Source organism: Rhinolophus ferrumequinum, chromosome 10 (genome assembly GCF_004115265.2).
Source record: "Rhinolophus ferrumequinum isolate MPI-CBG mRhiFer1 chromosome 10, mRhiFer1_v1.p, whole genome shotgun sequence".
NCBI classification, from domain to species: domain Eukaryota; kingdom Metazoa; phylum Chordata; class Mammalia; order Chiroptera; family Rhinolophidae; genus Rhinolophus; species Rhinolophus ferrumequinum.
This window is the reverse complement of record NC_046293.1, coordinates 50792634-50914529: the sequence shown is the minus strand read 5'-3', so window position 1 is coordinate 50914529 and position 121896 is coordinate 50792634. Positions and strand designations below refer to the sequence as shown.

General features: G+C 50.1%; 7 protein-coding genes and 1 long non-coding RNA gene across 26 annotated transcripts; 2 read left to right on the top strand and 6 right to left on the bottom strand.

The window, feature by feature from the left end:
• Positions 1–509: 509 nt before the first annotated feature.
• LOC117028211 (cytochrome c oxidase assembly protein COX14) lies at positions 510–4083 on the bottom strand. Of its 2 annotated transcripts, none has more exons than XM_033116525.1 (2): positions 3934–4083; positions 510–915 (listed from the first exon to the last, which is right to left on the bottom strand). In XM_033116525.1, exon 2 carries the CDS (start codon positions 905–907, stop codon positions 734–736), a length of 174 nt encoding a protein of 57 aa, XP_032972416.1. In that variant the 5' UTR covers positions 908–915; positions 3934–4083; the 3' UTR covers positions 510–733. The 2 variants fall into 2 exon arrangements, with proteins under 2 accessions (XP_032972416.1, XP_032972417.1); XM_033116526.1 differs by lacking the exon at positions 3934–4083 and adding an exon at positions 3737–3927.
• A 603-nt stretch (positions 4084–4686) lies between these two features.
• Positions 4687–11673, bottom strand: GPD1 (glycerol-3-phosphate dehydrogenase 1). Its single transcript, XM_033116524.1, has 8 exons — positions 11449–11673; positions 10769–10946; positions 9847–9987; positions 9117–9255; positions 8776–8888; positions 7862–8095; positions 7540–7646; positions 4687–6553 (listed from the first exon to the last, which is right to left on the bottom strand). Exons 1-8 carry the CDS (start codon positions 11553–11555, stop codon positions 6457–6459), a joined length of 1116 nt encoding a protein of 371 aa, XP_032972415.1. The 5' UTR covers positions 11556–11673; the 3' UTR covers positions 4687–6456.
• A 2979-nt stretch (positions 11674–14652) lies between these two features.
• On the bottom strand, positions 14653–26872 carry SMARCD1 (SWI/SNF related, matrix associated, actin dependent regulator of chromatin, subfamily d, member 1). 2 transcript variants are annotated; one of them, XM_033116522.1, is made up of 13 exons: positions 26248–26872; positions 25380–25567; positions 25050–25092; positions 24833–24955; positions 24228–24350; positions 23017–23133; positions 21626–21727; positions 21172–21333; positions 20984–21081; positions 19656–19791; positions 17628–17750; positions 16420–16521; positions 14653–16327 (listed from the first exon to the last, which is right to left on the bottom strand). In XM_033116522.1, exons 1-13 carry the CDS (start codon positions 26422–26424, stop codon positions 16274–16276), a joined length of 1548 nt encoding a protein of 515 aa, XP_032972413.1. In that variant the 5' UTR covers positions 26425–26872; the 3' UTR covers positions 14653–16273. The 2 variants fall into 2 exon arrangements, with proteins under 2 accessions (XP_032972413.1, XP_032972414.1); XM_033116523.1 differs by lacking the exon at positions 24228–24350 and having other exon boundaries at positions 14672–16327.
• LOC117028212 (uncharacterized) lies at positions 26762–58529 on the top strand. Of its 7 annotated transcripts, none has more exons than XR_004424097.1 (5): positions 26762–26900; positions 30535–30683; positions 34189–34278; positions 51940–52031; positions 57897–58529. It is a non-coding gene; the product is annotated as an uncharacterized LOC117028212 (long non-coding RNA). The 7 variants fall into 7 exon arrangements; XR_004424098.1 differs by lacking the exon at positions 57897–58529 and adding an exon at positions 54943–55070; XR_004424096.1 differs by lacking the exon at positions 51940–52031.
• ASIC1 (acid sensing ion channel subunit 1) lies at positions 27363–49740 on the bottom strand. 6 transcript variants are annotated; one of them, XM_033116519.1, is made up of 12 exons: positions 49176–49740; positions 47972–48349; positions 47123–47318; positions 33045–33195; positions 32299–32426; positions 31859–32009; positions 31453–31509; positions 30845–30998; positions 30340–30431; positions 29780–29859; positions 29600–29704; positions 27372–29466 (listed from the first exon to the last, which is right to left on the bottom strand). In XM_033116519.1, the coding sequence occupies exons 2-12, from the start codon at positions 48331–48333 to the stop codon at positions 29362–29364; spliced, it is 1581 nt and encodes a 526-aa protein (XP_032972410.1). In that variant the 5' UTR covers positions 48334–48349; positions 49176–49740; the 3' UTR covers positions 27372–29361. The 6 variants fall into 6 exon arrangements, with proteins under 6 accessions (XP_032972408.1, XP_032972410.1, XP_032972409.1 ...); XM_033116518.1 differs by having other exon boundaries at positions 31859–32012; positions 49176–49303; XM_033116517.1 differs by lacking the exons at positions 47123–47318; positions 47972–48349; positions 49176–49740 and adding an exon at positions 35505–36308 and having other exon boundaries at positions 27363–29466.
• Positions 58530–70999: 12470 nt separating the features above from the next.
• RACGAP1 (Rac GTPase activating protein 1) lies at positions 71000–96291 on the top strand. Of its 6 annotated transcripts, none has more exons than XM_033118689.1 (17): positions 71000–71148; positions 78291–78379; positions 83631–83833; positions 84852–84988; positions 85949–86018; positions 87685–87738; positions 88415–88495; positions 88904–89021; positions 89370–89500; positions 90162–90326; positions 91530–91625; positions 91713–91911; positions 93376–93481; positions 93657–93789; positions 93899–94034; positions 94711–94819; positions 95133–96291. In XM_033118689.1, exons 2-17 carry the CDS (start codon positions 78295–78297, stop codon positions 95206–95208), a joined length of 1899 nt encoding a protein of 632 aa, XP_032974580.1. In that variant the 5' UTR covers positions 71000–71148; positions 78291–78294; the 3' UTR covers positions 95209–96291. The 6 variants fall into 6 exon arrangements, with proteins under 6 accessions (XP_032974580.1, XP_032974583.1, XP_032974581.1 ...); XM_033118692.1 differs by having other exon boundaries at positions 71006–71148; positions 78295–78379; XM_033118690.1 differs by having other exon boundaries at positions 71006–71169.
• Positions 96292–98802: 2511 nt separating this feature from the next.
• On the bottom strand, positions 98803–108255 carry AQP6 (aquaporin 6). Its single transcript, XM_033117626.1, has 5 exons — positions 107863–108255; positions 106941–107099; positions 106601–106681; positions 105721–105972; positions 98803–99568 (listed from the first exon to the last, which is right to left on the bottom strand). The coding sequence occupies exons 1-4, from the start codon at positions 108253–108255 to the stop codon at positions 105763–105765; spliced, it is 843 nt and encodes a 280-aa protein (XP_032973517.1). The 3' UTR covers positions 98803–99568; positions 105721–105762.
• Positions 108256–115592: 7337 nt separating this feature from the next.
• Positions 115593–119337, bottom strand: AQP5 (aquaporin 5). The gene is made up of 5 exons (XM_033117544.1): positions 119286–119337; positions 118442–118948; positions 117242–117406; positions 116784–116867; positions 115593–115978 (listed from the first exon to the last, which is right to left on the bottom strand). The coding sequence occupies exons 2-5, from the start codon at positions 118940–118942 to the stop codon at positions 115793–115795; spliced, it is 936 nt and encodes a 311-aa protein (XP_032973435.1). The 5' UTR covers positions 118943–118948; positions 119286–119337; the 3' UTR covers positions 115593–115792.
• Between the last annotated feature and the right edge of the window lie 2559 nt (positions 119338–121896).

Genomic DNA, 121896 nt, shown 5'->3' with positions numbered 1-121896 from the left:
TTCCTATTACTGGAACATAAGATGGGCCAGGTCTTCAGGACCTCGTATGCCACACTAAGGGGTCTTGGACTTGACTCTATAGGCCCTGGATTCTTAACCTATTGTCTATGGTTGGGCTTCAGAGGGGATCTAAAGCAGGGGAGTGCCACATCACATTTGGTCCACATAGATGTCTCTGAAAGCCACACAGCAAATAAATCTGATGAGGTGAAGCCTGGACGAAGACCACTAATAGCCTTCTACAAAAGTGTAAGCAAGAAACAAGGGGAAAACTGACTGTATGATGTTTAAGTGGGAACAATTAGTAAGACAACTGCTTGGTGGGAAGGACAGGGAATAGTCTAATCTCCCATATTTCTGACTTGGATGATAGTGCCATTAACTAAAATAGGGGAAACACATGAGTAGGTTCTGGATAGTTTAGAAAACTGGCAGTCAAGGCCCCTCTGTGATAGGCCCACTTAGATAGGCCCACAACCTATCTAAGTAAACAGAAACACCAAGACAGAGACAGGGCAAAATATTTAATGTCTGTAGCTGTGCCTTCCCCCCACTCCTGTTATGATGTGACAGCCTCCCCAAACTGGCAGTTCCAGAGAAAACATGGGCACTTTTCCCCAGCAGGGTTGGAAAACCATGAAGGCCCTAGTTATCTTGACTTGGATGTGATTATAGGAGAGGTCTTTCCACCGCAATGCCTCCGGCCTCTCTGGTCAGGAAAACGGCCCCAGTTCTACAGGACTCCTGAGGTCTTCTGTTCTTCTGCAGCCTGGCGCCGGGAGCTGCGCCGCTGGAAATAGCGGTAGGCGCGGACACTACAGAGGTAGCCCCCATACACAGTAAGCAGCATCATGGAGGCGGAGAAGGTCTTGTAGCCAATGTCAGCTAGTTGCTTGGCAGTTGGCATGTCGTCCCCTACAAAGACAGAGTGGATTTAGACCTGAGGAAAGACCTCATCTGCCCAGCCCACTTCCCTGTTTAAGGCCATTCCGTAACTTCTGCATCCTGCTTAGTATATGTACACTCTATTCTGCACGGCCCCTCCACATGTGCCGAGTCTCATACTGGAAGACAATGTTTGAGAATTATGCTAAGATTCAAAAGGGCAAATAAAGTCTGCATACGAGCTACAAAAACGCAGCTGGAATCAGGTGCATCCAATGACATCATAGCTAACACCTGGCCCTCCATGTTTGTGGATGTTTGTGGAAAGAAGTGACTGGTAGGACCACCCAGAAATCTTAACTGGTCCACGACTTTAAGCATGCATCCAGTTTTTCTGGCCAGTAGGAGGTAGCCAGGGATTAAACATTAGCAGTAAATTATTCTCTGTAGGAGGATCAAATGGGAACCTTCTAGGCAATATCCCATTTATTTTCCCATAAAAACAATCTTATTCATGGTGGTTAGGTTCCCAGGTTTGCCCTCAAGCACCTGTTAAAGCCATAATATACCTGAAATAGTGCCAACAGTACCTTTATATTGTTTCAATTATACTTAATCTCTACAGCATTAACTCTAAGTTCCAAACACAACACCAAGAACCTATCCCAAGGGCTAAAAAGGAATTTACTGAGTCTCCAGCAAATTGTTAACTGAGATTTGCATGCAATATATTACATCTAATTTAACTATTCCCTGGATATTCTCAGGGAGTAAGACAAAGTTTAGCAATGACAATCTCTAATCCTGAACAAAATGTTCCTCAAATTGGGACTATGAATGTGTTCTTAGACTCCTCTCCATTGAGGGAATTGAAATTAAAACACTGAAATTAGTTGAGAACAGGTTTCTTAAAAAGTCAAGAATTTGATGCCTGACCATTGCACTGCACACCTGAAGCTAAAGCTGAATAATATTGAATGTCAACTATAATTTAATAAATATATAGTCACGGGACATGGAGTACAGCATAGGGAATAGTCAATGGAATTGTAAAAGCTATATGCAATGTCAGAGGGGCAACAGATTGGGGGAGCAGGGTCATCACTTTGTGAGGGGTGAAATGTCTTAACTATTACATTGTTTTGTACACCTGAAACCAATAATAAAATAATAATAATAAAAGGTCAAGAATTTAGAAGAGGACAAGCTCAGCATTAGCTGGCTCAGAGGGTCAGAATTAGCTAGCTTACAGATTTTGGGGTAGGGTGAGACATATAAATGCTTCTCCAAATGAGTGCTATAGGCTGGACATTGCTTTTGAGCCAGTCCTTGAGGGTGGACCCCAAGCTGAGATGAGGCATAACTTCTTTGAATTATTTCAAGTGACTATGCAACGTGGCTTTAAATAAGGTCAGAGGAAGAAAACCAAATGGCACAGGTTCAAGATGAGAAAGAGTTGTGTTCAGGTAATCTGAGGTCTGAAAGGACCCCAAGCTATGAGACACTGAAAAAAATATACACATACACACAGACACACAGCAGGATACTAAGGTAGTAAGCAAGCTCCCAACAACGAGACTTGCAGACCTTCAACCTCCCCTTCACTTCTTTCTCCTGTCTTCCATTACCCTGGCCAGATGCTAACCAGTTTTAGGACCACCTCTTCGAGGGCTGAAGGAAGAAGACTGGAAGCATTCACCAGCCAACAAACAGGATGGTGTAGAAGAGTGACTTGGCTAGAAGAGTGACAGAAGACTTTCTAATAGACATAATTTTGGTATCTAGAACCTCACTTCCTTCTCTTTGTCTAATCTAATCTATTTCCTATTTTCAAATTAACAAAAACTCTTCACAGACCCTGACCTAAGGCAGGGCAGTAGAAAAGGAAAAGACAGATGTTGAAATTCAAGATTTATTAACTGAATGGATTAAGGCAAAGCTGAAAATATCTCCAAGGCAGCAAGTTACAAACTGTGGATTGGGATACTGTTAATAGAAATAAGAAACGAGAAGAAATAGGTGTGTGTCATTGGGGTGGTGATGGCATTATCAGTCAAGAAAAGCAAGAGTTGGGTTTGGGACACGTTAAAATTATGATGTTCAACACAACATGCACGTGATGATGTCTACCTGGCAGATGGGTATGTAAATCTGGCCAGGTACAGATCGAGGTAACAAATGACACCAAAGCAGAGGATAAGACCAGAGAGAGAGGCCAAGAGAATGCCAGTCTAAGGGAGCAAAACAATTAAGGAAAGAAGGCAGGTAGGAAATTCCAGAAACATCTGGGGGGCTTTTGTATTTAACACACCCCCCTTCCTGGTTGAAAATCACTGCTGTATCAAGTCACTGCCGTTGATGGAGGTGTGCTGTATCTTTCAGATGTGTTGGGCCAGAATGAAAACTGGGAACCACTACAACAAAGACTAGTCAGATGGGATCAGTGGATGATAATGGGTGACTAGGTCACAGGTCAACGTAGGACAGAAGTTAATGTAGTGCACTGAACTGGAACAGGCGTTAAGTAAAAAGCGGATTCTTAGCCAGGGCCCCAGGGGGCCCATGAACCCTGACCCCCAAGATCACGGCTACCGGAGCCAAAGCGTGGAGGGTCGAGACGCCCGGCTGGAGTTAAGGTTTGACTGAAACCTACGGCTGCAAGGAGCTTGCTGGGCTGGAAGCAGTGCAAATCGCGGCTTGCGGTCCGCGGCGCAGGATAACCGGTGACCTCTGGGGCACCAAGGACAGCCCAAAGACCGGCGCATGAGAGGATGCCGTAAGCAACGGCCGGCCCAAGCGGGCGCGCCTCTGCGGTCCAGCGGCCCCTGCCCGGGCCCAGCAGACGGCGTACCTGGATGCTGCAGCTCCCTCCCGTCTAACCGAGGCCTCCGCAGGTAGCGTCTCGCAACCACAGTCTACACAACTTCCTAGCGCAGCCAGATGCAGCACCCAGGACCTGGCACGTGAGGGTAGAAGCCCAGGAACAACCCTAGACGCAGAGACGCTATTAGTGAGCCACCCTTTCTCCTTCCCACCCGCACCGCTTACCCTCTAGGATTCGGTTCCCGACGCGAGAGCGTGCACGGGGTGCCGGACACAGCGCAACTCCGCCCACTGGAGCGCGATCCAGCGCCTCCGCAACTCCGGCTGGTTGCCTGAACTTCCGACTTCCGTGGCAATCACCTTACTACGCATCCTCAGACAAGACTTCCTCTCCGCCGAGCCCGTTGAATTCTGGGGGTTGTAGTAATTCTTTGAGAGAGGGTCTTTGGCGACTCAGGCTGTGGAACCGGAACTTTTAGGATATTCAGTCACCGTACAAAAGACGATCTTTCTCTGACTCAGTCAGCCAGTCAATCCCCAGCCTACGGTGATGTCTCTGGTAGTAGGTAGATTCAGGGTCAGCCCTCTGGAGGTGGACCGCGCGCCCCCTAGAGCCTGGATCTGCCTCTTCTCCGCGGCCCCACTTTGGCCAAGCTCAGGTAGGAACTCGGCCTGGACCGCGGAGGATGCAGCAGGTCTGGCCATGACCACGGAGTGGGCATGAGGGATGTTTCTGTCCCATGTGTGGCCATTCCGCTCGCAGGCGACGTGATAAAGCCCCAAAGAAGCTCCGAGAAGGAGGGAGGAGGGTACCACTTGGGGAAAGGGGGTGCGCTGGGGAGTGGGGAGTGACTGGGATTATGGAGGAGGGCTTTATTTTTTTCCCCTTTTTCCTGCCGCTTGAGTGAAAACACACATGCAATGATAAAACCACAGCGTACGCACTGCCACATGCACTGAAGCACCCTTCCCAACTCGTTTCTGGAAAAAGGCTTTATTGGGTAGACATGTAGGCCTGATTAGAAGGCCTCAAATTCAGTTAACTGTGGAGTGAACAAAAGTAGGCAAAAGTGTTTGTCTAACAAGGTCGCAGCTGCAGCTGAGGGAAGGGAGCTGTCTTTCTGCCCCCACTTTGACTTCCTGGATTCAGTCGGTGATCCCCACCTGAGCCCAGCCAGATGTGGGGTGACTGTGCTCCTCACTCCCAGTGCCTGATCCAGGCAGCTCTGCCCTTCGCTGGTAAGAAAATGAATTCTCAAGGGCTAGAGACTGAAAGGAGCCTGCCTCCCTGGTTTGGTCAGGAATAAGGGAGGGTTAACTTAACGCTGGCCACAGCTGTGATGTGCCAGGTGCTGCCACACAGGAAGCTGAGACCCTCAGCTGGAGGCCTTTAGGCTCTCGGGGACTATTTATAAACCCAGAGCCCAGGCTGCTGACCTGTGACATTCCCCCACTGCCACCCCATCCTGGAGCAAGGCCCAGTCCTCTGCCTCCTCCCCTTTCTGTTCTTCCCTCACCCCAGGGGATAGAGTGGTTTTCATTTTTTTCCTCCTTGAGTTTCCCAGCTCTTGTGCTAATATATACCTCGTGACAAGGCCTTCAGATGACACAGGAGAGCTGGCCTTGGAATGTCAGGACCCACCAACATGGGGACCTGCTCACCCCTCCCTACCCCTGATCAGCCTTTGGGCCACTCTCTGGCTCCTGGGTCTCTAGATACAGGCGTTGCTTAGCTTCCCTGGCTGCTCTGCAGGCAGTTGAGAAATAGGTACAGGGTTTGGGAGAAGGAAAAGGGTGGAGCCAATCCTGGGGAGATAGCAGGAGGAGGGACCCAGCTAAAATCTCCTCCCCCCACAACACACTAGGGCTCCTAAGAAGGGAGGCAGGGTAAATACAAAGGTCACAGGGAGCTGAGGGATCTGAGCCTGTTATGAAAAGGTGTAGCTCTGTCAGCAGATTAAGTTCCTGCTCCCCAAAGAGGGTGCTGGCAGGGAGGGTAAGGGAAGGCTCCGAAAGGTCATGCACGGTGGGGAGGAGCTGGCCAAGAACTAGGAACGAGGAAGTCCATGGGGAGAATAAAAGGCCCCGGGCCAGAGATGCCAGCTTGGCAGAAACTCTGGTGCCAGGGCAGCCGGGGGAGGTGGGGGAGGGAATGACCAGAGGTTTCTGAGGACGCAGGTATTGCTAGGAGAAGCTGGGAGGGCAAGGGTGTTGAGATCTTTGTATTTTGTTAACAAACACTGAGATCCCTTAATGCTGTGTGGGGGCTGGCAGAGGTCAGAGCAAAGGTCCCTACGTCAGCTCAAAAGCCCAGACCCTCCCTGGCAGCCCTTACCTCATAGCTCTTTAGCTACTACTTAACTGGGCTTGGGGAAAGGATTCCTATTCTGTGTGAGGCAGCAGTGGATAGCCCTTGTCTCGCCTCCCTCTCCCTCTACCATCTGCTCCACCACACACACCCAGGCAGGCAGCACTGGGGCTTCCCAGAGGACAGGGAGAAAGCCCTACATCTGGAGAGGGACAGGACATCTCCATTTCTGGTGAGATGTGGTAGCAAGAGGCTGCAGCAGCTTGGTGGTTCAGGGTCTCCAGGCAGGTAGCTGGGCCCCACAGCTTCCTGTCCTCCAGTGAAAAGCTGAGCAAAGGCTGCTCTGTGGGGAGTCCCGGAGATCCTGGTGGCCAGGTACCCAAGCTTCTGCCTGTTTCCACTGGGGTAAAGAAGCTGCCTGGCCTGGGCCACAGCCCCGCTCACATATGTTCTGGATGATTCTGCAGGCAGCGGATGAATTCCCCCACGGGCTGGCTCTCATAGCATACCCTGTACACAGCCATGAACAGAGGGAACCTAGAATGGGGAAGGAGAGACCCAGCTTAGCCCCTTGACGTGCCCTCTACCCCTCACTCCCCATCTACCTCTGAACGCTCCACTCTCCTACTCTCCCGTCTTTGAGTTCAGACAGACTCTGGAGCTCTTAATTTCCAATTGCTGACAATTTGAACTTCCTAGCCCTGGGTTTTAGGGTCAGGTTGTTAATTGCCTTGCTCCCTATCGTATTGAATTTGCTGGCATGATTCGCTAGCATCGTTTTATTCCAACTGCACAAGCCACTTTCTGAGCCTCAATATCATCACCTGTAAAATGGGAGCAATATAACAAAGTAGTAAAGAAGTGACCATGTATTCTGCGAAGGTGCTCAATAAATGCCAGTTTCCTTCTCATCCTCTTGCCCAGGCTGTTGCTTTACCAGGAAGCATTACCCTGACCCGCCATGAGCTGATTTTCTGAACCTGTTTCGTACTCTCTTATTCCAGGATTCTTTCTCAGACCAACAGAGCTCTGCTCTGATCAGCCATCACCCCCACTGTCTTTGTGCTCCATGGAAAACAGCACCTTGAAGCAGAGACTGTCCTCCTCACACCTCAGCACTCAGGACAGTATTCAGGGAACAGGAGGTTGGCTTCGGGGGAGCAACTTAGGCTGGGGATGATGGACAGAGAACCGGGATAGTCAGGTGAGCTCATTCCTGCTGCTCCAGAGCTCGTGCCCTGATAGCAGAGGACAGGAAGGAAGGGCTAGAGGGAGGCTATGCAGAGGGGTCAAAGCAACATGGTACAATGAGCACGAGACTGGAAGGAGCTCCAAGACATGAGCTAGCTGGGGACAGTGGACGTACCAGACTCTCCAAGCCCCAGTCTCTGTGTCTGTTCACATAAGAGAACAGTTCCTCTCTGCCCACTTCACAGATTGAGGAGGGTTCAGGCAGATGATGAACAGGGAGAGCACTTTTGGCTGTGATTCCCTCCACCCGTGAGGCGGTGGCAGACACTTACTTGTCCACCAGGCCCTTGTGCTGGAGGATGCTGTGTACCTCCCGGGCTGTCTGGGGCCCCTGCAGCTTCTGCCCATTCAGCATCTCTTTCTCCAGCTGCTCAATGGACTGTGAAGGAAACAGGATGGGTGAATGGAAATGGGAGAGAAGGGTTGTCAGTGTGAGGTGGAGAATCTGGGGCTCAGATGACAGGTGGGGGGTCTTAGGAGGAAAGAAAGGCCAGGAATGATCACAACAAACTTCAAGTTTGTGCTCAAGCCAAGTTCCTCTATCATGGCACCTACAAGGCCCCCCCTCTGTTCTCCATTGTCCCCAGAGCCCACCTTTCCTGTGCGGGCAAAGGCCTCCGCCACCTTGCGGTTCCGCCCTCCGTAGCAGGTGGTGATGAGGTCAGCGACACCACAGCTCTCCAGGAAGGTGGCAGAGGACACAGGGCCCCTGCAGAAGACCTTGGCGAAGGCGATCATCTCCATGAGGCCCAGGCGGATCACTGCAGCCTTGGTGTTGTCGCCGAAGCCCAGCCCATCGCAGAAGCCAGCTCCCACAGCCACGATGTTCTTTGGGGAGTGCAATCCCAGGTGAGAAGGGATCCCCTCCTGCAGCCTCCCCCCCCCCATCCCTCAGCACCTGCCTCCTGCTCCTTCCATCAGCCATGACAGGCCCACTGAATGAGTGACGTATAGTGGATGGGTTCCTCAGCTAGTTCTACCACTTGGTTTTCCCACTTGCAGTACCCCCTTCTTGTAGCCTGGGCTTGTGCTTCCTGGCTCCCCAACTCTGCTCCATACTCCATCCTTGAGGACATTTACTGAAAACCTGTCTTCTGCCCAGCTGGCCCTCCCATCCACGACTATTCCTGATGTCCACAGCTCTGGCCATCCGTTTGTTGCGGGGTTCTGGATGTCTGGTCTCCCATTAGCCTGGATGCTCCCCCAGGGCATCTCCTCTTCCCCTTGGACCACCCCCTGAAGCCAAGGAGAGGGAGGTCCCACAAGAGGCTATAGAGAGAAAGGAAGGAGCGGCTCCAATGTCTGATGGTGAATAACCATCAAACCTGAATCGCTAAATGACCCTGCCCTTGCTCCTGCAGTTTCTCCTACGTGTATGGGACTTGGGAGCAACAGGAGCAACTGCGCATAAGTGGGAACCTGAAGGACCGTAACCTCGGAGAGCTAAGCCCGGCCGTCCTCAGGACCGTCTTCCCCCCCCCCCCGCAGCTGCCGTGTACCCCTCTCACCTTTAAGGCCCCACAGATCTCTACTGTGTCAACCTCTGGCACCACCGTGATGCGGAAATTCGGTGTCTGCATCAGCTCTTTCAGAAGCTGTCCCTGCGCCAGGTCCTTGCAGCCTAAAGTGGGGAGGGGCAAGGCTTCAAGGGGGGCTCTGGACTCCTTCCCACACCTGCCCTAAGCAGGACCTGTGACCTTCTCCCTGGGGGTGTCTCAGCCCTCCCTCCCCTCTGATGCTGGGGTGTTCTTCCTCTGTCTGCCTTAAGGGAGCTGGCAAAGTGTGGTGGGGAGCATGGGGAGGGCATGTAACTGGAGCTGCACTGGCGGGGGGGGTGGGGGGCTCTCACCAATGGTTGTCTCACAGAACTTCTCATCAGCCACCTCGTTGGCAATGTTGGCCCCCATCAGCACACTCATGGGGATGCCCAGGTGCTCCCCAATCACTTCAGAGATGAGCTTCAGCCCATTGGGGCCCTCGTCTACCCCCTGGGCACAGGATGGAGCTCAGGCCAGGTGCCCTTTATGCCCAACTGAGGGCTTCCCACCCAGAAATCCTGCCCCTTCCGAGTCTACTCTTCATCAGTGTCCCCAAAGGTCCTGTCCCATTCCAACCCAGCCACAGCTTGCCGTCAAGCGCATAGATGGCAAGTGAAAATGAATCCATCTGAGAACTCCTTCCACATACCCCGCACCGATCCACTTCTCCAAAGCAATGGATCCCCTCCACATCCCTGAACCATCCGTTCCTGAGGACTCCAAACCAGCTGCCATCCCAGCCATTGCTCCAAACCAACTTCTCTTTCGCACTTCTCTAACCAGCCTGTTTCTCATACCCCCCAAGCATTCCTGGTTCACCTCCTAAAGTCCCCAAAACATCTGCCTCCAAACCAATCCCTTGTCTATTCTCCAATCAACGGCCCCCAGCATCTGACTGTTTCTCAGCCCTCCCCAAAGCCAACTCCTTCCCCCTCTCTAGGAAACTCCTACTTTTGCCACTTTCTCTTCTCCTCACTTAGCCCACCCTGAGCCCCACAACAGATAGCTGCACCCCCATCCACATGAATGTGTCCCTGGCACCTTAATTAGAGATATCCCAATGGCGTTTGCCTTCAGGTGGCCCTTGAGCTGGGCACAGATCTTGCTGATGAACTGATGGGGCACCACAAAGATCAGGATGTCAGCGTCTGCTGTAGCCTGGACCACGTCCGGGACAGCCACCTGTGGGGCGACAAGTGCGCATGGGCCTGGTGGACTTCTCCTGCCCCCATGAAGCCCCCACTGAGATCTAAAAGCCAAACAGTGAGGCTGGTGGGGGAAAAGGAAGGGCCGTTTGGAGACTGAATTTGGAAGGGCTGAATTTGGAGGAATAAGACACTGTTCCTTCCCCCGAGCCATCACTCCCTCTCAGCTCCAGCCGTTCTGGGCTCTGGACTCCTGGAAACCTCCTCCAGCACTCTCCTAGCCCTTGGCTGGGGGACAGTTTGGGAGGCCAAAGGAGGCCTGGGCTTGGCAGAAGGAAGAGGCCAAATAATTTCATCACTCTGCTCCTCAAGGGCCCTAACTGGGAAGGGAGAGCCCTAGTCCTCCTGATATCTTCTCTGCTGTAGGAGCAAGCCACATGGATTTGGCCAAAGACCTTAAGTCCAAGGAGCAGCTTCACTGCTAATAACCCAGTGAATGAGTAACAAGGTTAGAGCCTGAGGCAGACACCACCTGGACCCCAGTTCTGGGAGCCTGAGAACCTGTCTTTGGTTGCCATGGAAACCAACTTCCTTTCCCTCCCTTAAAAGCCTGGGAGCCCATAAATGGGTGAGTGGGGGGGATTTAGGTTTTCCTCAGGTCCAGTACGTGCCCTTTGGAGGCTGTGCTTTAGAGTTCCATGTCTGGATCAGCCCTCCGGAGACACTTCCCAAGTCCACATGGCACCTGCAGTGGCCCCCCTCAGCACGAAGCACCCCTCCACTTCCCTCTCCCTTCCTTGCAGGTTATGGGGGTTTACCACGTTGGGGGGCAGCTTGTGCCCTGGCAGGTATTTGACATTCTCGTGCTGTGTGTTGATGATTTCTGTCAGCTTTCTGCCCCCGACGTCTTCCTCAAACACCCACATGGTCACCCGTGGGTCAAAGCGTGCCAGCTGGGCTGCATTGCCACCCACGATCTTGGCGATGGCTGAGCCCCTGGCAGGAGGGGGAGCACAGAAAGTGGAGGAGTGGGGGTGTGTGGGAGGAATAGTGGCAGGGGAGGGGCAGTGTTCTGTCTCAGGATATCACAGCAGCCCCCCAGGTTATTTACTAACTACCCTCCTTGTCACCCCCACCTGTGACAGTGTGTCCCTAGTGAGACTCTGTCTACCTCACACTTGGATGCTGGAGAAGGGCGCCAGCTGTTTGATATCCTCACTGCCCCAAACCCAAGCAGCTTTTTGGGCAGGGAGCTCTCTGGAGGCTCCTTTCCTGTGGCAAGCAGGTGCAGCTGCCATGGTGGGCAGGGGCCAGGAGAGGGTTGGGCACCATCTGTCTTTCGGGGGTAGGCACAGAAGATAGCAGCAGGGGTGTGAGAGGAACCAGAGGGTATTGCCTACCCACTGCCTGCCTCCTGCCCACCAAACCTCCCTCCCTAACCCCCTGTGTACTTGGGGAAAGCCCCCCTGCTCCCTCATGCCCCTTGACAGCCGCTTACCAGTTGCCTGAGCCTACAATGCAGACTTTCTTGCCAGCCATGGTGCCGGTCTTCTGCCTGAGCCGCTCAGTGCCACACTCCCCAGCTCCTCTGCCGGCTGGGAGCATATAACTCCGCCACACGTGGGTGCAGCCAAGCCCCGCCCTCCAGGGGTGGGTGGGGAGGCGGGCGCCCAGGGAGACAGCCTGGCAGAGCCAGGGAAATGGGAGAAAAGAGTAGAGACAGGTGGGGAACAGGATTGGGGCAGAGACCAGGCTCCACTTTTCCTCTTAGGTTTGCCAGCTGCCAGTGCTGGCGAGCTTCTGTCCTCGGCCCCCGCCCGGTTCCCCCCACCCCTCCTGCAACGGTCTCATTTTGAGGTCTGCCAAGAAATAGCCCAGATAAGAAGTCAGTAACTGGCCCTCTTCACTCCCTTCTGATTCCCAGCACTGGAATAAATTGTATGCAGCCCTATGTATGTTTGTTCCCTTAGGAACAAAGCTCCGGATATAGGAATGTTTCTTTTCCGAAGTATATGCCTTGCATATCCTCCCAGGACCCCCCAAACTGCTCCAGTTTTGTCCTGTAGCAGTGACAGGGCCCATATGTCACTGGCCCCACACTGGCTCTACTATAGGGCTGTGGGTAAGTGGGATGGTGGGTGTGGCCTCACTTTTATTTATTTATTTATTTTTTTTTGTGCCTGAGTCAGTTTTTTTTTTTTAATTTTATTTTTTAAATTTATTGGGGTGACAATTGTTAGTAAAATTACATAGATTTCAGGTGTGCAATTCTGTATCACATCATCCATAAATTACACTGTGTGTTCACCACCCAGAGTCAGTTTGGCCTCACTTTTAAAGCGAAGACCCCACATGAGAGGTAAAGACCTGCTTTGAGGACAACCAGCCCAAGGATAAGAGGAGACTCCAGCAGCCCTGAGAGACAGGACCATCTGTTACCCACAGTGGTCGTCTCAGGGACTCACCAGTGGGGCTCTCCTCACCTCAAAAGGATCCCCACCTAAATGTCTTCCAGGAAGGGAGGGTGGAAAAGGTCAAAGAGTCTCTGACGCCAAGTGGCCCAAATTCTCCTTTTGCAGACTCTGGGCTTGAAGAAAAGAAGAGAAGAGACAGGAAGGCGGCCAGAGTGTTCCCTGTCCTTGAGAGGCTTCCAGCATCCTTCAGTTCTTCTTTGCGTTTCTGAATGACCGCGCTGGGGGGTCCCTCAGGTTAGTGGCTAGTTTGCAGACGCTAGAAAAGGGGAGGCAGGACCTGGGGCTGCTGTGGCCTCTGTGCAGCTTGGTGGTCTCAGATGCTGTAATTGAGAGTAAATGCGATGTGTGACTTCGGGGTGGGGGGGAAGGGGGCCAATGGAAGAAGCACATTCAGCAGGTCAGGGCTCCCCATCGCCTGTAGCCATCTGTTGGACTAAGAGCTGGAGCTCTGGTTTCTAGGTTGTTCCTGAGAGTAAGGCAAAGGGCCCTAACACTCCAGCTGTCCGTGCACCTTGGCCCATAGGGCAGAGACCACTGTGTGCTCACATGCTGACCTCCTGGCCTGGCAGACTGTTAAGTGGGTGTTTCCAGTCCCCTGGGCTGCTGCTGGTCGGCGAGTGATAAGCACTGGGCCAGAGGGGAGTCTGTATGCAACCACTGGGTAAGTGGACGCAAGGTCAAGCCTGGGGGGCAGTGGTTCGCTAAGTTCTAGGCACTGCCCAGGGAAAGCCTACCATGTTCTCCTTCTTTGGCCAGAGAATTCCCGTAAGGGAATATACATGAAATTGGTAGCTGTTTCCCTTAGGAACAAAGTTCCACCTACTACAGAGCCAGCCTCCCACAAATCACATTAGTATTGCGCTGGCACTGAGACAAAGGCACCAATGCCAGGCTGCCAGCTGGGAGCACTGAGTATGGGTGATGGGAGAGAATGCCTGTCCCTAGCACATACGATAGGAACCCCAAAGAATAGATGTTTACTCATAAAATAACCCCCTTGTTTTTGCCTCAATGCTTCCATCTCTTATGCCCTAAATTAATTTCAAGTACTGTGGAGACAAAGAATTTGTTCATTTATATAGGAATAGTGTGCCGAGATCCAGAATTGGCTTGTCACCGGAAGTTATCTGTACCAACAGAGCTCTTTTCCCAAGAGCAAACTAGATTATTTGCTTGAAATTAATAAGGGTTCATCCGCCATTCATTACACATGTAATTAGCCTGGGTAAAAACAGTTGCCACTTCAATGTCCTTGACATCAATTTTTTCCACTCCCACCATCCACACACTTTTTCCTCTGCTTTCCCTACTCAACTCTGACAAACCCTTAAGTTCCAGACTGGGAACAGCTGTTGCATCCTTTGTGGGTTTGACTGCACACAGGCAGCAGTTGAGTGTTCCCATCCACAGAGGCAGAGGATAACTTTGTAACCATAACTTGGCAATGTGGCTGCAATCCTCCTGTGTTCTAAACCTCCTTCTTGGGTAGAACCAAGCGAGATAATGGCACAGAGGAAAGTAACGGGCCACGAGGGGGGAGGCAGGCACACGATGGGAACTGCTCTGCTAATGGGTCTCAGTCCTGAGCCACGTCCTCCCAGCTCTGCCCGTGAGGGGCTGGTTGTCTAGTGGGGGGATGACAACACAGCAAGACCTTCCATGCAGGTCGTTGGGGCTGAAATCACTCAGGGCAATGAAAGTGGACCTTAAAGAATGGCAGGCACAGAGAAAAATGTTTTTAGCTGTGCAGGCCCTGGCCAGGACCTAGATAGGAGCCCTGAGAAGCAGAAGGCCTTTAGAGGAAGCTCAGGGTCATCTAGCCTGAGGGACCACAGGTACCCAAGGCCAGTGTACTGGGCCAGCGCACTCGAGCCCTGGGAGCTCAGGACAAGGGAGCAGATGGCAGGGCCACTGTCTTCTTAGTACCTTCCCCACAGGAGCTGGGGGCAGGGCTGTCAGCCCCCATGATCAAACCCAGTGATCCCCCAGCAGCGAGCCTGCTTGGACCACCAGGGCTGACTGAGCGAGCCCTGAAGTGAGGACCTGAGGTGCACGCAGTCGAAACCTCCTTTTCCACCATCTCCCCAGCGCCTAGCACCGCAGCTGCCCACAGCGGGTGCTCTACAGTTGTCAAACACAATGAACGAACACCATAAGCATGGCTAATGGTATCGGAGGAGCAAGAGCTCAGGGAAGGGCTCTCCCTTGGTAGGTAGGGGGACTCATCCTTCAGAAGATTCTTTTATTAAAACTGGGTGACATCGATAAGGGGACAGTACAAAAAAAATTTTGGTCCATGAAAAAAAACAATAATTCAGCTAATAAAAAGTTATCTTCAACAGAGACACTGTTAGGAGTCTGAGCTTCCTTCTCATGGTTCCAGCTCCCAGGACAGAGGCTGTCCAGTATCACTATGGGGAAGAAGCTTTCAAGGGACGGGTAGGACAATGGCAGGAAGAGGAAGATGGGGAGCCAATTCTGCCGTCCCCAGTGTGGGACAGGCAGGGACAGGGGTCGTGCTCGCAGGAGCCTGAGGAGGGGGTGGGGAAGCAGGGGCTTTGTCAGTTCTGTGGGTGTAGAGCCCTTGCTGAACGGAATTCCCCTTCTGCGCCCAGCTGTCTCCCACCCTGCTGTTGAGTCTGCGAGCCTGGGATATGCTAAGTCGGGGTGCTACAACCTGGAAGAATCGGCGGCTCTCCTGGAAAGATGGAAAACCATCTCAGTTCCAAGGGCCCCGATCACAAAGTCCTGCTGCTACCTGAGGGCTCTGAAGCTTCGAGGGCAGGGGCTGGGGAGGGAATCCCCTGAGGCAGGGAGGGGCGGAGTCACAAGCCAGCTCAGAGCTCTTCTCCAGCCCTAGGCGCTTTCACTCCTCAGTGCCCAAGAGTCACCAGTGGGTGTCAACCGGGCAGACAAGGGACAGGAAGATGGGGACGGCCCAGGGCTTTTACCCGTTTGATTTTAGGCCTGTTTCTCCAAGAAGGGATGAGGGAAGCAGGGTGGAGTGAACGAATGAGTCACACTTCCAAACAACAGCCGGAAGGCTGGCAATGACAGTACCCCAGGTTAGATTCTGGGGCTCTGACAGGGAAAGGCAAGACTCCCCCAACCCAAATGCCCTGGGTTAGGAGAGGAGGGAATCCTCAAAGGAGCAGCTATAGGGAGTGTGATGGGAGGGAGCAATCGTTAAAGAACAAACTCCAATACTGACGTGGACCCCCTATGAGGGAGGAAGAGAAGCACTGAGAAGGCGGCCAACCCGAGAGCGGCGGACTGGCCTGGGGCCCTGTGGAGCCAGGGTCCCTTTAGTGCTAGAGGGCAACCTGTGAAGGGACAGTTTGTTCCAAACCTGTGGAGGGAAGGAAGGAAATCGGATTCTGTTACCAGGAAAGCCAAGATCAACTAGCTTATAGAGTGCCCCACGCCTGAGTCTCGGAGAAGGGACTGAAGCTCCCAACTCCTGCATCTCTGAGGGGCAGGATCAGTGTAGCTGGTCCCCGTGAAGACCACGTGGCCTGAGGCCCAATCCATTCAATGCACTGATTACCACTACAGGTTCTCTCTCTAATACTATCTAGAGGTCCTATGGAGACCAGGGGAGGGTAGAGGCACATGGGAACTTTGTGGGGCAAAGTGAAGCTGGAGGGTGGGAAGGGATGGGGTGGGAGAAGAGGGTAATAGGTGTCTTGTGAGACAGAAATGTGAGACCCTCTTCCTTCTGGTGTTGTCCTTGAACCAACAGCATCCCCTGGAAGGCCCCAAGCAAAACCAAGGCAGGTGCTATGAGGCAGGCAGCACAGGGCTCAAATAAAGAATCGGTGCAACCAAATCAGGGCCGTGGGAGAGGCCCTATGTATTTCGGATCCCCAGGGCTTGCTCTAATTCTTGTCGTCTCTGCTGCACCTACGGAGAAAACAGTGGAAGGAGTGGAGTTGGTGGCTAATATCACTGACCCCTTGCCTTGTGTCAGTCTCCCCATGCCGCCCGGCGCCTACCTTGGAGTAGAAGTATCGGCACACGGCCTCCTGGGCCCAAGGCTGGAAGTAGAACTCAGCTCGGCGCTCTTCCTCTGGGTTACCCACCACGTCGGTCATGGTCTGAGAGAGATGGTGGGGGGGAGAGAGACAACAGACTTTTTCCTTCCTTCACGCCTGTCACGGACTGAACTGTACCCCCCCAAATGTGTTGAAATCCTAACCACCCAGTACCTGTGAAGATGACCTTATTTGGAAATAGGGTCTCTGAGAATGATCTAGTTAAGGTGAGGTCATTAGGGTGGGCCTTACCCTTTATAACTGGTACCCTTATAAAAAGGGGAAACTCGGACACAGAGACAGGCATGCACAGAGGGAAGCGGATGTGAAGACAAATGGAGAACAGCATCTGCAGCCTGAGGCTACCTCAAGCTGGGAAGAGAGGCCTGGAACAAACCCTCTGCCCTCAGAAGGAACAGAAGTCTATGGACAACTTGATTTGAGACTTCTGTCTCCAAAACTGTGAAATAATACATTTCTGTTGTTTATGCCACCCCATCGGTGGTACTTGACTACGGCAGCCCTAGCAAACTATGAATCAATACAACACCCAAAGTCTCCCTGCTATCAAGTCACTGCCTTGCTCAGGCATCCTTCTGGCTCCCTGGGTCCCTTACTGCGCTGCTCAGCCTCTGTAACTGTAGTCAGTCACCACACAATAGGCTGGAACTAAGGGCACATTGAACACATCCTGTGCTCATTCCTACCTTCTTGCCTGAGGTTCTGCTGCTCCCCTCTCTGGAAAATACCTCAAATCCCAAATTTTCCATGAAGCCTGTCCCAACTCTTTAAGCCTCATGAATCTTTCTTCTCTGAATTATGTTATCGATACTGGCAAGTTCCACTAATACCTGGTTTACTACATTTTAAAAATCCTATTAGCCTAGTTTTCCAAAACCGAATGCATGTTGCTTTGAAGAAGAGATGAAGTTTTCCACTCTGTATCCCCTACAATATGGCGCACAGTGCCAGCATAGTAAGTACTAGATAAACATTTGACAGTTGCACCTCCATTTCCCTACTTAATTGTAAAATGGACCCTGGAATATGCTAAAGATAATCTGGTCCCTCACTTACCCCTCTGGCTCTTCTATCATATTCCACAGAAATAAAGCAAATAAAAGCTTCACTGGCCTAACTCGCTTTGCCTCTTCCCCAGGTATCTTTACCTTGAGGTCCCGGCATTGGGACTGCAGCCAGTCGTTAATGAAACCCTGAGGGTCTCTGGCAAAGCTCAGCATGAACTCCCGCTGGGTCTTCAACTGATTGATAGTTTCTATTGTCTCGTGGATCTGAAAGGAAGAAGGAAGCTCATAACATTTTCAAACTGTGGAAATACAAACTCTAATGGCAGACAGTGCCTGACAGCCCCGAGTGCCACTCCCGACCTGGGTAGAGTGCTGCCCAGACACGACACTGCTGCCCAGAGCACTCGGCATTCTCTCAGCAGGTAATCGGCAGTGACTCTATACACCCCATGTGAGAAGAGTTTTCCTTTTAGTCTCCAGTGTCCATTCTGGGTGAAGCTACACGGTGAATACTTAATCCATAGCACAAATAGGCACAAAGACACTCTCAAGTAGGAAAGAAGTGACACAGAGGGCTGTTTCAAAAACTATGGTCTGTGGGGTTTTTTCCTCCGTCCTCTTCTCTTCGCATTCTTCATACTCTTCCTGGCAATTTCACCTACTTATATGTCTTCCATTACCACTGACAGGGTGATGACTCCCCAATCTGCAAACCAGAATCCATTTCCGAAATTCCAACCAATCCAACTGCTTGACATCTCCATGCACCTTAACTACCTCTCCCCCTACACTTGCTTCTCCTGTTCCCAACCTGAGTGAATACTGCTATCCACCCAAACTAGAAACCTGAGTTATCATATGCCTCCTTCTCCCTCACACCTCACCTCCACCATCCCCATCTAACCAATATCCAATAACCTTCAATTCCACTTTTTTTTTCAATTTTACTGGGGAACAGTGTGTTTCTCCAGGGCCCATCAGTTCCAAATCCAGTCGCCATTTTCAGTCTTTAGTTGTAGGGGGCGCAGCCCACCATCCCATGCAGGAACTAAACCGGCAACCTTGTTGTTGAGAGCTCGCCCTCTAACCAACTGAGCCATCCGGCTGCCCCTCCGGAAGCTCAGCGGCAGCTCATTGTCTTCAATCTAGTTGTGGAAGATGCAGCTCAATGGCCCATGTGGGAATTGAACCGGCAACCCTGTTGTTCAGAGCTTGTGCTCTAACCAACTGAGCCATCCGGCCACCCATTGAATTCCACTTTGACACATCTCAAATCTGTCTGCTTATTTCCATCCTCACTGTCAGTACCGTAAGTTTAGGCCCTCCACGTATCTCACATGCATTACTGCACCGGCTTACTAACTGGGCTTCCTGCCTCCAAATCTGCCCCTCTTACAGGTTGCTCTCCACCTTCCTGCCAGTGATCCTTCAAAATGCAAACAGCATCAGCCCATCCAGTCTTCAGGACAAAGTATTAACAGGTGTTCCCTGCATTAAAGTTTCTTCAGAATTAGACTCCTGTTTTCCTATCCAGTTTCCTTTCCCAAAACGTCCCATCCCTGGCACCCTGTGCTGTATCTAGCACACTAAACGGCTTGTACTTCTTGAACATGCCAGACTCTCTCTCATCTTTGGACCTTTACATATACTGTTCCCTCTTTCTGGGATGTCCTCTGCCTCCCACACCCCTAAGCACCACTCTTTCTCCCCTTCTGTTAACTCCCACACTGTCCCTCAAGATTTAGCTGGGGCATCAACTCTTCCACGAAAGCCTCCTTGCTCTCTTTTTGGCTTTACTTGTGGGAACTATATCTAATTTTAAAGATAACAGTAAGATGCTAACAACAATAGCAGCAGTTACCATTTGTTTTTATGTGCTAGACACAATGTCATGTCTTTACATACATTGTTTCATTTAATCCTCACAGCAACCTTATAAATACGGTCTTTATTTCACAGATCAGAAACTGAGGCTCAAAGTTATTAAAAGGTATAGCCAAAATCAGAACTCATGCATGTCTGGCTCCAACAAGCACCAAGCACAGTGCCTGCCATATACTTAGACTGGATGTCAATATATTTTGAATGAATACCAAGAATCAAAAGGCAGCCTAGAAGCTGTGAAAGAGAGCTGGTGGCACCCAAACTACCCAGAGGAAAGGTGCCTACCTTGTTGTCCAGAGTAGCAATCTCCTGCTGGCTGGCAGTAGACAGCAGAAAAGAATTCATCTGGGTCTTCAAAGTATCATCCACTTCCACATCAATGTCGTAACAAGCCGTCTTTTTCTGATCATTCGGATCAACACTGGGGAGGAAACCAAAGGGGCCTGGTAAAGGGCTTGTCCCCTAAGGCCTAATCACACAGGGTCAAAAAGATGGCCCAAGAACGATGGGAAAGGAGTTGATTGCGAAAGAGCACAAGAGAACTTTTGGGTGTGACAGAAACATTCTGTAACTTTCTTGCAGTGGTATCTATAGGGGTGTATTCATTCGCCAAAATTCATCAAACTATACTTTAAACACATGTCATTTATTATGTATAAACCTCCATAAAATTGATTTTTTAAAAAAGTCAATGGTAAAAATTCAAGTGGTACAAAAGACATTCAGTGAAAAATTTCTCCCTCCCCAAAGAAAACCACTACTGTAGTTTCTCCGTTAAACTAAAATTGACTCTGGAAATAAATTCAAATAAAACACACACGACAAAATAAAACGTGGCCTAATTTTAAGCACAGGAATACAGGACAGACCAGCTTCTACTAACCCAATGTATAGGTTATAGGAGTTACCACCATCTGAGTGATGGTTCAGGGTCTAAAGAAAGGAAGGCCTTTATTTATTGGAATTAATAAGGAGTAAGGGAAAGAAGGCAGAGACTATAACCAACTACAGGGACATGCTGTTTTGAGGAGGAAGTGCCTTCCTTCACTCTCTATCTGCCTGTCTGCCTTGCTCATTCATTTTCTGAACAAAAAAGTAGACAGAGGTAATGGACTTGGACTGTCAGACTGGGTGTCCTACCACCCAGAGAAAAGATGGTAGCGCACCATTGTGAGCTAGTAAATGTCCAACAATTGATTCTCCAAAAGAGGAGAGGGGAAAAAAACCCTGATTTGTCGCATTTGCCAATTTCTGTGGTTTAAATATTCCCAATATGGTTGATTTCAAGCTGCCAACATTGTATCACAGATCAAGGAGTTGGGGAGAGAGGCGCAGTTACACATTATGTAGTATTCCCACCGTACAGACACAACAGACATAAGTTAACCTCAAAAACACAAATGTTAATAAAATAATTAGGAAATGGTAAGTTTCTAAGTATATTATTACCCTCATTTTAAGATAATGTATTTAGTTATAAGTTTATAAATTTAATTTTAAATCAGAGCAGTGTGTAACAGCCTGCTTGCAGAATTCCTGAAACTGACAGCTGGCTTGTGCAAGCTGGTACAAACCAGCTCCAGGACACCACTGCCTCCCACCCGCATGCTGACCTGATGACATGATTAATGATGATGGGCTCTGGTGGCATAAGCAAGGCGTGGAGCCGCTGGGGGATCTCTGAAAACTTCATACGTTGAGACTCAAAGATCTGTGGGAAAGAGGAGAAGCAGACAGAAGTTGGCATTTTGGGTACAACTAGTGCTCCAGTGGACTCCAGCAAAAAGGGTCCTTCCCTTACCTGCTGGAGGTACTTGTCACAGGTGACAAACTCCCGTTCGTGAGGGTCCTGGAGCTTGTGGGTCTTAATATATTGCCACAGGGCTTGAATGATCACTGGGCGGGTCTGGGTGTGAATGCCCAAGAGGCGAGCCAGCCGAGGGTCTAATTTAAACTGCGGAGGCTGCAGAGAACCAAAGAATATAGAGATGAAGCTCATGAGTGGGGTCTATATGCATTTTGGGGTGCTTAGCGTGACCATACATTCAAGTCATTCAACAAGCAGTAATGTAGTGCTTTTTCTGAGACAGAAAAACACTGGGAGGAACGCAGAAATGACTAAGACCCTATCACTATATTTAAGGAGCTTAAAGTCTGGCAGCAAATTATCCACAACTAGACGAATCTATTAAATGTCAGACTGCTGATGGGATGTAGCTGTGAAAGCCAGACCCCCTCACATCCCCACAGAATACCTGGTAATCCAGCATCAGTAGGACAGTACAGCGTACATTCACGTCTCCTGGCCGTTTCACCTGGAAGCCATCTGTCTCCTGGGTAGTGGCGGTCCTGTGCCACTACAGAGAGGAAGATGTCAGGGGGTGCTCTCCCAGAGGAAGAGCTGGGGTGGGAGGGAAGAGCTTCTGTAATGACTGGATATCCAACTTTGATTACTGAGGCTATTGGAACAGAGCAATAGCATGGGACATTTTTTAAAATTGCATATGGTTTTGGGATTATTGTCCCATTGTGTTTAAGTAGATCAACCTTTCAATTCTGACTGTTCAGGGTCATATCTAAATTAGCCTGAATTCCCCGTGATTTTATCCACAGAATGGATACGACACACATGCACAGTAAAATAACGTAGCCGTCACTTACTGAGTGCTTACTACACGCGAGAGCATTCCATGACACTCACTTGTATTATCTCACTAATTCCCACAATATCCACAGGAGACAGACATGACTAAACCTATTTTACAAATGAGAAAACTAATGCTTAGAAGACTGAAGTAACTTGCCTAAGGTCAAATAGCCAGTAAGTGGCGGAGCTGGGTTTTGAGCTCTGGTGGATCTGATTCTACAGTCCACACTCTTAGCCACTATGCTCTGCTGCTATAAAGTTAAATATACTTACAAATTTCTATTGATTCTATGCCTTATTTCCCTTATTAGATGGTAAAGACCTTCCCATGGCTCTTGGTGGTTGAAGTTAAGGGGCTGCGGCTACACTGGCAAAGAAAGGAGCAGGCTGAAGTCACTTGGAATGTGGGATTGTCACATGCTGCTTTTGACCATATCCCAAAGAACACTGATGCTAACATGGTTTTCAGGACAGAACACTGCATAATCAGGCATTATAATAAAGGATTCTTGATGATGTGGAATGTGAATCTAAAGAGAGCAGGGACCAAAAGGAAGTCCCAGATCTGTAACGGTAAGCCTGGCAAAGACTAGAACCCTCCCTATCAGTTAACCCCCCCTTAGTTACAGTAAGGAAAAAGTATGAATGGTGTGTGGATAACTATGTGTCACCATGATTAATAAGCAAGATGCAGAGATAGCTTGGCATGTACAAGAGGCCTCCATTAGAATTTCCCTTGAAAGTGAGGGCAGCAACCAGGACAGGAACATTCATTCACAAGGTGGAACAAGTCAAGACTGCCAAGAGCTCTTGCGTCCCAACAGTACGAAGACTAAACAGTTAGTGCCACCTGGAGGTCAATGTGCAAACTACGACGGTGGTACACCTGGGGTAACCCTTTACTTAATACCTCCCCATATCCCTAGACATTCAAGTTTGGCTCCCAAGTCCATCATCCTGCAGGCATAGAGTCAAAGTCTAGAGGGCAGAACTACTCACTTCCACCAGATGGTTGTCTGGCCCATACAGGTCTTTGTCCAGCTCGATCACCAAGGACTTAAAAAAGGAAGAGAACTTCCTCTTTTGCTTGGTGGCATCATATTTGGACAAGGCTGACTAGAGGAGAGAAAGAAGAGGTCATGTTAGAAAAGCACAGAATAAATTCCCCACGACAAAGTCCCATAAAAAAGGAACCCACAACAGCAGTGGGAAAAAACTCAAAAACATCTTTTGAATACCTCTTAGGAGATGGCAAAGTAGGTGTCTGGGGGTATTAAACAAGTCACGGTAGCAACAGAAGCAGCAGCCTATATATGTAACATATATAAGGTCACTGAGTTACCCACCTCATTTACCCAAGGGAAATGAGGCAAGTTAAGCCAAACCAATACACATAACAAAGCGAGTCTGAACAGAGAAAGTCTGACTTTAGAGGGGAAATGAATCACAGGCAATAAGCAGCCAGAACAAAAAGAGCTTTATTTGGACAGAATGACACCACCAGCACATGGACTGGACCTATATAGAGAAGGAGGAGGGTCTGACACTGAGTCCTGGTTCTCCTACAAAAATGCATTCAAATTAGCTTGCTTGTGAATAGCTAAAAATAGAGCGCCAAAGAGTGTAAGGGTAAAGTGAGCTTCCCCAAGGAGCTTCTGGGGTGGGAAGTTGGGGGGCTCTCATGTCAGCTAATGCTCCTCACGAAGCAACAAAGGGCATGTCAGACAAATATATGCCACTTAAACTGTGAGATGTCTCCATTGAAAGTTGGGAAGATGGAGATGCCACAATAGGAAATAAGGACCTTAAGAACTCTGATAAGAAAACACGGCCTCCAACGCTAAGTGCAAACTCACTTGATTTAAAACACACACATTCATATTCATTTTAATTCATTCATTCTCTCTCTTTCTCTCAGAATAATCTGCACATACTGCTAAATTTAACGGCCAGTAGCATCAGGAGGAAGGTAAACAACAAATCAAATCCCAGGACAATATGGTTCTCAATGTGATACCACAATGAGGGCCAAGTTGTGGGAACCAACACAAAGAACCATTGTCTTTTAGCACAGGGCATACAGTGACCCTTTCCTTGCAGTTCCCAACAGGAGCTGTGAGCACCAGTCAGGCTTCCTGCCAACCACACAACACTGTTTGTCCCCAGCAGCTCCCACCCTAGACGCCGACCACAGTGGACCTTGAACTCACATCCTCCAGGAGCCGTCCTTCTACCCGAAGCTCCCAGGAAGCCACCGTCCCTTCCCCATCCTCGGCATCTGACTTAGCCGGATTGAAAGTGTTAGAAATGAAAATTCGCAGCTTCCGTTTTTGCTGAGGAAGGCAGAAACAGGATTGATGGTGGGGCTTCAACGGTTTGATGTTGAAGACAGGGTCTCCCCAAGCCCCAAAATTACTCCTAACAGACTGGCTCACTGTCTACCCAGTCCCTGGGGTGGGTGGATGAAGATTCCATCTAGAAGAGGAATACAGGCCATTGGTCTGAGTGCAAGAGCATACACTGAGATGCCAGGTGGACAAAGTCAAGCAAGGTGCCAGGTTCCCAAGGTGGTAGAGCAGTTATAGCAAAAACACGGACAGGGTAAATTTCTGGTGCAAGCGATATCAAAAGCCCCTCCCCCTTTGCTATTTTGTTCTTATACTTCTAATATAATTCTCAGTTCGTAGGCGGAAGGGAAAGATGTAATTTAAATGCCAAGGAGAACTGTGCTGTGCCTTTGATTGCTCATCCTAAGCCTACTGAACGTTCCCAAGTCCTCTCCTTTGGCTCTCTGCCTAGTGCGCTCCGGCGTTACCTTGATGGGTCGTTTCAAGGCCTCCTGGATATCGAGCCGTTTCCTCATAATAGTCTGGTCCAGTTTCCTTTCAAAAGCCAAGAGATCCATATAGGCCTGGGATTCTGGTACCAGTTCACGAATCTTAGGAACAGAAAGATATCATGGGGATATAGAGCTGGCCATCTCTATTCTCAAACTCACCACACCCTCAGGAAGACCTACAGCTTGGACTCACCCTTTGAGGTAGAATTTTGTCAGCCATCTTCTTTTTCTTTGCACTGTTTCAAAACAAATACTGTTATCAGGTTGGGATGGAACTAGCCAGAACATGAAGACAGGCTGTCAGCACCTCCATTTATAGTAAAGTGAAAGGACTGTAAAGCTTCTCTCAAATCAAAGACATACCCCCAAACCCCCAACCAACATGAGGCATTCTCAAGAATAAGCACCATCGGCTGACACAGCACCACTACTTCTTGGTTCAGATACTCCCACCACCTGAGTTCTCACAGGCTCCCTCCCTCCCTTCCTTCTCTCCTTCCCCTCCTCCCTGGGGTCATCTTACTTGTGGTTTCGATTTTGGACCGCCTGCTGCTGGACCTGCTGGATCTGCTGAGGCGCAGGTCTCTTGCGGGACTGGTCCATCCCTGACTGGGCCAGGCCAGGTCGGACTGAAGGGTTCCCCCCGTAGCCAGGGGGTCCCATGGAAGGTCCCTGAGGTGTCATTCGGCTGCCTGGCAGCATACCTGGTCTCTACAGAGGGGAGAGGACCCAGAGATGTCATGGCTTCCCCTACGAAACCCACCAAGAAAGAAAAAGTGGGGGGATTCTTCAGGTCTTTGAATGAAACAAGGCTGGGGGAGGGGGAGAGGGGCAGTGGAGCACAATGGGAGAAGAGCCCTCTGCCTCTTTGAATTACAGATAACTGGAGCTTCCTCTGCTCCAGTCATGATTCTGTAAGAGAATACAGCCCAAAAGCTAAGAGCCAGATTATACTCAAATTCTCCCTAATCTATTTTGTATCTGACACATTGCACATCTCCTCTATCTCCTCTAGTTCCACATTTACTCAGTACTACCTGGTACTATTTCCTTGAAAGCTGACCTCAATTTGCCAGCTACCTTGTGTGTGTTCCTCTGGGCACTGGAGCTGCCCAAGCCCTTTTGCATTCCAGCCCTCATCAGCCCACCCTCCGCCCCACTTCGTCCTCCATAGTTCTATACCCTGACTCCCCACGGAAACAATGCCCCTAGGAGCAGGTGGGGATGCTAACTGCCTCCCTTCCTTCCTCCTCACTGACTCCCCCACCCCCATTCAGGGCCCGAATCCCTCTCCGGGGAGTCCCTCCTACTCCTCCCCCCACCGCTGTCACTCCCAGGGCCCCGCTCGGCCCCGCCCCCGGCCCGCGCGCCCCTCCTCCCGCCCCACTCACCGGATAGGCCGCTCCGGGCATCGGGGAGCGGTACAGCCCTTGACCCGGCGCCGGGCCCATTCGCACGGGAGGCCCCGGAGTCCCGCCCGGGCCCAAGGCAGCCGCCGCTCCCGCCCCTCCTGAGGCTCCGGCGCCGCCGCTCGGAGCCACAGACTGGAAACCCGCCCGGGCCGCCATCTTCCCCGGAGCCGCTGCTGCAGCTGCACAAAGAACCGGAACCGGAACTCCCCCCGCCCACCTCGGGCCCCCCACGAGCCCGCTAGTCCTCCCGGCCGGCCGGCCGGCACGGGAGACTCAGGGCAGCGAGACTGTGGGCTAGAGGGGGGCGACTAGCGGAAAAGGGTGCTGACCACTCCCTCCCGCCTTCACGGTCCGGGAAGGCAAAACCATAGAGACGAGCTCTGGGATAGAGAGGCCCTGTGAGCGGGCGCCCCCAGGCCGACGGGAGGAACACAGGCCCTGGAAAGGGGTGCCACCGCCACAGACCCAACGTCCTGATGAAGAGGGTGGTGGAATAACTGCTTCATCTTGCGTAGTGCGATCAATTTTCCAAAGCGCTTTGTTTTTCGTTTCCTTCTCTTACTGCTATAAGCCAGGAAGACTGAAGAAAACGTACTGTTTAATCCATTTTACAAATGGGAAAGCTGAACTGAGTAAGTATATGACTTGGCAAAGGTCAACCAACAAGTGAACAGTAAAGTCAAAGCCTAGAATCCAGATCTTCAGGCTCGTAGCCTGGGGCTCATTCCACAGATAAAGTGCCTCAGTAACTAACCTCACGCTAGAACTTCAACCCAACTTTGTCCCTGACTTTTAACCGAACCTGCTTCCAGATTTTAAGTTTATTTTGAATTTTGCCCCTGCCCTCACTCCAAAGAACCCTTTGAGCTAGGACTTCTCTTTGGGATATTTGTTGCCTTTGACCCCTCCCTCTTTCACTGTCCAGTGGTTCAAACCATTCGTGGTGTGATGTCCAGCCTGTCCCATCCCAGGACGACCAGGGTCTCCCTGCTCAAGCCTTACTCCTCCTGTGAATGTTTGGCTCCAAGCCAAGCTCAGCTCTAGGCTCTTAATGGGAACGCCTAAATACTATTCAAATAAGAGAAGAAGGACACTGAAAAGGAGATGGTTGAAATCCAGTTTATTAGACCAGAGGCATGCGTCACCCATAGCCCTGCCTGCTGTTTTCCATCCGGTGCACACCCCTTGGCCTTGCTCTTGCTTTCCTCTGGAGAGGTCTGCTCTCTAAAGAACTCCTAGGAACTAAGAGTTCCCAAAGATCCTAGAGCCTCACTCTCCAGCTCCAGGCCTGCACAGGTGACCTGCCACAGGTCCAGTTCTGGGGTGAGAGACCAAGAAACAGCTGGGCAGAGAAAGCCTGGGAAGGAACAGGGCTCTGGCCTGGGAGAACTGCCTGGTGGAGGGGGCGTGGCAGGCCCTCTATCTCACTCCTTTCTGTTTAAGTTAGGGAGGGACAGAACAGCAGAGCTTTCAACTTCCCCTCTAGGACTGTGTCTTTCCTCCCACTACCAAACCATACCTCACCAAAAAATGTAAGTGATGGGCTTGGGTATCCAGTTAGGAAAGGGGCTGGGCACCCAGGAGGGAAAGGCCACTGACTGAGGACCTCAGCGTCTGCCTGTCAGCGCTTGCTGTTCTACCTGAAGGGGTCACTGGTCCACAGCTCCCTGTGTTTCTGGTACCCCTGGCTTAGTGTGCAGAGCAGGTCTCCATTCCTTGGGTGGGGGCTCTCTCGGTAGCAATCCCTTCCCCCGAGAGGCCACAGTCAGCCACACAAAGGACTTTGGGGTGGATAGAGCAAGAAAGGGGATGTTAAGGCTGCAGGGGGGGCAGAGGGTACCCAGGTTGTGGGGAGAGGGTGAGGCCAGAAAGAGGCAGAGCTTGTGATTCACAGCTTCCTTTATGTCGCCACCGAGACAGTGCGAAGGTTACAATGCGCGTGTCGTCTCCTTGTGCTTCTCAGAGGGATGTGTGTACACAGTACAGACACCAGGGGAGAGAGTCCAACTCTTTATACAGGCGAAGGCATTCATAAACCAGGGAGGGAGCAGAAACACAGGAAGGGTGGAGTGGGAGGATGGTTCTTAGAGACAAGAGGGCATGGAGTAGAGACGGACAGTTAGGGGAAAGTATATACAGAGATATAGCAATATAGAGTCTGTATCATATAGAAATAGAAAATGCAGATGAGGTTGTGGAGAGAAGCAAATGAAGTTGGGGAAGAGGACTTGAGACAGTTCCATAAGAAAATTTATGGATGTGGCCCTCTGCAGGGGCCCCGGGGAGAGGGACCAGTGAGATTAGGCACCAGCGCCCCTCTCCCTGAGCTGGAAGCCAACCAGCTGGATCTTTTAGGGGATGGTAGAGGAGAGATGCCTCTTGGGATTTCTCTCCAGCAGCTCTGGGGTGGTAGATATCAGGATGTGGCCTACAGCACCAGGGCCACACACTGTCCCCATCTCCACTGCTTCAGGGGATCCCCACCCCCACCACCCTAGTGACTTCACATGGTGTGTGTGTGGGGGGGTAGGTACTAGGGTCTTAGTTCCTGCCTGGAGACTTGGGGTTGGGGGGGTAGTCACTGGGCTGAGAGGGTCTCTTAAGGCTGGGGAAGCCCCCCCCACCACCACTATCCCTCCCCTTCATGGTACATTCTCTGGTTTGGGGTCAAATTCCAGACCCAGAGGATCCCCTCCACCCCCCACTGGGAGGGGGCTTTGGTGACTGGTGGCAGCAGAATGTAGGTGGACACTCAGATGACAGACAGCCAGACAGACAGAATTCAGGCTGGGAGCTGAGGGAGGCAGCATAGAGCAGAGAGGGGCAGCCTGAGGTCACTTGCCCAGTTCTCTTTTCAGTTTCTTTTTCAGATTAGTTTTGTTAAAAATAAAAAGAAAGGGATAGAGACAGGGAGAGGACTCTATGGTCAAGCCTCCTTCCTCACCACACACAGGAGGAAAGGACTGCCCAGGAGCGGGGGGGCTGCCTTGGGAAGGAGAGTGGGTCCCCAGGGCAGATGTGGGGGGCAGTTGAGGGCCCCCTTGCTCTCCTTGCCCTCCCCATCTAGGCCTTTGGTACAGTGGCCTGCAGGGCTCAGCAGGTAAAGTCCTCAAAAGTGCCTCGGCCCGGATGGTGAGGTAGGATGTTGGCAGCATACGTCATCCCCGCAGGATGGCCCCGGAGGCTCTCACACGGGTTCTGGGGGAATGGCACAGGACAGGAACTGGTTATGGAAAGGGCCGCAGGTGGCGCTGGGGCACGGGGGAGGGGTGGTCCTGGGGTGGTGGGGTAAGGGGCGGGTCCGGAGGGCACCCCTCACTGGCTCCCTCACGTGTCTTTTGACGTCATCCAGGCTGAGGGCCACGCCCTTGTCCGCGCTGCTCCTTTTGGCCTCCTTCTGGCACTTCCCTCGTCTGCACAGCTTGTGCTTAATGACCTGGGACACGGTGGGGTGGTGGGTGGGTGTGTGGGCAGCCTGGATCCCCGCCCCTTTGGTCCCGCCCCTGCTCACCTCGTAAGCGTAATCAAAGAGCTCCAGCACTGTGAGAATGCTGGCCCCGATGAACAGGCCCATCTGGCCCCCAATGTCACCTGTGTGGAGGGGGCACAGGGAGGTCAGTGGGGTCAAGACACCATGGGAGCTCACTGAAACGGGCAGGCAAGTCATAATTGCAAAATGATCGACAGCTTTTTTATAGAAGGAGTGCAAAGATTCTGAGAGGGGGTTTTATTTTCTTTATGCTTTTCTGCATCTTTTTCTACTTTTCTAAAATGAATAGGTACTATTCAGGAAAAAAATAATTGTTTATAAAATACCCAACACTCTTAATCTCTGGGCAAAATTTAAAGGGCATATGAAATAGTCCCCTGTTCATGCCCACAGGCCTATCTTTTCCACTTTGCCCTAAAAGAAGGCTCAGCCCCTTCCCCCCACCACATAGCAAGACAGCAGAATTTGGGGAAAAGCCCCTGGGGATGGCTGGGGACAGACGTGATCAGCCTGCTTTGGGTGGTAGGGTGTCACACCATGCCCATGACATGGGAAGGGAACAGGTGCCATCAGCAGCTCACCCAGGAGCCCTGCAATCTCATAGGCCTTCTTCTGCTCGATGGTCTCATAGTTGAGGACTTCAAAGAAAATGTCCAGCACCAGGATGTTCTCCCTGCAAAGGGGTTGGGGAAGGAGACCTAGGTTCAAGTCACATCTCTGTCCCTTGCTAGCTAGGTGACCTTGGTAAATTATCCTCTCTGAATCTCTGTCTTCAGATCCATCACATGAGATGCTGATGGGGGTACCTGCCTTCTAGGGTTGTTGTGAAGATTAAATGTGATGGCGGATATGAAAAGATGCTGTGCACACGGGTAAGTGTGAGGTGATCCCAGTTACAGCAAGGAGGATGAAGACAGAGCATGAGGTGAGGAGGAAGAAGAGGCGCATTCCCTGCTTGTTCTGCCTGGGTCTTTCCTCCACGCCCACTTCAGACCCAACTTCCTCCTGTCTGCCAGACCTCATCAAAGCCCACTCACCCTTCGCGGGCCCAGCCCAAGGGCCCTGCCTTGCAGGCAGAGCACTTACCCTATGTACTGCTCAGACTTGTTGAACTTCTTGGCCAGGTACTTGGCTGAGGCTTTGCTGGGGATCTTGACCATGGACAGCTCCTTGCCATAGCGGGTCAGATTGCAGGGCATTTCACACACACAGTACTCCTGGTCCTTCTCCACCAGGAAGTCTGCGCCCAGCCAGGTGACAGGCGCTAGTTGAGTGGTGCCCTTCTGCCAGGCCCCTCTCAGCACCACAGCCTGGCCTTGCCCACAGTAACCCTGCGCTCCCCGCTTTTTTTCTGACCTGTCCTTCACCCCAGCCCGTGCCCAACCTGTGTGGGTCCTCACCCAGCCTCCCCATGGATATTATGTAACCTATATCATTCCCTCAGAGCCCTTGAAGACCAACCAGCTGAGGTGCTGATGCGAGAGGGTGAGGGCCCCTCCCAGGTGACACCTGTGTATTTTCCACCAGGGCATCTAGAGATGCTATTCCCAGCTAAAGTCAGACACGGGAAGTCAGTTGAAACCTGATCCAGGAGTTATGTGAAGCTTCTGGGAGCTTGGTCTGAAACCCCTGTGCATCTGGTTGGCAGCCCCTCCTTCCCTCCTCCCAGGCTGCCCCAGGACAGGGGTGCTCACCCAGAGCAGGATCTGCACACTCCTTGTACTGCTCTGGGGTGCAGTACGGGGCATCCCCTACAGAGGAGAAAAGACAGTGGTGCAGGATGGAGATGAAAGGGGTCTTGTGACGGTGATGGTACCGAAGGCCTGGAAGCTGGAAGCTGGGAGAGAGTGGGAGGGTAGGACCAGCCAGCCCCGTCTGTCCCGGAGGTGACCCACGCCACAGTCCACCCCTCCTGGACCCTTCCCATCCATCCCTATGGGTACAGGCGGGAATTGAGGTCAGAGACACAAGAGCCATATGGGGAGGGAATGGGGCTAGAAGTGGGGTAGTGAGAAGCCAGCTGGTCCCGCTTCCATGCTGGCAGGAGGCGGATATGCATGCGGGGCATGGAGGCCTGCGTTGAGAGCTGTGGAGCCTGACCTGGCATGTGCACCATGCGGCAGTTACAGTTCTCCACCAGGTAGCGGGTCTCACAGTCGATGCGGCAGGCGGTGATGCTGTAGGAGTCGAAGAAATCCGAGTCCATGGTAACAGCTTTGCAGGTGCCCCAGGGCGGGGGCAAGTAGATGAGCTGCTGGGAGAGCCGGAGAGCTGGGGGGTGTGGGGACTTCTCCCCAAGTCACCTTGATGGACTTCTCTGACAAGATACAGAGCTCAGGAGTCCTGCCCCCTCTCCCTCCGCTGCCTCCGAGGGTCTCAGAGTTTAGAGAGCATTACAGTTCATTAGACAATTAATGCTTCTGACTAGTCAGGTCACTATCCAGGCCCTCGATCACTGGTCCCTCCCATTGGTGATTCCCCACACCCCATCTGGAGCCCTCAACACCCCACCCTGGGACCACCTCCTGTGGTTTGCTCACCCGCTGCTCCTGGCAGGCCACAAAGGTCTGGAACCCTGGGGCCACGCCAAAGCCCAGCTGGTCGATGAAGGGCGGTTCGTCCTGACTGTGGATCTGCACTTTGATGCCCGCTTCAAAGGACGTCTCGTCTGTGGGAAGGAGGGGGGTGTGTGTTGGGAGGGCTTCTGACTCCCGAACCTCCTTCAGAGCCGGGGACATCCTGCCTCTCCTGGGAATAAGCACAACATACACTGGGACTGGGGACCCAGCCCATCCGCAGCTTCCTTCTGGGTTCACCAGTCCCGTGCTGCCCTGACGAGCCCCGCAGCCTACACACTTCTTTCCTTACCTGGCTTCAGCTATGCGTCTTGCTGTTTCAAATTCTTTTTCACTGTCTCAGAGGTTCTCCATTTCTCCCCCTCCTTTTCTCCCTTCTCCCCCATCTCTCTCTGCCCCAAGGCCCCTGAGACCAGACAGACAGCAAGCAGCTCAAGAAGAGAAGGAGTTATTTATAGAGCGAGGGGCGGCCAGGGATGGAAAGGGATGGCTGGTTACCTTGGTGAGTAACTGAGCCAAGAAGGGGAAGCCAGAGATATGTGAGTGTGGCAGTCAGGTAGAATCGGAGATGGAGATGGTGAAATGCTGGGAGGGAAGGAGGAGAGCCCAAGCCCTGCCTCAGGTCCTACAGTGGATGGAGCCCAGGAGTCCCCTGGTGGAGGCTGAGGCCCAGAGCCTTGGGGAATGGTCCCCTGAGAGAGGTGACATACCAGTCTCCCCCCATACAGGCAGGTACTCGTCCTGCTGGATGTCTAGCATGATCTCCAGCCCATTGCCCGTTCCACCCTTCATGGTCTTCAGCCGTGGACGCCCATCTCGGCCTGAGTTGAACGTGTAGCACTTTCCATACCGTGTGAAGACCTGGCAGGGGCAGAGTGAAGAGCCTAAGAGGCCTGCCAGCACCCCCTACCCACCAAGATCTGTCCCAGGCCGCCCCCCAGTTGCTGGAATCACAACAGCCTTTAGGATTGTGACTGATTGCACCTGTGCAGCCCTTTCTCATTTGTCCTCCTTCCCACCCATCCTCTGCCCTGCTGTGTGCGCTGGAAAGCTGATCCCGGTGGGGTGCATTTCCTGTGCTCCTTTGCCACCTAGACAGGCTTCCAGTTGGGTTTGGTCACTGGGAGGGATTAGTAAGGAATAAAAGGGTAGAAGGAGAGAGAGGTCAGGGCACTTCTTCTCTCCCACCCTGTGCACCTCTGAGAGTGTTCTGGCCGTGCCTTAGACCTTCTGTGATGACAAATCCTGCCGGGAGGGCTCCCTGCATAGCCCATCGCCATTTTGTGCTCCTTCTACCTATGTGTGACAATTTCCCTCTACTGGTGGGTGCCTCAGGCCCCCTTATTGGTTTCCTTAACTCTGCCCACAGTTCTGTAAACAGTCCCTTTGTTCAGTTCTTTTCAGTTGAACTGAGTTGCAATCTTTTTCCTGCTGGGACCCTGACATATACACCTCCATCACCAGGATCCCATCACTGCCATACCCCTGGATTTTACCCCAGGCATCTGAAATCCTGTTCTGCCCAAGACCCCCCTCCAAACCAAGCTAAGCGTTTTAGTTGCCTCTAGCCATCACTGTCCTTCAGTGTCCCATTATCACCAGAACCTGAAAGTGGACCCAGTTGCCATACCAAGGACTATGTTCACTCAAGCACCAGCACCTCTTCCCTCAGCAGTTGGTCGTTTGGTATTGAGCACCCAGGGCATGGCATGTTTGGCAATGCTTGCACAGGCCTGTCAGGGCCTCAGAAGAGAGCGCCACCCTGGGGGCAGCCTCCCCACCCCATGCCCCAGAGCAGCCTTTATCGCCACAGAGAGAAGAGTGAACCAGTTCTTTATGGCCCTTTCTCCACAGCTTCCCTGAATGTCTCCAGGTTCCCGCAAGCGAGATGAGTGTGTTTTACTCCTGCGGGATGGCGACCAAGTCCACACAGCTGGTCATAAGGTGAGACACAACCCAGAGAAAGAGATAGAGTATCAGCCCAGACTGGAGCAGCAGGGGGCGTGGGGTTTACTAGGAAATAGAGTCCTTGCTTCCTTCCCTCTTTCTAGAACAGCCTCCTCCTCCCCCCTCCAGAAAAGAAAACACACTCTCCCCCATTTTGTGGGTGAGGTCCAGAGATGAGGTAGAGAGAGAACTCCAATGGCTCTAACTCCCCAGTCCCACTACCAGGGTTTTGTGGCACTCAGCCACAGGCTCCAGGCTGGACAAACACATTCTTGCCTACCCTCCATCTGGGCATGTGAGGGATTCCAGGCGGCTGAGGCATGCTCGGAGCTCCAGCCTTGCCCTGGCTCAGAGGACTGTGTTGCTGGCTGCTGGACTGCTGCTGCCATCTCGTGGTTCTGGCTGAGAAGTGTCTGCTCTACCCTTAGATACAGAGGAAGCCAGGTTGATCCTTTCCTCTTCCTGTATCTCCTAGCCTGTCTGAGGTCCAGTGGCCAAAACCTCCAGGTTCCCTGTCTGTCTTAAGTCAGTCCTGAAGGACAGGTGCGTGGGGAAGGAAGGCCTGACATCTGGCACCTGGAGAGGGCAGGAGAGGAATTAAGCCAGACAGACCGGAAGCTGAACCAGGGAGATGATGGGGTGCCACGTGGTCCCTCAGTGAGGATGCAATGACGTCCCTGCTGTAGGAGCTGCTGACCAGGGGTGTGGCGGGGTGGAGATGGGAACTGACCGCACCCCTCTACCTCCCGTCCACACTCTTCTCCTGTACCTCCAGAGACCAGGTGGCACCTGCCCCAGCTCCAGTCCAGGGATGATGGTCAAAACTGTTAAGGCTGGCACAGGCACCCACCATCAGATCAGAGGCTGACCTCAGAGGTGGAGCAAGGTCCAGGGCCTGCCTGGATCACAGGGAGGTCTGGACATGCTAGAGAGTATTCAGGGAGACACCAGGGGAGCAACTAATTACCAGCTAGTACAGATGTATTTCAAAATGCTAAAAAGAAGAGCAAGACGGGTTCAGACCCAGGAATAGCAGCCCAGCTCCAGACCCTGGGGCTCCTAGGTAAGCCCTGGCCTCTCTGAGGCATGTCACAGAGGGTGAGTGGTCCAGATGAGTTGGGGGAGGGGCAGGACCCACCAGCCCCAGACCCAGGAAGTCACGGTCAGGGTGAGCCATGGCAGACATTCTGGGGGTGCCGTGCCAGGCATGGGCCCCCACTCACCACCGAGAAGTTATGAGGGCCGCAGGGCCCCCCGCGGTAGGAGCAATAGAGCAGCATATCTTCCAGCCGGTGGCAGGAACGATTATAGAAGCGGTGCAGGTTAAAGGGCTCCCCAGAGAAGGCCTCGGGCCCTGGGGGGGCGAGGGGCACCCCGGGGTCATCACTTTCGTCCAGCCCCAGCATGGGGGCCAGGTAGAGCAAGTCGGGGTAGCTGAGCTGGGACAGCCGCACGGCATTGGTGTTGCAGAAGGTGACCGCTGGGAAGGCCAGCTCTGTGGTGGCCACCTCGTCTAGCAGAGTCACGTGCGGGTAGCTGAGGTAATAGGCAACGCGGTCTCCTACCTGACACAGGAAGGCACCCAGTGCCAGGACAAAGGCCACTGCCCACAGGGCCTGCCTCGGCCCTGGACCCCCCTCCACGAAGACGTGGTTGGCACCATGAAGGGTGCAGCTGCTGGCAAAGGCCACCAAGTCCATGGGCAAATCCCCCTCTCTGGCCTCCTTCCTCGCTGCCTCCTTTTCTTTCTCTTCTTCTTCCTCTTCCGTTTCTGAGTTTTCCCGCTGCTGCTGCTGGTGGGGACCCCAAACATCTCCCAAGGGCCCTGGGGCCTCCTTTCCAGAGGAGAATGACACAGAGCAGAAGATATGGATGGGCATCTTCTCCAGGGGCCTCCTGGCACCAGGGGATTGGCAGGAGAAAGGGAAGGAGAGGTGATCCCAGCAGGCTCCAGCAGGGCCAGCCACCCAACCCTTCTGCCAGGTCTCTGCCACCCACCCGGCTGGCTGTGTCCTTCCTCACCAGGGCCTCTGTGGCAGTGTGGCGGAGGCGGGGCAGGGCGGGGCGGGGCCTGGAGAGGAGGACAGCCTGCCCTGCAGGGAGGGCGGTGTCTGGGCCGATGAATAATTGATGGCAGTGGGAAAGGGAGGCTGATGGGGAGGAGGGGGGCCGGAGCCCCTTTCCTGTCTCCAGCTCCAGCAGGAAGGAGAGGGTTGAAGACAGAGTGGAACCCCTAGAAAAGCCTAGGGATTCTTGGTACCCACCTCCCCAGGTGGGACCCAGCAAAGTCCTTTGCTCCTCCTCTGAGGTATCTGAGCCCCCACACTCTGGGCACTGTCTCAGACCTCTGACTCCTCTCTCATTCCCCCGCCTCATGATTCCCCCAATTATTTCAGTGACCCTCCAATTCTCCCAATATCCCCTTAGACCCCAGTTCCCCTCTAATTATTCCTTTGATTTTCAGTTTCCTTCTAATCACTGTCCTGACCCCAGTTTACTCTCAGTTACTTCCTGAACCCCTAATTCCCCTGCAGTAAGTCCCTGGACTTCCAATTCACCTCTAGCCAGTCCCTGACCCCATTTCTATTCTCCACACTCCCCTGACCCATCTTTACTTCACCCTCCCCCCATGCAGGGCTTCATTTAGGTCACTATCCCCTCCCCCACTCCCTTCTGTGGCTTGGGGGGCAGCCCAGGTTCCATTAGCACAGGTCTCTCACTGACCACAGACTCACTTATGCTCTGTTCCCGGCACTGGGGGGAAGGACCCCTATCTCTTGCAGCTGAAAAGCTTCTTGGCAGATTACCGCTCCGCCTTCCAGCTTGCCCACCCCCCACCTCAGTCCAGGAGAGGAGTTCAAGGAATTCTGTTCTGGTGGGTGGAAGAAACTGAGATCAGAGCAGAGACAGGGTCCTGGGTCAGGTGGAGAATGTTGGGAACCAACCCGGGGAGCCCCCAAATCCTCAGCCTCACACACATCCCAGCCCCTCAGGCTCTGAGGCGTCCCTTACCCTCAATTTATCATTCCCTGCCCCCAGACCCCTGGCCCCTCTGTGGGCTCTGATTACTCAGGGCCACTGGTTGAGGAACTTGAGCCACCAGCAAAGTCTCCAGGGCCTAGAAGGTGACCTGAGGGGAGGAGAGAAAGGGAGGGAGGGAGGTGAAGCATGTTAACCCTTCCTCTGCGGGTCCAGTGGGGGTCAGACCAGTCTACTTTGGCTTTCCGCTCTGTAACCATCCCACAGCCCCTGGTCCCATTTCCCCCCTCCTTCTCTCCCGTCCCTCCCTGCTCCCATATATCTTCCCTTCTCCATTTGCCTGCAGAGACCCTGGGGTGTGTAGGGAATGGAAGGCAGGGTGCCAGGTTCTAGCAGAACTGACTGATGTGGGACCTTTGGCCCCAACTTTGCTGCCAAGGACACAGAGGCCCCAGAGAAGAGCAGCCTTTGAGATCTGGCCCCTCTCCATCCTTATGCCATTGCCCTCAGACGGGCCTCCTCGTCTGCCTAAACAGCCTTTCAATTGGTCTCCCCAACCTCCGGAACCTCCCTGCCGCTTCTCCCCACCTTCAGTCCATGACATGTAATGCTTCCCATTCTCCTGTTGAAAGAGCTTTTCTCACTGCCCAGTGCCTCTTGGGAAAATTCAGCCCCCATCCCACAGGCCTTTGTAACTTCCCTTCCAGTCTCACCTCGCCTTCATTCCAGTCCAATGTCCGGACACCATTCCCTTCTCCCATTCCGCAGACACACGAGGCTTATCCATAGTGTCATGCCTTCCCTGGACTCCATCTGGAGAACTTCTACTCATTTTTCAAGACCCTACTCACACATTCCCTCTTCCAAGAAGACTTCCGTGACCCCGTAGGGCACAGGTAGAGCCCACCCAGGGAACAGACTAACAGGTCCAGTTCTGCTCAAGGTCCTTCAGGCAGGAGTAGTGACCAGTAGCGCCTTGAGGACAGGGACCGTGAGAATGAAAGAGCAGGACCCAAAGACCACGAGGAGAAACAGGAACCGAGAAAGACCAGGGCCACCTAGGGCAACCAGAGATAAGTCACTGCAGAGGTGAAGAGAGACCCTCACCTGCAGCTGTTGTTCTCAGGCTTCTCCTGCATGAATTCATAGGTTCCTTTTCTGTTTTCTGTGCCACGTACATTTTCATCCTGCCTACCAGACCTCAGCTGTCAGAGGGCTTTGCATGGCCTCAGGATGTGTTTCAGACGTGAGTTCCCCACGCGGATTGGGGGTGGGGCCAGCCGAGGTTGAGTCTTGGACTGAGGCAGCTGCAGCTGCCCATGCATTCCACACCCACTAGAGGGCACTGTCCCTGTCCTCCAGACTTCCTGGCAGGGGAAGTCGATTGGACTTCCAGAAGGAAGACACAAGGCAGGGGCAGCTTCCAGTCTGGGGCCTCACCAGAGAGAAGGGCCTGCACACACAGAACAGCTTCAGAGGACAGCAGATCTGGCACGGCTGGACGCTTCTCCCTCACACCACCGCAAAGACCCACACCACACATCTACTCGTCACTACACACAGACACGCAGCCCTCTTGCGGGGCAACAAACACACCAACGCAACACGTACCCTAACTTCCGCCTCCGTCGTCTAACATTCGGTCCTACCTCAGTTCGTCCCAGTAGACAGATCCAAACTTTTCACAGTAATGGGGAGAGGTGGAAAGTATCAGGCAACACACACAGACCCCCAAGCATACACAGGGGGCCCCTGTGTATGACGTGGACAAGAACATTCATAGTAGCTTTATTTATAACAGCCCCAAACTAGTAACAACCCAAATGTCTAGCAAGAGTAGAATGGGTAAATAAATTGTGGTATATTTACATGAGATACTACACAGTGCTGAAAAAGAACTAACTACTGCAGCACACAACAGTGAGATTGCATCTCACAGACATAAGCAAAAAGACAGACACAAAAATGAATATACTATATGGAGGATACATATAGTCTAGGAAGTTCAAGAACAGGTCAAACGTATCTAGACTGACAAAAGTCAGAATAATGACGAACTCTCGTGCAGTCGTATTGACTCAGAAAGGGTCTGCAGGAAATTTCTGGGGTGCTGGAAATCTTTTACGCTTTTATAGCAATGTAAATACATACCAATGTAATATGTAAAACGTTAAATTATAAGATACACTAATATAAAAATATACTAATGAAAAATTAATCAAGTTATACCATTAAATCATACCCTCACAATTTAAAAGATGAAGAAGGCTTCGGATTGAAACTTGAGTATTGCCAACATTTCATGGCCAAGTAGAATAGAATGAACTGGCAAAGAGACAGAGGAGTGGCTAGACAAAGAAAGAAAATCAGAAGAGTATGATTGTCAGGAGAGGAATGGTCCAGAAAAGAGGTGGTGGTCAACCATTCTGAATATTATTGGGAGATCAAGGACAAAAAAAAAGTTTGCAAGATTTGGCAACACAGGGGTCACTAGTGGCCTTAGCGAGAACCATTTTGGTGGCGTGCTGGGGGTAGGGAAGCATGCCGTCTCGAGTGGCTTAGAGAATGAGTTAAAGATGAAAACTGGGAAGACGGGAATATATACATTTCGAGGAATATACAGTGGAATATACATTTCAAGAATTTTGTCTGTGAAAGGAAGTGGAGAGAGAGGGTGAGAGTTGGGGCTGGGGTGTGCTGTGGAGTTTAGACATTTGTAATTTTGTTTCTATCTTAATCTAAAGCCTGATACACAGTAAGTGCTCAATAAATGTTAGCTGTCATTACAGCTGTATAAAGATGGGAGAATCTTAAGCATGTTTCAATGTCAATGGGAAGGATCCACCCGAAAGGGAGAAACTGACAGGAGAGGAGAGAGAGAGGCAGAATCTTTAGGGTGAAATTCCTGGAAAGATAGAAGGAGATCAGATGGAAAGAATAGGTTGAGATTTCAGCCTAGAGAAGATGGATGTTCCCCTCTGGGGACTGCTTCCCAGAGGAAGGGGAGATGTTCTCGAGGCTGCTATCTTCCCTGTGAAGTAGGAGGCAAGGTTATCTGCTGAAGGTGAGAAGAGGGCTGGAAGGGTGCCTATTTGAGAAGAGTGGAGAAGTTTGCAATAATCATTGGGGAGAGCAAGTTGACCAGGAAAACACAGTGGGGTTGCCAGGCAGCCCTGCAGACCCGGTTAAGGATGTTGGTCATACACGCAATGTGATTCCAAGCTGGCCTGTTGTGTGACTTCCTCTGGTAGAGCCCTGGAGCCACCCTGAGGAAAGCCGGAGGTGGTTCCATCTAAGGTTGGGACATGTCCAAATGGTGCAGTGAAAAGGGAGAGGAGTCAAAAGACTTGGTGTCCTCAACCTGAAGCTGGGATTCCTTCTCCTTTGCACGCTTTCTTTCCCTTCCTGCCTCACCACACTGCTTCTTTACAGAGCACAGGCAGTGGGGGAGCCTGGAGCTTTCTCCACCACACGCCACGCTCTCGCTCCTATAGTCATGCACAAAGAACCTGAACGTCGAAGATCTGAAGTCAAGGTCCCACCCTGTCATTTACTGACTGTGTAACCTCAGACAAGTCACCTAATACCTCTGAGACTCAGTTTCCTCATGTTTCAAATGAAGATATTAAAGTCTTCCTGCCTCCCAGAATTATGAGGATCACATGAGCTAAAGTAAAGGGAATTTGTAAATTGCAAAGCGCGCCCCTGAGAGAGATGATTGATTTCGCTGCTATGTGCTCTGCATGCGACCAGAGGTTCCCCGCACACAGGCTCCCTCCCACAGCCACACAAAGCAGGCTGCGTGCCCATGCGCACGTCACACACGTCCACTTCACACCCTAGTCTGCACCCACATTTTCCCACTCAGATGGGCACACAGGTGCACATGTGTGCTTGCACACGTGGGGCACACATGCAGTGAGTGTGTCACGACGGAGTCTGAGTTGGCTGCTGTCCATGGTCAAAGCCACTGCAGCAGTCTCTCCCCTAGGGACATTCTCAGCCTGACACGATGATGCGACACACCAATTAGACACACATACACACACACACACTCTACGCAGCCCAACCTCCCAGGTCCCCAGGACTGTCAGCCACATCCAGGGGGTGCAAATGAGACGGGGTTGGGGTGGGAAAGGGTTTTCTTTCCAAGAACTATAAGAGCTCAAAAAAATCACAACATCCCCTCCCTCTCCCTTGGGAATGGTCTTGGAAAGGCTGGGGGCGGGGGGGGGAGGGGACAGAGTTCTTAAGGAATACACAGCAGTTTCAGGTTCATTTTTAAATTTCTCTGTGAGGAAGATGTCTGATCCATGTGTCCTGGACAGCCAGGACGGCACATCCATCCTACACGTGGGCCGGGATGGGCTCAGCCAGTCCCTGAGGCTGAAGCAGGGGCTGCCCCTTGGCAAATAATAATTTAACAATCCACTTAGAGCCCCCTTTCTTCACAGGAAATTGGGCCTACAAGCTCTGAAATGGAGCAGATGGAACTATGTCCAAAATAGAACCCAGGAGTCCCAACACCCAGCCTCATCCTCCACCTAAGCTAGGCACCACTTCTCATTCTTGCAGCGTTCTCCCCAGTTTTGCCTCCCAGAATCCCTATGCAGGGGTCCTGACTGGAAGGTTCTCAGCCAGAGGGTCGAAAGAGGCTCCCGGAGGGGCTACCTCAAACACATAGTGAGGGAAGGCTTGTGTCGGGGGGCCTGGCCAAAGGCAGGCAATGACCCTCGCTGAAAAGGACTCGGCTGATCATCCGCTGGGGAAGGCTGGGGTGAGGGACACACCACACGTTCTACAAAACTGGACTTTCTGAATAGCTGAGCTGGCTGGGGAGATTGCAGGGACTCTACTCAGATGTCGAGAGTCCTCTCAGCCCTGGCACCATACTCCTTGCTCCAAAGGCTTTTGTTAGCACCACCCACCCTCTCAGCTCTGCCCTCACTCTAAGCTCTCTGAAGGCAGGGACAGGGTGTGTCTGTTCACCACCCGCTCTGGCACCCAGCATGTGCCTGGCGCTTAGAAGGGGTTCTGTTTGTGACTGGAATGAATCAAGTGGAGCTTGACAGGCCTAACCCCAGCTCCTCCTTCCTAAAAGACACCTTTCCTCCCCCCTCCCCCAGAAGTCAAACTGCCTTCCACAAAAATCAAAGCATGCTCAGAAGCAACCCTCACCCACAGCAGAACCTCTTGCCCTCTTTGCAAGCCTCTCCTCTGCTTCCTGGACACAAACCAGATGCAAAGGGCCATACCTTCCAGTTCCCCACAGGCCAGGGCAGGAGAAAGGCCCAAGGCAAGGAGGTGTTCCTCCTGCCCACCCCTCCACTTCCGGCTCTGTCCCCAGAGGCACTTAGTTACTTACATCAATTCCCTATTACTTTAGCCAACAGCCAGGAGATCAATTAAGTTAGAGTAGCCTCTTAGCTGACTGCAGTCTGGGAGAGGGGTGGAGTCAGAAATGGCAGGGGAGGAAGAGGGCAAGGAGATGAAAGAGGAAACTGTTACCCAAAGGGGTGTGTGTGTGTAGGAAAGAGAGAGCCCACCCTCGGGTCCTCTGGATTCTTGCTACTGGCTCTACTTCAGTATCCTCCCTCCAACATCAGGCTCTTCTCAGCGAGAGAGAGAAGGGAAGGATGGGAACGAGGCTGGAGGAGGTATCCAGGAACCCCCAGGGCAGGAGTGCCCCTCCTCCGAACTTAACCTCTCACGGCAGGCTCTCCTTTCCCTCAGCAATCTGTGCATGTTCCCCTTTCGGCATCCCTACTCCCTCCCCACTGCACCCAGGAGGACTCCTGGGCCTCTGGGTGGGGTTGCCCGTGCCCCCCTTCCTCTCTGTGTGGCAGTCCAGGCAGCCTTTGCCCTCAACAGTCCCCTTACTCCCTACCTAGCTGGAGGGAACAGACCCAGGTAGTAATGTTGGGCCCTCCTCAGTGACTCCTGCTCTGGGCTGCTATGGTGGGGTGTATGGGTGTGAGGGGTATGGATAAGGGGCAGAGCTAACGCTGGGGATAAGCAAGCTTCCTGCTAGTCCTGGCTCTCTCGGGGACATGCCATCCCAGGCTCTGCTTGTCTTCAGATGACCTCTCCCTCCCTGTCTGGGTCCCAGAACAACCCACCTACACCCGCCTCTTATATCAGCATCTCGCCGCCCTAGACGCTCCAGAAGATTCCTGTCCCCCAAAACCTCAGAGGGATTTCGGTATCCACCCCTCATCCCACCTCTCCTCTGGGGGTCCTGGGGGACTCCTATGGGCCCCTCAGGGATTCCTGTCCCCCCCATCCTGGTTCCCCAGTTCCACACCCTTCCGAGGGAGAATACTAGCCCCACTGCACACCCATCCTCAGGATTCCCAGTCTCTGCCCTCCCCTTTCTTCTCTTCCAGGGTCCAGAAATGAATATCTGCTTCTCTCTCCCCCAGGCAGAAGCTCTGGGTGTCAGCTGGAGGAGGAGGTGGCATAGGGCAGACTGGGCAACCATCTGCCAGCCCCCTCCCCTCGGTGCCTTTCAGCATTCCAGCCACATTGGCACTGCCACTGCCAGGGACAGATAAGGTGCAGCTGGAGGCTGACACCAGCTGCAACTGTGCTCAGTCCCTCCAAACCCCACAAGACACCAGCAGACAGCTGCACCCCCGGGGGGCCCCTTCATGGAACCTCTGCCCTGCCTTGGACTGACTGGCCTTGAGGTGCGGGGTGGGGGGGGAGAGTGGAGCCTTGGACCCTGTTTCCCCACCAGGAAGGAAAAGCGGTGGCCAGGGAGGACGGGGCCTTCTGTGTAGGTCTCTGGTTGCTCTTTTGGTAGTTCAGGAGAAAGCTCTGAGGCCTCACCAACTGGGGTGCTGGGGGGATGCTCTCCCCATTGCCCTCTGCCTCTTCAGTTGCAAAGTTTTCAACCAATTCCTCCCAGATTTAGCCTATTTCCCCCTATTCACCCCCACTCTCGCAGGCTGACTTAGCCACAGCTGGGGGATGCACCCACCAAACACCTTTGACCACCAGACTACCCTTGAAGTTGAGCTGGACTCAGAAGCACATCGGGGGGTGCTTGTCACTGCAGACCCCCACCAGGAGGGTTGGGTCTGTGACAGACCAGAGTGTACCATTCCAATGTCCCCTCCAGAAGCACACACACAACCTCACACACACCTTCAAAGCACCCTCCCATACAACCTCTCACAGGTTGGAAGAGGGTTGCCCTTGGAAACCTGTGTAAGACTTCCCACGTGCCTGTGCACACTGTATTTTGCAAACACTCTGAGACAGGGCTTTGACCCCCAGTTAAGAACCTCTGCTCATGAGGTGGCAGAAAGTGCCAAGATGGTCTCCCCTAAGCTCTGACCAGATAGACAGATGTTTTCTGTCAGTGCCACATCTGTCCAGGGGCTAGACACACACCTTTTGGTGTAGCAGAGGATGGCAAGGATGGAGACCCAGGAGAGGAGAGAGAAGGTGGAGGGAGCATCAGCCACGGGGTGTCTGCACCCCGTAGGACCAGGGAGCTGGAGGGGCGTGCCAGAGCCCTTCTTTTCCACTAGGGAGATGTCAGACGTGGACTCACAGCCAAACTCCCATCCATGCGTGTAGGAACATCCCTAAGGGCAGAAGTGGTAGAGTTCCTGACATGGAAAGGGTCTGGTCAATCAGAGAGGGTAGAAGGAGGGGCAGAGACGTTTGGTTCCAGCCAGATTTGGGGTCAGGTGTTTGACATGGGCTCAGACACAGCAAAAACCTGTCTTCTCTGCCAACCCATAACCAAGAAGTGCCAGTGTGGGCCGGTAGGTTCCTAGCCTGTATATCTTTTACCCCAGCAAGAGGAAGAACTCAGATTTGCTCCAGAACTTTCTGAACCAATCATATTTCCATCTAACTGCTTAGAATTGTCCCCTCAGACAACACAGACCAGTCAGTCACATTTCAGTATCTCCATTTCCATGAACCACTTGGAATCTTCGCATCACCACTTGGAATCTTTCTGGACACGAGGGACAAATGGAGCAACTGAACATTTTCTATGGACGAACTACATCCCCATTTTATACTTTAGCACCTTCCCAGCTTGAGCCAAGCAATTCCTTCCCTTCTCCAAACACTACAAACCATCAAACACTACAAACCAAGTTCATAAGTTTTCTCTGTCTTTCTTGGTGGCTCCTTCTGCTTGTACGTTGGGTAGGTTGGAGAGGAGGGCTCTGGCTTTCAGTGCCACCTTTACCTACAGTTCTACTACTCGTGGGAGCACAGCTGGTGAGTCTGGGAACCCTTTGGTCTCAGGTTCTGGGGAATCCAGGACTCTCCTGTTTTGAGGAAGGAAAAACGGGAAGAAAGTGGTCCTTGCATCACACTAAGTTCCCCATCAGCTTGGCTCAGCAAGACGTGTGTTCATGTAACCTTTGTCTGGTAGATTTGACAAAGGCCCATGAAACTGGTCCACATAGCAGGACTTAAAAAGATTAGGAAGTCTTATTTATGTAAACTGAGTAGGAAAAAACATGCATGACCATGGCTCCAACCTTTCTACACAAACAAATACAGTTCATGCTCCCGTATGCTAGGAGGAAGCACGCAAGTAGGGGAGAAAATGGGCAGGGAGAAAAGGGAGGCTCTGAGAGTGGGGAATTGAGGGCAAGCATGGAGAGCAAGGAGGTCCTAGGGGAGACGGGGTTTTCAAAGAGCAATAGCCAGAATTGGAAGGGGACACGATGACTCCAGGGTCAGCAGTATTAATGAAAAGAGCACACTGCATTGGGACTTAACGAGACATGTTCTAATCCTGAATCTGTCACTAACTGGTTATGTGAGCTCAGGGCAACTCTTTCTCCTCTCTGTGTCTCAGTCAGTGTATTTGTAAAATAGAGACAGCATGGCTATTTATCCAGGGGATTGAAAGGGAGGCTAGAAAGCATTCTGAAGAGTTACGAGCATTGTCCTCTCATTTGGTATTATTTTTTATACATGGCTCCAGGTCCTCTGGTCCCTTTGTAGCCTCTGTGTGATTCTAACCCCTCAGGAACCTGTATGATTTGCCCAGAATCACCTGGAGCATGAGGTGCCAGTCAGCTTCCCTAACCCTTTCTGAGGTTCTGGCTTTGAGACAGCCCCATCTGTGGGGGTGGTGTCTGTGGGGCATCTCCATTTTAAGAAGTAAAGGGAGCCTCCAGTTCAGTCAAGATTGTGCACCCCAGATCCTTCTCCTTCCTCAGATCCTGGCTCTGTGGCTCTTGCTGGCAAGGGGGTAACCCAACTGGACAGTGTATGTGTGTGCGCGTGCGGCACAGAGAATCACCTGTCTAGCTATTTAAGAGAAAGCGTCCCTTCTCATATTTCACAGTGCTTCTCAAACTTTAATTTGAATCACCTAGAGATTTGTTAAAATGCAGATTCTGATTCAGTAGGTGGAGTGGTGACGTCTGCATTTCTTTCAAGCTCCCAGGTGATGGTCCTCAGATCTCATTTGAGTAACAAGTCTGCCACTTACCCACCACCACCCCCAGGTCTGACACCTGTGGCCCAGAAGGTAGCTTGATGGGGTTGGGGCCGTGCCAGGCGGTCTCTCTCTCTCTCTCTCTCTCTCTCTCTCTTTCTCTCTCTCTCTCTCTCTCTCTTTCTCTCTCTCTCTCTCTCTCTCTTTCATACTATGGGCTCTCTTTCTTGCCATCATGGACACAAGGCTGAGGCTCCCGCTCTCACACAGAGCAAATGCACCCCTATGCTGAACAAAGTCCCCTCCTGCCAGAAGAGAGCCCCAGGGACACACAGTTTCCTCTCCCAGAGTAGCCAGCAGGACGAGAGGGCCACCTGCTCCTAGTTTCCTCCTCTTCTGGAGGCTGGGCTGACTCACACCCCACACCAGGGGACTCACCACCTTGAAGTCTTCTGCGCTGCAGACCTCCCCCCGGAATTGGCAGGAGAGCAGCATGTCTCGAATGTCGTGTCCTGCACGGTCGTAGAACTCGCGCATGTTAAAGGGCTTGGGCTTGAAGCTGCGGAAGTTGGCTTTGTCCTGCAGAATCTCCAGCTGCTTTTCATCTGCCATCTGTGTGTCGGGAATCTCATACCTGGAGCGCGGGGGTGAGCAGCGCATGGATCAGCATGACCTTCTGTTCCTGCCTCTGCCTGGCCTCCAGTGTGCCATACCCCATTTCAAGGGGTTAGGGGGGAGACAGCATCCAGCCCTAGGGAATCAGGCCTGGGCACAGGCACAGAAGAGAGCAGGGCATGTCCAGTGGACCTGCCCCATGGGATCTGAGAAGATAGAAGGATCTGCAGTGGCTGCCCAGGGGCTGGGCATCTCAGCACATGGGTACGGGTGGGGTGTTAGAGAGCTCAAGGCTGGAGCTATGGCTTTTATACTATAATCTCCATCCTTTAAAAATGGTCTGCCCTCATTCCCCAAGTGAGGAGAAGATCAAGACATTGTGGCAGGAGGGTGGGCAAAGGTCACTCAGAGAGGGTGGTGGTGTCTCACAGCTCAGGCTGGGTAGGGGCAGAGCTGTTTTGGAATATGCTGGGATCAGTGATTGGGTGCCCTTAATTGAGTGCTCAGCAGTACCCCAATTCCTTTGCTGTGAGTGGCAGGTTAGGGAGGGCTGGAGGGCAGGGTTGTCTGGGCTTTATGGGGTTAGAGAGGCAAGCACCTGATGGGGTGTCTGGGAGCTGGGATGCATGCAACTCTGGGAGCCTAGCTGGGGGATGGGTGGGAGGCACCCACCTGTTGTTGAGCAGGGCCAGCAGCTCCCCAGCATGGTACAGGTCATTCTTGGAGACTTGGCTAAAGCGGAACTCGTTGAGGTTGCACAGCGTGACGGCGGGGAAAGTGAGCTGGGAGGCAGCCACCTCATCGAGCTTGGTGACGTGGTGGTAGTTGAAGTAGTACTGCACACGCTCGGTGCACACACACAGCAGTACAGCCAGTGAGCCCAGGAAGCACAGGGCCCAGAGCGCCCGCTTCAGTGACAGCCGCTCGTAGGAGAAGATGTGGGCCAGGCCGTGCAGCGTGGAGCTGCTGGCGAAGGCCTGGATGCTCACTGGCTGGACGCCACCCACCTCCTCCTCCTCAGCCTTCAGTTCCATCCTGGCCAAGGGTATCCTGGGGGAGGAGGAGGGCATCTATCATTGTCCTGGGAGGAGAGTACACAGAGGGTCCCTCCAAAGGTGTCCATCTGGAATTCCCATCTCCAGAGGTCACTGTCTCTGGGGCAGGAGACTTCCCTGGTGTGCCAGCCCAGAGGTGGCTGGCCAAGGAACACACTGCCAGAAGAGGGTGCCTCCAAATGCAGGGGCTAGGGGGCAGCTCAGGCCAAGAGAATGCTCTCCCAAGGAAGTTTCCCGGGCCTGGGGAGACCCCAGATGTAGTCATCCGAGGGCAAGAGGGAAATCCCAATGTTCCCACAGGCAGGCACAGGAGTTCCCTCCAGATGTGAGGTCACTCTGGGACAGGAATGTCCACCCTATCCTGGAGATGAAAACTCCCCCATATGGACTGAACCCGGGGTCAGGAGCTCCTGGTCAAGGGTGTACCGAGAATTGGGCTTTTGCACCCCCCCACCAGCTAAACCTGGGCCAGAAACCCCCCAGGGAGGTGGGGAGGGGCCCAGCCTGAGTCCTCACCTGCGGATGTCTCTAGTTTTCATAACCCGAAGACGTGTATGTTTGGGGTGGGGGGTAGAGGGCAGCGCGAGGTGGATGCCTGGGGGGGCGCGGTTCCCTAGGATAGCGAGCTGTCCCCGCCCCAGACGCAACCCTCCCCCCTCCAGTCCAGCTTCTCGACGCAGCCAGATCCCCTACTCGGCCCCCGCCCCCCTCCCGAGACACCGAGCGGCCCCAGTATCTGGGGAAAGCGAGAGGGGAGCAAAGTCCCGGCTTCGGGGCGCTGGGGAGTCCCGCAGCCAAAGGCAGGGGCATCTGAGACCCACCTGAGGGGGCTTCGGGAACCCGGCAACCGGCGGCGAGTCCTGGGGCGCGGGGCCGGACGCGGGCTCAGCGCCGAACCGTGGAGGGGCGCATGGCCCGGAGCCGGAGCCGGCGGCCGCCGCGGCACGCCGCGCAGAGCCCTGCAGGGAGCGGCCGGCCCGGCCCGGCTCGCCTTGGCTGGGTCCGCCCGCCCTCCCGCCGCGCGCGCTCGCTCGCTCGCTCGCTGGCCTCGGCTCGATCCGCCCGGGCTCGGCGCGGTGCGCGGTGCGCGGTGCGCGGTGCTCTCAGCCCCGGGATCTGCAGGGATCCATCGTCCGGCCGGGAGGCGGCGGGAGGGGAGCCGAGGGGGAGGGGAGAGGGTGCGCGTGCGCGCCTACGAGTGTCTGCGAGGGTGTCTCCGGGGCGGTGTGCGCGCTCGGCCCCCGGACCTGGGAGCGGGACCCAGGGCTCCCGGCTACCTCGCCCCCTCCTCCCGGCCGCTCTCGGCAGTGCTGCCTCCCTCCGGTCCTGAAGCCGTTTTCCTGCCCGCGAGGCCCTATAGCTTGTGTGTGTGACTGTGTGAGTGTGTGTGTGTGTGTGTGTGTGTGTGTGTATGTATGTGTGTGCGCGCGCGCGCGCGCGCGCGCGCGAAGGAGGGTGTCTGCCCCCCGCGTCCCCCACCCCGCTCTGTCTCCTTCGGATCGATGCTCCTGCCTCTTGCTGCTGCTTCCTCCGGTGGCACACACGCGCGTGCACACACACGCAAGCTCCTAGTCACACTTGACTGATTCAAGCACTTTCCCCTGTGGAGACACAGACACACATACAGATGAGAGTCACAGCACTCAGCCTCACACACACTGTACAGACACCCACACGTCCCAGAGGCCTGTCGCACAGGACAGGCACCCAGGAGCTTACACATATCCCTGTTTTTAATCCCTGCTCCCCACCTACATGTGACATGAACACACATGCACATTTGTAAACAAACACAACCTTGGCCACCCAAACCCCATCCTTGTAGCCTTGGGCTTGCGGGGTTTGGGGGCATGGTTGCAGCCCCTCACTGCCAAACCTCTAAAGAAGGAGCAGACAGAAGGAAGGAGAAATAGCTAGAGGTCAAGGGACTCTGGACAGAAGTCAAGAAACAAGGAAAGAGAAGAGACGGTGGTGGGGTGGGGAGGGGGGAGGGTTAGGCTGGTAGGGAGTTGACCGGATGGAAGGGGGACCTGCACGCAGGGATGGAGCAGATTCTGGGACCCTGAGCCCAGGCCTGGAGGCTGCTCCTGTGGCTCTCACCTCTTTCCTCTCTCCCTCCTCCACTCTGAGAGGCCTTGGGGGGGCCCTCCCTATCCAATTAGCAGAGAAGGAGCAATCAAAGGGAAGTTGTTAATTTGCTGGTGCTCATTAGGGGCTCTTAGCAAGGAGACTGTTGAGGTCTGATGGTGTCAGACGATGAGGAGGGGGTGTGGGGGACCAGAACTCTATCTCTAGCAACTCCTTCACCCCACTAGTAGGCTGGTGCAGCTCTAGGAGAAGGAAGGTGAGAGGCGTATTCTCAGGGCTTTAAGTTGGAAGAAAGAACCTGTAATGAGAAGGGGCTGGCTCAGTTGGATGAGAAGTTGTGAGGGGTTGGGGGCAAGGGGCACGTGGGACGCCAGGGAGGGGGGCTGTAGATCCCTAGAGGAAGTGTAGGTTTGGGACTGTGCAGGAGGGAGAGAGGGATCCGTTTACTAGGGGTCTGGACATGGCGCTTCCAAAAGGAAGGGAGGATCTTGGGTTCTGGTCTTGAGCTGGGGAGCTGTCCAGCAGCACCAGGCGGCCACAGAGGGCTGCCATGTCCCTGGTTGCCACTGGGTGGCAGCACTCTCCCAGATTCTTAGAATCAATCCAAGGGGGCATTTGGGAGTGGGAATTGGGCTTGGGAGGGCCTCAAACAGAGGCCCAAGGAAGAATTGAGCAGAGTCTGATTTTTGAATTCCACGTGTCCTGAGGGGGGACCGTCTTGAAGCATCTGCAATTCCCCGAACTCCCCACCCTCGCAGGCTGAGTGACACATGGAGCTTCTTGAAATGGCTGCAAATTGCTTCAATCACCTGGGATGTTACTGAGGGAGCAGCGGGGGTGGAAGGAAGGTGATGAGGTGAGGTGGAGACAGGCAAGGACTGATTGAGGCCAACAGCTGCCTCGGGAGGAGTCTGGGGGAAGATAGGAGACGTGACTCAGGTAATCTCAGCTCCCAGACCTGGCCCTGCCAGGCATTAGCATGGGCAGATCCCTTGACCTCTCTGAGCTCAATTTCCTCATCTGAAAGATGGGGATAACGTGTATTTCACAGGCGTTTCTGAGGATCACATGAGCTAATGTATAGAAAGTGCTAGGCACATTAGCTTGTACTTAGTAAATCCTTAATAAGTAATAACTGTTATTATTAGCATTGGTGTTTTTCTCCGGTGGTAAAATCACCAGTGCAGCTAAATTAGGGCAGAATCAGACAGTGGTTCAACCCAGACTGCACAATTGAATCACCTGGGGAGCTTTTTTAAATGTTGATGCTGCGGCCCCACCTTAGACCAATTAAATCAGAATCTGCGGATAAGGCCCAGATTTCCCAGCATTTCAAGATCTCTAATATAGAGCAGCTCGTCTGGAGAAAACTTGCTCTTCAGAATCCATTGGTTTGAATCAAGGCTTCAGTATGATTCCTTGTGTGACAGTCCCCAGGCTTAGAAGTTCTTTCATATGCACAACTCAAGTCCCTCATGCTATTGTTTCCTTTTTAAGGTGAGATGGATCCCTGCCCTGTACATTTCAGTAAACCTCCACTGACTGAGGCTTTTCCTGTGTCAAGTCGCAGGATTGGCCCTGGGAACATGGTAAGGAGTTGCATAGTCCCTGCCTTCAAAGTTAATTAGTGTCAAAGGAGAGATAAACATGTTGAAAATTAACTCTAGTGCAAAAGCCAAGAGTGAAATTGAGGGATGGGCCAGGGCTGCCATCTTACAGTGGCAGAGGGGCAAGTCAGACTGGGGTTGGTGGTGCAGGAATGAGGAAAGGGGAAGCTGGCTTTAGTAAGATGACACTTGAAGGACCCAAGGGCCGTGATTAGTGTCCCACTGTTCCTTTCTCTTCTTTGAGCCTCACTCCCTCTTGTTCAGGTCATGACAGATTCTAGCTCCTTCGGTCTCCTCCCAGCTTCTTATCCACACTGCCCTCCTCTCTCCGGCCACTGCGGTTCCTAGAGTTCAGTACCCTTTCTCTCCTGGGGCTGAGAAATGGGCCTGGAGATATTCCTCCCTCCACTGGCACGAGGCATCTGGCCAGGACCCACCCATGACTTTGGCATTGTGCTGACCAGATTAAAAGTTCACCTTTGTCACACCATTACTGTGTGATTTTAGGCAAGTTACTTAACCTGTCTGAACCTCACTTTCGCCACAAATCATAAAATCTGGCTAATGCCCACAGTGATGAGACAATGTGAATCTAGTAAACAGTAGGTGTTCCATCAATAGTTGCGAGTATTATTTTCATCCCTGAAAGGCTGATGGAGGCAAATCCCCCATGGACACTTTTCTTGCAGATGGCCCCATCTGCTGTAGGTGCAGAAGCACCCTCCAGCTTCTCAGATACGGGGAAGACGGGGAGGGCAAAGGAAGGCAAGGCCCCCTGGGACTCCCAGGCAGCTCTTCTCTGCTCCCCCGTGCGTGAAATCACATGCACCCCAATCTGTCTGCATCCACTTCATCTGCCAGCTCAGCAAATGCCGAGACAATTAAGGAGTTAATTAGCAGGCGGTGGGGAAGGGGCTGCGGACCTGAGGCTGACGGGACCCAGGGACACGCCCCTCCAGACTCCCCATTGTCCCTGTGACCCTCATCTTGCCCTGCTTTCTCTTTGCTGGTCCAAATGCTCCTCTTACCCCCCTCCCTCATTTCCTGCTCCCTTAGCCCGCCTCAACCCTGTGCGTCCTCCTCTCTTTTCCCCCATTTCTTCCTCTGATCTCTCTTCCCCCACTTAGCTTTCCTGCCCTTTCCTACCAGAGTCACTACCTTCTCCATCTTTGGGGAGCTCACCCTTTCCTCCTCCTCATGTTCTCCCCATGCCCTCCTCTCATTCTGGCCCCTCTTCACCCTCCACTTCTTCTCCCTCTCCCCACACCATCCCTCCCTCTCCCACTTGAATGTGGGTCTCAGGAAATGTGCCTTGTTTGCTGGTTCATGAGTATGGGGTCCCATATCTGCTACAGGAGGCCTCCGGGTTTGACAGGTTGCCTGACAGGCTGGGTCCCCACCTCTACAATCCTGAAGGGGTCTGTGGTCTTCACCATCTCCAGCACCTCTCATGCCTGGCTCTCTGTGTGTCTCCTATGCCGGGGCATCTCTGGGAGGCTCCCACCCCATGCTGCTACTGCTGCCTCTCTTAGGGTCTGAGCAGTTTGTCTGCACATCCAGGACCATGCTGAACCCTTGTTCCTCCTCCAGTCCTTTCTGGGGGGCAGATGGCCACCTTTTTTCCATCACAAATCCCAATTTGTGTGTCATCATGTCATTTAGGGAATCACTGCTTTAGAAGAAAGGGATGATTAAAGAAAAAACATACATTGAGAGAAAGGTGTTGAGCAAGAGAGAGGTGGAGAAATTGGTGCCAAGGCAGAGATTAAAAGGGCAGATGCTGGGGAGGGAGGAGGAGGAGGAAGAGGAGAAAGCAGAGAGAGAGAGTAAAAGAGAGAGAGAAAGTAAAAGAGAGAGTGAGAAGTAGAAATAGAGACTTCGAGATAGGGGAGAGAGCTAAGGTCCCTCCCTGCTTTAAAATTCTGGGTCTTTGAGAAGAAGAGTGAACAAAGGAGAAACAGAGTGCCTAGGCTTTTTCCTCCAGGAAACCTCGCTGGAGATTCCCTTATCCTCGCACTGATCTCCAGTTCCCTCCTGGACCAGCCACCCTGCTGTCTCTGTTTTATGGGCTCTGGCAGCTCTGGGAGCAGGTCTGCCCTCCGTCCTCCCTTCATACCCACTCTCCAATGCAGGGTGCTCCCCTGAGGGGGCAGTGGCTATCCTGACCTCTAGAGGAGGGGGAAGGTTGTGGATAAGGCAGACCCGCCCTCCCCCAGTGGACTGTACTCCTCCCACGCACAGCAGATGCATTGAATTCTGGGCACCTTGAGGGCAGAGATTGCATCTGTAGCTCTAAGATGCCAAGGCCTGGCCTGAGCCTGGTAATTGCAGCTCCTCGATAATGTTTAGTGAGTTGCATAACTGAGGAGCACCCCTGGGACCATGGCTGGATCTAGGGGTCCCCCTAGGTTTGGTGACACCTTTGTCCTCAGCATCAGTTGGCCCTGCAGGGCGCTTGTGTCTCTGGGCTGTCCCCCAGCTACACTGAGCTGTCCCCTCTCCCAACTCTCCCCCCACGGGAGGACCCGTCCATGCCTCCCCCTATGGACCCTCCTCCCACGTTACCCAGGCCCCTCTGGAAGGCGCAATCTCAGCGCCCAGGGCGGCCTCTGAGCCACAGGAGGCAGTGCTGGTGAATAATTCATGGCGCTGGGAGGCCCTTATCTCCCAGGCCGGGCCCCACCCGGGGCCCCTGCACTGGGCTGCTGTCCCACGACTCCCTGCTTTATCTCAACGCCCAGCTTGTAATGCAGCCCGCCATATCACAGGCAGAAGGGGAGATTAATTTTCTGGTTTTGCATGGGCGGGGAGAGGAGGGGGCGTGGGGAGGTGCTGGGGAGCAGAAGCTGGGATCTTTCCGATTTCAGACTCCAGCGGCTTAATCCTCTCCCAGGCCTGCAGGAAGGGGAGGAAGGGGGTGTTGCAAGCCAAATTTCATCATCAGCGGCGGCAGCCCCAACAGAGGGAGGAGGCGGCGAGGGGCAAACAGACGGGAGAAGCAGCGGTGCTGGCACAGAAAGGCGAGTTGTTTGGAAACAGGGTAAAAGGCGGCCCTCTCAGCCTGGGCTCACAGACACCCGGCTTGTCCGGGTGGGAGCTTGGGCCATGTGGGGTGAACACATGGGACATGTATGTGTACACACAGGAGCTCCAGGCGCATAAGCTTACCTCTTAGGGACGTCACACCAGCCTCGGTGTCTGCCACACCCCACACAGGGCTCGGCACAGAGGCGGCTAAAAAAAGTGTTGACTGATTAGGGGGCTGAATATCTGGGGGAATGCTGATGAGCTGAGCAGACACAGCCCCATGTCTCCTGAAATCTGGCTCTGCTATCTTTCCATCTGCCCTGCGAGCCCTGGCACACACACAGACTGCTGGCTCCTTTGGTTTCCTGTGTCCGCCATGGTCTACCTAGGCCAGCGAAGGTGGGACAGTGGCCTGGGGAGCCTGCAGGTCCCTGCTGCTTCTGCTTAGATGACACAACTACCCAGAGAGGGAGGAATCTACCGTCTGTTAACTGAGCACTTATTATGTACCAGGACATGGGCAGGGCTGCCACATGTTCCCCAAGATCAATTAGAAGTGAGTCTTGCCTTCAGGGAGCTTAGTGGCCCAACGGGGATAACCAGACACATAGGTAATTGATTCTGAGGCATAACAGAATGTGATGCTTGCTAGGAAAGAGCTGCAATAAAAGTGCTCCAAGGAGGGAGAGAATTGATGACGACCAGGAAAGTGTCTTGGAGGATGTAGCATTTGAGATGGGTTTTGAAGGATAGGTAGGAGTGTATATCGGCTATAATGGCATTGGGAGGGAGGCAAAGCATTTCAGGAGAAGGAATAGTATGGAAGAAATGATCATAGGGGACCAGAGCGTAACAAAGAGATAGCAATTTTGTCTGTCTGGTGAATGAGGAAGAATAGTGATGGTCAAGGCTGGGAGGCAGGCCAAGGGGAAGACACGAAGGTTCCTGACATCATGTGGAAGAGCTTGCATTTGTCTATGGCCACTGGGGAACAACTGAAGAGTTCTGAGCAGGAGGTGGCATGATCAGAGTGGTGTTGGAGGAAGATAAAAATAGCCACATCATTGAGCATTTGTATGCTGGGTATTGTCCTAAGTGTTACGGAAAGAATTCTCTCATTAAATCCTTACAACATTCTTCTTAGTAGGTAATAATATCATCCCATTTTAGAGGAGATCCAAGATTGTGGAGTAGATAAACACTGTGCCTGCTTCATTCCGTGAACACATAAAAATTACAACTAAATTATAGAACAGTCAACCTGGAAAACCATCTGAGGTCTAACTGAACAGAAGTTTTATAACTAAGGATATAAAGAAGAAGCCACGTTGTGACTGCATTGTTTACAATGGCCAAGATGGGGAGGCAGCCCGTGTGTCTGTCGATGGATGAACGGATAAAGAGGAAGTGGTACATACATACAATGGAATATTGCTCGGCCAGGGAAGGGGATGGGTTCTTGCCATCTGCAGCAGCATGGATGGACCTGGAGGGTATTGTGCCGAGTGGAGTATGTCAGACAGAGAAATACAGATGCAATGTGATTTTGCTTATATGTGGAATCTAAAGAACAAACTAAACAAACTAAACAGAAACAATCTCATAGATACAGAGAACATATTGATGGTTGCCAGATGGGAGAGGAGTTGGGGTGAGTGAAAAAAGGAAGGGATTAAGAAGTATAAATTGGTTGTTATACAATAAAGATGGTTATGTAGGGTGTAGCATAAGGAATATAGTCAATAACATTGTGACAACTATGTATGGTGTCATATTGGTACTAGATTTGTTGGGGTGATAGAGGGGAGGGGGTTGGGGGCAGGGTGAAAAAGGTGAAGGGATTAAGATGTACAAACTGGTACTTACAAAATAGTAATGGGGATGTAAAATAAAGCATAGAGAATACAGTCAATAATGTGGTAATAACTATGTATAGTGCCCGGTGGGTACTAGACTAGTCAGGGGGATAATTTCTTAAATTATACAAATGTCTAACCACTGTGCTGAACACCTGAAATTAATATAAAATAATATTGAATGTCAATGGTAATTGAAAAATTAAAAAAAGGGGGGAAAGGTGAAGGGGAATAAGAGGTCCAAATTTCCTGGAATAAAACAAATAAGTCATGGGTCATGTGATGTACAGTGTAGGGAATATAGTCAATAATATTGTGATAGCATGGTACAGTGTCAGATGGTTGCTACACTTATCACGGTGATCACTCCTTTAGGTATATAAATGTTGAATAGCTATGGTGTGTACCTGAAACTAATATCATATTGTATGTTAGCTGTATTTTAATAAAAATCCTAAAAAAAAAATCATCCCATTTTATAGATGAGGAAATGGAGTCACAGAGGTGTTGGCAATAGAATGAGAATTAATTAAAGACAGCAGAAATCACAGATGGGAAGTTTAGGATGATAAATTCTTTAGTGTCTCAGGCACTTTTGGCCATGGAGAGAAATACTCATTATTTTTTCTACTTTGATATCTAAGTTATTAATATTTATTCAATTATTAACATTCCCCTAAATATTTTCATACTACTTATACAACCAATAAATAAAAAATCTATGAATTTAGCAAATTATATTTCCCCAAATATTTAAACATTGATTGCAAATGAAATCAATTAAACTCTTCATAAATCAAGTTTTCTCAAAAGCTTTGAAAAATCCTGAAAAGCAGACAAAACAAGCAATATTACAATAATTGCTGAAAAGGCCCCCATTAACAAAAACAATAGCATGAATTTAAATGTCTTTGTTCCATATTTCTAACATTATTTTCTTTTTTCTTATTCTTTTCTCTTCCAGGGTTAGAATTTTCCTGATTTCAACAGAGCCTCAGCCTGCAGACTGGAATGAATGGAGATGATTTGGGACAGGAATGGAGGGGAGTGGGGGTTGGGGAGCACAAAAGTCCTGGCAGGTTGGGGCTTCCAGGAAGAGTTTCCTGGGCTTCATTATGCAGCCCTTTGCCTATTTCATCAGGAACTCTCTCCTCTTTACACTTGGACCAATCATAGATTCTGAATTTTTGTATGTGACCCTAATCTTTTCCCCAAAATGATTCTAGTTCTGAGTACCTTATCTTTACAGTACAGCCCAGTGTGTTCTGAGTGGGGCCTGGTCTGGTTCAGTTAAGCCTAAAGTCCTTGGTCAATTGGTTAACTGGAACTATGTCCGTCTTTTCCTTCTCAGCTGCAAAGACCTACGCTATTGTCAGCAAGGGCGCTGAAGCCAGGGTCTAAGATGAGGCATTAAGGGCTTGAATTAGGGCAGTGGCAATGGAAATAAAAAGGAAAGGACAGTTTTCAGAGACTCCGTGAAGGCAAAACTGACTTATATTAAATGGGAGAGAATAGTTTTTCTCACAGAATCAAATGAAAATACATGGGAAGGTCCTCTCTGTACCTTATAAGCACTATTAAATCCTAGTTGTTTTGCTTTGTTGTTATGTTAGGATAAGAGATTGCCAAGCACAAAGCCTGAGGGAGTTCACCCAATGCAGGGAAGGCAGGAAAGGAGGCTGAAAGACAAAGGGAACTGAGAGCAATTGGTCCACCAGAAGAATCAGGAGAGAGAGAGAGAGGTGTCACGTAGACCAAAGAGATGGGAGCATGAGGACAGTTAGGTCCAAGAGAGAAGAAGGGAAGGTCTGAACCAGGGTGGGGAGAGTATGGTTGTGTTGGGAGGGAGAAAAGAAACAAAAGGGGTGAGTGATACGTTAGAGACAGAAATGGCAGATGGCGACGTGCTGCTTGCACGTGCTGATGAGGGGCCAGAGGGGACGCTGGTGATTCTAAAGTCATGCATTTGGGGGTGGGGAGCCTGGGCAGATTCAGGCAAGGAAGATTGGGGTGGCCCTGGGTTCCTACAAGGCATAGAACGAAGGCTCCCCACCGTGACCAGGTTTGACACTCCTTTGCAAAGATCAACTATTGTTTCTCAGCCATGTGGCCCTCAGCCTTCTAGGGTAGCTATCACCCTCTACTCTTCTCCTGGGAAACAGAATCAGAGAAGTTTAGAACTTGCAGCATCTTTAGACGTCATCTAATCCACCCTCCACCTTCAGCTACCACCACTGAACAGATGAGGCCATAGAGCAGAAATGGCATGATGAGTGACAAAGCTGGGATTAGAATCCTGGTCTCCTGACTCCCAATCGAGTATATTTTACCCCTGTCACTCAACCTGGTGATTCTACCGCAAGAGGACTTGGCCCCGTGCACCCAATATCACCTGGCTGCCTAAAGAGACTTTTCCAGAAAAGTAGGTTGTATTTTGGCTTGTAAAACCTAAAAGCCCTTACATTGGGGTAGAGTTAGGAGTCTTGGTGGTAGTCGTTGAAGGTATGAGGCCTCAGAAAAGATGAATCCCTCACTACTCTGTACACCTGAAACTAACATAAAATAATATTGAATGTCAACTGTAATAGAAAAAAAATTAATTAGAAAAAGGAAAAGATGATTCCGTCCCGTGCTTATCAAAGAACGGGACGATGTTGGGGATACTTTAAGGACTAACAGCTGGTCGTCAGAAGTGGGGAGAGATGAGAGGCAGGAGATGGAGGCCGGGGGTTCGAGAGGATAGGCTCCCCTGGCCTCAATGACGGTCTGGCTTTAAGCCTATGTGAAGAGCTGGGAGAGGGAGGAAAGATAAAGTGGTGGGCTGTGTCCTCTGGGGGTGTGGAACTGGACACCCAGGATGCGAGGACTCAGTGTGGGATAGGATGGATGGTTTTGTCCAACTTAAAAGAACCACAGTCCAGCCCCCAAACTGGCAGCACCTCTGTCTCCCCTGGGCCCCTGACCACTCTCTTCTCCCTCCTCCCTTTGATTGCTGGTGGTAATTGCTCTCCATTTGGCAATTACTTAGTTCATTAATTGCCTAAAGGAGAGTATCAGCCTAGGGTGGGGGTGATTGGCAAAGAAGGTAATGGGGAGGGAGGACTCTACGGAACCAGATACGGACCTGGACCTGGAACGGGACTGGAGTGTGGTGGAGGAGGGTGAGCCTTATATAGCTGGCTCGGGTCAGCTAAGTTGCTCTGCTCAGATCTAGTATGGAGAAACCACTTTTCAACTCTAATGTAGACACCAGTACTTTCACTCGCAGATACCCTACCATCCCTGATCCAGTCACACTCTCCATCTGTCCTCCTCTGCCATCATCAGTACTACCACTCTCCAACTTTCCTCCTTCAACATCATCATCACCACTGTCACCCTTGTGGTAGGTGGCCTGTAAGGTGACTCCCAGTGACTCCTGCCCCCTGGAATTCATATCGTTGTGTAACCCTATCCCCTCAAGTGTGGGCTGTATTTAATGACTCACCTCTAGTGAATAGAATTCAACAGAGGTGATGGGAAGTTATTTCAAGATTAGGCTATAAAAAGACTGTGGCTTCCATCTTGGGTACTCTGTCGTTTGCACTGAGGAAAGCCAGTTGTCAGCTACCCTATGGAGAAGCCCACATGGCAAGGAACTGAGAGAGGCCTCAGGCCAACACCCAGCGAAGACCAAGAGCCCAGGAGGAACTGAGTCCTGCCAACAACCATGTGAGAGAGCTTGGAAGCAGATCCTCCTCCTGCGGAAACTACAGGTGCGATTGCAGCCCCAGCTGACACCTTCGTTGCCGTCTTGTGAGAGACTTTGAGCCACAGGCACCCAGCTAAGCCTTGCCCAGATCCCTGGCCCACAGAAACAATGAGATTTTTAAAAAGTGTGTTGTTTTGCACCATGAGGTTTTGGGGGTAATTCGTTATGCAGCAATAGATAATTAGTGCAGCTACTGCCATCGTCATGACCGTCATCACCACCGCTACCACCAGCACCACCTGCTCTCAAACCCACCACCATAGCTTCCATCACAGCCCTCACCACTGTCACCACCATCCCCATTTTTACTTTAAACTCAAATGTGATGCTTTCACGAACACCAGCCTCACAATCATCATCTCCAGCTGCAAAAGCCTTTCTAACACCCCATCTGTACTAGGCTCTATGCGAGATTACAAAGTCTGTGCCCTCAGAGAATCAGGTGGGGACTCTTTTGGGGAATCAGGACACATTTGTGAAAAGTGAATAGCAAGTCCAGGACGTCTATGCTTACTGCCACTTTGGGTTGTAGGGAAGGCTTCGTGGAAAACGGGTCTAATTTAGGCCTCAAAGGCTCAGTGAGATCTGAATAGGCAGAGGGGAAGGGGCAGACATACGTCAGCTTGATGTGTCAGGTAGAAAATGAAGTGAGGAGATCTGGCCAGAGGGGCGGTCCATTCAGGGAAGCGGAGGGAAATGAGGCTGGAACCAGAAAAGAAGCACATGGAGGTCGAATGCATTTGTTCAGGGCTCTCCACTTTCCAAGCATCGTCTGTGCTAAGTTGGTTAAGTAGGGCCATCCTCTTAAGGACATGCCCAGTTTCCTAGCTTAGCCAGAGGGAGCCAGGTCTGGGACTGAAGCCTTGAGCCTTCTGCTGCAGCGAGAGACAGTGTGGAGTGTCGGGATCCAGCCAACCCAAGTCACAACTCCTTCCAGCTGATAACAATAGGTGAGTTATTCAACCACCCTGTCAGTTGTACCCACCTCTCAGGCTGCTGTATGGACCAGACATCATATGAGAAACATTGTATGTGTTTCCAGCCACATGGCAGCCTGGGAACCAATGTTCATTCTATCTCCCAGCCTCCCTGCACCCTCTCCTGCCCAGCGCCCTGTCCATTCACTTGGAGGCTGGGCACAAGTTCATCCAGGGAGACAGACCTGCCACGCTGCACAACTTCTGAGGGCACCATTTACATATGGACACGAGGGTAGGAGGAGTTAGGAAGGAGATACTATTGACCAGCTGCTTCTCACTCCGGAACGTCTTTCAGGATGGGTCCAGGAGAGTTGACTCCTCCATTCAGGCCTGTGTGACCAAGAAATGACCGCATCTGCCTTTTCCAGAGACTACGTCTTCTACCTCCTGGGGAGGGCAGGGCCCAGAGCCAGGATCCCAGAGCTGGACGGAGCCCTCTGGAACTTCTGGATGGAACTCAGCCCGTCCTTCATCCAGGGAACATGCCACGAGTCCCATGTGACAAGACAATGCCATCCTCACAGCCGTGTACAGCTTTCATACCCACAGCTTCATTGGACTAACCACCACCCTAGGACACAGGCCTCCTTATTGTTTCACCCTCACTTTATAGATGAATAAGTGGGAGCTCAGAGAGATTCAGTGACGTTGCCCCAGACTACTGAGGCGGTGAGTGGCTGAGCTGACCCCAGGTCCCAGGATGCCGAATGCTGTGCTGTCCTCCAAGCGTACACTGTCCCAAGGCTCCAAGAGGCTCAGTGACTTGCATGAAGTCCCTCGGCTTAGATGCAAGGGGGGCGGTTAGAACCCAAACCTCTTTCCCAGCCCCTAGAGCAGTGTTCTTTCTGCTCCATCACCCTGCACTGGGTAGAAAAACTGCTGCGGGGAAACAAGTTTGGCAATGGAAAGGGAGAAATGATGGCAGGAGAGGGAGGAGGGAGCTGGAGCCCTGCGGGTGACTGCAGAGGATGGGGTCGATATGGAGATGGGAGGGCTGGGACACCAGGGTCCCCAGCTGGCTGGGGCTGGGACCAGCCCTCCCCCCTCCATCAGGCCTGGGGCTGCAGGCTGCCAGTGCTCCTCCATCAAGACCCCCCCGAGAGCCCGAAATCAAATATTCCTTCTCCCCTGCTCAGGCAGGCTTATTGCCTCTGACAGCAAATGTATTGCTCTAATCTTTTCTCATTTTGCCGAGATGGGCTCCATTCTGACCTCCCTGCCAGCCTTGAAGGCTTTGCAGAAGCGGGAGGGACACACCAAGGTGGGAGGGAAATGCAGGGGCTGGGCTATAAATGGGGCAGCTGTGTGATCCTGGGTTTGACATGGCCTGTCTCTAGAAGGCGGAAAGAGACTGGAGAATCTGGAGATCTCTGGGGGAACCCATGACTGAGGGTTCTCTGGTGAAAGCAGATAGGAAAGGCTTGGTGGGCAATGAGGGAGCAGGCTCCGAGGCCCCAGGGAAACAGACTTCTACAGAGCAGACAAACCTGGTGTGCGTGTGTGTGTGTGTGTGTGTGTGTGTGTGTGTGTATTGGAGCCAAAATTCTAAGCTTGGGAGATGGGCCTCCTGAGATGGGGAAAGCAGGGTGTGCTCACCCTCTCCAGAGGATCTGGCCTGCCACGCCTATCCTTCTGTGCCCTCTGCTGCCCAGAAGCCTTGCCAGTATGAAGGCCCCCTGCTCCTCTGGCTGCCTCTCCTGGTCTTCCCTGCTTAGATGAGCACTCAGGTTTGGCAAACCTCAGACAGGCATCATGGAAGGGCCAGAGGTTGGACGGGTGGGAGGAGCAGGGTTTGGGAGGTGCTCAGCCTGGGGGTCAGGGGTGGCACCCAGAGCCCAGGCAGAGGGGGAAGGGCTGGGTAGAGCAGAGTGACTGTGGGAAGGAATTCACTGCTCAGAGCCAGCTGTGGGTCCATGAGAAGGGGACAGAAGACTAATGGAGTTTGGCTAGGGAGGAAAAGTGGGTGGCATGTCTAGAGCAGGAGTGAGGCAGGCGGGGGAGGGAGCTAGTGCTCTGGCCTGAGTGTGTGTGTGTGTGTGTGTGTGTGTGTGTGTGTCCCAAGGTTGGGTGGGGGAGAGTCCTTGTGCCCCATCATGGTGAGTGTCTGTCTGTCTAGGTGCACCTTCAGTTTGGGCTGGAAAGTTTTCATGATCCTGACAGTTTATGAGTGTGAGAGGCCGTCAGCCTCTGGAGTATGGACATGGGGCCTGCTTCTCTCTTTGAGGTCCTCTGGCCCTCGCCAGAGAGAAACTCATGACTGGAGAGGCTGAGCTGGGTCCGAGCTCTGCTCAGGGTTCAGCAGGGTTAGGGTAGGGTGGGTGAGGGGGTTAGAGATTAGAGGGAGGGAGGTTTCTCCTGAACTCCCCTCTGGCTGGGAGCTGCTACCTCCTACTGTAGGGCAAGGCAGGCCCACATCTCAGCAAAGATCTCATAATGATTCTTGTTTTAGAGTGAAGCCCCTGCCTGGACTGCCCTTCCTGTTCCCCTCTGATTGTTGCCAACTCCACCTGCAGAAAGGCTTTCCCTGCCTCCACAGGTCTCCATCTGTTCCCTGCATTCCCGAGGTTCGTGCCAAGGCCACTCACTTGGGAAGAACATCGTGCCTTGTGCCTTGTTCGGTAACTTTTCTTTCCTCAGTCCCTTCCCCTTGTCTGAAGATAGCTGAGGTGAAGTGCGAGAAACTTTCTATGTGGCAAGGCAGGAACTGGAGCTCAAGGCCCTACCGGATGGGAGTTACCACTCACTACCACGTGTTTATAGGTGCACAATGCTGAGTGACTCGGGACAGATCACTGTCCCCTCTGGTCCCTTACTTTCCCCAGCTCTGGAGATACATCTCCCTTGCAGAACCTCTCTGTAGTAGACCTCAGTTATGGCCAACAGACCCAGGAATGGGAACCTTGGCCCATTCCCGCCCAGGGTGCAGCAGCCTTCTTGCTCAAGGCTGCAGCGCCCCTCTAGCGGCCTAACGCCCTGTCGCTGGTGTAGCTGTGTAGGATGGGAGCCGTAAGGCCCTTCAGAGGATATTCAGACCAGAGATTTCCAATCTTTTTCACTCCAAAAAACTTCCATGACGCTGACATGGTAGTAGTTGTGTTTTTGATAGCTGTTGATTGAGAAAATACATAACGACTGCGTTCTGGATCACATCATTGAAATTCGTTGTATTTTATTCATCCCCCCAGCAATCACACTTGCGCATAGTCAATCAGTTACACAGATGGGTTACTCATAGTCTTTTTTGAAGGCAGGGGCTGAGTCTCCTGTGATCACTCCAAGGCTGCTACCGTTTGGGAACCATAGATTTAAACCACTCCTCATGTCACAGATGAGGAGACAGACCTAGAGAGGAAGAGACTGGCTTAAATTCACACAGCTAGCGAGGGAGATGCACCAGAATTTGAATTCAGGATAGATATTTGCCACAGGGACTGCCAATCAATCCTACAGGGGGCTAAATAAGGAGGAAGTTGCAGGCAGGGTAGGACAGAACCGCCCCTGAGAGGTGCAGGGAGCCCTCATCCTGTCTTCTTACCATCCTCATTCAGGTAAAACATGCCTAGAAGAGCTGCAAAGGGGACCTAAAGGAGGAGGTGGCCAAATAACAAACAGAGGGATGAGTGGAGAGGAGAAGCCAGCTGTTTTGAGCCCTTTACCCTCGATACCCAGACTGCACAGACTCTAGGCAAGTCATTTAACTTCTCCGAGACTCAGTTTTCTCCTCTGTAAAATGGGAGGGAACTAACAGTTGAACATTTCCCTCCCTGTGGGAATAATGCCTTTCTTACCCCACAGGACTGTTAGAGAATCTAATGAAATGTGTGCAGAAGTTCTGGGTATATTGCAAAGTGATTAGAGAAGGGAATTTTGCATCCGTAATCTCCTTTTTAATCCTCGAATCAACCCTGTGAAGTAGGTTCCATTATTCTCATTTAACACTGGAGGTAACAGAAGTTTAACAGAGAGAGAGAGAGCCCAGATTTGACTTCAGATCTGACTCCTCTGAGAACTGGCTCTTGGCTTGACTTTTAGGATTTACAGTGAGTAGAAGTGATACTTGTTACAATTTAGGTAAATCTCTGGTCTCTTTAGAACCAGCTACTTTCCTCTCCCTCCTCTCAGCCTGTCTCCCTACAATTCCAGCCACCTTGAGCCCAGAGTAGCCCAGTGTCCTCTGAGTAAAGGGCAGGCAAGCAATGGCTCTTGCTTGGGGCAAGGTTAGCTGAGGTGGGCACAGTGAGAAGGGAATACAGGAGGACTGCAGGCAAGAGAGAGGGGACAGGAGAAGGCCCATGGGTCCCAAACCTGTTTGTACCTCAGAATCGCCTGGAAGATTTTAGAAAGTCTCTGAGTCTCACTCTTCATGAATCTAGGCTTTGGATCCATATTTTAGATGCACATGACCAGCCAGGCTTGGAAAGGGGATGGCAAGAAGTATGTTACCTTCTCGGATGTAGTTTTTCAACAGCTATGATAGAGCAGTGGTTCTTCAAGTGTGGTGCCCAGATGGGTGGCATGAGCATCCCCTGGAAATGTGTTAGAAATGCAAATTCTCAGGCCCCACCGAGACCTACTGAATCAGAAACTCTAATGGTGGGGGCCAGCAATCTGTGTTTTAACAAAGAGCCCTAGAGGAGATTCCTGTGCACGCTACCATGTGAGAACCGCTGGTACAGCACAGGGAATGGCTGAAGGCCAGGCATGTTGACAGAGATGGGACAAGGCGGGGTGAATGAGCTGTGGCCTCTGTTTTCAAAGAGGCTGGAATCTGGTGGAGATGAGTTCAGTACCTCAGTAACTACACCACCTCCCCCAAGGAAAGGCTCCTTGGAGCCTGGGCACCTGTGCTTCTGGAGGGGACTTGGTTCTGTTAGAGTCTGCTTTACTTCAACACTTTATTCATTGCGAGAGTAAGATTCCTAGGCATGAAGTGGGGAAACCACAGATTTGGGAAGTTTTTTGTGTTTTTGGTTTTTTGAAGAGAGGGAGAGGGGTCATCAGAAGAAAGGGAGGAAAGGAACAGAGAGGAAGGCAGGGAGGCACAAAATAAGAATTCCTCCTTATGGAGCGCTTACAGGCACTGTGCAAAGATTTTGCAAACGCTATCTCGTTTAATCTCCCTAGAAGCCCTTTACACTATAATTATCATCTCCATTCAACAGACAGGGAAATAGAGGCACAGAAGTCAAGTTGCCCGTCACATAGGTCATAAGTGATAGAAGTAGACCTTGAACCAGGACCAGTATTAACTCCAGAGCCCGCGCATTTAACCACTATGCTTTGCTGCTTCTCTTAGAGGAATTGGAAGAAGTACAGGCCTGTCATTTGCTCGAAAACCTTCAATGGCTCACTAGTGCCTCAAGAATTAAATTCAAGATCTCTGACACGGGTAATCTCAAAATCCCGCCCAGTTTCACCCATCCCGCTTAATCAAGATCCTAGCCGGGCCACTCTGCATGACTTCTCCATTTTATTTCCTGACTACTTCACGTCCCACTCCCCTCCCCATTGGATCCAATCCATTCTGAAGAAGAGACTCCGCTCAAATGCCTCTTCTTCCAGGGAGACTATGCTGATTCCCAAACAGAAGTGGGATCGCTCTCCTCGAACCTCCAAACACAATCCCCACCTCCGCACTCTAAGCTGTTTGTGCCTCCACCCCCTTGGTACTCAGCGCTCTGCGTGGAACGCAGAAGTGCTCAAAACATCTTCGTTTAATTGACAGAGGAAACAATAATTCTCGAATGGAGGTAGGGAGTGAGATCTCTAGAAATGGAGATAAATGAGAAGGAGCTGGGAGGCAGAAACCTAGGGAGGGGAGAAAATGAAGACAAACCCTGGGCGGTGACGAGACGGACTGCAGCCAGGGACCCAGTGTCCCCCGTTCCCCGCCAGGCCTCCCCTACCGCTCAGGTGAATCTGTCTCGACTTCTGGGCAGAAGGCCGGTCCCTGGAGAGGTGGGGCGCGGGGGCGGCGGGGTGCGGCGCGCTCTGGCGGTCACCCGCATCCCTCTCATTAGCATAAATCCCATTAGCGGCTCCCCGCGCCCGGCAGCCACGCCGACGCCTGGTGGAAGCCGGGTGGGGGTGGCCCTCCCCGCGCTGGCTGCGAGGGCGGCGCGTTAAGGGACCGCCGCTCCCCCCGACGGCGCGTTCCAGTAGAGAAAAACCCTTTTACAGCCATTACTTCGCTGGCACCTCAGAACCACCCGGCGGGTGGGGCTCTACAGACGCGGGAGATTAAATAACCAGGCCAAGAGCGCGCATCTAATTAGTGGCAGAGCCGGGAATGGAATCCGTGCTTTCTGGCTCCAGATCGCATGCGTTTCCCGTTACAGGTGCAGCCCTAGGATGCCTCCCTACCCAGAGAACTATAGTTTGGGAAGAAAGGATGTTAGGACCCCTTCCCCCACCCCCACAATCCCACCCTTCTTGTATTTGTTTCTCACCAGACTAGTGCAGCAGCGAAGAGAGTTGAGAGCATTAGGAGGGTTGTGGTGATGGGACGTGTGGGGGGACGGTGTTTCTAACCCCCATCATTTGGGCCGCAGGGATTGAGTGGGGGGGTGGAATGCTACTACCATCTCGTTGAACTCACCTCCGCTCACTCAAATGGCTATATTTTGGAGCTGCAAAAAAGCAAGAGAATATAGCAGTAAATGAGAGGAAGTTCTCTTGTTCTCTGGAAGTTTATAGTCCTGTAGGGACAATCAGGACTGTTTTTACTGAGCGCTTACTGTGTGCCAGGAACTGTACTGAGTACTTTACATGGATATTTCATTTCTTCCTCTCAACAATTCTATGAAATAGGTCTTATTATGCTTTCCTCTTACAGACGAGTGAGCAAAGGCACAGATGACTTGTGAAAGGCCATCTAAGGTAACTGGAAGAACCAGGAAGACTAAACACATGAGGTAACATGTGATAAGGGAGGAACAGCGGCATGCCAGGGGAGCTTACAGCAAAGGCGAAGCTCCAGGCCTCAGTGAACTCCCTGGGCAAGGCAGAAAACATTTAATGCCTAGAAGGGTGAGTAGAACTAGCCCAAGAGGTGTTGGGAAGAGGAACTGCACATGCTAGAGGGTCAGGAAGTGCAGCTCAAGGGCCAAGCAAGGGCCTGGTTAGGGAAGCCTTGTTAAGGATTTTGGTCTTTATTGAGGAGGAAGTTGGAGTCATTAATGGTTTTAAATACGAGAGAGGTAGGATTAGAATTGCATTTTAAAAAGATCACTCAAGGTATAAATGCAAGTGAGGGGTAAACAGTTTCACTGGTGGCTTGGACTACTGAATTAGATTTGGGTGGTGCCGCTAGGAAGGAGAAAAGTGGGAACATCCAAGAAATACTTAGAAGCTGAGCTCAGTAATTGGATAAGGGGTGAAAGGGAGAGGGAGAAAGCTGAGTCATTTTACACCCCCTTCTCTCCCTCACCCCCAGGTCTAATCATTTAATAAGTCCATTTAATTTCATGAACGTCTTCCCCGTCTGTCCCCTCCTTTTCATCCCCGACTGTCACTGGCCTAATTCAGCCTGAATCCTCTCTCCCTAATGATAAAGCAAGAGTCTTTCTGCCGTTATGTTTTTTGCTCTCCAGGTTGTCCTCCCTGCCATCTGAGCATATGAGTATGATCTAAGTAAAATGCAGACCTAGCCAAACTCAGTCTAAGCCCCATTGTCTTGTCATTGTGTCTATTACAGAACATAAAGTCCAATCCTTTCCGAGTCCGGTCCCAACATACTTTGCTAGCTTCTCCTCCCCTCCTCAGACCAAAGCTGCCCAAGGGGCATCACACCTGCAGGAGCCCCCCTCGTCACCTGCATGTTGAGGTAAATGTTCCTTCACAACCCTAAACCTTCATAAATGTAAATCATTTGCTTGTGTATTTATTAAATATACACGTGACTCATTCCTGAGAGGTCACTTGATCCTTTCATTGCCAGGAATTTGCCACCTCTTTCTATCTGGTAAATTCCTAGTGCCACATCAAGTTCCAGCTCAGATATCAAGTCTCTGTAGGCTTTTCTAACACTCTGACTCCTCAGATAGGATTAAATGCTTCCTCATCTGTGCTTCTAAAGCACTTTACACAATTCAGTCCTAGTACTTATTTCATTGTATTGCTATAGGCATCTAAGGAGGCACAGGCTAATGCAATCAACGAGTGCTCCTGACCTGGAAGCGTTGTTGGGAGGTTTAAATGGGATAATATATGTACAGTTAATAGTTCTTTTCTTCATCTCTTTCCTAATAATAGTAATAAAATCTGTATTACAATTTACAAAGCATAAACTTTGCTTGTGTTCCATACAATCTCTTGTTTTATCTGGGAATAAACCTGTGAGATAGGGATGGTACTATTATTTCTGTTTTATAGTTGCAGAAAGTGAAGTACAGAAGGGGAAAAAAGTAATAATGCAGATGGTTTAGTGGTATGCTTACCACACAAAAGTGCTCCATTGGTATTTGTTTAAATAGAATCAAGTTTTCTGGTTATAAAACCTGTGATCCTTCTATTAAACTACGCTACTTCTTCTAAGCTGTAGATAGTATTTTTTCAAGCGGCGGGTAGCCAATAATTATTGAGTAATAAATTGAATGAAATGGGAACAACCAACATGGGAGGGAAAAAGAGAAAAGTTCAGAGTACATTAGTAAGGATAAGCAGAGTTCTGTGATACTTGATTGTAATGTAAAATGTATTTCTCATCGTGGGTCTGGGTGAAAAGAAAGTATGAAAGCCAAAGCCCTGAGCTAGCACAATATCAAGTTCTAAACGAACGTTTATTAAATGAAATTATAGCACATATTTTGTATTGTTTTTATTTACCCTAGCTGTCTCCTCCATTGGTGGCTACTGGAGAGTAGAGATCATCTTTATTTTCCCTATTCTTAGTAGAATGCACTTAAATGAGTGTCAGATTAAAACCTGGATGAATTCATCAATGAATGAAGGCATTATATAGCTCAGTAAATATGGCTGCAAATGACTGCTGTTCTCTCTCTTTCCAGATTTCTTCCTATTCAATAGTGAGACCTGACACTAAATTGATAGTTTCTAAAAGCCCTGTCTCCGTGCCTGGGGGAAACAGTGAGGCCAAGAATTTGTACTCAAGAAGCATCACTTGTCCTTAGTTAACATGGTATCCTGAATGGCTTCAAAAAAGGGCTCAGAGGATGGGGCGGGGAGAGGGGCGGGCCGGAAAGAGATTTATTGACCTTAGTCAAAATGGCTGCCGTTGGCCTCGCTCTATGAGAATGCGCATGCTTAGTATTGTCCCCGCCCCTCCCCCGTGGCCCTGGTGCGCGTGCGTCGCAGTGTAGCGGGACAGCGCGGGAGGAATAAATTTCTCCGTGATTGGTTGGTGAAGGATTTCAAACTCGAGCTGGCGGCGCGGTGCTCCTCTGCCGTTGGGTGCAGCCCGGAGGGAAGCGGAGGGCTTCCCAGGTGGAGCCAGGAGGACTCGGCTGAGTGGGCTGCTGGAAGAGGTTCGTGTGGCGCTGAGTTTGGTAGGAGGGAGAGTGTCGGAATTGGGGAGCCGTGGCCAACGCGGGGCTCGGGGGGAAGGCAGCACCTACTGTCCCTCCACTGGAGCTCCCTCCGGGCCGGGAGCTGGAGCGGCCTGAATAGTTGGTGGCTGGGAGGGGTGGGGGACATCTTTCTTGGCGCCGTGTTTTCTGCAAAGCCGGGGCGTCTTTTTGAGGTAGTGGCAGGCTCCACCCCAAAGAAGTGACTCTCAGCTGGATACAGAGTTTGGAAGTTTTGGGGGTAAAACTCCCGTCCTTTTCGGAGGAACAGGGCTTTTTCGAAGGGGAAAGCCCTGGTATTTGAGAGGCCACTGAGGCTGGAAGTGGAGTCCTTTTCCCTTGTGGGCTGTGTGTCTATGCTGGCCTGGCCATGACGTGTTGTACTTCCCAGCCCAGCTCTTAGCCTTAGCAACAACAAGGCCTTACTTTTATACTTGCACATACATTTCTCTTCACAGGATCATTCGTAGGCGTGGGGTGTGTATAGATAGGAACGTGGGGTGGGTGGGAAGATAAGCCTTTTTTTTTTTTTAAAGAAATGTCATCATTTTCTTTGATGTGTGGGGTGAGCTTTCTGAGTTACTGAAAGTATTGAGAGAAGGCGCCTTTCCTATAGCTTAATCATTCAACAAGTATTTAAGTACAAGACAATCTTATTTGGCTTTAAAGGAACTTGCAGTTTATTTGGGGGTGATAGAGCTTAAAAAGATAACTGACCGGTGAACCTAGTAGGCCTTTACACTGTTGAGACCACTGTACATTATTAGTACAGCCCTTTTAGAAAATATTTTGGCAATATTTATCAAGAGCCATAAGTGGTTTTTACCCTCTGACACAGTAATCCCAGCCTTGGGAATCTATTCCAAGGAACATAGCCACCTGAAGAAAAACATTGCTCACATTGATGTTCATTCATTCAGTGAATATTTATTAATCCTTTGCCAAGTGTTGGGCACTGTTCTGGGTGCCAGTGGCTCAGCAATGAACAAAACAGACAAAAATCTCTGCGTTCTTGGAACTTACACTATTGGGGAGACAGACAATACACAAAATAAATAAGTTAATATATAAGTATGTTAGATGGAGATAAGTGCTTTGGAGCACAATAAAGCAGAGGAGTGTTGGAGGGAAAGGCTGCAGTTTAAAATAGGGTGGCTAGGAAAGACTTTACTGAGAAAAATGATGTTTGAATAAATACCTGAAGCAGATGAGGGAGTGACCATAAAAGAGGTTCCAGGCAGATGTAACTAAAAAACTGGAAATTACCTAAATGTCCAAAGAAGAAGACAGTTAAATCATTGTTCATCAACTTTGGAACTTAATGGAAACATGACAGAAAAAAAGCAAAATGGAATTATATATAGTCTATGAAATAAATGAGTGCATAATGGGCAAAGATTAGATAAGGAGGTGTGTATATAGTTGTTTTGGGTGGTGAGGTTTTCCTATGAAAAGTTTCACTATTAAAACATTAATTTTTTTGAACATTGAAAATTAACAGGATGAGGCAGTGTTTTATATTTGCCAAATAAATGTTGTAGATAATAAAGGAGAGATCATTTTGGACTGAAATGGGTAGGGGATGCTTCGGTGAATTGTTAAGACTTATACTAGATGTTGAAGAATGGAACACTTCAGAATAGGAATTCACAGAAAGTCAAAAAAAAAAAAAAGGAGAACTTAGTATACTGAACTGGTAATAATTTTCTGAAAAATAATCATTCAACTCATCCTTTATTTTAGTCTTCATGTTGGACTGAGGATGGTCTATTTACTCTTTCTGCAATTGGATTGCTCATAAGAACATTTGGTTTCAAGATATTCCTTCTGCCTGCCAGTTGTATCGAGGCTTTTGATGTGTGAAACAGAAGCTGGACATTTGGGATGAAGAATTGTTCGGAAATGCTTTCATAAAAGAATCCTATAGTATTAGGACTGTCTTAGGGAATGGTTTTCCTTAGCAGCAGAGAACCTGTATTGTTGATTTCTTGGGGGATCTCTGCATTTAGTGTTTGTGAGAACGTTTTTCATTAAAACTCTCAAGCAACCTTCCATTGCTTTGTCTTACAATATTTAACACCCTTGATACATCTAAAAAAGATGATGTATACATCTCTTAATAACGTTGTTTGTAGTGGGAGGAAGAAGATAGAGACTTCCCCCAGGATACTCTGCAGTGAAGATCTGTAGTAGTCTGTTATTCTGAAGGATGATGTCTGTCTCTTGGCTGGGTGATTGAAATTAAATTGGGGACTCAAAGCAATCACATCGAGCTGAGTGAGACTCTTTCCTGGTGATGCACAATTGCTCCCTTAGGGATACTCACAGATTGGGAATCTGTAACATAGTGACTTCTCCACCTCTGGGGCTTCTCATCAATAACAGCTGAGATTTTGTAGCACCTTTTTGTTTCAAGTGCTCCACAAACTGATTTCCTTGCTCCACACAGGGATCATTTCAGCTTTCCCGAAAGGCAGCTGCCTCTCTAGTGAAAAGTGACAGCTGTTTTACAGCTCCAAAGCAATGTACTACAATATGACTTTGTTTTTGTTTCCTTTCACATTAGTGTATCTCCTAGCTATGGAGCTAAATAATAAAGGGGGAGAAATAAAGAAGTATTCATGAGGTGAAAATGTGACCCAGCAGGAAAATTAAGACCATTTTCAGTTGACATTGAATAGCGTGAGTAACTTTTAACATTTCGAGTTACAATTTGGCTGAGATATCATGGTTAGTACTGATGCAGAGAGCTATTTTTGTCATCTATAAATAATTCCTGAGCGTCAGTTCTATAGAACATTAATAAAAATGCATGATGGTCCCCCAACATATAAAGAGAAGATTCCTGGTGCCTTTTTCGGATTACCTTACATAAACCTATGTTAGAAAGAAAAGTAACTCTTCTCAGATGCTACAAGTCTCGTGTAGAACAACTTGTTAAAGAACCTAGACCTGGTCAAATTTTGCTGTCTCCCCCATTCTTTTTGGTCTGGGTTCCAGCTATGATTTGGTAATCCCTATTCTAGGGTGTAAATAACTATCAGACCAAAGCAAAAACAAAAATTTCATACATGCTATAATACCCTACATTTTATAGTAAGGTTCAATTTATACATTATAAAACTTTTAAACTACATTAATTGATAATATTCTGTGAGGTGAATAGGACAAGTATTACTGTTCCCATTTATAGATGAGTCTCAGAAATTAAGTGACTTACCAAAGGTTATACAACTGGTAAATAGAAGAACTAAAACTATCCCAGCACTTCTTTTAGTCCCCACCTGCCCCCCTTTTCTTAACTGTTCTTTTTGTTTGTATCTGTATCACACATTAATGTTCAGGTAGAATGGGTGTGTGTGTGTGTGTATGTGTGTTCTCTGACTTTTATAAAATATTTTTAAATACTTAGTGTGTGTATGTGTAATACAGTAGTGCCAAATAAACGTAAGGTTTTCCCTCTCACATTTACATGGTAAAGTTAGAGTGCAAGGAGTGTGTGTCTGAGTGCCAACTGAGCAAAGGGGGGTGGGGGGAGATGAGTTGAAGTGAGAGGATGACCTGTCAGTGACAAGGGTTTGGTAAGAGCACATGAGAGAAGAGTCCCCAAGGTTTGGTGATTGTATCTGTGGGAAAGGGACTGACTTAAGGTGATTCTGAGATTTGGAACTGGGTGACCGGGAGAATGATAAAAATAAGGGAATCAAAATTGGGAGTCAGTAGGGTAAGGTCAGTGGGTAGGGTAGTTGACGCTGGACAGTACGTATTGCTTCATGACGGGATACATTGTAGAGGGTGTTATTTTGAGAAATGCGTTGGATGATTCTGTCATTGTGTGAACATCATAAAGTGAGTGCACTTACACACACCAGGGTTTCGTCTATGTCACACGGCCTGTTGCTCCTGGGCGACAAGCCTGCACAGTACGTTAGTACTGAATACTGTAGGCAACTGTACCACGATGGTTAGCATTTGTATGTCTAAACATAGTAATGATACAGTCAAAATACCATGTAAAAGATTAAAAATGGCACACCTGTATAGGGCACTTACCATAAATGGAGCTTGTAGGACTGGAAGTTTCTCTGGGTGAGTCAGAGTGAGTGGGGAGTGAGTGCAGGCCTAAGACGTGACTGTCCACTGCTGCAGACTTTATGACACTGCACACTTAGGCTGCGCTACGTTTATACATTTCCTTCTTCAATAATAACTTAACCTAGCCGACTGTAACTTTTACCTTACGTATATGAGGGGGAAAGATAGAACAGGGTCTGAAAATCAAGCTCAAAATCTCGGGGATGCAAATTGAGAGCTCCAGGATTGGCATTCGCGAGGCTGGGGCTGGCGAGATAAATGGGTGATTTGTCTGTAGAGATGTGATGATTGAAGTGGGGGCATTTGACCTGTTCTTCAGGCGGTTGGAGGGTTGAACTTTCGGCATGTCTGGTGTTGAGAGAGAAGAACAGAAAAATCCATAATCAAATTATTTGTGAAACTCTAAATCTGGAGACTCGGACAGTCTGGACAGTTAGGGCTACCCCTGCTGTTCACAGTACAGCGCTGGGAGTTCAGTGAAACAACGATCTCCTAGCTGCTACGTAGGCGGCAGGTCAGGGGAACAGTGTAGATCAAGGCAGTTCTGTGAGAGAACAGTTATATGAGGAGATGTTCCCAGATAGGTTCTCAGTGTGTCTTTAGAGTTTTCAGAATCTGGTTGTGTTTTCCAGAGAGGACCTCCCCCAACCCTGACTCCAGGGAGTAGTATGCGCCAAACGTTGGAAAGAAGAATAATGGACTAGAGGAACTTGAGAAAATAGGAGGATTTCTTTTAAAGGGGCAAAGGATCAGGTTCTTGTATTGTCATTGAAGACAAAAACTTTCTGAATTTTTTTTTAAACAACTAGTTTTTAGTTGTACTATGAAATTTTCCTTTTCCACATTCTTGGAGAGAGAAGTTTTCCTGTGTACTGAGCTCATTGCCTTGGAATCTCAGAATATAGATGAATGCTGAGATGATAGAAATCAATACCCCATATTAAAAGTGTCTTCCATTTTTACTGGGAGCCCAAGGAAATCATCATTTGAAGAAGCTATGAATGCACTGCTCCTGCGTCTGCCCTATAGCATTTGAGTATATTTGCCTGTTTTGTCATGTTGTTAAATCACGGGCATCTCCATGACTTCCAGATCCAGATCTCTTGCTGCCAGTTGTTTTGTTTTGTTTTTTAAAATATTTTATTGGGGAAGGGGAACAGGAATTTATTGGGGAACAGTGTGTATTTCCAGGACTTTATTGGGGAACAGTGTGTTTTTTCCCAGGACCCATCAGCTCCAAGTCAAGTTGTTGTCCTTTCAATCTTAGTTGCGAGGGCGCAGCTCAGCTCCAAGTCCAGCTGCCGGTTTCAATCTAGTTGAGGGTGGTGGGGGGGCGGGGGGGGGCAGCCCACCATCCCCTGGAGGGAGTCGAACCAGCAACCTATTGTTGAGAGCACGTGCCCTAACCAACCGAGCCATCCGGCCGCCGGGAGCTCAGCAGCAGCTCAGCTCAAGGTGCCGTGTTCAATCTTAGTTGCAGGGGGTGCAGCCCACCATCCCTTGCTGGGCTGAGAGCAAGCACTCTAACCAACTGAGCTATCCAGCCGCCCCTCTTGCTGCCAGTTTTAATCTATTATTTTAGTTGTCTTCTTAGTTTAGAGGAAGATCTTTGTAATACATTTGTTGGTCTGGTTGCTTAGCAGCTTGTTGTGATTATGTAGCTTGGAACAGACACACTGCCATTTGAAAATCTTGGTTTCCGGCCCTGATTCAGGTATATATTGCATCCAAGGTTGGAATTGAAAGCTTTTTTGCTGTTAGAACAATCATCATACAAGTACAAATGAATAATTCTGTAGCATTTAATAGAAAATATCTTTATGTTTATATATTCCTTTGTCCTTTGCAGTTTTTTTTCCTTGCTTGCCCTCACAGCATATGGTACAATCTTACAAACATTGTAAAATCACTAAACCTTCATAAAAGAGTTCTTCAAATCTTATTTAGAGATGAAATAAGAACCTGGACAAGAATGTTGAAGGGGTGATTAGGCGAAACCTGAGAAGAATCCTTGAATGGTATTTCTGAGGACATTCAGTTGTTAAATGAAATTTGATGTTTTATTTCATTTCCTTGATAGTTTTTATAACATCCAGTTGATGTCTTTCTTTCTTGACTGTTAAATGAAGGTCTTATTTTCTCAAAGTGTTCCCATTTAATGTCCATTCGGAACTGCCAGTAAGGATACCATTTTTTAATGTAATATCAGCAGGTCTTTGGAGGGGGAAATATGAAGCCTGAAATTCACTATACTGAACACAGTAGCAAATGAGTTTTCCTTTGCCCTCCTAACTGTGAAGGTGGTGTATTGTCTCCTCGATGCCAGAATGTGGCACAACATAAGCCTTTGCCTGTACTTAGTGTAAATGTATTAGACATAGTCCCTGCACGCAGCCCAGCGGAGAGCCGTGCACTACAGAAATAATTCTTGTGCTGCTGAGCTGGCGGTTTCGCCACTTCATCTCTTGTGTGACGTCATCTGTGGTGGTGGTAGGAAATGTGCTGACCATGTCCTGCGTTTTAAAAGACAGATACAACAGGGGTACTAGCTAAAAATGAAATTAAAAAAATAAACCTTTTAGGTTATGTTGAAGGTCTTCAAAGTCCAGAAGGATTCAAGTGGCAGAAGGTGTTGTTAATCAATAAACTTGCCTAAGAACCACATTTTATAGTTGGTCACTTAGTAATCAACTGACCTGCTTATGTCTAATTGCTTTTCTCTCAGCTCCATAGTGATTGTAGAAGGGAGGAAAAGAAGTAGGCAGCAAAGGGGTTATATTCAGAGGTCGGAAATGCTTTTCTAATTTTCAAATGAGTGTTAAACATTCCAACGTTATTTTTACAATAAGGATTACACAAAACATCAATTGTTGGCTTGAGATTCTTATAACGGTAGCTACAAATGGAAGGTCCAGATGTTAGTCACTGGTGACTGGACTGGATTGCTGCTGAATCTTTTGTCTGGGGGAGAAGGCAGGATCCCTAATGTATATTTGATTTCTTGGCAGAAAGATGGATACTGCGATGCTGAATTTGCGGAATCTGTTTGAGCAGCTTGTACGCCGGGTGGAGATTCTCAGTGAAGGAAATGAACTCCGTAAGTCATTCTGAGTTGGCCTGTGTGAAGAGAGGAAACGTATTTCAGAGTTGAGTTTTCTATACAGCTGAAGCGTGTTCCAACCTTAAAACTGTTTTTTATGTGGGTTACTTACAAAGAATGTGATGGTCACTTATCCCTGGTCAAAGCTTAATGGACACTCACTCTAAATAGTCACTTTCTTCTCTAGTTCTTAACTGGGTTTTAGTTAGACTTTTTTCATTATTAAGTTTCTTTTTTCACTAAACAGTTTGCATTAGTTGCCAATTTTTGTACCATGAACTGGGCAAAATCTACTGGATTTCCAGGGATGTTGCTTTTTTCTTTAGTAATTGTCTACATTTTTTATCCTGGGCCTTTTCTGTGTTCTATAGAACATTTTCAGTTGAAGAGGAAAAAAATGTCATAACTTCTTTCGAAGGAGAAACTATTCATCTGCTTTTACCTAGTTCATATATTTGATGTTTAGTAATAAAGGCTTGAGATTGGGTGGAGAGCTGGGGGGAAATGGAGATGGTGAGAAAATAGTCGTCTGGAAAGCAGATTAGTGAAAAACGAAGGTGGGGCTGGTAGCACTGACTTAAGCAATCTATGGGAATGATTATTATTATTATTTTTAAACTTTTATTTATTTAAGTGTGTTTTTCCAGGACCCATCAGCTCCAAGTCAAGTAGTTGTTTCAATGTAGTTGTGGAGAGCGCAGCTCACAGTGGCCCATGCAGGGATCGAACCGGCAACCTTGTTGTTAAGAGCACCATGCTCTAACCAACGGAGCTAACCGGCTGCCCCAACGGGAATTATTCTTTACCAGCTTCTCTTTGTGCTGCCATCCTCTCCTATTTAAGATTTTCATTAACACCTAATTTAGTAAGTGTTGTTCTTAAGTCAGCCTCATTGATGTAAAAATAAGGCAAGAACTATGTCTTAAACAAAAAATTCCTATAGTGCTTAGTATGGCATCTTGCTTATGCCATTCAATATTTCCTTTAATTTGATTGATGTTTTTAATAGCTCTTATCCACTTACAGGCCTTTCAAAACAGTATTCTATTTTCTCTCTCTAATAGCTGTTGCATGACCCTATCATCTGGTACCAGCTCAGTAACCATGATGGCATACTAATTAGGCTTCTCTCTGAGGTCACATCATCTTAGAAGATGAATTACTTTGCAGTCTAGTGGGGGAAGAGTATTGAACAAGAGATCTGAAAATTCAGGTTCATTCAGCAAATATTTAGTGAGACCCTATCACAGCCTCTAGCACAGGTGGAATGGAGTGCAAGGGGTGACTAAATGGCATCATGGAGAAAAGTAGGGTTTGAATTGAGTCTTAGACACAGGGTAGGATCCCAACAGACAGAAATGAAGAGGACATTTAGGGTCCGGGGAAGAGCCTGAGTGGAGGCCAAAGGGTGAGGGGCTTGAGGAGAATAAGAGGAAGGGGGAGGGACCTAATCAGAGCTGTGCTTTTGGAAGCTTATGCTGGCAGAGGGGGAGGTTGCAGGAAAGGTGGAGGCTGGGAGACTGAGCAGGACATGGTTGTTGGTGCTCAGGAAAGAGGCAACAGGAATCCTAAGTGGGATGGTGGTTGTGAAAATGGAAGTAAGGGGAAATGAGTGGACGAGATTGTGAGAATAAGATCTCTAGGAGGAGGCAGCTGGTAGGAGTGGGGGCAGAGGGCAGAGTCTGAGGTTTGGAGCCTCAGTAACTTGTGCTGGCTTTTAACAGTTATTTCTGTTTGTTTCTCTAGCTGTAACATAGAAATTTAAATGTCTGTTTTCTTTGTGGGAGTGCTGTGAGGATTTGTAGATAAAATGAGATACTAGTTGTGAAGATACTTTGGAAGTAATTATGCCAAAAACTATACAAGATATTTATTTCTATAGATACCCTTATTATATAAGCAAATTTATATCTTCCCATTGTTTTCTGTTATAAAATAGAGGTACATTTTGCCTCCATCTCCAAATCTCCAACTTGGAAAGTTGGCTTTCGAGGAACTCAAGTGGCTCAGTGTTTTCTAGACGGCAGAATCTCCTTTCTGCAGCCACCCCAGTCTCTGACCTCTTCTTTAGAACCTTGGAATTCTTCCCATGCCCAGGTATCCTGACTCCTTACCCTTGGGTTTCATCATAATTTCATTCTTTCTCCTTCTGGTAATTTTTTTTTTTTTAAGCTAAGTCCAAGGTTACTGAAAGATCAGAGTGAAGGTTAATATTCAAATAAAATGGCTTTAGTAGCATAGGTATTTTATCTTTGTTTTCCCCAATCTACATGATTTTTATCTTCTATTTTTATTTTATCATGAGCTGCCTGAACTTTCTCGATGATGTTGGTGTGTAAACTAGGAATAAATATAAGTTAATATTTATCAGATGCCTTTTGTATGCCAACACCAGGCTAGTTTGTGCTATGCTATATACAGTAGACAGTACTAAAATGTATGTGGTGTGGTGCCAATCTTCAAGAATATTGTACTTAAGTTTCAGAGGCAAGATTCTTTCTCATGAAACAGAAGATAATACAAGCAAGTATCAAAATACTATGCTTTGGGGAAGTATAGAAAAATTTAATGTGAGCAAATAGATTAGGAAAGGATTCATAGAGCAGATGAGACTAGAAAGACGGGTACATACAGAAGACTAGGTAGGGCATTCTATCTTGAGTACATAGCTGGATCCCAAGCAGGCAGAAATGAGCCTGGATCTGTTCTGGGGACAGACAAACTGGGTTCGCTTTGCATAGGAAGAGGCTACTGTGTAGTGGTGGGAGGGAAGTCTGATTAGATTGGTAAGATGGGCTTGGATGCCTGGAGTTTAAATTTGATCTCAACAATTCTTCATTCAGTGAAATTGAAGTGCCTACTGTGTGCTAGGCAGAGTGCAAGGCCCTGGATATAAAAGCAAGAGACACAGGGTCCTTGCCCTTCAGAAGCTTAGAGAGCAGTGGGGAAGACAACGGGCAGAGCCTGTGCAGAGGCCTCAGGAGGAGTGAGCTGAGCAAGCAGGATTTCTGGAACTGCGTTCATCTGCTGAATTATAAACCAAATCCTGATTTTTTAATTATTATTTTTTTTAATGAATCGAGGATTACCCTCAGTTTGTTTCAAGGAAATTTCCTGTCTCCTTTTTGTTAGGTGCATTTTATGATTTAATATATACACAACTTTTTTAAGGACGTAATTGGATTTTATAAATCTTTTGAGTGTGTGCTTACTTCATGACAGGGTCTAGTACCAGGTTGAATTGTGATGCACAAACTGGCGATACAAAGGGCCACATTTGTTGATCTTTAACATCAGAATTTTTCCTGGTCTGTGGTATAAAGTGCCTTTTTGACCCATCATAGCAAACTTAGTTCATAACAGAATTGTACATAAAAAGTAATAATTTAGTCACTTATGCAGGTGTGTTCTGGTTTTGGTCTAACAAACTAAGCTGAACAAGTAATTTAATCACTTGTACTATTAAAATAGGAACTCCTTCCTTGAAGTGAACTGATACTTTATTTGGGTTGGGTTCCATTGTCCAATTCACTTAGACCTGTAATGTATGCCAATTAACAACGAACAGGGATTAAACCCGAATTTAATAAGATTTACCAAAAAGGACTATTCTAAAGAATAAACAAACCAGCAAAATTAGGTTAAATGGAAATCTTTTCATTCTCAAGTTGTTTTTCAATTCTGTAAAATATTTGAGTGTAGCACTATATATTAAAACATTTAATGGACCACAGTGTGGGGCTAGAAAGTTCTTAGACTGTGTAGTTGCAAAGTGTGTTTCTTGTTCTTTATTTTTGAAATTGAAGTATTACGTACATCAGGAAAATGCACAAATCATAAGTGCACTACTTGATGAATTGCCAGAGTGAACATGGCTAAGAACCAGCTTTGGTTTTTAATTTTTTTCTTTTTGAATCTATAATGTTGAAATAATTTAATCTGCAAAGGGATGTATTGTTTGTTTTCTTTTTCTTTAAGGAGGAGAAACAACTTAGTAATACATTCCAAACTGTTGACTAAACCAGCATTGCATTTAAAATTCTTTGAATTATAATATATTTTATTTTTTTTGATCCTTGATATTTGTATTATCTAAGATAACTAGATCATAATATCCCGTTTCACTAAAATCTTCTGTTTGCTTAAAACTGGAGTTTCCTTATGTGTAAAACTTAGTTTCTGTAGATTGAATTGGTAGCCTAATTTTAATTTGTAAGTTTGAAATTGAGTCAAATTGTTAAAATTGCCATAAAAGGGCACTGTATTTTTTCTATACTGTTCAATTAAATTCAAATAGGTAAAGTGCCCTTACTACATCAGGATCTGCTAGTCTTATGTGCATTTGGCCTCGTTTCAGCTGTAAACTGGGTTAGTTTGACCAACAGCAGATGTACACCTTGGAAACTTCCTTCATGATACTATTGGAAAGTGATGCTTAGAGATAGATTGAGGTTAACTAGAAAATAGTAAGGCATTGTAGAAGAAAGTCTGCCGATAGCAGGTGATAAGGATGAGTGCCACCAGGGTTTTCATGCTTTGAGGTGCTGCCTTGGAGGTGCTGCTGTCTTTGCACACGTTGGAAGAGTCCACATTCCGTTGTCAGGGACTCACCCCGAGCTGGTATGAGCTTCTCCCTGTGTCTTTCCCACTGGAATGTTTACATACCCTTCAGGGCAGTGTTAAACAGCAAAAGCAAATTGGCTCTTTACTTTCAAATCAATATTTGTATAATTATATAGCTGGATGGGATTGTAGGCCTAGACATCTGTAATATTAATCTATATCTACTGGAGCATATTACAGCAGTTACATTTGAATTTGCTGTTTAATGTCTCTTTGGTGCAGCTATGCGTGACTCTAAAGGAGGCTGTTTTTGTTTTATAGCTGTAACTGTCCTGGTGCGTGACAGCTGCCCCAAAGGTATCCCCCTTTGATTGCCTTCTGTTCAGGAGCTTTCAGTGTTGGTGTTACATCTGGGGCCAGGTGACTAATGAGTTACTTATTCCACAGCAGATGCCACTGGCGAAGCCAAAGTAAGTGGCCTATTGAAACAGAAACTGCTCCCCACCAAACCCTCATCTAGAGTGATGAACATATATCCAGGATCGGCTCTTGGTTGTTTTCAGCGGGATTTGCCCATACTTTAGCTGGCCCCTTAGTTGTGTATCTGGAGTAAAACTAACCAGAGGACAACGCATTTATACTCTGGTTGGTGCTTGAAATATTAAAGTTTCCCCCCTTTGTTTAGAATTCATCCAGTTGGCAAAGGACTTTGAGGATTTCCGTAAAAAGTGGCAGAGAACAGACCACGAGCTGGGGAAATACAAGGATCTTCTGATGAAAGCAGAGACTGAGCGCAGCGCTCTGGATGTGAAGCTGAAGCATGCCCGCAATCAGGTGGACGTGGAGATCAAACGGCGGCAGCGCGCTGAGGCCGACTGTGAGAAGCTGGTGGGTCTGGTTATCTGGGCTAGAACTGTGGCGGGGGCGGGGGGCAGCAGCTCCTGATAAGGTTTCCACTTGCCACATACACCCAGTTTCTAATTCCACTTTAAAGAACTAAAATCAACCCGTCCGTTGACAACTTGTCCATCATTGGAGCCGAAATTGCAGCGTGGGCATCCTGTTCTCCATAGGTTGAAATTTAAATTTACTTCTGCTTTAGACTTGAAACTATTACTTAATAGACAAATTTCGAATGAGAATTCAAAGGACTGATATTAGAGGGGAGGGCAGGGGAATCCTAGCATTCTTGATCTGCCACAAGACAACTGGCCGTCTCTCATGCTACCCAGAATATCCTCATCCTTACGTGAATAGCTAGTACTTTGTCATCGATACAGGTACGACAGTTCTAAGTCTTTCCTGCACCAGTGCTCCTAATTCAGGGGAAAGCCTAGATGTATTCAACCAGTTGAGCAGCGTGGCTGACCTAGAACACTGATTCTGATGGACCAGGGCCGGTCATGGTACAAAGGAGAGCCCAACCCATCGTGGTCCAGTGTTAGATGCCTCAGTGAAGTTCACGCTGCCTGGTTCCAGTGCATCACAGCTCTGTATCCATTTTAATACATTTTCCTCCACCATTTAGGAAGGTGGGTGGATGCTTTGATCTGTAGAAGCAGCCAATAATTGTCCTGATAAAATGACACTGAAGTGTGTTTGCTATGCGCAATCTATTTTGGGACTCTCATTTTGCAATACTGTGTCCTCTTGGATTAGCCATTTGATCCAAAAGTCTTGTAGCAGAAGCCCCACTATTCTAGATGGAGTTCATTTTACTAGTCAGAAATCAGAGACACAGTCTGGGCTTGATGTGAATTAATATGCTATTGGTGTAGCAGCTTTCCTGAAGGCTCATTTGCATAATGCCGTATTTTAGTGTCGTCTGGCCTGCCCATCCCATACATATGAGGTGAAGCTTTCTCCCCTGGTTAGTTAGGATGTTTTCCTCTGCTTTGGTCTGTAGGAGAGACAGATTCAGCTGATTCGCGAGATGCTCATGTGTGACACATCTGGCAGCATTCAACTAAGCGAGGAGCAAAAATCAGCTCTGGCTTTTCTCAACCGAGGCCAGCCATCCAGCGGCAATGCTGGGAACAAAAGGTGGGGGAACTGCATCTGTTGTTATCTGATCACAAGTAACACAGCTGTCAGAAGTTCTTGTTATCTGGACTCTTAAATATACTGCTTCTGGAATGTGTGCTGAATAAAGCCGAAAAAGGCTTTGGAGGAAGGGTGGGTGGGACATAAAGGCACAGGGGCCTCCCTATTTTATTTTGTCTTTTTAATCTTTCCTTAGGATGTTGTTTCAGCATGGGTAAAATTTTGATGTTGATGCTAAACTGCACATCAATAACTAATCCTACAGATTGCTCAGAAACCTAACGGTGGAAGTGGCAGCTCAGCAATACTTTCAGCGTTTTCTCTCCAGAGAGCTTTTGTAGCTCTTCTGGTTGAGAGAGGCCTTCTGTGAGCCAAGAGCAGGCAATAATTTTGGTTCCACTGCATCCCTCTTCAAAATAGTCTCAACCAAGCTTTGAATTTAACACCCCCAATACAATACATAGGGAAAGGTCAGCACTCTTAGAGCTATTTATTTTGTTGCCTGGTTGTTTTCCGGGGACTCTGTATAACTAAGAAGATGTACAGGCTTAATTTCTTATAAAGCTAATGCTGGGTAATACTCTCTCTTGTAGAAAGCAACCACAATTGGGATCAAATTAAACTTCACTCTTCTGCCTTGTGAATTTTTAGTAGCCTGTAGTACAAACTCAGCAGGGAATAGCACCCATACCCCTTGACTGTAATTTTCTGCTGCAGTTATAAGACCTTTGCTGAGAAAGCAACTGTGCTGCGTGTGTACTCATACACATACACACACTCCGCTATGAAACTAAAAAACAACCCACCACAGCTAGGATTGGAGCTTGTGGTTCTCTCCATAGGGAAGGCATTGCTGTGAAATTGGCTGACGTTCCTGAGCAGTGGGACTTGTTCTGGATGCTGGTGGATTTCACCCTCCACGTCTTCTGTGTCTAACACTGTGTTGTTTCATTCATCTAGACTGTCAACCATTGATGAATCTGGTTCCATTTTATCAGATATCAGCTTTGACAAGACTGATGAATCGCTGGTAATGAACGTTTGATCTCTGAGAATTATCTATATTCCCGCTCCCTCAGGAAGCTCTCTCCTGTCCTCTCTTCTGGAATTCCTTTATTACTGTGTTATTAGTTGATGTATTATAGGTACTGAGCTAGCATTTTAAAATATAAATCCACACAAGCTATAGGAGACTGGCATAGATATTTTAGTTAGATATTTTAGTTTCTGGATGTGAGACTATAGAATTCAGGATTTGGCATGAGGTTACATTTATGTAATGGATCTGTGAACTGCATGTACTAATTGATTATATCTTGACTTATTAAAGCCCCAGCTAGCAACAAAAAAATTAGCAAGACTCAATCCAGGCAGGGCTTGTTTGCTGCTCCTCGGTAGAATAGACTTGTGCCTTATTTCTGAATTATTTTGGTTCATGAGGAAAACTTAGTTATGCTTCACAATTAGAAGGAAAACCAGTGCTCTGGAGCTTCAGCCAGAAAACTGATGAAAGTTTCCAGGCCCCGTATAATGCTTTGATCAATAACGGTTAAGGTGTCTAAACTCTGTTACCCTACTTTTGTGGGACAGCACCCTTCTCTCAACTTATGGTAGTGTTTCTGCATGAAAGATCATCTCCTGATGTTTCAGTTTTGAATGTTCAGGAGACTGATAGTTTATTGGTTTATGCATCTTTCCTGTTTTACTGGCTGAGAGCTAGTAAACAAAACAATAAATCAGGAAGTTATTGTTGGTGGTTGGTTTTCTAATGATAGCAGAACAACTCAAAACTACTTGTTACGTGGGCTAGGAGTTTTCTCTGTTCAAATTCGTGTTTGACTAGGGAGATAATTGCCATTTTATAGATATAAGTGATAGGAATGATACAGAAAAGTCTGGGCTGTATAATAAAACTAGAACTTATTATTAGCTGATTTTGGAGCTAGACCTATGACATGATATCTGTTGTAACTGAAGCTGAATCAAACAGCCAGTAGCTAAATGACTTGACCATGAGTTGGAGAGGTTAAATTTATTCATCTGAGCTACTATTTGCTATATACAACTGTTTCTAGATTTTGTTTTCAGGGATTATCAAGAGTAAGGAAGTCACAGGGAGCTACTAAAAATGAATGCAGATGGTTAAAATAAATGAAGTGAAACTAAACCACAGTAAATGACAAATAATTCTTCAGTGGTGAATATGTCTTTTAGGGCCCAAGGAAGAGGGATGATTGAGAGACGTAAAACCTGAACTAGAACTTTTTAAGTGGCTGTGTTGTACAGAACATCTGATTAGACAGTAGCAATCCCTTAAGAGCAAGAATCACATCTAAGACGATCAGTGTAATGCCTAACATTCTGTAAGTTCTAAAACTAATTACAAAAATAATCAGAAACAAAGGACCAGGCTCTGGAGATAATCACGACAGAAGTTGATTCTTTAACCTTTTCTTGCCTCTGTGGTATTGATTCCTGATTCTATTATAATAGCTTCAATTTTGGAAAGAAAGCATGTTCTTTATTCTTTAGCTCTGTAGCTGCAACACTTGCGACCCTCCCTTCCCCCTCTCCCTGAATTGTAAGTTAGGTAGTCTGACTCAAGAAGCCTTTAAAGTTCTCTGTAAATTTACTTGCACAGGGTTTAGGGGAGGCCTAAGCAAAGAAAGAAATTAATGCAGTGTAATTATCAACAGGATTGGGATTCTTCTTTGGTAAAGACTTTCAAACTGAAGAAGAGAGAAAAGAGGGTATGTATGGTTTTGTTTAGTTTTTTTAAATTTTTTTTTTTAACAAAGTTACAGTAAAAGAATTTTCTCTGGAAATTCTGCCATGACACTGTATTCCTGACATGTTGCCTTAGCCATTGTGAAACACGTTACAAATGAATCATGCTGGGGGGCAGTATTAGTGTTCCTCGAGGTAATAACTCAGGTCAGAATCCTGTCCCATTTCACTGTCTGGGCCGCTGTCACTTCATTCATTGAATGGAAAAAGATATACTTAAGTTTGTTTGGAGTTGTCGCCTGAATTTTTACGCAGGACTTTTGTGCTCTCATATAAGCTTCAGATGAAATGTGTGTATAATGGGATATACAGAGATCTAGCTGCGTGTTTGTTTAGGTACTTAATATGTTTCCAAAGACTTCATGTTCTTAGATAGGATTACAGCTCTACTTTTCCTGGTGCTGTCATCTAAATTTTTCCAAAGCTTGCTTGTTTCTTCTAGGGCACTGAAGGCATTTTTGTGTTGATACCACTTAAGCTTCATGTGGAAATAGGCAATGAGAGAGAGCACACTGTTTGTTACTTACCTGTGGCCCTGAAACCTAGGGCTTGTATCCAAGCTGTCTAATGGAATAATTTTATCTTCCGTGCTTCAGATCTTCTACTTGGCATTAAACTTGTTGTTCGCCCCCTCTCTAGCGTTCCAGTAGCCGACAGTTCATCGATGGTCCCCCTGGACCTATAAAGAAGACTCGTTCCATTGGCTCCACAGTCGACCAGGTAAGAATAGTCAGGCCAAGGAAATTATGGTCTTGAACACATCAAAGATTCATGTCTCCGAGCATTAAAAATTCTGAGTCACCATTGCAGTGTTGTTTTGAGAGAGACATTTGATGAGTTTTTTTTATGTAATAGGATCCTTATCATCCATAAGAATGGAATTGTTCAGATTAAATAAGCAACTGTCAGCTTTATGTTTGATTCTTAGTTGCTTGTATGTATACTCCTGTGACTTGTATTTTGTATTTATGTTCTGAAGTATGAGATTTCAACTTACTAGTGTTTCGGGCTGGGACCGTAAGTCCTGAGCAAGACTCAGGAATTTTTCAAGCACTCCAAAACACCCTATAGTGGAGGGGAGATTAGGTTCAAATGTTCATCCTTCCTTCATTACTACTTTTGTTTCAGGGCAATGACTCCATAGTTGCAAAAACTACTGTGACTGTTCCCAATGATGGCGGGCCCATTGAAGCTGTATCCACTATTGAGACTGTGCCATATTGGACAAGAAGCCGAAGGAAAACAGGTCCATTGGGTTTGTGGCTGAATTGCCTGTGGAAAACAGCTGGTGAAATTGGGGGAGAATTGGTTTCTTAGAGCCCTCGGGAGGCGGGAATGGGCCGTGTTGGGTCGTCTCTCGCTGCTGCTTACCGAGGGCCAGGGCATGGATTGTGTCCAGCTCTCCCCTGGGCCTGCTAGCCTGGCTTGCGCCAGTGGTGTCTCACTTGTCATTCCTGAAATGGTTTTCTTGTATAGCTGTGACCACATCCCTTCTGGTTATGGCCACACATGACTGATTATCTACCAGTCATATTAAAACTAGGGTTAAAATTCAGAAGGAACAATATACTGAAGACTTCCGCTTATTCTCTAGGTACGTTACAGCCTTGGAACAGTGACTCCACTTTGAGCAACAGGCCGCCGGAGCCGAGAACTGAGACAGACAGTTCCGGCACTCCACAGAGCAACGCGGGGATGCGTCTGCATGACTTTGTCTCCAAGACGGTAAGTCTGTGATCGCCCCTTCTTCTCGTGGACACCTTTAATTTTTTCATTGTGAAAATAATATATACCAGGAATAAATTTAAATACTTTGGTGTTATTTAAGTTAAATGTTGAATTTCCTTCCTCCTTCCCACCTCACCCCTCAGGGGTCACTACTGGTTATAGAGGCTGTGTAGCTTTCCATTCTGTGAGGAATAATATTAAATGAAAAGAAAGAAACTTTTCAGAAGCAGTTGTTTGTGCTTTTTAGTGACATATATTTATGTGTTATGTTTAAATAATAGCATGTTTTTACTTTGTCCCATTTGATTTCCTCATAAACACCCAAGCAGATGGGCAGCTCAGAGGCGTTAACTGACTTGCTTGAGCCACATGACAGTGAGTGGCAGCGAACATGGAATTTCTGACTCCTTGTCAGCAAGTGCTCCCTTCTAGCTGGATGGCCATGCAAGTTACTTAGCCTCTTTTTGCTTCTGTTTCCTGATCTTAAAGAAACCAAAACCTATTTCATGGGATTATTGTGAGAATTACAGAAGCAAATATGTATAAAAGGATAGGAAGTTGTTCAACACATGCTAGGTGCTTAATAAATGCAGGTTGGTGGTGCTGACCATTTTCTCTTTCATACCACTCTGTCCCTTCTGCCCCGTCTCGTCCTCAGGTTATTAAACCCGAATCTTGTGTTCCATGTGGAAAGCGGATAAAATTTGGCAAGCTGTCTCTGAAGTGTCGCGACTGTCGCGTGGTCTCCCATCCGGAATGTCGGGACCGCTGCCCCCTTCCTTGCATTCCTACCCTGATAGGAACACCTGTTAAGATCGGAGAGGTATGACCTACGGGCGCCATCGTGGTGTTAGGGCTCCGGTAGCTTTTCCAAAGCTGAGTGTCAGTTGTGGTTCTAAAATTAATGATGCCAAGTATTTTTCCTTCCATGAGTAATGAATTGAAATTATAAAATGTTAACTTCCAGCAGAGTCCTGTTTGGGTTTGTCTGTTTCGTAACCTTTCTAAACCAAAGCCCTTCCCTTACCTGCCCTCCCTCCCTCTTTCTCTCCCCCTGCCTTCTTCCCTTTTCATCCTTCCTCCTTTTCCTTCCCTCGCTCCCCTTCCTTTTCTCCTCTTCTCTCCTCTACACTCCCCTTCCCCTCCTATCCTATTTGGTATTTTGTAAAATTTGAAACATACAAAAGTAGAGAGATTAGTATAACTAACCCCTGGTTCCTATCATTCAATTCCCACAATTACTAATTCATGTCCAATCTTGATTTATCAGTACTCCCATCTCATCCCAGCCCTGTCCAGTGAATTATTTTGAAGCAAATCCAAGCCATCATATAACTTCATCTGTGAATATTCTTTCCCTTACTTTAGAGATATTTCATATTAGGCTTAAGATTAGGTTGCTTATTTCTAAAAATCGATTCAATCCATTAAGAAATTATTTATTGCACAAGCAACATTAGCAAGAATCAAAACAAAATGACTAAGCTGCTATCCAGCCCCCAGCAAACCAAATGTTATTTTCCCCCTAATCTTAAGAGTTCTTATCTGTGCAGAATAGTTTTTACAAATTTTCTGTGCTCTGCTATATTATAGTACAATGGAGTTCTTTCCTATAGGTAGGTTTGTGTCACAATCAAGTGAATTGTGTTAATTTTTCTTATTAAGAATAATTTAAAAGGTTTTCTTTTTTTAGGGGAACAAATCAGTTTATATTAAAGGCCTTAACTGTAATCTCATTATTGCTTTCTGATGCCCTTGAGTAGACGCGAAGCAGGGACGGAATTGTAGCTAGTGGTTTTATTACTTGTTCATGAAGCGTTTGGTGTCTATGACCATAAATCTGTCCTGGTGTGGAAGTAGGAAAAATAATTGAGAGTCTCTGTTCTAATACATGCTTTGGGACTAGGAATTTAAAAGTAGGCATGATGTCTCAGCCTGAGTATCAGTCTGGAGGTGGTTCTTCCCAGGGGTCTAGATCTGCTGGTCTAAGTGGTGTAAATAATCGTTTAAAACTTCCCCTTTTCAGGGAATGCTGGCAGATTTTGTGTCCCAGACTTCTCCAATGATCCCCTCCATTATTGTCCACTGCGTAAATGAGATTGAGCAGAGAGGGCTGACCGAGGTAAGAGTGAATCCTAGAAGAGGGCAAATTTGTTACCTGTGTTAACAAGTAGGAGCTTCTTAACTGAAGGTGTCATCTTGATAATAGACAGGCCTGTATCGGATCTCAGGCTGTGACCGGACAGTAAAAGAACTGAAAGAAAAATTTCTCAAAGTGAAAACTGTCCCCCTCCTCAGCAAAGTGGATGACATCCATGCTATCTGTAGCCTTCTGAAAGACTTCCTGCGAAACCTCAAAGAACCCCTTCTGACCTTTCGGCTAAACAAGACCTTCATGGAAGCAGCAGGTAAGGGCAGATCTTAATACTTGAGTGTGAGTCGCTCAGCGATGGATTTTTGACTCTTCTGTTTACGCCTGGTAAAGTGCCTGAAACATAGTAGATGCTCAGATACTTTGATGGATGAATAACTACGTGCATGTTCCCCATGCCTGTCTTCTTTGTCTAGACCAGGGGTGTCCAAACTTTTTTCAACGTTTTTTACCAAAGGCCATACGCGGTAAAATACACAAACAGCCGGGCCACTCACTCGAGGTGAAGAACGTATTGCCTCACCTGGTTTATTTAAGTAAACTAAATATATTTTTGGAATTTGCTGCGGGCCAATTAACAATGGATCATGGGCCGCAGTTGGCCCGCGGGCCGCAGTTTGGTCACTCCTGGTCTAGACTGTCTAGGGCACTGACAGGTTTTTTTTGTTGTTGCTTTTTATTGTTGTTTGGTCAAGTATTAGGTTGTCCTTTTGAACTTGGAACCATCTTTCATTCCTTTCCCTCACATTCCACATTTAATCCATTGGCAAATCTTGTCAGCAAAGGTCTTGTAAAATATATCTTAAATTTGAAATTTGTCACTCCTACTACTACCACTCTTAACAGCTCTTACCCTTGAGTGATATAAGAACCTCCTGATTTTCCTTTTTCTACCCTTGCTCTCTACAGTATGACCCTCACACAGTAGCTACAGTCGTCCTTTAAATATTTAAATTAGATGATGTCCCTTCTGTCGTCAGTATCCTCCAGTGGCTTCCCTTCACCCTCGGAATAAAATCCACAGTCCTCAGCATGGCCCAAAAGGTCCTACATGATTTGGCTCTTGGTTATGTTTCCAACATCATTGCCTTTTATCCTCTTCCCTTCTTTTCTTCCTTTCCAGTTACAGTGGAATTCTTAGAACATACAAGCTTACTCCCTCCTGAGGCCCTCACATTAGTTGTCTCAGCCTGGAACGATGATATTTGCATGATTTGCTCCTTTATTTCTTTCAGGTTTCTTTTTGGATATCTTGTCCTCAGAAACACCTTTCCTGACCACTTTGTCTAAAATAACAGCTCCCATTACATTCTAGCTTCTTGCCTGCCTTCTTTCATTGCATGTATTACTATCTGATATTTGCTTTTTGACTCACCCTTCCAGTAATACCCGGCACATAGTAGGGTCTTATACATGTTTTATGAACGCATACCTTCTTGATAGTTGTAGTCACAGCCATTGTGTGTCTCCCTTCCTAGCTTGTGGGTTGCTAGCTGCTTTCCCTAACTGCAAGAGCTGGCTTTTTCTAAGTTCTGATTTTTAATATTGACCTGTTGGCCAGTATCCTGCTTGTTAATGACACTAGAGTCTGATGCAGTCATGTACCTAAGCAGAAGTCTCAGAAGCTTACTGTAGATGAGGCTTTGTGGTCGATAACTTGGAAGCCCGCTGTCAAGGGAAAGAAGCCCTAGGCCTCTTGGTGCTGTCCTTTCATTTACAGAAATCGCAGATGAGGACAACAGCATAGCTGCCATGTACCAGGCTGTTGGTGAGCTGCCCCAGGCCAACAGAGACACATTAGCTTTCCTCATGATTCACTTGCAGAGGTGAGCGCCGCGGAAACTGGTTTCTGGGAGTTAGGGAATTTTCCAAGGGGAAGATCCTGTGGGTTGGGTGTTAGGGAAGGAACGTGAGGGGTGAATTGTTTTCTTGGAGAACTTACATTTTGGTCTGTGTTTAAGTGGAGGAACAGGTCTTCTAATTGAATGCTCTTTTGCTTAGAGTGGCTCAGAGCCCAAACACTAAAATGGACGTTGCCAATCTGGCTAAAGTCTTTGGCCCGACAATAGTTGCCCATGCTGTGCCCAATCCAGATCCAGTGACAATGTTACAGGACATCAAGCGTCAACCCAAGGTAGGCAGGCACGTATGTGGACGAACTCGTGTAACCTGATAACCTGGGAGACGGGTAGGAGGGAAGGCCTGAGCTTTGGAAGTTTGCTAACATATTAGGTGGCCTGTAGGTGGTGGAACGCCTGCTTTCATTGCCCCTGGAATACTGGAGTCAGTTCATGATGGTGGAACAAGAAAACATCGACCCCGTGCATGTCATTGAAAACTCAAATGCCTTTTCAACTCCACAGACACCAGATATTAAAGGTAAGGCCTGAGTGGTGCTTTTTAAAGAAACCGCTTCCCCCTCCACGTTTGGTCACGTGTCCTCTCCCTGCCTTTGCTAGAGTTGTTTGAAATCCATGTTCTTCAATAAAAACTAAATTCATTTTGAGAATTCTAACATTAAAGGAAAATTTGTACAGGTCTACCACCCTGACTTTCCCCCCGCTTTTGTTATGTTCTTCCTTCTTTACACACATGGATATCTTTTAAATTATAGATATAATAATTCAGATATAATTTATTCTTATTGTTTTTCTTGATATGTTTTATCAATTTGATTTCTTAAAAGCTTTTGCGAGTTTGTGTTGCCACCAAAAATGTATGAGGCTGGTTTCATTCCAACCTCATTGGCACTGGAGACCTGTTCTTTCATTATTAAGTTCTTTTCAAGGGAGCGTATTATTTTTTCCGAGTATAGGTAAAAATCAAATGGTCAGATGTTAGATGTTAGATAATCAGGAAGTGAATATCAGCTATTAATTGAGCAGTTGCCAGCATAATTCAAAAGATATACTGGTGTGTTACACCGTGGTGATAAAAATGATCTCTGCTAGGTCTCTAACCTTAGCTCTCAAGTGCTTCACAGGGATTTCAGCTTAAAATAAGAGTGCTTTCTTTTTTCCTCCGCCTTTAAAATATGTCTTAACTTGGACTGAAGTGAGTTTACTGGGACCCGTGACCACGCCTGAACACCAGCTTCTCAAGACTCCTTCGTCCAGCTCCTTGTCGCAGAGGGTACGCTCCACCCTCACCAGGAACACGCCCAGGTATGGGGATTGGCCTGCTTGGGAAATAAAAAATAACTGCTGCCTCAGATTGCTTTCCCATCATACTGAAGCTTATTGAAAGAGAGAGTGAATCAGATCTTAACTACATAGCAACCAAACTCTAAAAGGAAACCTGGAGCCATAAAGATCCCCCTTTTTAAAGAGTCCCCTCTCTCGTCTCAGGTGACAGAGTAGCTTCCCAAGCAGTCGTTGACGGTTTTCTAGTTTTAGTTCATTATATCAAGTCATGTTATACTTGTTTATGTACCATTTTCTGTAGAATACTTTTCCAGTTCATTCTCTTTTTCTTTAGGTTTGGGAGCAAAAGCAAGTCTGCCACCAACCTAGGACGACAAGGCAACTTTTTTGCTTCTCCACTGCTCAAGTGAAGCCACATCTCCTGTCAACTTCCCAGCGTTTCCTGACTGCGAGGAAGGGTGCACCTGTACTCTCTGCTCTTGCAGCCTCCTGTACTCAGTACTACTTTTAGCATTCTCCAGGCTTTTAATCAAGTTTAATTGTGCATGGGGGTTTTATTAAGACTATATATATCTTCCTCTCCTTCTCCTCAAGTAACATAAGATCAACACCTTGTGCTGTCATCGTTGGGAGCTTTTAGATGGGAGATCTTCACAGGGGTAGAGGGGTAGTATGGAATTCATTATGATTCTTTTGGGGGCTGAAGGGGGCCTCTTTGGCTTAAAGCTAAATGCTGCTCACGGAATGGCCTTTCTCTGATACTTAGAACTAATTTTCATGAGACAATGACAAGCCCTACCTCTTTAGTAAGACTGATTTGTCTCAGGGTGGGGGGTGGGAGGGTCGGGTAAAGAAAGGTTTAGATACAGGATTTCGGATGGCTCCTTCTGAGACTTTGGCTCCCATTATGAACTGAGCTATAACATGGAGCCTTCATAACAGTGGGATTAGGGTGAGGACAGAAGTAGTGTGCTTAGCTTGAATTTGGATTAAGTTTAATAGTGTTACGTGCCACAACTTTGTGAAAGTGACGCTACAACTTGTATTTATCTCTAATTGGCCTCTGGCTGGACTTCGAGTTTGGTTAGGGTCAAAGCCAGTTTGTTCTTAAGTTGAGTTCATTCTGATGCCACACACACACACACGCACGCACGCACGCACACGCCCGCCCCGATCCGTCAGAGCCCTAAAGGTCACTATGCTGTCTTTTGGCATCCCAACTAAGAATTGAGAGGAGGCTAGAAGGGGAGGGAGATTGTCGATATTTTGTGTGGCAAGAAGAGCCACAGTCATTTTGTCTTTGCACTTTGGATGCTGAAATCTTCCTGTGTAACATAGCTACATCTAGATAAATATGAGCTTTTTCTTCTATTAAAATTATTTCCAGTGTCTATATAAAAATGCTTTCTTCTATAGAATGTTTCTGACCTTGTCTGTAAAACACATATTTGGAATAATATTTGGAAAAAAGTAAATAGTTTTTTCAAAATGAATGTGAGGTTGGTTTTCTTGCCCTGGAAGGTAACCTTCCGTGCCGTTTTTCAAAAGAAACTATTTTCCCTCAAAGTGTTTTGAGACTATTGTTCATCTCTGTTCCCTCACCCCACCCAAACTTGACCACCTCCAGGAATTTGTTTTTGTTTTTCAGTCTCTTTCATTGTCCAAATTGAAGTCCTAGATTTGTCCCTATGACTGTTATCCTCTCATTTGAAGAAACTGCTTTAAACAAAAAAACCAAACTTTTGAACAAGTCTTTAGGGACCAGAATGGTGCAGATTTAAAAAAAAAAAAAAAAAGACTGGCTGGCTGGCTGCCTGGAAGGAACATCCTTCACTGCTGGAAGTGACTCTGGAGTGAGCTGGGATGATTAAGTGAGGGCACCTGCACTTGGAACTCTGAAGCTGGTGAGCAGAATGTATCTGAGATTGAACGTAAACAGTTGCAGGCTTAATATGTAACTGCGGAGAGAGGAAGCAACCTACTGGCTTTTATCCCAGGAGGGGGCAGCTCTCACAGCAGGGCCCATCTGCCTCAGCAAATTGACAGAGGATGGGTCCCGTCTCCCCCTCCCTCCTTTACACAGACACACACACACACACACACACACACACACACACACACACACCTGCCTGTTAGGTTTTGTTGTTTTAAACTTGGTCCTAGATGCCATCTTTTATGTGTCTGCAAGCCTTGTGTTGGCCTGGCTCCACATTTGCTGTTCTGTAGTATGTCCCCAAGGTGCATTTTAAGTCACTAATGTAGAAGAAGTAAATGGATTGTATAATGTTAGTGAAGGCAAGACTTCCCTATGCAGGAACTGATGGCCCATTAACGAAAAAGGAAATGGTCCTATGTGTCAAATGTTGGCAGCCAGTTGCTTAGTTTTGGGCTAGGCCAAGAGACCTTAACCATGAAAATAATTCTGATATTAGCAAAGGGAAATACGTACCCACCTTCAACTTCTTTAACAGCCCTTCAGTGGAGCAGCATGACTTTCGAGGCCTTTCTTAATTACATTATACCTCCTTGTATGAGATCTATGGAAAGGGTCCAGTGCTTTGGGGTGGCTGTCACCCCAGTCTCCTGCTTCTGACCCTTTCTGCTGCTGCCTCTTACTCTTTCTTTAATGCAGTTTAACTTTACTGTCCCACTTGCTAATAAACCAGAATCTTTAAATCCCTCCTTCATCAATCTATGCAAGACTCCTAAGTTTGATGTTTATTTGACTGGGCAAGCATTACATGGCTTGATTCAGCAGCAACAATTTACATTTTATTACTGGGCGTTTAATGATTTCTCCTTCCTTGGGAGGGTGAATTCATTGCTTACAGAAATAGAAGGCAAAAAGGCATCTGAGTTTTGATCAGAAGACTATAGGGTGCTCAATTGATTGACCGTGGCAAAAAGTCCTTTTTTGGCTCTGAACTGAACCTGTGGCATTGAAAGGGGTCTTGAATTCTTATATTCAAGCTTAAATTATTGGGTAGCACAGTGACAGGTAGGGCTGAGTTGCAAGGAGCAAAGATACCAGGCTTTTTTTTGTTCCAGCAGGGTTCTCCCTACCCACCTAAAGCTTCAGATAGACAGACACACACACACACACACATTTGCATATACATATGGTATGTGATTTCCTATTGGAAAAGCATTTGGGAGACCCACTGCTGTGCCTGGTACACTGAGCGGTTTGCTTAATTATGTATCACCTTTACTTAGGCTCTCAACATGAGCAGGGAACGCTGTTGTGTCGTCCAGATCTGATAAGCAAGAGCGGCACAGAGCTCAGTGTTCAGGTTGGCCCAGCTCACACAGTAGGTTCTGGATCAATGTGCTTTGATAGTCTTGGTCATGACTCAAGCTGCAGCCACTGGTGCAAAAAGCTTTTTAAGTACTCAGGGTCGGGGCATGTTAGTCATTGTGCTTTTAGTATAAACAGGGTTTGGAGAATGGCCACTTAACCTAAGAATTTAATAAATTTTTATTAAATCTGCTCCCTGTAGCTGGTATATTTTGTAAATAAGTGAAGGCCCCAGGCCATGAGTTCCTTAACTTGTGTAATTTATTAGACTCTGGTTCTCAGAGTCTATTTGTTGATGGTTTCTATTCACGAAGTCAGGCAGAAGACAGCTTGACATCACCAGGAATAACCTCGGCGTGTGTGGGAGCCTTCTCTGCAGTCATGTGGGATGGGAAAGGAGGCCACTTTTCAGGGACTCAGAGTTGGAAGCAGGAATTTTGCCTTTTGTCTACCTCTCCCTCTATAGCTTCATAGCTGCATTGTTTTTATATAGCGTTACTCTCATATCTCACAGTTGGACACCATCTGTGTGCTAGGCTCAGACACATGTCCATGGTTATGTAGACTGATAATAAAGTACTAGCCAGTTCATATCTTCTCTGGTGGTCAGTGAAGACGGACTTAGGAACCAATTCCCTACAGAGCCTCTAGGAAAAGTAACATGGTGATTTACAATAGACAGAGTCCTTTCCTTTATCATCTTGACCTCACCACACTCATGTTCGGTGGGCAGGTTAGGTGATGTCATCCCAACTGACAAATTCAGAAAGGTGGTTTGGCTCAAATTCCCACACACTAATTATAGTTTAGCTGGGATTAGAACCTGGGGAATGTAGTCCCACTCTAGAGGTCAGCGGTGGTGCCGGCTATTTCAGATTTCAGCATCGTGGGCTTGTGAGTGTATTATTAGGTACGTCAATGGTTCCACTCAGGGCTGTATGTGGTTGTGCCTGTGTACTCAACAGACGACCCAGAAAGAGCCGGGAGGCCCAGACTGCTGGGGAAGGTGATTAGGAGAATGTCTTCATGGCTGGGGTTGTTGTCTGGTAGAATGCAGACCTGTGCTTGGTGATCCAGGGCTGTTTTCTCTGCCGGAAGAGAAGGAAGAGCTGGTGTGGGTGCTTGAGGTGGCTCTGGGTGGGAGTCTGTTCTCGGGCCGCCCATGTGTATCTTGTGTGCTCTGAAGCTCAGAGCCAAGCACAGGCGAGTCTCTGAACCACAGCCATCAGCCTGCTTCTAGAAACGTGTCAGCGGATTAGCTTATTGGCTTTCCCCCTGAGTGGCATTAGCTCTCACCCCGTCTCATGTTCACCATCTGGCTTTCAGTAAGAAGTCTTCAAGTGATCTCTCTTCAGCAGTCTGCTCTGTGCCAGGGCTTTCTGAGGGCTTTTCAGCTTTCTCCCTCATCAACCCTAGGGCCCAGTGCTCTCCAAAAGAGGTAGTCAGCCTGTTGTGTCCACACGTATGCATACCTGGAATCAGAAGCATATTTAAGACCTCAGAGAAATAAAATCAGCTCAAAGGAGAATGAGTCGGGTGGTTAATGGCGAGAAGTCTTTTTGTTGTCAAAACTAACAAGTGGATCTGTCGTGTTCCCGGGTGAATTTTTGCATCGGAGTCGCTCCTGTCACAGAGAAAGCTCTTTCTGCCTGTGAGATGGTACAGTTTGTCCAGATTTTAGTAGAGCGAGGGAGACGAAGGGGCTGGAATTTTTCTTCCTCATTGGGAAGCAAAGCCCGGGGGTGGAGGTGCTTAGATGAACACCCCCCTCCTCCCGGGGAGCTGGCTGCTCTCTCCTCCTAGGTTAATGCACTCTGACGGAGGCTGAATGCCTCTTTGCTTCTGGACAGAGCCAGCCCCTCGGCAGAGCAGCCGCACTGTGGAGGGACAGCTGCTGGCATTAACGGGCTAAGCCCTTTCCAGCTGCTTTCTTTAACGGGAATTGCCTGCAGTCGGCAGCTTAACGGAGCTGTCTTAGCCCGATTAGGAGGAAATGACTAATCTGGGCATCTCCTCATGGCACTGGCCTGGAGGTTCGGGCAGATAACCCCGGAGGGTGGGAAGTGGTTGGATAAACGGTGTTGGAGTGCTCGGTGATTATCTCCTCAAAAATGGTGCTCCCAGCTTGGCATGGCTCGTGCTTTGTTTGGCCTCCCTGAAAAGCGTTCTCTTTAGTGGCTTCCCTGGCACTGACATTCATCGTGAGGGGTGGCCTGGGTAGTCAACGCTGGACTAGCAACAGATGTGCAGAGGAGCTGAGAGCCCACGAGGGCGATGGTTCCCATCCCCAAAGAGGGAGGAGGAGACTTGAGACTCTCCAGTGTGGTCCCCCTTTGGCCTTCCATTCCCCCTTTCTTTAAAATCTTTAAAAGAGCCAAGATTTGAAGGAGAGATGGTCATAAGATACACTTAAAACATTTCAATATCTCTGAGAATTGGGATATCTCATAATTAATGGCATCGTACAAATAGAATGCAATGAGTTTTCTTTCTTAGGGGCTCATAAAATAGTGGTGCATCTTATCATCAATGTTATTTGGGTTGGAAGTATTAGCCATTTGTGGGAGAGAGGCTGTTGGCTAAACCAGTTGTGGAGGCTGGGGAACCAGCTACTTAGCCTTGGAAAGATTATAGCAGGGAGTTCCCCCAGGTCTGAGGGAAGCAAAAGCAAGCAAGGCTCATCTGGCACGAAGAAGCAGACAAGCAATGTGTAGGAGAGCCTCAAAATCTGTCCCAGTCAACGACCTTCAGAGTCATTACATGTGACCCCTGAGTCAGGGAAGGGTGGAAAGTCATTGTGAATCAGTGAGGCTAAGACCAAAATAATAGGATGTCCTGGTGGAGTGAAATCACAGACTAGGACAAAAACATTCGGGGAGCTTTAACACAAAAAAGATGAGAGGTGTGAGATACTCTGTTTGGGCAGGGAGTTGGGAGCGTTTATTGCAATCCGTTGTCCAATGTGCTCACCAAATCCAGACTACCGGAGGTCTCCCCTCCATTTAAACTGGAAGGCCATGGTTTGGGGACCAACAAGAAAAGGACAGATAATCAAGGTAAGGAAACTTGCTCTGAGATAAGAAATAGACTAAAAATATCATTTTGTTTAAGAAAGTCTTCCTGTTCCGTAGAGAGAGATGTTCAAATACCTATGAAGTAACCTGTTCAGTGCCAGGATAGAGGAGGGTGCAAGGGGGCGGGGGGGGGGGGGGCGGTGGAGCTCGGAGGATGGAGGGAGCTGGAGACTTAAGAGAGCCCAGGAGGTGATGACATTCAAGCTGGATCGGAGGATAAACAAGGCAGCTAGAGAGGGCCCAGAGCATACTCCAGGCTACGGAGGTCCTTCCAGCCTGGTGTTCCATAACCGGACACCCCCACCTGCTGTCCTGGCTGGGCCTTGTTTTACCTGTCTTGGTTGTGGGGTGGATTTGTGGGTCCCTGCTTCTGTCTCTGGCCTCCTCCACCCCCAGCTCTGGCAGTAACTGTCCCTTCATCTGACTTCATCAGCGCTCTGAGGCAGTTTTTCATTTCCCCCTTTTCTGCCCGTTAACTGCAGCCTATTAATTAGTGCCGTTGAACTCCCCACCCTCCTAAACCCCCTTCGCGCACCATGCCTCCCCTCTGCAGCTTTTGCTAAACATGTGACTGCTCCTCAGTGCAGCTGCCCCTCCCTGAGAAGTGATCGCAGATCTCGGCAGTGCGGACCCCCTGCCCCAGCTGCCCAGTGGCCAGCTGGGCTGGATGCTTCATTTTGATTAGCCCTTGATGTCTCCCTCCTCCCCTCCCTGTCCCCGGCCCCCCACCCACTGCTGGGCCTGGCATTGGCAGCAGGGTAACAGCTCTCCATAGCGAGCATTCTCCTCACTGCTCCAGACCGTGGAGAACAGCGCTGGGGGCCCAGAGCGACTGAGGTGATCCCCTCTCGTGACCCGGCGGAGTCTCCCATTAAAACCCCAATCAGCTGGTTCCAGATCACTTTTCCTCATTATGTATAGATCAGAGATCACAGATTTTGATCTGGGCTGCCTCTTAAACCCTCACTCTGATGGCTACTCCCCTTTTGTTTACTTAGCTTCCATATGAAATTCCAGATGCTCAAAGCCCTCCTTCTTTTCACCCCTGTATACCCACCCAGCCCCCTGAATCTCCCCACACCAGCTCCCAGCTACCAGATCACACCAGCGCTCCACTTCTCTGTTCTGAGACGGCCCTTATTTCTTTCTTGGGTTTGATTCTTGACTCCTCTTTCCTCTGGGACTTTCCTTCCCCAACACACTCACACTCACATACTCCCTCTCCTTTGCTCTAGCTCAGCCTGGGGTATGGGGAGGAAGCGATCCCTTCTTTAGCTGGGCTGCGTTAGAAACCGCAGGGGAAGCAGCCACGCTCATTGGCAGAGGGAGTAGCAATCTGCCGCAATGATGGTGAAAACCGCTACCACTGATTGCAATCTGACCATGTGTCAGGCATGGTGCTGAGCACAAAAGTCTCACGTCGTTCTTCCAGCCCCTTTGGGAATAGACCCCATTTTCCAGATGAAAGTGAGGCTCAGGATCCTTAAGTAACTTGCTCAAGTTCACACAGCTACAAGTGCTTGAGCCTATATTTAAACTCTTTGAACGCTTTCAACCCCTAGTCTACCTTTATGTAGTCTTTTTCCTTTTAACCTTGGTGCATAGAATCCTTTAGGTCAAAGAGATTTTCCTTGGAAATAAGTCCCTGGATCACCATCTTGCTCCTCCTTTCCCCTCTAAGGGGCCCACATGTGTCCCAGAGCCTGGCCTCTTCATGGGCTCTCCCCCTTCCACAGTGTGGTGCCAGATTAGATCTGTCCCCTTTATACCCCGAGGTAGCTGTGCAGGTGGAAAGCATAGAGGGGCTTCCTGCCAGCCAATGGGGAAGTGACAGCCTAGGCCCTGGCTGGTACCCTCTGCTCCTGCTAAGACAATCATCAACATAAAAGGCTAATTGTATTAATCACCAAGGCACCCGTCCCGAGTTCCCCTCCCTTTGGGGAGAATTATGAATTGCAATTGCAGATGGCTCTGCTGATTGAAGGCAGAGCTCAGCAGGGAGAGGGCCTGATCAGATTACACACCATTAATTAAAAACTTCCCCTGACAAACGGGAGGAAGGGAGTGCACACCAAGGGTCTGCCTGGTTGGGTCTCTGTCTTCCCTGTGCTCCTGGCCCCCCACCCCGGCCCACCGGCTGTGACTATGAAACCCGCTGCCCCTGACTGGAACCGCTGAGATTTGGCTCCTGGAAGGCCTGCCCTTCCCTCACCCAGATGGCCAGCTGTCCCATGAAAGGGCTGCAGAGAAGAAGCTCACCTTTGGTTACTCATTCCCGTTGAACCTCGGATGAGCTTCAGACTCTAACCTAATTCCTCACTTCTCATGAAGCTTGTCTCCTTGTTCTAGTCTATTCCGACAGCTTCAAAGAACTAATTGTGAAAGTGGCCCCCAGCTTTCTCTTCAGGCCATCAGCCTTACCCTTTTGGCCCGAAGTTCCTGGGACGGAGGTTACACAGGCAGCTCTGAAATCGGGGTGGGGACTCACGTGTGGCTGCGCACCCTCCTTCCAGCTACCTCCACCTGCAAGCACAGGCTCCTCAGCAGCTCATTTTTGGCTCATCTGGGGCTGTAACTCCTAAATTCTCCTCCTCTTGATCAATTACTACCTCCCCTCCCTCCCAGCCGCCCAGCCTCAGTCATCCATTCATCAGACTTTTATTGAGCACCCAGGGTGTGCTTCTTGGGATGCAGAGATAATTTGTCTAGGAGTTTAAGGACCTCCTGCAGGAGCTCCACCCCCTGCCCTCTTCAACCTTCTAGTTCCCGCGTCCTTTTCTCTGGCTGCAGTTTGTATGAGCACCGCTGGAGCATTATTTTGCAAAATTCTAAGCTGGGAGCTGGGGAGACCTTAGGGGGCTGTGGTACTGAGCTGGGTGACCTTTAGCAAGTCAATCACAACCTGCACACACACACACACACACACACACACACACACACGCACACAAGCCCAGCTGTCCCTTCTCATAAAAGGGCACAAGAAGCCCTGGGCTCTAAGAGACTGTGAAGATGGATGAGTGTGGCCCAGCTTGGGGAGATGTGAATAGTCCTCTGCACTGATAATACTACAGAACGCTGAGCACGGCTGCTGTGGCTTGGAGCATCTGGGACTCGGTCGCTGCACTGGTCACAGGCCAGGCCTGCCCTCAGAAGACGGGAGACCCTCCCCCACCCCCAGCCCCTTTGGAGACATCATGGGAAAGAACCTATCTTTTTTATGGATTTGGTTGCTGCATCTCAGGGTACCATGGTGATGGGCACCATAGAGATGAGAAGAACTGGCTTTTATTGGCTTGTCTCTTCATTCCAGGGTCCCTCCCCCAACCGCCGCCATCTACACACACAAAGTTCTCAGGGCCCTCCGTCTGTGGAGCAGATCAAATGAGAAAAACCTCTCTTCCCCGCCTTCTCAATCATCTCCCTCTCTCCCTTCTTCCCCTCCCATTACCAACAGCAATTGTATTCAAACCCAGTAATTACAGTAATAGCAACAATAACCATCTTTTATTGGCTTTGTTTTTCTAGCATTTTAATTTCCCCAAACACTTTCCAATCCCTTGTTTGTTGTCACAGCAGTCCCTGGGGGAGACTTGTGCCCATTTAACAGCTGGGGAAGCCAAGATCCAGATAGGACCCCAAGTCATGGGCAGAGTCGATTTACAGCAGCTTGTAAATATTAGCCAACCAACTGAGACGCCGGTAGTCCTTCAGGGCCATTGGACTGAAAACTGTAGGTTCCTGAGTCATTCTCGAGTTCCTAGCATCCTTGGGGCTTATTCAACAGCTTTTGAGGGATCCTGGTGGAGCTGAGAATGAGGCTGGACATGGCTTCTCCTGGCCCAGGTCATGGATGGAAGGCTGGGCTGCGGCCGCCCTCTCTCAGGATTGCTTCTGTGAATGGGGCTGAGGTGGGAGGCAGCCAAACACCCAGGAAAAGCTTGCCCTGGAAAAGGCGTGTTTGGCCCAAACCTCCCTTCCTATAGCCTGCCCATGTGCTAGCCTGAGAAAAGCTTCCTCTGTGTCAGCTCTCCCCAAGGGTGGAGTCCTCTCCTGGGCATTTGGAGAAATGCGGGAAGAAGGTCTCCTGGGAAGGTAATCTCTGTCTTCAGGAAGCCCACAGTCTGAGGGGAAGCCATAGCCCCCAAACCACACCCAAGAGCAGAGACATGCGTCTGAGGGGCTCCGGGGCTTCTGTGAAGTCTGGCCCCTCCTCCCCAAGGGTGGGATGAAAAGCTGGGGTTCTCTGAGGTCCCTTTAGCCCTCAGTCTCTCAGCAGAATGGCCATCTGCTTAGACATGGGGATCTGGAGTCCAGACAGATGAGAGAAGGGGAGGGCGGTCCTGAATTCCCCTGCCTCCCTCTTCTCAGTCCCACTAAGAGGTAGAGGAGGAGGAAACAACGTATTTGCTCCCCAGATTCTATCTAGTAATGTAAGGGATTGGCACCCCCTGCCCACCCTTAGGACAAGAGGCCAAGCCTCCCTACCCACCCTCGAAAACCCCCTTTCTCCCCAGAAAACAAAGTCCGGACATACAAAGTATGCTGCTCACCTGCCCGGCTATTCTCAGAAGCCTGAGGGCAGGAGCCAAGTTCTATATCACCTGACACACACTCTTCGGTATGGAGTCTTCTGAACCCGACTGGGATTCCTTCTGGGGCTCCAGCGCTACCAATTTCTGTGTCTCCTCAGTGCCTGTAAGGATGGCCAGTCGCTGGGCCAGGGTCTTGGTGTCAGGGAACAGGATAAAGTTGTAGATCAGCGAAGCCAGGACAGCCCCTGTCAGGGGCCCCACCCAGAAGATCTGGGGAGGCAGAGAAGTAAGCACCCGGCTGTTCAGCTGTCAGATCAAAGCGTAGCTTTGAGGCCCCTACCTGCTTCCCTATTGTTGACTTGGTCTCCCAGGAAACCTCAAGCTGTCTACAAGGTGGCAAATTTGAGAAGGCGTCCCCCTCCCCCCCCCCACCAGGCCCCTCACTGCTCCTTTCTCCCTCTCGCCTCGCCTCCCGTTCCAACCAGGAGCCTTGGCGAGAGCTGTTCCTGTCTTTGCTGGTGTGTGTGTCTATTTCTGTTTATCTTTTTCTGTATCCAAGTTAGGAAATGTGTCCAGCTGGAGAAAGTGAATAAGGAAACAGCCAGGACTTGAGGTCTGGGCCAAGGCTGCAGCTCCTGCCCTGGCCCATTTCTTGCCAGTCCCCTGGGTACCCTGGGCTATTGAAGCTGGAAAGAAGAAAAGCATGAAGCCAGGATACGTGCCCTGGTCTTCTGAGCTTCGGGAAACCTCCATCGGGGGTCAAGTTGGTCTGGGGCAGGGCGACTTCTCTCTCCAAGTCTCTGTGCCCCCCACCCCGCTGGACAAAGCCGCAGTCCCTGTTGCCTCTACTTGGGCCCTCTCCTCTCCCCTCCGCAGGGCTGCCAGCAAAGGGTCTCACCCAGTGGAGCGTGAACTTCCCAACGATGAGGGCAGGTCCGAAGGAGCGGGCTGGGTTCATAGAACAGCCAGTGAAGTAGATCTGGGGAGCAATTGTGGTTTCAGGGTGTAAGGAGGTGTAAGGCAAGCCTGGGAGGGCACAGTCCCTTCTGCCCTGGTTCAGAGCCCCAGCTCCAGCCTGGGCTTCTGCAGCACCATGTCCTGAGCCTGGAGTGTGGGGCACAGCCTTGGCCCCAAGGCATGAGGGACTCAGGGAGGGACATTTCCTGGCCTTTAGGACCCCATAGTCCCCCCAGGGGGAGCAATGTGTGCGTATGCATGGCATCCCCTGTAACCCTTACCCCGATGAGGTGGCCCAATGCCACAGAGATCCCAATCATGGTGGCCGGGGAGCCCGATGCCTGACGGCTGTCGGTGGAAGCAAAGACACAGAGCACCAGCTGCAGGGTGAGAACCAGCTCCACTGTCACTGCCTGGCCAGTCGAGACGTTGCTCCAGACCTGGGTGAGGGGGTTACGCTGCAGCCTGCATGGGCTCTGCCAGAAGATGGTGACACCCCCCACCTCATTCCCTCATTAGAAAGGTGTGACACCTCACCAGTGCCAGTTGCAGGACTTAAGGAGGACTGCGTGGTGGGGTTCAGGTGAGCCCCGACACTTGCTCCTAAAGAAGTGAATGTCATCCTTCTCAACCCAAAGGTTGGTTGGGACCAGTGATTTGGGGGGATGGCAGGGGCTCAGGACTGGTGGGACAGGGGAGGTTCAGAGAAGCTGGGGTGCATGTTTGACTGGGAGGAGACCTGGGTGGGAATGGAGGGAGGAGATGATTAGGGGAGGGGAGGCGGGTAAAATAGGCATCAGGGTGCTGAGAAGGGAGGAACATGGGCAAACAGAAGAGCAAGGGACACGTGGGGGATTTAGGGAACAAGAGGAAGTACATGCAGGGCCCCTGCCACCACTCACAGCCCCAGCGTTCCCTGGCTACCCGCCCCCCTTAAATGCCTGGTCCTTCTCCGACTCCGGCCCCTTACTGGGGCTTCTCGCTGCTCCACCAGTTCCTTGAACCACAGTCACACTGCTGTGCCTGCACCAAGGCCACCCACAGCTTGATCCCCCTGGTCCCCTGGACCAGCCCAGAGCAGGTGTGGAGCATGTGGCTGGGTGGCTACCTCCCCGCCCCATCTCCCCCAGCCGGCCCCCCACCCTTACCACCTGTTTAGACACCTCCCGTGGGGCCCTGCCAGGTGCCCCTCCCTGTACCTACCATGTTGATCCCGAGGGTCTCTCGGATGTCCCCTGGTGTGACCCCATAAAGCACGGCAGCCCCCACAGTGGCCCCTGTCAGCTGGGCAGCCACATAGGCCACAGCGCGGGGCAGTGAGATCTGCGAGCCCACGAGGAAGGCGAGCGTCACGGCGGGGTTGATGTGTGCCCCGCTGGTCTTCCAGGTGATCTGCACGGCCATGGCTGTGGCCAGGTTGAAGGTGATGGTGATCTGCAGCACAGTGGGAAGCGCCAAGGGCCAGTGCAGAGTCGAGCCCACGCCAAAGAACACGTACAGCCCCGTGGCCAGGAACTCCACAAACAGCGCCTTGCTGGTGGCCGTCCAGAGCCGGCATCCCATCATCTTGGCCAAGCCATGCCCTTCCGGCTCCATCGTGTCTACATCCCCGGGCCTTGGCTGCCACCTCTTCTGCTCCCAGGGCCTCTCTCTGCTTCCTTTGCCTCTGGTCTCCTGGGTCTCCTCTAATCTCTTGTTTCGGGCCTGCTCTGGCTGTCTCACTGGGTAGCAGCCTTCGCTGGCTCCCATCTGCAGCTCCTCCATGGCACGGCTCCTCGGACTGTGCTGGTCAGACTGGCAAGGGTTGGTCCGATGGGGTTATGTGTGTGTGGGTGGGTGGGAGGTGTGGGGGTGGCATGAGGGGTGGTACTCACATGCCTGCCCTACCCTGAGCTCACCTGACAGCTGGGGGAGGGGAGGCGGTCTCAGGGCGCTGAGCTGGAACCTCCCAGGAGGTTTCCAAGTTGGGGAGGCCTAATGGTGCAACAGGCAGAGGCCTAACCTGAGGGTCGTAGGTGCAGGAGCAGTGGGGGGGCATGGGATTCCAGGGCGTCCACGTCCCTGATGTCAGCTTAGGTAGAACAAAATCACTCAGATCCCCACGTCCAAGGCCTGCTTCAGAGGGTCCTGTTTCTCCTGGCCCCCTCTGCCTGCAGGCTCTGCCTCCAGTGGGACTCACACCATTCTGCGCCCATAAACCCAGATGTGAAATGGAGCTCTCCCCTTCGTTCCCACCTAAAACCCCACTCAGAAAGCAGATGTGAATAGAGTTACCTTTACTAAGGATGTGGGCCTATGGGGGTGCAGAGGGGGCAAATAGAGGACGGGTTTATTCCACAGCAAATCAGAGGACACACATGGCCGTGGGCACCTCTGCTGCCTGCCATGGGAATTTCCACTGGTCTGTCACCTACTTCTCGTTTCCCTCACCCTCCTCCTCCCTTCCCAGCCCCACCCCCCTCCATTCTCTGCTCTCCTCTCAGGGGTCGAAACAATTCCTTTTAGTCTCAGGCAGGGCAGCGTAGCCATTTTTGTGGCTATGCTGGCCCTAAGGTCACCCACTCCCTCGGCTCTGCCCTTTTGCCCCCAGCAGCAGATCCAGGTGTTTACCCAAACGAAGCTGTTCCCTCCCTAAGAAGAATCTGCCCAGCTGTTTAAATAATAGTCTTCACCTCTTAACCACATCTGGGTGCCCTGACCTCGCCCCTGGCCATATCTACCTGCCCAGGGGATGTCCCCTGGTTGTCCTCAGACTCCTCAAATGCAACCTTTCTCAAAATGCCATCCTGCTCCCTCCTCGTCCTCTCACACACACTCCTCCCGTTTCCTCCAGTTCAGCTGCAGGCACCTGGGAAGCATCCCGGACCCTTCTCTCCCTCCTCTCCCCATCTAGTAAAGGCATCAAGGCCTGCTGATTTCTTGACTCTGCCCTCTTCTCGCCACCCCTGCTGCCCTGCAGCCTTTAACCATTCTCTCTGTCTGCTCCCTTGCTCTGCTCCAATCAATTATCCACGCTGCAGCCAGAGTGATTTTTCTAAAATGCAAATGTGATCCTGCTGCTCCTCTGCTAAAATCCCTTCAAAGCCTCCTGTGCCCTCTGGGATCCTGCTTTTCCTACCTCACCTCTCCCCACTCCTCATCTTGCTCTTTACCCTCTGGCCTCACCAAGTGACCAGTCGTTCTGGAACACTCCATGCTGGTTTCTCCTTGCAGGAGGCTCTGTCTTCTCCTTGGAGTGCCCTTCCCACTTCCTTTGCTTGAGTAACTCCTAACCCATCCCTAAGGCTCAACTTCGATGGCATCTCCTCCTTTCCTGGACGAGGAAAGGTGCTTCCTCTGTGTGCTCCCATCACACCAGGGCATTTTTACCCACTACACTCACCATAGGGTGTTGCCATGGTGTTAACGTGTCTCTCCAGGGAGATGGTGAGCCCCTGAGCCAAGTTTTGCTCATCCCTATGTGTAGTGCCTTGCACAGGGATTGGCTATAGTAGGTGCTCAGTAAATATTTGTTGAATTAATCAATGAGCGAATAGAAGCTTCCTGACGTCCTGGAGGCAGGTGACTTTCATATCTGCTTCCTTTCAGCTGGCTATCCTTACGGCCTATACCCGCCCTCACCTGGGACTGGGCCGTCTGAAATCTTCAAGTGAAACATCCCAGCTTTGATCACAGGCTCTGTCCACTCACCTTCCCCTGTCTCCTTTCTGTTCTCCTAGGCCCCTCTCCAGCCGGATCCCCTGGTATCTCACCCCAATGCCCCACTCTCCTAACTCCCTGTTCTCTCCATCCCTCTCCCCTCCACGTCTCTCCACTCTCATTCTCCTCACACCCCTCTGCCCGTGGGGCCATCTGCACTGCCGAACCCTGCTGAAGACACTCACCCAGCCATGCACTGTTGCCATGACAAGCCCATGGTCTCTGGCTTCAGCAGGGGTCGCAGCTCTACTCAGCAAGCCTCATACCAGCCCCAGGCGTCTCTAACCTCACTATTCTAAGACCTACTTCAAACTTTCCGCACTCTCTTTAAGTACCCCACACACTCTGGCTTTCTTCTAGCAGGTCAGCTTGCCTCCTGTCCCACCCAGAAAGCCAAGCTAGCAAGCAAGATTTCTTCGCATCCTTCCTCCTGAGCCACAAACTCCCTGGTGGGCCCCATGCCCTCACCAGTTTCCCTGTGACCTGAAGAAGAGGGAGTCCTTCTCCTGTGTTGAGTCAGGGGACCCTCCTTGTGCTCTTGGCTCTCTGTGTGATGGGGACCAACTCTTGGCCATTGCCAGCCTCATCTGTGGTTTGCACTTCTCCCTCTCCTGCCTTCTTCTTTATAATGCCCACTATCCTCAGGATAGTGGAGAGACCATGGCTTTGGAATGCCTTTCCTCTTTGTCTTTTGTGGGGACAGAGTCTCAGAGAGCAATTCCCAGGCTCTCGGCCTCACGTGGAAAGGTGCTGGCTCGGGTAGTAGATGGCCATCAGCTGTGACTAGTTGGCTACCAGCTATTACCTGTTAGCCATTAGCCACTGATATAACTGCCGTGGCTAAGCTTGGGGGTGGGTTGGTTGGCAGAGAAGCAGATGGCGGATCGCGCATCGTGTGGATCCTGCTTCCTGTGTCTCCACCCCAGCCGCCAGTGAGACTATAGTGGTATGACTCCCCTATCTATGGCTCCGTGGGTGTTCCTTTTAGGCCTCACCTTGTCCTGTGTTGTTAGGTGTGGAGCAGGACCAGAGATCCCGCATGACATCTTTCTTTCAAGACTTTGCTCGAGTCTAATTCCTCCATGAAGTCCACTCTGATTTTCCTCTCCAACAGAATCAGGTCAAGCTTCAAGGAGAAGTTTGGCTTGAGCAAAGCCAGTGGCCATTTCCGGCTTTGGCCTCCCCCGTGCCTCTACTGCTCCACTGCAGACTCCTGTGCTGGCCTGGCTTAAAGGAGTTTTTCAATAAATACTCAAGCAATGAAGGACTGAAGGGGCAGTGTGGGTGCCATTCCTCCCTGCCATCTGGGGTTCCCTGCCTAGGAGCCGTCCCAGGGAACATCCAGGACATCTCTCTTCTCCCCTCCCCTCAGACAGGGCCACAGAGGGCTTGGGGACAGACACTTACCAGTCCCTACTATATCTTGCCTAGAGACTAGGTTTCCACACCTGTATACCAGGCACCAAACAGCAGCAATGCCTATCTGTTGAGCGCCTTTGATCAGACAATACAAGTAAGAGCATTGGAACATTGCTGTGTATACTGTACCCCTGACTTCCGTGACCTCCGTTTCCCCACTTACAAAATGGAGATAAAAATTCCGACCCCCCGTGTGTCATTATTAGTCAATGTGCTAATTCCTAGGAGAGTGTCTGTGAGTCAGAAAATCTTGGTTATGAGGATTGACCCCCCTCCCCTCTCCAGTGAGACAGCGATGAGGACCAGGCTGGGGTGGGAAGGGTCCTTGTGCTGTGGCAGCTCCAGGACAAGCAGCAACTGTGGCCTGTGCTCTGGGTCCCAGAGGCTGAGAGCATTAAGTGCAGCCTTTGTTTCCAGCTGGCCCAGAACAGAGACTCCTGGGGCCCTGTCTGGCCTGGAACAGGCCAGTCCTTCACCCCCAGAGGCCAGCCAGCCATTGGCCAGGGCTTGTTCCAGCTCCAGCAGCACCTTGCCGGGCCCAGCCAGTCCTGGGCTCCAGTGCCCTGCTTTGAGACACTCATGCTAGAGGCCTTTGCCAAAGCCCTACACCTGGCTGCCTGCAGCTGCCTGTCAGGTGGCTGTGTGCTCTTAACCTCCCAGAGGCCTGTCTCTGGGCTCCTTGCGCTGCTGGGGTGGGCACCTCCATGGCAAGGTATACATGCGTGCGTGCGTGTGCATGCGCATGCGTGTACACAAGGAGCAATGTGAGCTCTAACAGGTTTCAGGGCTTGGGGGAGGTAGGGGGAGCAAGAGGGAGGGGAAGGAGGAAGATACAGGGAGAGAAGAGGAGGGACAATAAAAACATGTCAGAAAGGGAACAATTCAAGGTAGCTTCCCTCCTCACATCTCACCAATCCCCATGAAATGTGGCAGGAAAGGAGGTCTGATCTCATCTACACATAACGGGGAAGAAGCTAAGGCACGGAGACGGGCTGGAAGAGCTGACCCTCCAGCAACCCCTCCTCCTGTCCATCCCTTTAGACAGCCATCCTGTCCATTTTCTACCTTCACCCCAATTCTCTTCCATTTCTCCATCATGTCACCATGTCTACCTTCCTACCTGGTAAAAACTGGTAGCCCCTGGGCAGAGGAAGAGTGAAAAGGGGGAATCAAGCCTCCTAGAGGAGAATCAAGGCTCTTCTTGGGTTCCATCTTCAGATGTAGCAGAGGGTCAAAGGAGTGACTGGGTGTGCATGTATTTGGGTGTCACACACGTGTGCCTCTCCTAGAACGCATGGCGCCAGGCTCCCAGTTCTGGTCCCCAGCAGCCCTGTGAGAGAGAATGGGGGAGGGTGACGTGGCTCTCACACTCACAGCGTGAGCAGTCCATGCCTAGGAGACACAACCCCTCGGTACAACTGAAGGTCACTGTGGATGTGCGGGGTTAGGGTGTGCGTGTCCCTGTGTGCGCAGGTCTTTGTGAGCCAGGACCTAGCAGCCCGAGGAGGACCAGCCACCACGGAGCACAGCGCCCTCTGCTGGTCACAGCCTGTCCGTCGCAACTTGTCCGCCCAAAGCCCTACGCGAACCTTCGCCCTCTGGCGGGGCCTGGAACTTCCTCGGACTGGGTGCTCCACCCACCCCTGAGGGTCTGTCCCCTACAGGTCCACCTGTCAGAGAAAGGGACACAGTTTGCTGGGCTGGGGAGGAAAGACCAGTCTCCCAGTCGTGGCTATGCCTGTACCTCAGTTTTGTGGGGACTGAATGGCAAAGGGATTCCCCTCTCATCTGCACACCCTCTCGGACTGCGGATAGCTGCTTCCTGGCGGCGCCAGAGGACCCAGTCCTGAGAGGCTCCCCGTGTCCTCCACCCCGCATGCCCTAACTGGCTGGAGCCCAGACCCAGGACTCGGACGAGGAAGCACAGCAGCTGTGCATTCAGTGGACGAGGTCCCCCCCTACTGGTCGGAGCTGGCACTTGCGGCCCGATTTAGGTGGGGGCCGCAGGCGGCGGATGGGGGACTGCTCCTTTCCTGAGGTTCTCATAGGCACACTGCCATGTGGTGTTAACTGCTCACCGGTGAGGCAGGAAGGGGAGGGCAGGGCGGCTGCGGCTCCTTCTTACAGATACTAGACTCAAGTGTGGAGGAGGACTGAGGGCCCTGCAGCTCTCACCGCGAGCCCCGGGGACTGACGAGTGCCAACCGGGTGTATAGCCTCTCCCACCCCTTCCCAGTCCATCTCTGGCCCTGCTGGCCCCTCTCTTCTGGGGCAAAGCTGAAGACCGCGGGGGAGAGGTTCTCACACCAGCAAGAAGCCAGAGCTCAGGTTCAAACAGTGTCAGGACAGCAGAGGCTCAGAACTGGGATATGGCCCACGTCCCAGATGTGTACATACGGGTTTATTTTCACACTAGTTTATTGAGCACTCACTCTGAGGTGCCTGGCCCTGTTTGCACACGGGTTTTACTTCCATCCATTGTCTTATTTGATCCTCGTAACCACCCAGGAAGTGGGTACAAATATCCCCATTTTCAGAGGAAGTAATTAAAACTCAGAGAACTTATGTTACCCACAATTGTGCAGCAAGATTTGAACTCCAAGCTGGACTCCTTAACTATGATGCAGGGCTGCGTCTTGAGCTGTTCACCTGCATTCCACCAGCTTCCCCACAGAGAGCAGACAGGTCCTAGGAATCTCATCTGATTCCCCAGAACAACACTGGGAGGGAAGCGGTTTTAATCCTCATTTTATGCTTAAGAGATGGAGGCTTGGCGAGCTAAGGAGGTTTCATAAGTAGTGTCAGTGGCAAGGGACAAGAGCTGGTGAGGGCAGAACTGCAGGCCCAGAGGGGAAGATGGTGGGGACATTGGCCTGCAGAGGCAGGGGAGAGGAGACTGGAAAATAGCTGGGCCAGGTGTGTGTGTGTGTGTGTGTGTGTGTGTGTGTGTGTGTGTGTAGGCACTGCTCTCTCTGCATGGGCTCCCAACATGGCACCTTTCTAGAACATTGAGGTGCAGAGAGGGGAGTCCAGAGCTGTGCCTTCTCCCTGATGACAGACCTGGCTGGTCACCCCCTTGGAATCTCAAGGGGCTACCGGCTGGTTCACTTGTCCTCCACCCTACCGGGCACACCCTCCTCAAGTGTCCGGGACTTGACATAGCTGAGGTGGGAGGGGTGTGCAGGCAGGAGACTGTGAGGAAGATGCCTTCTCCTCTGCTCCCACTTCCCCCTCCTGACCTCTAGCTCTATTTCTATATTTGGTCTCTCTCTCTCTCTTTCTTTCTCTCCAGCCCCACTCTTGCCCTCCTCACTCCCATATCTGACTCTCTAGGCCTCCCCTGGCTTCAGCTTCCCTGTCTTTCCACAGAGGACTGTGGAGGCCATGGAGGTCCATAGGGAGGGTGTGGGAAGGATAAAGAGAAGAGGGCATGAGCCGGAGTGTCCCAAGGAGAGGCTCCTGGGGAGAGATGAGGCATAACATGAACATCATTGGTTTATTGGGAAGCCCCCACCCCAAACACCAGCAGCCCTACCCCATGTATCTTTAAGCAGAAATAAATAAGGCAGCATTTAGTGAATCTGTCTGTCTCCCTCCTAGAGAGCCTTGGGAAGGGTCAGCCTCTGCCGTGCTAGGAGCTGGGATCCCTTTGACTCTTGAGGAGGGTCTGGGGAGAGTGGGGGATGAAGAGCGCAGGCCACCCCTTCCTGGCCTGGCCCTGGGGCAGCCTGTGAGCATGGTGCTGCATTCACAATCTCTGAGGTCTGACCTCATGGCAGCAGCTCGCTCTGTCCCAAAGGGACCCCTCCCAATCAGACCCCAGCCCCTGGCCCCCACCCCAAGAGTCCCATCATCGGTTCCTGCTCCCATTTCTAACTGTGCAGCCTGGGAAGCCGGTACCTCCTCCCCAGTCCAGAGGACCTAGCTGTGGGGGGGAGGAAGCTTTGCTGCATGTCCCCCCCACTTTTTCCCCTGTGGTACAGGGGCTAAGGGGCTAGCCCCTGCCTGACGCTGGTCAGCGGGCAGTCAGCTCCATGGTCTTCTTTCGCTCTTCATGCTGCTCCTCCCAGTCTTCTTCGGGCTCGTATGTGCCCTTGACGACAGCCACACGCTCACTCAGGCTCAGGGAGTTGGGGAAGAGCAGGTAGAAGTAGAGGATGGCAGCCAGGGCAGCCCCCACAATGGGCCCCACCCAGAATACCTGGTGGAGACAGGGCAGCGTCAAGGGGCTGAGCCCCGGTCCTCAGAGACCAATACTTCCCCTCTCCAGAAGACAGACTCATGGACCCTCAGAGGAGACAGACATATAGACTTCCAGACCCCGGAAGGAAAGACTTCCTCCCACCTCAGGATATACTGATACTGCACTCCCCAGTGACAGGGATGTGGACCACAGATACTAGCATCCTTAAAGGAGACAGACAGATCCCTAGAGGGACAGGGCCCCTCCAACCCCACCCTAAAAAGAGACAAATGAACTTTCAGAGGGAGAAGACATACAGGTCCTCAGAGAGACAAACAGAACTCCTCTCCATTCCACACTGGGATAGAGACAGACTCTAGAGAGAGCTCATGGTGACAGATTATCCAGAGGCACAGACCCATATGAAGGAAGACTCTCCCAAGCCTTCAACAGGGACCGACAAATAAAACATCAGACAGTGGACAGACACACAGACCCCTAGAGGGACAGACAAAATCCTCAGAGGAGATCAACACTGAGGTACAGATCCCCTGCCTTCCCTAGAGTGACAGACACATATAGTTCCCCCTCAACCCTCCAACCAGGGTCCCCTGTCCCCAGGGTCTCAGGCCCTGAAAATCTAGCCCTACCCTTGCTCTGGCTGCATCCCATTCCCTTCTGTGTCTCCTCTCCAGCTGCCGCTCCCAGGGCTCACCCCTGAGCTCTGGGCCCATAGCATCTTGAAAGTTCAGTTAGCTCTCGGCTGCCACAGCCAGGTGTCCAGGCCCTCACTGCCAGGGATCCAGGGGAGTCCCAGACTCACCCAGTGCTCAGACCTGAACTCCTTCATGACCACTGCGGGGCCGAAAGAGCGGGCTGGATTCATGGAGCAGCCGGTGAAGTAGATCTGGACAGAGAACGATGTGGTGAGGAGTGCAGCATGCTTGTTCCCTTCCATAGTGCCCCCAACTCTCCCAGGGCCACCCAGAAGTTCAGGGGCTCAGCCAGGTCTCCAACTCACGTCTCCTGATTCCTAGGCTGGTGACCTCTCCCTATCCTAAGCTCAGGCTTGGTTTCCTGCCCTTATTCCAATTCCCACTTACTTCCATCTTTCCTCAGCCTAGAGAAGGTTTTGGGTGTCCAAGTCTGGATCAGAGTATAACAGCACCACTCCAGGCCCAAACTGCAGGGCTCACTGGTCTGGAGGGGTACTGATCTGGGGCCCCATTATTTACCCTGAGGGGCTCCCCACAACCCCAGCCATATGACAGCTCCACTCACCCCCACGAGATGGCCTAGTGTGACCGACAGACCAATGGACAGGGCTGGGGAGCCCACCGGGCTAGTGCGACGGGAGTCAGTGGAGGAAAAGATGCAGAGTGCCAGCTGGAAGGTCAGAATCAGCTCTGCCACCAAAGCGTGGCCCGGCGTTGTGTCGTTGCTGAGCTGCAATGGGAGTGTGGGTTAGAACCCCTGCTTTCTTCTGGCTCTATGGCCAGGGGCTTGGGGAGATGGGCTTTGGGTCTCCAAAGACACCTAGGGCCCAGTGCATGTCAAATCAGGGAGGTCATTTGCCACAGAGACTACATATTTCACAGTATGTGAAAAGCTTGGAGTGCAGGCCTGTGGCCAAAGGGCAGTGTGTGGGGAGCTTTTCCTGGATACAGTTCTGTCAACCGTACTGCTCAGTCCCCACCCTCCACAAGTTGGCATTTACCCTCCCTCCTGTAGGCAGCTTCCCAGTTTGCCTCCTGCATCCCCAGCCCACCTCCTGTGGTGCCTGACCAGCTGCCAGTGCCAACCTCAAACCCGTCTCTCCAGTGTGGCTGACTCACGGTTTGACAATGGCCGAGAAAATCCTCCTCTGTGTTTGATTAATGAACCCAGTTTGCATGGGACATGGGGGCTGAATGTGGGGCTGTGGGAGGGGAGACAGCAGGGGCCAGGGACAAGAACCAATGTCCAACAGAACTGAATTAGGCGGTTCACATGCATGGTTTCTAAATGGGATCCCTTGACACCTGCTGTAGCAGATTATGACCATCTCCATGTAATGGCTAGAAAAATGAGACCTAGAGGGGCCAGGGTCAGTGGAAGCCAGAATTACAATCCATCTTTCTCTGATGATTCCATGAAACCACTCCACTGAGGAGCAGACATGAGCCACGAGGGGTCCAAGAGGAAGGCAGAATTCAGGGGTGAGACAGGAGAAAAGGCAGAAGTTTGGGGCAAGAAAGGAGGGGCAGTAGGTACCAGGAGAGAGGCCAGGAAGGATCGGCAGGAGGGGAGCTGGCAGAGGAGGTGGGTATGATCCAGGGAGGTTGAGCAGGGGCACACGCCAGCCTGGGGATTCATCTTCCTGGCCTTGGAGGCTGTCACCTTCTTTGCAAGGGTGTGTACTGGTCCTTAGTAGCACCCATTCTTGAGGTGGGGCATGGGGGCCTGGTCCCAAGCTCACCCCAGGATCCCTTGGGTACTCACCTCGTTGACAGCCAGCTTGCCCCGGGCATTGACTGGTGCCACCCCATAGAGGATGCCGGCTCCGGCAATGGCACCCACCAGCTGGGCCACCACGTAGAAGACAGCCCGGAGCAGGGAGATCTGGTTGCCCACTAAGAGGGCCAGTGTGATGGCGGGGTTGATGTGGCCACCGCTCACTGGCCCCAGGGCCTGGGCGAGGGTGCCAATGGCCAGGCCAAAGGCCAGAGAGATCTGCAGGATGGTGGGCAGCGCCGACGGCCACGGGAGGGCAGAGCCAAGGCCGAAGAAGACAAAGATGAGGGTGGCCAGGAACTCAGTGAAAACGGCCTTGACGAAGGCCACCGAGCACACTTCCTTCTTCATGGTAGGTGCAGGTGCTGAGCGGCAGCGGTGGGCACACGTCGGGGCAGCGGTGGCGTTGGGGACAGGGGTCTGGCTCCCTGGCTCGGCGCGCTCTCCTGGGCCCACTGTGCGACTAGCGGCCTGGCGCCCGCCCTGCATCGGACGCTATATAGAGGGCGGGCGCTGGGGAGCGGGACCAGTGCGGGGGGGGGGGGGGGGGGGGGGGGGGGGGGGGGGGCAGTGGGCGGCTCCCACGCTCGGGGGCCAGCACCGTGCGCAGGGAGGGAACTTTGCCGCGGTCCTGGGCTCGCCACTGCCCGGGCCCGGCGCGTCTCCCCGCGGGGGCAGCGTGTGACCTGCCCGGGCTAAGCGACCCAGGAGGCGGTATATACCGGCCGGGCGGCAGGGGACCGGCGCATGGTGCGCTCCAGGCGGTTCCCACGCTCAAGTGCGCGCTGTTGGTCCGGGACTCCCGGGGAGACTTCTCTCCGGCCGGGCTCACCTGTCCTATGGACCTCCAGACGGCTGCCTCTGCCCGGCTTTTATCTCTGGCCGCGGTATCCCCTCTTTCTCCTCTTGGGCCCTGGCTCCGGCTCCTCCTTTTCCTCCTGCGACTGGGGCATCCTTACTCAGCCTCAGCTGGAGTGATGCGGTTCCCCGAGGCCAGCGCCACCCAGCTCCCTGCCGCCCGGTAGCTGGCGCGGGAAGCCGGGCTGAGTGGTGCGGGGAGGTCCGGTCCTCGTTGACCTCTCTCGGGCCCCGGCCAGGCGATCCTCCGGAGTTGGAATGGGGGCGTTTTGGGAAAAGATGGCACTGCGCCTGCCTGCCCCGCGCTTGGCAATCCTTGACCCCCAGCTGCTGGGCAGTCCTGGTTGAAGGCGGCGGATCCCGGGAGGCGCCCGCTGCTCCGCAACCATTTTAACCCCTCCAGGAGCACAGCCCTCTTGAGGATCCCAGCGAGTCCCCGAAGGAGGTGGGGGCCGGGAGTTCACTTTGTCCATGGGACAGGAGGAGGCATAGCCTCGGTTCGGTTGTGGTTTAGGTCAGGGAAGAGGCCCTGGGACTCGGGGGTCGGAGTGGGGTGCGGCGAGGGTGCACGCACTACTGACCTCCCACGGGAGATCTTGGCCTCTCCCGCCTTGCTGTCAGAAGCCCCCCACTCTGGATCTCAGGTTTCCCTTCTCCTCCACCTCCAGCTCCTCTCCCTCCTCTCAGTCTCTTTCCTCTCCTCTCCCTTCAATCCCTCCCTCTGTCTTTATTTCTCTCCCTCAGGCAATCTCTCCGCCTCTCTTCCCTCTTTCTCCAGTTTGTTTCTCCGAACCTTGACAGTCTCTCTTTTTCATACTTTTTGTCTTTCTCTTCAGTCTCTCTGCTCTTCTCCTTCTGTCAGTCTCTTCCTTCCTTTCTCAATCTCTCTCTCTCCTTTCCATTTCTGTTTTTTCCCTTCCTGTTACAGTCTTAGCTTTAGTCTCTCTGTCTGCGTCTCCATTCATCTCCCAGTTTCTATCTCCTAGTCACCTTTCCTCTCTTAATTTCTGTGGCTTGCTTTGGTTCTGTTTCTACCTCACTTTCCAGGTCTGTCTTTCTTACATGTGGTCTTTTTCAGGGACCCCCAAAGTCAAGTCCTTCCACCCCTGGACTGGGGTGACACTTTCTTCCATTTTGCACCCCCCTCCCCCATGTCCTTGCCATTTTCTCCCTGAAATCCCAGCTGCTCTCCACCATTCCTCCCACCCCTCCCTCTTCCCATCTCTAGGTGAGGCATGTGGGGAATGAAGTTGGAGGGCCCTCCAGGGCTTGGAGGAGGGGCAGGGAACCTCCCCCCAGGATCACAGAGAGGAGCTGCACTAAAGACCCTCCCACCAGCAGTGCCCTGTGTGTCCTTGGGAAGCACTTAGCACAGTGCCTAGCTCAGAGTAAGCCTCACTAAAGTTTCCTCTTGTTGTAAATGTAATTTACAGAGCTGCCGGAGGGCTCTGTGTGGAGCTGAGGTGGGCAGTGCAGCAGAGGGTGAGAACAGGTGCTCCTCTGTCAGTCTATCAGGCAGGGGCTCAGGAGGAAGGCCAAAGACCTGGAGGAGTGGACTTTGGGCCCTGTGGCAGCTAAGAAGCCAAAGAAAACAGGGACCAAAGAAACGCTGCTATTGTTCCTCCTCCGTGCAATGTTTCCTGCTGGTACAGCTCCTCCCCCACAGCTCTCCTCTTAAGGTAGGAGGTCGGAGCATGGCAGCTATATACAGGATTTGCTTCTGGACTTGGGTCTCAGGGCTTGTCATGGACTTGGCCCAGACTGGAGCAATGAGCCTGACGACTCCACAGGCCGTTGGGGGCCAGGACCCTTGGCTGTTGAACTTGCTTGCCTCCAGTGTGCACGCTTTCACTTTCTTTCTCATCTTCTCTCTCCAGGTACTGTCTTTGGAATCTATAGGTCTCAAACTCCGTTGTCTTGGAGTGGGAATGATTTGGCAGTGTTCACAGGAGGCTGGGCCGCCAGGGGAAGCTCCTACTTGAGGATCTGAGCCCAATCTTTTACAACTTACCAAGGTCTTTGGCCTTGACTATGTGATTTAATTCTGAGCTACCTGTGAGGAAACCCAGACTCAGAGGTTATTGCCTCACCCAGCCAGGATCACGGGTCACACAGTGACCTGAGATGGGAACCGCAGGGTCACAGGGAATGGGCCTGGTGTGGCTGAAGAAGGAGACACTATCTGTCAAGATTGCTCAGATTTATTGAGCACTTACTATGTGCACTGTTCTAGGCACATTGGGTATATAGCCATGAGCTGGCACACGTCTGTTTTGTGAAATTAATATTCTAGTGAAAAGAAACAGACAATAAACAATGGACATATGTAAATTATATAGTACCCTAGAATCTGGTAAGTGCTGTAGAAAAATAGGATATGTACTGGGGTAGGAGTGGAGGTTCTTTGAAATTTTAAATGGGGTAGCAGTGTAGGTCTTATTGAGAAGGTGACATTTGAACAACGCCTTGAAAGAGGAGAGAACCACGCATATATCTGGGGGAAGAACATTCTAGGCAGAGGGAGCTGCCAGTGTTGCTGGAGCAGAGGGAGCAAAGGAGAGCATAAGGAGATGAAGACAGAGGTG

Coding starts and splice junctions, on each gene's coding strand:
- GPD1 (XM_033116524.1), bottom strand. CDS start 11,555: ATGCTCCCAGCCGGCAGAGGAGCTGGGGAGTGTGGCACTGAGCGGCTC. Junction 9,256..9,846: donor TTGGGATATCTCTAATTAAG/GTGCCAGGGACA, acceptor TCCTGTGCCCAG/GGGGTAGACGAGGGCCCCAA. Junction 8,889..9,116: donor GTTCTGTGAGACAACCATTG/GTGAGAGCCCCC, acceptor TCCCCACTTTAG/GCTGCAAGGACCTGGCGCAG.
- LOC117028211 (XM_033116525.1), bottom strand. CDS start 907: ATGCCAACTGCCAAGCAACTAGCTGACATTGGCTACAAGACCTTCTCC.
- SMARCD1 (XM_033116522.1), bottom strand. CDS start 26,424: ATGGCGGCCCGGGCGGGTTTCCAGTCTGTGGCTCCGAGCGGCGGCGCC. Junction 21,082..21,171: donor GTGACAAGTACCTCCAGCAG/GTAAGGGAAGGA, acceptor TCTTTCCCACAG/ATCTTTGAGTCTCAACGTAT. Junction 16,522..17,627: donor CCCAATGCCGGGACCTCAAG/GTAAAGATACCT, acceptor CATCTCTCTCAG/ACCATGACCGACGTGGTGGG.
- RACGAP1 (XM_033118688.1), top strand. Junction 91,912..93,375: donor GACCTTCATGGAAGCAGCAG/GTAAGGGCAGAT, acceptor TTTCATTTACAG/AAATCGCAGATGAGGACAAC. Junction 94,820..95,132: donor CTCACCAGGAACACGCCCAG/GTATGGGGATTG, acceptor CTTTTTCTTTAG/GTTTGGGAGCAAAAGCAAGT.
- AQP5 (XM_033117544.1), bottom strand. CDS start 118,942: ATGCAGGGCGGGCGCCAGGCCGCTAGTCGCACAGTGGGCCCAGGAGAG. Junction 116,868..117,241: donor CACTAGGCCATCTCGTGGGG/GTGAGTGGAGCT, acceptor TTCTCTGTCCAG/ATCTACTTCACCGGCTGCTC. Junction 115,979..116,783: donor AGTTCAGGTCTGAGCACTGG/GTGAGTCTGGGA, acceptor TGTCTCCACCAG/GTATTCTGGGTGGGGCCCAT.
- AQP6 (XM_033117626.1), bottom strand. CDS start 108,255: ATGGAGCCGGAAGGGCATGGCTTGGCCAAGATGATGGGATGCCGGCTC. Junction 107,100..107,862: donor AGACCCTCGGGATCAACATG/GTAGGTACAGGG, acceptor CCCCTCACCCAG/GTCTGGAGCAACGTCTCGAC. Junction 105,973..106,600: donor GGAAGTTCACGCTCCACTGG/GTGAGACCCTTT, acceptor CTGCCTCCCCAG/ATCTTCTGGGTGGGGCCCCT.
- ASIC1 (XM_033116516.1), bottom strand. CDS start 36,161: ATGCCCATCCATATCTTCTGCTCTGTGTCATTCTCCTCTGGAAAGGAG. Junction 31,510..31,858: donor CCGCATGGTGCACATGCCAG/GTCAGGCTCCAC, acceptor TCTCCTCTGTAG/GGGATGCCCCGTACTGCACC. Junction 30,432..30,844: donor AAGTCTGAGCAGTACATAGG/GTAAGTGCTCTG, acceptor ACCCCTTTGCAG/GGAGAACATCCTGGTGCTGG.